At 38.3% G+C, this 144179-nt stretch overlaps 2 protein-coding genes and 1 non-coding gene across 3 annotated transcripts; 2 read left to right on the top strand and 1 right to left on the bottom strand.

Moving 5' to 3' along the window:
- Window positions 1-46491: 46491 nt before the first annotated feature.
- Window positions 46492-105000, bottom strand: LOC114036377 (elongin-A-like). The gene is made up of 7 exons (XM_027852871.1): window positions 104947-105000; window positions 55677-55728; window positions 55391-55488; window positions 51131-51311; window positions 49424-49532; window positions 47938-48047; window positions 46492-46565 (listed from the first exon to the last, which is right to left on the bottom strand). Exons 2-7 carry the CDS (start codon window positions 55726-55728, stop codon window positions 46492-46494), a joined length of 624 nt encoding a protein of 207 aa, XP_027708672.1. The 5' UTR covers window positions 104947-105000.
- Window positions 98161-98267, top strand: LOC114036513. The gene has a single exon (XR_003568336.1). It is a non-coding gene; the product is annotated as a U6 spliceosomal RNA (small nuclear RNA).
- A 29394-nt stretch (window positions 105001-134394) lies between the features above and the next one.
- Window positions 134395-138718, top strand: KLHL31 (kelch like family member 31). Its single transcript, XM_027852869.1, has 2 exons — window positions 134395-135566; window positions 137986-138718. The coding sequence occupies exons 1-2, from the start codon at window positions 134395-134397 to the stop codon at window positions 138716-138718; spliced, it is 1905 nt and encodes a 634-aa protein (XP_027708670.1).
- The last annotated feature ends 5461 nt before the right edge of the window (window positions 138719-144179 follow it).

Here is a 144179-nt window from a genome sequence, read left to right as displayed (position 1 = left end):
AAACAACAACACTGTTCCGTAAGGTTAACAGGAACATCACAGGTCACATTCCAGGGTCATGAGTTGTCCTGGGTTTCCTGCTAGTTTGGGTTTCTGTAAGTTTGGGCCCATTCTTCCTCATAAATGCCTTACAAAATCCTCTGGCATTCAAATAGCTTCATAACCAAGCCTCCTCCTACCTTTCCAGGCTTCTTACACTTTACTCCTTAACACCTACTTTTCAATCCAGTGACGCTGGCCTCTTGGCTGTTCCGTAAACAAGACCCTCTTTCTTTTGGCGCGTTTTCTTTGGTTACCCCTAGAATACTCTCCTTCCTCAGTTCTATCTCTTAGCCTCCCTAGTTTCCTTTAAGTTCCAACTAAAATCCCCTCCTCCATTTTTTTTAAAGGTATACTTTCCCAATCTCTCTTAAATCCAGTGCCTTCCCTCTATTATTATCTATTTATCCTGTATATAGCTTGTTTGTAGATAATTTTTGCATGCTGTTTCCATCATTAAATTGTGAGTTCTTTGAGGGCAGGGACTATCTTTTGTCTCTTTTTTGTATCCCAGATGCTCACTACAACTCCTAGAACTTAGTAGGTACTTAATAAATGTTGATTGATTGATTGTGTATTGGTGAGAAAGGATGATCTAGTTTATGGGTGGACTGTTAACATTATAATCATTCTTGTTTTGCATTTTCTGTAGTAAATGTATGTCATGATTAAGAATTAATGTTGTCACCTTGAATGATTAACTTAAATGGGAAGCATGTCAAAAGGAACTTAGGAGCTACAGTTGTAGGTAGATGAATAGCTCTGAACACCAAGATTTCCTAAAAGTGAACTGTAGCAATATAGGCACCCTCATTATGGAATTTCCCAACTGCCAACATGAGCATAGGTTAAATTCAAGTCAACACAGAGAAAGAGAAGAGGGAGAGAGAAAAGACATGCTATAGCCATGTCTGAGTCATACAACTATGCTGGCATACTTTCCATGGGTGCACTTTGCATCCCATCTGAGCTTTCTTATCCTGTGCAATTCTTGTCCACGTTCTTCTATCAATCTCCACAGAGATTCTCTACCATAAATGTTAGAAACCTTCCTTTAGATCTTTTATTTTGAAAGTATCATCAGGGATTCGTCGTTTATTTCATCTCTCACTTGTAATACATGACTTTCAACTTCTTTTTAAATTTTTGATCAGATTTTTTCTTAGTTATATCCTTTATAACCATTTATTGAGCATAAGACATCATTGGAAATATGGTGCCATCTCCTCATGCCCTTTCGATGATTTGCAACTTGAATTTTCCGGAAATTCTGGTGTTCTGAGATTTGCAATTATAGAACACCACTGGTAGAATATCCAATGGGTATATCCAATGAGAATATCCAAATGGGTCTTTGCATTAGGGATCAAGAACTGCAGAATTTCCCAAATGTAACACTCTATTTTTTTTTAGGCAACCCTCTATAAAACTCTTAAGTTGCAGACAAGGTACTGACCTGCATTGATGAGAGAGTTTCCTTACCCAGAAAATCACAAGTGCAGTCCTTATCTCTATCCCTATAGTTGAGTTAATGTTTATGGCTGGCCTAAAAATGGTGAATCGAAGCATCTTTTGTCCTCTTCTGTCAGGTGGTCACCTGACCACCATCAATATGGAAGTGGGATAGTACTAAAGAGTGTTTTCTTCCTTGTTTCATGGTTTGCCACGCCCAAAGAGTTCATCACTTGATGGCCGGACTATTGGTGGTGAACCTCTCCATCTATAGAAAGGTTGGTCCCTGGAGAGCTGACTTATTCTCTTGTTAGGACCAGACTCAGAGCTTTTCTAACATGGTAGAACTTACCAGGGCTTGCATTCTGCTTATACAACCTTCAAGAACCCAAGAGCAGCTTCCTGCCACCAGAAAACATTCAAGTAAGATTTTTCAGGAGCCTATTTAACTTGCAAACTTTGCCATTTTCTGTCAATCTCAATTGTATATCAATCATTGATGATTAAACATTTTAAAAAATGATTATATACATATATATTCTATATGCATAGTAATTTGCATTCTGTCTCCTCTATTAGAATGTGAGGTCTTTATTTGATTTTCCTCTTTTCCCCGGCATGTAGCACAGTACCTGACCCATAATAAATACTTAATGCTTGTATACTATATAAGGTTCTACCTAAAAGATTAGTAAATCTTTTTCTTAAAATATGCCAATCATTGCTTGTTCCTTTCCCTACCCCTTTCCAATCAGGACAGCAATATTGATGCTCATTATATTAGAACACAATTAGTGGGCATTAGAGTGAATTTAGACAGAATTACATGAGGGCAACAGGTGTGAGAACTCATCCAGAGAATTATTGAATTGAAGGCTTTGAGGATTTGGCACAAGAGTTCCAACATATTCTAGGAGCAGGTGTTGTAGGTATTCATGCCACATATGTGGGCACTTAACCATGTTTGATGTGGCTGATGGCAGCTCGAGCAGAGATAAAGCCAAAGTGAGACAACTGGCCAGGATTAGCTGGTCATAAGGGATGCACGTAGGAAATCATGGAGGGCCAGAAGAGAAGTAATATTGGAATCTGAACCAGAACCAGACAGAAGATTTTGAAATAAAGTGCAATAACATGAGCATTTATCAAACACCTAGTATATGCAGAACACCGTGGTTGATGCTACAGGAGGTTCAAAACATGGTTTGGGGAAAAGGGCTCTAGAGTTGGATTTAGAGAAACTAGATTCAAATCTCATTTTGGCTATGTACTACCTGCACGAATTTTGGCTTGTAGCTTAACCTTTCTGGGCCTCAATTTCATTATCTATTAAATGAGGGAAGGTGGGGATTAGATGATCTATAGCAGGGGGTGGGGAACCTGAGGCCTTGAGACCACATGTAGCCTTCTATGTCCTTGGGTGTGGCCTTTTGACTGAGTCCAAGTTTTACAGAACAAATTCTTCTATTAAAGGGATTTGTTCTGTGAAATTTGGATTCAGTCAAAGGGCTGAACTTGAGGACCTAGAGGGTCACATGTGACCTCTAGGCTGCAGGTTCCCCACCCCTGATCTCTTCCAGTTCTCAATCTTATGATCCTAAGACTTGGTCACTTATCTCCAGCAGCTTCCAGTTCAGTAAGAGGATAAGATATAAACATAGTATTATTTAAGTTTTTAGTGAAACTGGTTGCTGTGGTTTGCTTTTTAAAATTTTTGCCACTTTCTCAACCTAGAGTCTTGCCAGAAGAATGTCCAACCTCCCTGCCCAGTTCCCTTTCCCCTACATGGCTACTATCTAGCCCAGGGGTCTTTTCTCTGTTCCTTACTTGTGGGACTCCACCCATCTCCAAATTTTTGCAAAGGCCAATCTTCATTCCTTCTTATAGAATCTCTCTCTTCTTCAAGATGCAGCTCAATCAACACCTTCTACTTATGAAGTTTATTCTCATCCCACCAGCTGCTATTGCACCCCCATCCAGTTATTTATATTTATTCTATATATACACACTAGTATATATGTATACATCCATACATATATATTCTACATATATAAGTATACATTTCTATAGATCATTGTTGGATCTTCTTAGAAAGTAAGCTCCTTGAGAGCAGAGATTGATATATTTTTTGTCTCTGGATCCCCAGCACCTAGCATAATTCTTGCCATATACTTCACAAATGCTTGATGACTAACTGATATAAATAATTTTTATAACCCAACCTGGCCACTGTTAAGCAAACTGTCACAGGGGACTAAGAGACAACAGGAGCATTTTATCAATCGTTTCAATCTATGTGGAGTGCTCATTCAGGTGGGAAATGCACTGCCTGGGTGCCTAGGGAAAAGAGGGCCATAGGTTTAGGATTCATCATGTTTTGACCTGTGGTCAATGAGAGCAATCTGCTTAGAGATAATAGGACTGGGATGTGCTCCTTGTCCCTAGGGAGACAAAAGTTGGTATGAGCTGCAATGCAAAGGAGAGACCTTTGGTCAAAGACCCAAGAGCCTGACATTGGGTTAGTCATAAGCTAGAGAGGACTGTGTCTCAAGTCAAATGAAATCAACAAACATTTATTAAGTGGCTGCTATGGGCCAGGCACTGTGATTGTGTTAAGCACTGAGGATACAAAGAAAGGTACAAGATAGTTCCTTGCTTTCAACAAGCTCATAGTCAAATGGAGGAAACAACATATATTTATATGTATATATATGTATGTATGTATGTATCTATATGTATGTGTATATGCATGTACATATGTATATATAGCTGCATGCAAATAAGATCTGTACGGGATACAATGGAGATAAGCCATTGCAGAAAGTGAAAATTCAAGGGATACTTGAAGGAAGTCAGAAAAGCTAGAAGGCAGAGATGAAGAAGGGAAATGTTTCAGGTATGTGGGATGGCCAGCAAAAATGCTTAGTCAGAAGGTGGAAATGTGTTTAATATGATTGTACATGTATAGCCTATATTAGATTGCATGCCATCTCCGGGAGGGGGAGAAATTTGGAACTCAAAATCTTATAAAAGTGAATGTTGAAAACTGAAGATAAATAAATAAACAAATAATTAGTTGTTGTTGTTTTTTTAAATGCTTAGTCAGGAGATTGGAGGAAAAAGCAATTTCTGAGGAAAAGCAAGGAGGCCAGTGTCACTGAGTTGAAGAGTACATTGAGTGGAACAAGGTATATAATGGAAGACTGGGAAGGTAAGAAGGGGCCAGGTTAGGATGGGCTTTAAAAGCCAACAGAGGTGCTATCCATATCCAGAGAAAGAACTGATGGAGTCTGAATGCAGACTGAAGCATGCTGTTTTCACTTTCTTTATTTTTTCTCATGGTTTTTTTTTTTCTTTTGGTCTGTTTCTTCTTTCATAACATGTGTGTGTTTTAAATGATTGCACATGTATTACCTATATCAAATTGCTTCCAGTCTTAGGAAGAGGGGAAGGAAGGAAGGGAAAAAAATTTGGAACTCAAAATTTCATAAAAGTCAATGTTAAAAATTGTCTTTATATATAATTGGAAAAAATAAAATACTATTTTAAAAAGCTAACATAGGATTTTATTTGATCCTTGATTTGATGGGGAAGGGTGTGTGGTGTGTGTGTATGTGCGTGTGTGTGTGTGTGTGTGTGTGTGTGTGTGACATCATCAAACCTGCATATCAGTTTGACAACTGAGTGTAGGATGGACTGGAGTGGGGAGAGACTTGAAGCAGAGATCCCCATCTTCATCCAAGACAGAGAAACTCTGGATTATTGTCCTATACAGTGTCAAAATGGGGCTCATAACAAAGACGTATTTTTCTCTGGTTAAGTGATAGAGATACCAGCCAGGCTATGCCGGGTAGAAGGTCTAAAACACCCATAACAATGCAGGAAGATCCCTGATTAAGCGTGGTGATGGGTGCCACCTGCTGGAAGCTGTCAATATTTATCAAAGGATCTACTGTGAGGGATAATGCTTGCCAAGAGCTCTACTGTAAAGGACAGAGGACACCCAGGCCTCCGGGGGAGGTCACTCATTAATGGCTATTTTTCATTTTCATGAGCTCTGTTATGAGTTCTCTTTGTTTTCTTCTCCCAACAAAAACAAAACTACTTCTTTGCATTTTATGAATTGTGTGCTTGCTAGGGAGAGGTTTGGGGCCTACGTGCTTGGTGGTGTTGATGAGGTCTAGAAGTTAGGGGTCCTGGAATCCCAAAGTCACGACACACGGATCCTGCCCCAAAGAATTCGACCCAAGTCTTCTTTCAGTCAAAAACAAGGTTTATTGAAGATTGGCCATATTAGCCAGACTCTTAAGGAATCTGAGCATCTATGGGCTACTGGCTAGATTGTGAAAATCTGAGCAGTGGCTGGATTATAAGAATCCCAGCATCTTAATGGAGACAAAATGGACTTTAAATACAGATGGGAGGGATCTAGGAGTGGCCAAGTAGTCTGTGAGGTAATAGAACTCCAGGGGTCGCCAAGGGAGAATGGAGCTTAGATAGGATTAGGGGTGGGAAGTGGCCTGGGGACATAGGGAGGTCTAGGCTAGGTTAAGGGTGGGAGATTGGGTATTGAACACAAAGAAGGGGATTGTAGCCTCAAGCTAAAGCCAGAGATTTGGCCATGTGGGAAAGTCCAAGATTTTTCCTTTTTGGGGTCTAGCTCCCATTCTCATCAGTGTCAGATGATGAATTCCCCAGATTTTTTCTGGTGAAGTCAATGAGCTATCCAAGCAAGAATTTTCCCAATGTTTCCCTGGGTTCCTTTGTGTTATGTCAGATCCTCCGACGGGAGGCTTACAAGTACATGAGGCTTCCTTCAGGTACTGCTGTAAAGGCCATCCCAAGTTGTTGAGAGCAGAATCAAACGCAAGTAGCCCAAGAGACATTTGCTAGCCTTTGGAACACCAGGAAAGCCTGGGTCTAGTCACAAAAACCTAAAAACGGGAGTAAAGAGTGAGAAATGAAGAACTGTCAGGATAAAGCCTGATATGTTTGGCTTAGTCCAAAGCTTAGGGGACTTAAGAATCTATTGAATGAAGTGTACCCCGGCAGTTCCAGGATGTCTCAGAATTTAGTGGGTTGGAAAATGTGTATAGGAATACATCTTCCAGAGTTCTCAGGGTTCCATTTTTCCTTGGCTTTGAAGAGACTTCTACCTAGACTTGTCATGGGTTGAAATGGAGAAAGAAAAACAAGTTGCCTCACCAAACCTCTAGGTTTTTTCTGTCTGGTGTCAAGTGTGAGCAAGAGAATACGAAGTATAAATTGAGAACTCTTTGTGAAACTGTTTGCTGGGGCACATGATGTGAGTAATGGGGGCAGCCAGAGGAATTAGGAGAGCATCCCAGTCCAGGAATATTGTGGGACCAGTTCAGGGTAAAAGTAACTTTTGCTGTCAGTGAGATCAAGTAGAATTCCAGTCCATGGTTTCTTTCTCCTTTGCTCAGAACCTTCTAGAGAGACTCCCATACTTTTTGAACTTCCTTTTTTATTCCCTTCAAACTATCTCAGAGGAAAGGTGGGGGTAAAAAGAAGAAACAATCCAAGTTGCAATGTTACTGCTATTTGAAGTTTTGTTCTTATTGATTATTTAAGTTTATTATGCTTTCTGATGGCATTAATAAATAACATTATTTAACATTAATGCCAAACCAGTTAATAGTGAATTATCAAATCCTTTGAGTTTGGAGGGTTGTGACTGAAGGAATACCAGGGGTGAGAAACCCGTGGCCTTGAGGCCACATGTGGCCCTCTAGGTCCTCAAGTGCAGCCCTTTGAATCCAAACTTCACAGAACAAATCCCCTTAATAAAAGGATTTGTTCTGTAAAACTTAGACTCAGTGAAAAGGCCGCACCCAAGGACCTAAAAGGCCACATGTGACTTCTAGGCAGCAAGTTCCTCACCCCAGGATAAAACCGACCCATGGGAAATGGAGGCTTGAGTTGGTTATAGAGAGATAAGACTTTGCATTTTTGGTAACTTTGAGTATATTCCAGACTACAACTTTAAAATCTTTTGAACCTGAGGGCTAATTCAGTCTTGGGGAACTAAGGAAGCTGAGGTCATAAGCAGTAGGGAGAAGTGAGCTACTAATGGCTAGATGAAGTAATACCTGTTGGTCAAATATTTTATACTCCCCTCAGGTGGCAAAGTGAATGACTGAACACAGGCAATCTGTTCTTTCTGTTAACAGCAGGGAGCAAGGAAATGAGCCAGGGTGGTCGTAGTTGTCACTAAATATACCTTTTAGCACTGCAGCCCACATTCACCATAGATGACTCTGCTATAGAGAAAATTATATACAGATCCTTAACTTCATAGACTACAGGATCGTAGGTTTGAGAACCAGAAGACACCATTCAGTCCCCAGATTCTTGAACTTGTTTTAAAAGTAATTTCAATAATAATTGTTTTCCTTTGTATTCATATATATACATATATATATACAGATACATATATATTTTATTTTATGTATTTAAAAACACTATTCTGAGAGGGGTCCATAGACTTCACCAGACCACCAAAGGGGTCCATGACACAAAAGAAGGTAAGAACCCCTAGCCTAGTCTAGTTCCTGCCTTTTATAGAAAGGGGGGGAAATGGCCTAGAGAGGTTAAGCAACTTGTCTGCAGTTACATAGTAATTAGAAGAGTTAGGATTGGAACCCACGTTTTCTGATTCCAAATCCAATATTCTTTCCATTACAACATGCTGCACATTTTACATTTCACATACCACAACATGTGAAAAAGCTCCTTACAGAGATATTTTATTAGGAAACCAATGTTACACATACTGAAATCTCTACAACCTTCCCTGGCACAACGATCACTTCTATGGGGTCCCCAAGATGACTGTTGTTTGAATGTCAACAAAACAAGACAATTCATGTCATGATGAGTCAGGTGCTACTTGAAGCTATAGGGGCCAAACCAGGTCAATACCACTTGTTTGACCCTTTAATAAAATAGAGAAGAAAGAAACAGGTTATTGGATTCAAATTATGAATCCAAATTGACTCACGATAGAAAGATGAAAAATAATACTTAACAGTCGATAGAATCATCATATCTTCAAAGATGAAAGGACCTTGGAAACTATCCAGTCCAACCCTCCTCATTTTATAGATGAGGAAATTGAGGCCCAAAGACATGAAATGACAAAATCCAACAAGTTCACTACATGAAAGACAATACACTAAGTGACAGAGATACAAAGAAAAGCAGAAACCATCCTTGCCTTCAAGGAGGTTATATTTTAATGGGGGAGACAACATGTTTATAAATAGCTACATACCAAATAGATGGAAGGTAATCTTAGAGAAGAACACTACAGAAGTTGGGAGGACCAGGAAACACCTCCTGTAGAAGGTGATGTTCAAGCTGAGGTTTTTTTTTGTTTTTGTTTTTTTTGGTAAGGCAATTGGGGTTAAGTGACTTGCCCAGGGTCACACAGCTAGTACGTGTCAAGTGTTTGGTCTGAGGCCGGATTTGAACTCAGGTCCTCCTGACTTTAGGGCTGGTGCTCTATCCACTGCGCCACCTAGCTGCCCCCTCAAGCTGAGTTTTAAAGGAAGGCAGGGATTATAAGAGGGAGAACATTTCAAGGATAGAGGAGAGGCAGTGCTGAAGAAGGAGGCATGAAGTCCTTCATGAAAGGCATGAAGAAAGGAGATGGCATGACATTTATGTGTGAGGAACAGCAAATAGGCCAGTATAGCTGAATTTTTGCATGAATGGAGAGGAACAAAATGTAAGAAGACTGGAAAGATAGGAAAGGTTCTAAATCTCTTTAGGTGCCAAACAAAGGCTTAAATAGGGAGTCACTGGAGTTTCTTGAGTATAGGAGTGATATGGTTAGACCTACACTTGGAAAATAATTTGTCAACTATGTGAAGAGAGACAAGGCAGGGAAAGCAATTAGAAGGCTATGAGTTATTATTATTATTGTTATTACAACATATGTCAAGCTCTCTTCTCTCACTGTTTCTAGGTCTGCTATTGCCTACTGAACAAAGTATAAACTACCTTACTCTATCATTCTTGGCCCACTTTCTCTCATGCTGTACCTTTTAAATGTCAGATTGACTGTTTCCACCCTTCTCACTCCCCACTCCCACAAATCCCTTCCTTTGCATCCTCTGTGCTCTCGTCTCCCTTCCTATCTATATTTCAAGACACAACTCAACTACTATTACATCTGTATCCCAAAGAGATCAAAGGAAAAGGAAAAGGACCTATTGCACAAAAATATTTATAATAGCTCTTTTTGTGCTGGCAAAGAATTGGAAACTGAAAGAACGCCCATTGATCAGGGAATGGCTTAACAAATTGTACTGTATGATTGTGTTGAAGTACTATTGCACTATAAGAAATGATGAGCAGAAAAATAAATAAATAAAAGAAAAAAAAAGAAATGATGAGCCAAATGGTTTAAGAAAAACCTGGGAAGACTTATATGAACTGATGCAAAGTAGAGTGAGCAGATCCAGGAGAACACCGTATACAGTAGCTGCAATATTGTGTGATGATCAACTGTCAAAGAATTGGCTACTATGATTAAGACAATGATCCAAGACAATTCCAAAGACCTCATAATGAAAAAATTCTATCCACCTCCAGACAAAGAACTGGTGAACTTTGAATGCAGATTGAAGCATATTGTTTTTCTTTTTCTTTTAAAAAAATTTTAATTTATGGAATAAAACAAGCATTTCCATAACATAGTACAATAAAAAAGATGATTGTGTATGAAACTGCAAATCTATTATCTACAATTTGCTATTCTTTTCAAATATACAACAAAATTATCACGTAAATTTCTTTTTATTTCTTCCTTCTCCCCACTCCCCCATGGCTACCATTAGACACAAATAGGTACACATATATATGTAAATTTATTCTATACATATTTCTATTTTTGAGTTATTTCTCTGGATGCAAATAGTGTCTTTCTTCATATGTCCTTTATAGTTAATTTGGGTATTTACAATAGTCAAAATAACTTATTTGTTCAAAGTCATTCTTAAAACAATATTGCTGTTATTCTATATAATATTCTCTTGCTTCTGCTCATTTCACTCTTCATTATTTTGTGCAAATCTTTCCATGTTTTTCTAAAATCTCTGAGCTCATCATTTCTTATAGTACAGTAATATTCCATCACAATCATATACCACAACTTGTTCAGCCATTCCGCAATTGATGAGCATCCTGCAATTTCCAGTTCTTTGCCACCAGAGAGAGAGCTGCTATAAACATTTCACAACATATAGGTTCTTTTCCTTTTTCCCTAATTATCTTCTAAAATAGACCAAGTAGTGGTATTGTTGGGCCAAAGGGTATTAATAACCCTTTGGTTATTAATAAATTTAATAAATTTATTAATTAATTTAATTAATAAAGAGTTTAATAACTCTTTGGGCATAATTCCAGATTGCTCTCCAAAATGGTTGGATCAGTTCACAATTTCACAAACAATAAATTAGTGTCCCAATTTTTCCACATCCCCTCCAACATTTGTCACTTTCCTCCTCAGTCGTTTTAGCTAATCTGGCAGGTGTAAAATGATTCTCAAAGTTATTTTAATTTTGATTTCTCTAATCAATAACTATTGAAACATATTGCTTTTCACCTTTTTTTGCTTTTTTTTGCAATACGGTAAATATAGAAATGTTTTGTGTGACTTCATGTGTATAATGGGTATCATATTGTTTGCCTGCTCAAAGGGTAGAAAAAGGTCTGGAGAGAGAGAATTTAGAACTCAAAATGAATGTTAAAAATAAATTATTATTTTTTAAAGATAGCTCAGAGAAAATTTTTTTCATTAAGCCTTCCTTTACCTTGCCCTGCTCCTATTTTTCTTGGATCTTTCGTAGCATCTTATTTATACTATACTCCAATGGTGTGCTCTAGCCACTTTGTACAGTCTCATGAGAGCTGATTGTTAAATTTTCATTGTGAACCTTGGCCATCAGCAAACACTACAAAATAGGGCTTGATTCATTGTTCTGTTGATTTTAGACTAAAGAAGACAATGGAGAAAATATCAATAATGTAGATTAAACTTAAATATTTGTCTTTCATTTTGAAAGATTTGGTTGTAAAACATTTACCAGCACATGCCTGATTATGCCTCTCATGCACTATGAATCATGCTTGTTAGGGCCTGTATTTTATTTCCCTTAATAAACTCCCCAAGGTCAAAGACCCATGTCTTAAAGTATGGTTCCCTTCCCTCCTCTCTACGCTCTGTTTTAGGACATGCTCAGCTGGTATTACAGACAAATGCATGGAAGCTTGAGGTGGAGTGCCTGGCACATAGTAGGTGCTTAATAAATATTGATTGATTGATTCTTATTAAGGGCCCCTCCAACATTCATATGTGGAAACCAGACCACTCCCACAATTCCATATGCTTGTCTGTAATACCCACTGAGTAAGTCCCAAGGGGAAATAGCTGATGACTCAAAGGATTGCTCTGTCTGTCTCCTCTATAGGCTTAACATGCTACTCTGCAAATGGTAGGTACCTAATAAATGTGTTTTTTAAAAAATGAATGTCACTAAAGTAAAAAAAAACACTACATTTGAAGTCAAAGGACCTGAATTTGAATGATGCATTACTACCTATGTGACCTTGGGCAAGTCTATTAACCTCTCCAGGTCTTTGTTTCTTCATCTGTGAAATGAGTACTTTGAATTATTTGATCTCTAAGGTCTCTTCTGGGGCAACTAGGTAGAACAGTGGATAGAGTGCCAAGCCTGGAGTCGGAAAGGCTCATCTTCCTGAGTTCACATCTGGCCTCAGACACTTACTAGCTGTGTGACCCTGGGCAAGTCACTTAACCCTGTTTGCCTCAGTTTCCTCATCTGTAGAATGAGCTGTAGAAGGAAATGGCAAACCACTCCAGGATCTTTGTCAAGAAAACCCCAAATAGGGTCACGAAGAGTTGGACGTGACTGAAAACTACTAAACAACAACAAATGGTCTTTTCTAGTTCTAAATCCTTTTATATACTAAGGTACTTTCATTTTAGCTTTCCAAACCCATAAGGTTTTCCTTCCTCAACTTTTTCATCAATAGTCAAAGAACTAAGTGTATGCACAAGGAACAGAGTCAGCTTTCCTTCAGACTATGATTACGGCCTGATGTTGGGAAAGGGTGAGTGGAATAAAAATAGCTGAAATTTATGTGGCTGGAATGCTCCTCACAACTATCCTGTAAGATTAGTACCATAATTACTGTTATCTCCATTTATTTATTTTTGACATGGATTTAAATTTTTAGGGTTTTTTTTTGTTTTTCCTGCAGTTCCAAATGCATTCCTCCAACCTCCCCTAATCAGATAGTCATACCTTGTAACAAAGAAAGAAAAATACAGGAAAAAAGAAATAGGTCAGCAAAACTCTACCAACATGTTGACCAAGTCTATCAGTATATGTAATGTTCTACACCCATAATCTTCCACTTCTGCAGAGAAACATTTTAAAAATTAATTTCATAGATACCTTTTTTATACAACCTACATTTTCCAAGGCATACCTTATCCTTCCCAATCCCAGAGAGTCTTCCTTTATAATAAAGAATAAAAAATTGGGGAAAAAGTTTATCAAAACTAACATATTGAAAAAGTCTGGCTTTGTATTCAGTAATCCCCATCCATAGTCCTCCCACCTCTACAAAGAAGCAGGGAGAGGTGCCTTTTCATATTCCATCTTTAGGGCCAAGCTAGGTTATTATAATTTTGAAAGACTGCTGTTCTTTCCACTTACGTTGTCATTGGATATATTGTTTTCTTGGTTCTACTTACTTCATGTGTGTCTGTCAAGGTTTCTCACCATATTCATCATTTTTTAGCTGCAAAGTAATATTGTATTTCATGTATTATAATTTATAATAGAAGTTAAGTGACTTACCTAGGGTCACATAGCTAGTAAGTACTGGAGGCTGGATTTGAACTCAGGACTTCTTGACTCCAAGCTCAGTGTTTTCTATCCACTGTGTCACCATTTGAACCCAGATCTCCTTGTACTACAAGTCCTTTGTTCTTTCTAATATACCACACACCCTCTATAGAAGTGAGAAGTATAAATATTATTGTGCTGTAATAAATTATAAGGGGCAGCTAGGTGGCACAGTGGATAGAGCACTGCCCCTGGAGTCAGGAGGACCTGAGTTCAAATCCGGCCTCCGACACTTGACACTTATGAGCTATGTGACCTTGGGCAAGTCACTTAACCCCTCACCAAAAAGCAAAAAAAAAAAAATTATGTATGTTATGAATAAAGAGAAGTATGTAAAGATCTACTTGAACCAATGTAGAGTGAAGTAAGGAGAACCAATAAAACATACACATTAACTACAACAATGTTAATAGAAAGAATGACTACACACCAGAAAAATCAAAAGTAAATGAAACAAAATTACAAAGACCAAGCAGGACTCAAATTAAGAGATATGAGAGGACATCCTCAGTCAACCCCTTCATCAAGGTGGGAAGTCCACAGATGCTACACATTGCACATGTTTTGGGACTTTTTCAATATATCCATGAGTTGAGCTGAATTTTTTCATCTTTAAAAAAATATTGTGTGTTATATGGGTTGTATTTCTGGGAGAAGGAGAGGGAGGGATACTAGAGATAACTATGATGATATAAGAAGCAGAAAATATCAACAAAATTATTTTTAAAAAGTAGTAGAGGATCCTGAGGGCAACAGAAATAGGAAGTCTATAAGTCAATATGAGTTGCAGTACTGCATTAGACCCACTGTCCATCCACCCTAGGAAGCTGTCTCCAGAGACAAATATCCCCCATTTTGCTGGCTTTGGGATATTTTATTTCCAACCTGGCCATTTCTTTCCTTTCTGGCCTTCTCTCAACACTCATCCTTCTTGACCTCTCTGCAGCATTTAATAACGTTGATCACCTCCTCTTCTGGATTTTCACTACATTTTTGTGATGACGCTTTGTTCCTAATCTCTTCCTATTTGTCTGACGAATCCTTCTCAGTCTCCTTGGCAGTATTGGCATCCATGTCCTCATCCCTTAACTCTCAGCGAATCCCAGGATTCTGTACTGCGCCCTATTCTCTGTCTACATTTTCTGCAATCCCATCTACTCCCCCTGTTTCAGTCATCATCTTCATGGGAATGCCTCTCAGCTCCCACCTCTCTCCTGAGCTCCAGTCCTGCATCTCCAACTGTTTGCTGGGCATGTACCCCTGAATATTGGATAGTCATCACAAACACAACATGATTAAAACAGGACTCATCTCCCTCCTTAAACTGTCGTTTTTGTTCAGTTGTTTCAATTGTTGTCCCCATTTGAAGATTTCTTGGCAAAGATACTAGAAAGGTTTGCCAGTTCCTTCTCCAAGTCATTTTACAGATGAGGAAACTGAGGCAAACAGGGTTAAGTGACTTGCCCAAGGTCATACAGCTAGTAAGTGTCTAAGGCCAGATTTAAATTCAGGAAGATGAGTCTTCCTGACTCCAGCCTGGCACTCTATCCACTGCATCACCTACTCTCCTTAAATGCATGACTCCTAATTTTTTCATTTCTATTAAGAAATCCTTCCAGTCACCTAGGTTTGCAACCTAAGAGTTATTTTTGACTCTTTAGTCCTCATACCCAATCAATTAACAAGTAATGTCAATTCAAATCCAATGTCATCTCTCACACCTGTCCCTTCCTCTCTATTCATACCAGTTTTATCCTAATTCAGACCTTCAATATCTTTCATCTGTTCTTTTGCAAAAGCCTTCCAATTCATCTCCCTGAATCCAGCCTCTTTCCAACTCATCTTGGATACACAAGCTGCCAAACTGAGAAAACACAGGTACTCTATCAGCCAGCAGCACACCAATCATATGTTGAACCATTGGTTATAGCAAATGGAGAAGTTTTGAATGCTGTGAATAAGTTCACTTACCTTGGCAGTATGCTTTCCAGGGATGTCCACGTTGATAATGGGGTTGATGCACGCATTGCCAGAGCAGCTGTTCTGTTGACCTCATTGTTGTATGCTTGTGAAACCTGGACAATCTACCAGTGCCACGCCAGGAAACTGAATTGATTCCATTTGAATTGTCTTAGGAAGATTCTAAAGATCAACTGGCAGGATAAGGCACCAGACACTGAGGTGTCTTGAACTAAACTGCCAAACTCTCAAACTCTATTGCAGAGGATAACTCTGATGGGCTGGCCACGTTGTTCAAAGGCCAAACATATGCTTGCCTAAAAGACAATGGAGAACTCACACAAGGCAAGCACTCACACAAAGGTCAGTAGAAACAATACAAGGACACTCTCAGTCTCTGAAGAATTTTGAAATTGATTGTGTGACATGGGAGATGCTGGCAAAGGACTGCCCAGCATGGCATACCTGCATCAAAAAAGGCATTGTGGGGGTAGCTAGGTGGCGCAGTGGATAGAGTTGGATAGTGCTGGAGTCAAGAGGACCTGAGTTCAAATACAGTCTCAGACCAGACACTTGACTCTTACTAGTTGTGTGACCCGGGGCAAGTCACTTAACCCCAATTGCCTCTCAAAAACAAAAAAGGCACCGTGCTCTACGAGCAAAGCAGAATTGAAGTAGCTCAACAGAAATGTGAGATGCGAAAATTTAGAGAATCTACCCCAAATGTTCACATGAATTATTTGTGCCTAACCTTTGGTAGAGCATTCCAAGCTTGTATGGGTTTGATCAGCCAGTCAGACACATTGTAACTTGACTCTAACATAGTGATATCATTTTGGTTCTCTTCAAGAATGAAGGACAACAGTCATGACCATTCTTAAAGCTGTGATCACATCAATCCCTTGCTCAAGGAGCTTGAGTAGCTACTAGAGTACTATGCAATATGAAACCATTCTGGAAAGATAGGCAGAAGCCAGGTCATGAAGGGATTTAAATTCCCAAAAGAGAAGTTTGCATTTTATCCTAGAGGCAGTTTGGGGCCAATGAAGTGTATTGAGTAGGAGAGTGACATGTTCAGATATACCCTTGAGAACAATCACTTTGGCAACTGTTTAGAGGATGAACTAGACTGGGGAGAGACTTGAGGCAGGGAGGCCACTGAGGCCTCCCTTGTAACAAAGAAAAATAGTTGACATGACATGCAATCTTGCAAACTCAGTCCCCTGCCTCTGCACTGAAAAAAAGAAGAAAAGGGATGTGTTTATCATGTGTTTTCTAGGACCAAGATTAGTCATTATAATTACTCAGAATCAGCTTCATTTTTTGCATTCTTTTCATTTGTGTTTTCATAGGCATTGTGTATTTTACTCTGCTGATTCTACTTTCTTCATTCTTTATTGGCTCATGTGAGTCTTTCATTGTTTTTCTGAACTTTTCATATGGTTTCTTGCAACACAAAAATATCCTATTACCTCTACATTCTACAATTTGCACAGCTTTTCCAGATACTTTGAATAAATCTAAGATGAAATTTCAGAGTTGTTTTAATTTGAATATCTGTCTTATTTCCTATTTGGAACATTATTTCACATGATTGGGCCAGACCTATTATTTCACTGGTGTAGGGAATTCCTGGTGATCAAATGCTCTCTGCCATGACTGTCCTGCAATTCATAGTCTGAGAAAGGTGTCCTAGGACACTGAGAATTTAAGGGTCTGCCCAGGGTCACACCAATTGAAGCCCAGGCACTCCCAAGTTAAAGACTTTTCTCAGCACACTACTATGCCAAGCTAATACTACATAAACAATATATGATTGTTATCATTTTGGAAGTCTTTTGAAAACTGTCTGTTTATATCCTTTGGCCTCTTATCTTTGAAGAATGGGTCGGGCCTGGAGTCAGCAAAACTCATCTTCCTTAGTTCAAATCTGGCCTCAAATACTTACTATCTGTGTGACTCTGAGCAAGTCATTTAACCCTATTTGCCTCTGTTTCCTCATCTGTAAAATGAACTAAAGAAGGAAATGGCAAATTACTCCAGTATTTTTGCCAAGAAAACTCCAGATGGGGTCATGAAGAGTCAGACAAGACTGAAAGGATTCAACAACAGCAACAACAACAAATTAAGCTGAATCAGATAACTTTAACTGAAAATGCAGCCCCTTTATTTCAATAGAGATCATTTTTTATTTACCAGTTCCCTTAAGGGAGGGAATCAAGGGAGAAATGTCCAGGATGACAGATAGAGCTTTCACCCCAATAGGAAGGAAATCTGATGGTTTGAAGGAATCACATACTTTGAGTGAGTACAATCTGTCACACTTGGGTGAATGAGGTTAATTTTCTACTTCAGCTTTCAAGTTTAAGAAGTACAAGGTAAGAACTTTGGATCTTTCCCAGAACTCTTTGCCAGGACTCCCAGGGAAAAACCAAGCATTGTAGCTGGTGTTCAACATTTTTTATCTCCCTGGGCTTGGATCAAACAAGAAAACCCCATGGCTTTCCAAGCAGTTGTAGTCACAGTAAGCAGCTCAGGAATGAGTCTGAGGTTGGCATAAAGACAGCGCATTGTGGAGCAAGAATTCTCTTTATGACTCCTGACCTTCAACTCTCTCTAGGTCTCAGATCAAATCACTTGTAGTCTAGATACGAAAATGCAACTTCCTTTTTATGTATTTTCAAAGGATAATCTAATTGGTTGTGTTAATTTTTTTCATCCTCCTTGCACTCATATATAGCTAAGTGCCTTACTTTGCCAATCATGCCTTTCAACCAGCTTCCCCCCCCCCCCCAATAAGGCAGAGATGGAAAGAATGCACTTAATAGTTAGGTACTGATAATGATGAAATCCCCCTCCATGCCTGTTCCATGGCAATACTGATGATTATATATTATTTTTAAAAAATGAATAATACCTTTTATTTTTACACCAAACATTCCCCTCCCTTAGCTGAAGCTTCTCTTAAAATATAAAAGAGAAAAAGTTAAATCAAACCAGCTCTTTTTCTATGGTGGTATCTTAGATACATCTTAAAGGACTGTGTCAGCATATACAACTTTCTGCATCTGTAGTGCCTTACCTCTCTACCAGGAGAAGGAAAGTGTGTTTCATCATCTGTTCTCTGTCTCCAGGATAGGTCATTTACACTCATTTTAAAAAACAGTTCATCAGAAAACTGATGGACTCTGAGCATAGAATGAAGTCCTTTTTTTTTCCTCTTTCCTTTTCCTCTTTTTTTTTTTCACAACGTGGCTAATGTGGAAATGTGTTTTGCATGACTTCGTATTCATAATGGGCATCGTATTTCTTGCCTTCTCAATGGATGGGGAAGAAATGGAGGGAGGGAGAGAAATGGTACTGAAAATAAAAATTTTTTAATGAAAAAAAGTATTTGCAGTAAGTGATTGGGGTTCTGGACTTCCATAATTCTTTAAATCCTTTAAATAAACATCCAGATACACTCATTTAGGTCATTCCACCACGTATCCCCTACTGTCTGGAAGAGGTTAGTCACAGGAGGTGTGGTTATAACAGAACACTCCAACACAGACCAGGCTGCATGTTTCTGTACCAATCAGGTATCAAAGAGAACCACAGGATCCTAGAGGTAGCTCTAAAAAGAACCTTAAAGAACTCTCAGTTCAACCCCTTCATTTTTCAGATAAAAGAAATAGGCCCAGAGATGTTAAAGGAACCTCACAAGGACACACACAGTAAATGGAAGAACTGGAATTCAAACCCATAGCCCTTAACTCCAAATTCATCATTCTTTCCAATGCACCATATAAAAATAGCTACCATTTATATAGCACTTTAAGGTTTGCAGAATGTTACAAATATAAACTCATTTGATCCTCACAACATCCCTGGGAAGTAAGCACTATTATATCTTATTAGCAATGATATTATTACACACAGATGAGGAAACTGAGCTTAACTGATTTGTCCACAATAAGAAGTCTAGTCTAAATGTCTGAAATTCAGGTCTTCTGGACTCCAAGTTCAGTTTCCTATCCACTGCGCCACCTAGCGGCCAAGGATTAACAAACAGCCATTGATGGGCTAAAAGATTTCTGCAACACAAAATGAAAAACTGATACAAAAGGGCCTTTAAAAAACAAAAACAAAGTTACCTGTAAAATAGGCCGAATTTTTTACTTTGCCAATAAGAAATGTGGTCTTTAGTGACTCAGCTGCTGAGTTAATGGGAACCCAGAATTACTTTTTCTACATATCATAGAGTAAATACTACTTTCCTTTAACCTTTATTACAAACTCTTGAAGATGATCCTTTTTTGAAAGAAGTCAAGGCTACAAACTGATTCGTGAACAGCCTGTTTGAGACTCAGAAAGTTTCGATTGTTTTCATAAGAGAAAATTTTGCAATTTGACAATAACATACAGAGGAAGAACTCTGTAGGAGAACAAAGTCTTCATATGCTTCCATAGATCTTCCCCAGACTATTCACACAATGTTCTTCTGGCCTTTCTTAAAATTTATGGGATCGCTAAGGCTGTCCATCTTTCTCTCTTGTGAAGGAAGCTGGTTCTGCTTCTTTTCTCACCATACTTTTCCTTAGTGATCCTTTTCGATCCTTCCAGCGGTCATGGTTGAAAATACTTTGCAATTCTACTTGTGTTCACCATGTGTCTCTCCATTGTCCTTGGGGTGATCAGCAACATTAATTCCTTGTAGATCATGATGTTCAATCACCACAACCACAAAATATTACTAAGAGAAGTTTTGTTGTTGTTGTTGTTGTTTATAAGATGCAAAATTTAAGTCTGCATCAAGGAGCAGTTTGAGATCATTAAAAACACTGTTCAGTTTCCCAGATGCGATCCATCCCACCATCTTCCTCTTATTCAGTTCTAGGCCCAATCCATTCTCCATCTACACTGACTATTCCAATATATGTACCAATATACTGACTCAATGGACTTGGCCATCCAATTGTAAGTCATAATCTGAACAATTGGCATTCTTCACCATAGTATTTCCTATATGGATAGATAGGATGATCTCTTTTAAATAATCATAGATTTCATTGAAGAAGTTTTGTAATAGTCTGGGACTCAAAGCAATCAACTCACTATCACTGACAAGCACAAGCATCTGTTGGACCTCACCATATATAATCATCCTTTCATTTGGACTTTATGTAAGACATTCTCCATTACGGTGGCAAACTTTGGTGAATGTATTTTTTTTCCTATGACCTACTTGACATTATTAATTGTTGTTGTTGTTGTATCATTTCATTTGTGTCCAACACTTTGTGACTCCACTTGGGGTTTTCTTGGCAAAGATACTGGAGTCATTTGCCATTTCCTTCTCCAGCTCATTTTACAGATGAGAAAACTGAGGCAAATAGAGTTAAGGGACTTGCCCAGGGTCACACGGCTAGTATGTGTCCAAGGCTATATTTGAACTCATAAAGATGAGGCCTTCTCTACTGCTCCACCAAGCTGCCCAAATATTACTGATTAATTAGAGACTTGTTGAATGGATTTATCTTTGTGGTTGTATTTTTTCAGGTTTGTGAAACATAATAGAATTTTAAAAACACTTTTAAAATTATGAACTTGGCAGTCATCAATAAACATGGACATTTACTTATACAAAGGAGAGGAAAAGATTACTAGAAACCATAGATGTATCATGTATAGCTTGTTTATTTTAAGTATATAATGAGTTTAATATAGTAATACCAGCATGGCCCTTCTTATCTGAGTCCCCTTCTGCTTTCTTATATGTATTTTTATTTTTATTTTTATTTTTTAATTTTTTTGGCTAGGCAATGCCCAGGTCACACAACTAGTAAGTGTCAACTGTCAGAGGCCAGATTTGAACTCAGGTTCTCTTGACTCCAGGGCCAGTTCTACCCACTGTACCACCTAGCTGTCCCTATATGTATTTTTAAATGTTTCACTGAGGCTCTTTTTTTTTAATTTTTTCTTTTGCAACAGCATCATGATCTCCATCCCCATCCCTAACAAAAGATCTCCTTTTGTAAGAAATAAATATAGTCAAGCAAAAAAAAATGGGTTGTATTGGTCATATATGAAAATATATTTCTCATTCTGCAACTATAATTCATCACATCTCTGTCAAGAAGTTGGAAACATGCTTCATCACCAGTCTTCTAGAATTATAACCGATCATTGCATTGTTTAGATTTCTTCAGACTTTTGAAGTTGTTATCCTTCACAAAGTTGCAGTAAATGTATAAATTGCTTTCCTGGTTGTGCTCACTTCACTCTACATCAGTTCATACAAGTCTTCCTAGATTTTTCTGAATCTGTTCTTTTCATTATTTATTATAAGACAATAATAATTCATCATACTATCATAATATTTTCAGTCATTCCCCATTTTTTGTTCACCTACTTTGTTTCTATTTCTTTGTTGTAACAAAAAAATGTACGTATCAGTCCTTCCCCTCTGACTTTGATTTCTTAGATGAATAAATCCAGTAATAGTATTTCTGTTGGGTTAAAGGGCAGGCACAATTTAGTCATTTGAAGGGATTTACTTACCATCTATATGCTGATGATTATTAGATCTAACTATCCTGCCCCAAACTCTCTGCAGACCTCCAATCTTGCATCTCCAACTGCCTTTCAAACATCTCAAACTGGATGTCCAGTAGACATCTTAAATTCAGTATGTCCAAAACAGAACTCATTTTCCCCCCAAAACTTCTACCCCCACCCCACCCCCTACACATTCCAATTACTATAGAGGTCAACACCATTCTCCCAGTCCCTCAGGCTCACAACTTAGGAGTCATTGTGGACTCCTCACTATCTTTCACTCCTCATATCGAAGCTGTTGCCAAGGTCTTTTTATTTTACCTTTGCAACATCTCTCTAATACATCCTCTTCTCTACTCTGACATTGCCACCATTCTAATTCTAGCCCTCATTACTTCACACCTGGATTATTGTAATAGCCTGCTAATGGGTCTGCCTGTCTCAAGCCTCTTTCCACTCCAATTCATCCTCCATTCAGCAACTAAAGTGATTTTCCTAAAACTCAGGTCTGATCATATCAGCCCCTACCCAATAAATTCCAGTGGCTCCCTACTATTCCCAGGATCAGATACAAAATGCTCTGTTTGACATTCAAATCCCTTCATAACCTAGCCCTCCTACCTTTCCAGTATTCTTAAACCATACTCTCTGACATCTATTCTTCAATCCAGTTACACTGGCCTCCTGGTTGTTCCATGAACAAGACATTCTATCTCTTGGCTCCAGGCATTTTCTCTGGCTGTCCCCCATGCCTGGAATGCTTTCCCTCCACTACTCCTCCATTTACTGATCAACCTGGCTTCCTTTAAGTTGCAACTAAAATCTCATCTTCTACTGGAAGCCTTCCCCAATCCCTCTTAATTTTAGGGCCTTTGCTCTATTAATTATTTCTATTTATCCTGTATATATCTTGCTTTGTATATATTGTTTTCATGTTGTCTCCTTCATTAAATTGTAAGCTCTTTGAGGCAGGGACTGTCTTTTGTTTCTTTTTGTATCTCCAGCACTTAGCACAGTGCCTGGCACATAGTAGGCACTTAATAAATGTTTATTGATTGATTATAATTCCACATGGTTTCTAGAATATTTTGACCATTCTTAGTCTCAGCAAGAGTAGACTGTCCCTCCATAGCCCCTTTAACATTTATTATTTTCCTTTTCATCTTCCCTAATATGATGAGTATTAAGTGGAACCTCAAAGTTCTTCTAATTTGCATTTTCTCATTATATTTAGAGTGTTTTCCCATATGATTGGTCTTTTAAATAAATTTATTATTTGTTATTGTTAGCATTCTTTTTTTTTTTTAATTTTGAGTTCCAAATTCTGTCCCTTCCTTCTGCCCCTCCCTCACCCACTGAGAAGACAAGCAATACGATATCGATTTGTGAAATCATGCAGAATATATTTCCACATTAGCCATAAAAAATTTTACTTTAATTTGCACTCAGAGTCCATCCGTTCTGTCTCTGGAGGTGAATAGTATTTTTTCATCATGAATTCTTTGGAAGTGTCTTGGATCATTGTGTCGATCAGAAGAGCTAACTCTTTCATAATTGATCATCATTACAATATTGCTGTATCTCCTAGTTCTGCTCACTCCACTTTGCATCAGTCCATTTAGTTCATCCTATGTTTTTCTAAAACCATCCCCTTTCTCATTTCTTATGGTATAATAGTACTCCAACTCAATCATTTGTCGCATCTTGTTCAGCCATTCCTCAATTCATGAGCATCCCCTCAATTTCTAATTGTTTGCCACCACGAAAGAGCTTGCTAAAAATATTTTTTGAACATATAGGTCCTTTTCCTTTTTATTTTATCTTTTTGGGATACAGACCTAGTACTGGGATTGCTAGGTCAAAGGGCATGCACAATTTTATAGACCTTTGGGCAGAGTTCCAAATTGTTCTCCAGAATAGTTCACAACTCTACCAACACTTCATTAGTGTATCTCTTTTCCCTTATCCCCTCCAGCATTTGTCATTTTTAATGGTTGTTTTCCTTTGTGCTCTAAGAGAACCAAATGACATCACTATGCTGGGGTCAAGGTACAGTGTGTCTGACTGTGGCTGATCAGACCAATACAAACTCTAATCTGCTGTCATTAGGTCTCCTGGTAGTCATCTTGCCTTGGGGCTACTTCTTTTGTCAAATGCAAACGTTTAGTTTGGAGAGGATAAGTCTATGGTTGGCTCAGCACTGTGTACTACACATCACCTTCATTCCTCTCATATCCTGTCCGTCTTTTTCTCCTTACAATGACATAGTCTATTAAATGCCAATGTTTACCACAAGGGTGCATCCATGAAGTTTTATTGCATTTAGGTAAATGGAAGATAGTGTTGGTGAGGAGGTCATGAGACTTACAAGTCTTACAAGTAGTAAGTGACCATTGCTATCGCTGTTTCTGACTCCATTCCTACCAAGGACTCTTGCCATGTCTGGTAGTCTGTGCCTACTCTGGCATTAAAGTCACCTAGAATTATAAGCTTATCCTCTTTCAGCACATTGATGATGAGGGTCTCCAGGTCTTCATAAATTTTTTTTGACCTTATTGGGGTTGGTCATGGTAAGAGCAAGCACACTGATAAAAGTGGCACGGTGCTTTCCTGCAAGTGGCAATCACATTGTCATGAGCCTGTCATACACTTTTCGGAAGGCATAAAAGCTTGTTGACTAGATTGGTTTTGATTGCAAAACCTAAGCCAGCTTCACAGTGCTCTTCATCACTGCAGCCACATCACTAAAGTGTCTATCTAGCTCTAGCTTCAGCAAGCTGGCCTGCATTTACCAGTCTTGTTTCACTCAGGGCTGCCTTATGAATGTAATACTTGCTGAGTTCTCTTGCAATGAGAGCTATTCATCTTTCAGGTCTACAGGATTTCTTGTTGTCCATAAACAAGCACACATTCCATATGCCAATGGTGAGTGGAATCATCTTCATATCTTCTGCACATTTTTTTTCAGCTCCTGGGTACAGGATCCTACCTGGTACAGTATGCAGGCCAGGGTGAGATTAGATGAAGCAGACAATTATTATGGCACCTTTTCTAGTTTCTTCCTCACACCAGGAAGTGCTTTAGAAAGGCTGCTCATATACCCGGAGGGCTGCTGAATCCTCCTGCTGCTTGAGTCCAGCAAGAAGATGACCCTATGGCCAGGCCATCTATGTGCAGCGTTGTGACTACAGCTCCCAGTATATCTGTACCTGCTGCTTCATCACTTGCCTGTCACCAAGGGATTTTGAAAAGGTAAAAATGGCAAAATGGTAAGGGTGATGTCTTTTGACTAGTGAATAAATTGTATTTAAGTGAGGCAGAATTGCATAAAGTTGTCAGCCTCACTCTCTCTTCTAGAGTCATTGAAGTTCAATGGCAAGATATAAGTCAAGACAACTAGCGATGGCTCAGGATACAGTGGATGACTTTGGCATCTTCCATGTCTGACCAAGCTCTAAGCACTTCACAAGTGCCTGCTGCCACCACCTTCATAGTTGTTGGAACAAATTGTTCACATCTGCTCATTTTGCTGAGGGGAAGTGTTCACACACTTAGAGCAGACACCCGCCTGACTCACCAAAGGGTTTGAGGACCATCAACGACCCTCGAGCTGGTTTAGTTGGTCTACTGAGACAGTTTTACCGGGGTGTGGCTGCTGTGCATGCTACAGCTTCTTGGAACCACAGGTCAGATTTAAGTGCCAGGTGGACACCAAAGCTGGAAAGCAACCCTGGAAAGGGCTTGGCAACCCTCACTCCAGAGATACTAGTCTTCCCTGATTACCTTACACATCATTTCTGTCACTCTTTATTTTTTTGGTTAGGCAATTGGGGTTAAGTGACTTGCCCAGGGTCACACAGCTCGTAAGTGTCAAGTGTTTGGTCTGAGGCCAGATTTGAGCTCAGGTCCTCCTGACTTCAGGGCCGGTGCTCTATCCACTGTGCCATCTAGCTGCCCCTGCACATCATTTCTGATAGGTTTGAAGTGGTACCTCAGAGTTGTTTTAATTTGCCTTTCTCTAATCAGTAGTGATTTAGAGCATTTTTTATATGACTATACATAGCTTTTATTTCTTTTTTGGAAAACTGCCTGGTCAAGTCCTTTGACCATTTATCAGTTAAGAAATGGCTCTTATTTTTATAAATTTGACTCAGCTCTCTATACATTTGAGCAATGAGGTCTTTATCAGAGAAACTTGCTGTAAAAACTTTTGATATTACTTCATAGTCCATGGCACCTTTTGGCAAAATATAGTTTCCTTGATTATCTCTTTTAATTAGGTCCATTTTTGCTATTGCTTTGTCTGAGATTATGATTGCTCCCCCTGCCTTTGTTACTTCAGCTTAAGCAAAATAGATTCTGCTCCACCTCCTTATTTTAACTCTGTATGTGGGTCTTTCTGCTTTAAGCATGTGTCTTAAACAATATATTGTTGGATTCATGTTTCTAATCCATTCTGCTATCTGCTTTTCTTTTATAAGCGAGCTCATCCCATTCACACTCACAATTTTGATTACTATTTATTGTATATTCCTGGTCATCTCATTTTGTTCTGTTTACCCTTCTTTCTTTTCATCCTGGCCCTACTCGGAAGTCTTGTGCTTCTGACCACTGCCTCTCTTAATTCCTTTTTCTCTTATTTTTTCTCCTATTTCTCTGTTGGGTAAGATAGATTTCTATACCCAACTGTGTGTGTGTGTGTGTGTGTGTACACATACATACATACATACATACATACACAACATATATGTATGTATGCATATGTGTGTGTGTTTGTGTATTCTATCCTCTTTGAACCAATGACTTCTCCTCCTGGGTTCCATTACAGCAGAAATTAAGGGTCTCTAAGGGCAACTGCTTAGGACTACTATGTGGTAGGGTAAAACAAAGAACATTTCATAATGACACAGATTTTTAATGCTAGAGGAATTCTATTTTCCACATAATGTAGGCTTTTACTTTAGATGTCTATTTGCACATTCACCAAAAGCTCTAAGTCACCAATAGACAGAGGAACATACTTCTATGGATATATAACAATAAAGAAAATTTAATTTTATCAAGAATTCTCCATCAAAGGCAAGAGAATTCTAGTCTAACACAATGATCAATGTTGGAACTATGCCATCCTGCCATAATTAAAGGATTCACTTGCCTCCTTTCTGTTAATAGTTGATAATCTAGCTTTATTTTTTCAGAGAATTTGCTTTGTAAAATGTTTTGTTTGGGTGCTTGTTATGCACTTGATTTGTTGTATGAAAGCAAAATATACAAACACAATTTTTTAAAATCATAAAATGTCACCCAACACAAATGAGATGACACAAATCATTCTATAAATCATACTATGTTGAGAGATGTTTTGTGTGCAAGATGGAAAAAAAAATCTCAAGAGTTTACCTAAGAACACAAGTCATGTAACTGGCAGCAACTCCAAGGCATTCCCAAATAGAAGAAGCAAGTTATGATTTGCACTTTTCCTTTTTTATCTTCAGGCACCAACTCTTGAAAGATATTTGGTAATTAGCAAGGGAAGCACCATTTAAATGTTCAGTCAAGCAGCAGTTTAGTGACACCAATTATCCACCACCCCAGTTGTCAGTAAAATAAGGCTAGTGATAAATGCTTGTTTATAATAAATGCTGATTGTGAAATGATGAATGGCGTTTTGTCCACAATGTTTCATAGGAGCCAAAAAGGACGGGATGCTAAATCATGTTGACATATTCACATAAAATCATCACATTTAGAGTTATTTGTAAAGGTAGCTAAAAAGTTACAGTGTGGTTCCCCTTAACAATTAATCTAAGTAGATATTCCAGCTGGGTTTGGAATGACATCAAAATAACTACCCTTTAGGAATTTATTTTGGGGACAACTAGGTGGCACAGTGGATAGAGCACCGGCCCTGGAGTCAGGAGGATCTGAGTTCAAATCTGACCTCAGATCCTTGACACTTACTAGCTGTGTGACCCTGGGCAAGTCACTTAATCCCATTGCCTAGCCAAAAAAAAAAGGATTTATTTTAAAAACAAAGATTTTAAAACAGGTTACATTCAGATTAGTGCAAGAATGGTAGAAAGAGTTAACTAGAGTTATGAAAACTGTTGCTGAAAAACAAAGTCCATTCAGTGCCTTTCCATTAACTGTCCCCCAAGTCTCTCCCTCTTTACCTCTGCCTCTTAAAACTCTGGCTTCCTTCCAGCTTCAGATCAAATGCCACTTTCTATAGGACCTTCCTTCCCCCACTCCCAAAATGCCAAAGCCTTCCTCTCAAAGGTTACCTGTCATCTAATCTGTATGGATCTTGTATACCCCTACGTTTATTGACATATCTCAATCTTTAGAATGTAAATTCTTTGAAGAAAGGGACAATTTTTACATTTTTTGTCCTCAGTACTTAGCATAGTGTCTGACACTTAATTAGCAAGCATTTAAGAAATGCTTGTTGATTGGTTGATTGTCTAGCCACTTAGGCAGAGTAGGGATAAACTGCTATGAACTATTGTGAGTTGAACTGGATGGAGCATGAAACAGAGACCAATTTGAGTGGTTCAAAAAAAGGACAATTTTGCAACTACTTGATGAGATACTTTACTTGGACTGTGGGACTCAGAAGGTTTAAATAGGCTAAAGGCAGTCGAGGCTCAATCTAAGAAAGTACTGAACACTGTGACTTGAAGCTCCAATCTAATCATTCCAAGGCCAAGCTTCTTTAGAAATTGGAATGTAGAAAGAAAATAACTAACATTATCTGAGGAGGACCATAGCAAAATAGGGAGTAGTGAAGCTGAGCTAAGGAAAGAGAATACAAGGTTAACCCCCAACCCCTGCTATAAACAGTAGAAAGCGCCAATAGATCAGTGAGGCTCCTGTAGGAGGAAAGCTGGAAATGAAAAACAGTCAATTATAAATCATCCGCAGGGAGGAGTAAACCATGGCAGTTCGCCTAATAGAGAGGCCCAACTAAGGGTAGTACTATAACTCACAAGGCTTGTTCAGGTTCCTGGAGGTTGGTGGGAGGAATAACCCACTGGAATAGGAAGCAAAGCTCTTGACTTACAATGAGTTCAGATGCATATGCCCTTTATAGTATAGACAAAACTGTGCTATGTTTTGAAGCCTTGTGAACCTGGGTGCATGTAAAAGGAACAATTCGCTATCTTTGGAGGAATGCCAACTACTGAAGTTTCCAGGTTTCACTTAGGTGGCAATCAAATAAGTGAGAGGTCCTCCAAAGTGTACTGGGGACCAGTGTTACAGTTCAAGGAATCATAATTTTTTCAGTGGGTATACTCTTCACCAACACAGACTGATATCACCTTTCTTAATTTGTAGATGATCTCCTAGTTGCTTTAGTTGAAGGAATTATAATCTTGCAACCTGGTGACAAAACTCTCTCCTGAAATTAGTTAGACTTATCATGGAACACCACACATATAGGACATCACTAGGCTTATACTAGAAGGCTTTTCAGTGTGAAAGAAGCTGTCAGAGCTTGTGTTCTTTTGATATATCCTTTGAGAACCAAAGGATTATCTCCCTACAGTATAGGCAGAATGTCTAATTTTAGAAAATAATGACAATCAATACTATCTTTCTGTAAGCTGCTCAATAAATAATATAAATTAAAATATTTCACCCAACTTAAATGGTCCTCAATTGTGACTGAGCATTAATGATCAAGTTAGATGTTATGACATGGTCCAGAACAGAGTGATGGTGTCAATTTAAAAACATCACCACCAGGATGATGAATATGGCTTTGGGGATTATTGGTTTACCAAGTACTTTACAAGAGCAATTCAATAAACTGAAACTGTATGATGTTTTACAAATCAAATCAATCTTTATCTTGCTTTCCTTATATTCTCTTTGGGAAACAACACATCAGTACCAGCAAATCCACTCAAAAATGCATTCTGATTAGAAAATCTGCAAATAAGGGATAACATGAATTCCTTGTTAATTCTATAACAATCAACTTTTTGAAGTGGAAGCTCACCAAAAAGGAAAGAAAGACATAATCAATGAGAAGGGGCAATTAATTCAGGGATGGGCTGACAAATATTTGATAATCAACTGACCCTCCCCCACCCCCTTGCAAAATGTGCTCATAACACACTTTTGAAAATAGAACTTGTTTTATTAATATTTTCTCCATCACTTTCTTAAGTCTTGACAATCAACCATATAATAAATCCAGCCCTAATCTGCAGCTTTTGCTGGTTTCCATGGTGCAAATGCTCACACTGAAATGTTGATGTAGCCAGTATGAGTTAGGTCTAGTACACCACTGAATCAATTGATTCAGAGGGGTTAAAAATAACCAGAAATTCTTAAAATGTATTTTACTGAACATTCATTTTGTGTAAAAAATTACCTGACCTAAACCTTAAGAGTTCTAATGATAAAAATGGAAGTCCTTGATATTGTAGTCTTTCTTGATATTATGGAACATACCATTGAAGGATAACATATCAATGCATAGCATTGGCTTTGCAAACTACTTGTCGAAAAAAAAATTCTAACATGAAGTTATCATCTTGCTGGGCAACAAAGTTTAATATAAACTAATTTCTGAAATTAAAAAAGTAAAATCTTTTTTCCACTTTTATTTGACCTTGTTACTGACCTTGATCACTAACAATAAGTCAAATAATTTAATATGTCATTATAACCAATGGAAAGGTTTTCGTATGATGCACATGTTCCAATTTCCTGAGGTCTAGGTTTTAATGGACTGAATCCAGTTTGGGGAACCTGTCAAAAGTCAAATATCTACAGTTTGTTTCCAAAATTTCCAAAACCTTTCCAGGATTTTGTTGGGGGAATATCTCAGAATATTAGTGAAATATAGCTTGATCTAGCTATTCATAGGTGTGGATAAAAGGTTCCCCCATTCCTATGCAAGCATCCAAGGTAACAAGGCTGTTGTTGTTTATCCTTAGTTTTCAAAGAAGACCAATGACATCACAATGGGTGATGTCTTGACTTGCCTGTGAGTTGAATTTAAGTGAGGCAGTTGCACAAAGTTGTAAACCTCACTCTTCCAGAGTCACTGAAGTCATTTCAGATTTAAGATAGCCTTTATTCCACTCCATAAAAATACAGAAACAAAGGACCCACAGTAACCCATAAAAAAGCAATTCAGTTCTTCCTCTCTGGTGAGTATCACCTTGCTCCCAGGGCCTTACACAGTGTCAGACACTCCTAGTGCCACTCATTAGTTTGGATTCCCTTTGGAAGAGAAACAGATTTGGAGTTGATAGTGAGACAATCCTCTCAAATTCCCACTTTTACCTCTAGAATACATATGAATGCCCAGTCTTAGAGTATACTAACCTAAGAGTTTTGATTCCCCAAAAAGGAAAATAAACTTGGATTTGTTAGAGAGGTAATTCCTTTACTGTTGGAGTAAGGAATTTGGAATCTAGACCAATGCTTTAAAAGACTCTGTTTTATAGGTCTAGCATAAAGGAATACTCTGACCCACAACAAGCTCAAGCCAGGCAAATCATCCCTGGTAGACAGGAGATGAGCTTAATCCATTTTGATGAAATAGGTCCCCATGTCCCAAAAGGGAATTGCAATCCAAGTCCCAAACAAAAGCCTGCCTTCCTGTAACCTCATCAAGTTGTCTAGGGAACTGCCCTAATCATAGCATCAAGGGTACAGAGCTAGAAAGGAATCTTCGGGGTCATCTAGCTCAATATTCTCATTTTTCAAATGAGGAAACTGAGGTCCAGGAAGTTTAAGTGACTTACCCGAGGTTATGGGTAATAAGCATTGGAGACATGATCTGACTCCAAAGTCAATGCTATTTGTTCATGCCCATGAAAATCCTAGTAGTAGATCCAATTTTCAGAATTTCTTCATAAATAGTAGCTGGCATTTATATAGCACTTTAAGGTTTGTAAAGCACTGTACATATTATATCTCATTTGATCCTTACAACAGGTCAATGCTCTTATTATTTCTACCTTACAGATGAAGAAACTGAGGCTGAGATTGGCCAGCCCATCGTCATAAGGCTAGTAAATGTCTTGGGCAGAATTTGAACTCAGCTCTTCCTGATACCAAATCCAGTATTCTTACCTACTGCATCACCTACTTAGAAATGAACACAAGAGGCCACAGCTGTTAGGAGTTTGGTGAATACAGAAGGTAGATACAATGGAGTACAAGCAGGTATTCTTCAAGAAAATGAGTTTACCAGATTTCTATCACGTGCCACACATAGACTTCATCTAGTGGGTATAAATATAGTTTATTTCACAGAATCCCGGGATCTCAGAGTTGAAAGAGACTTCAGAATCTATCTAATGCAGTCTGAACCTAAACAAGATTCTACTCAACAACATGCCCAACAAATGGTCATCCAGCTTTTTTGATCAATCAATCAACACACTTATTAAGCACCAACTGTATACTGGTAACAATACTAAGCACTAGGGGGACAAAGCCAAAAGCAAGGCAGCCCCTAGCCTTAAGGAGCTTACATTCTAATGGAGAAGATAACATGCACTTACATAAAGGGAACAACCTCTGAGAAGGGATTAGGTGGCTAAGAACCCCCTAGGATTCATAGTTCTGTCCGGTTTGGGAGGAAAGGAAACAAACTTGAAATCAGCCCTCAGACAGGAAGATAGAGGTTTTCACGTTGGCAGGAGTTTGGGGGACTGTAGAGGGGAAAAGATGGAAGAGGCGGAGGTTGGTCTATAGCAGCAGTTGGTGCCTAACACATCTGCAATTTTTTTTTCTTCAAGACCTTGAGAGATGAGAATAAAAATAAAAATATAACTAAACTGTAATGCTTAATATGTGCTAAGCATTTTACACAACTATTATATAATTTGATCCTCACAACTTTGGGATGCAGGTGCTATTGTTATCCCCATTTTACAGATAGGGAAACTGAATCAAAGAGAGGTTCAGTGTCTTGCCCAGAGTCACATAGCTAGTAAATAGCAGAGGCCAGATTTAAACTCCAGGCCTGGCACTTCTATCCACTATGCTACCTAGATACCTAAATGGACAAATGGGGAGGGGTGTGTGTGTGTGTGTGTGTATGTGTGCGTGCACACGTGTGTGTGCATGTGTGTGCATGCACACGTACATGTGCATGTGGGAACATGTATGACACTATGTCTTTTTATTCCTGACTCTCACTCTAGTAATAAGAGTGCTCAGAGAAACAAACCAGCCATCCAAGTCCTTCTGATTCCACGTCGAGCATTGTCTGCTACACCATGCAATCTCTCAATTTTTCAATTTCACCATAGCTGATATAAGTGGGAGAAGTGACGTTTAGCAAGGAACTTCATTGGATTTTGAATTCCTTTCTGATTTCACACTGACAAAAATATAATGGGTGAAATTAAAAGAAACAGCAAGCAATCTGGCTGTGAGACAGAATAGGGCTCTTAAAGCTTCAAATCCTTTTTACAGGTGGAGCACTTCAAGCATCAGGTGCAGAAACCTAGAATCAAATACAACCCTGATTCTTGCCTACTGATACTGAACTATGCCCGGGGGGAGGAGGGGATATTGACCCAAAATAGAAATGACTTTTAATTGTTTTTACTATTCAGTTTAGCAACTAAGTATTTTATCTCTACTATGATAACAGTAGCTAGCATTTATAACATACTTTCACTCTTGCAAAAACCATTTCATAAATATTATCTCATTTAATCCTCATAACAACCCTGGGAAGTGTTATTATTTTTATTTTATAGATGAGGAAACTGAGGCTAAGTAACTTTCCCAGGGTTATAGAACTAGTTATCTGGGGAAGGATTTGAACTGAAATCTTTCTAACCCCACGTCCAGGGCACTGTCTTCTGTATTATTTAGTTGCCTCTAGCTGCTACTATGTGTGAGGCACTGTGCTAGGTCATAGGGTACAAAGATAAAACAAAACAAAAAAACAATGTCATAGTAACTCCTACTCTCAAAGAGCTTGTATTTTGACCAGAACAAAGTGATACATGAAATAAGGATGATATAAATGCATCAAAAGAGGGAATCAGACTAAGTACTCCAAGAAAGTTTGAAGAAAGGGGGGAGGATGAGGGAAAATTTCACGAACAAGGTGGCACCTGAAAGTATTTCAACAGATGTGAAGAGAGGATGCTCCAGGCATGGGAGGTGTCCTGTGAAAATGCACAGGAGGTGGCAAAACAAGACTGAGGAGCAGCTAATAATCCAGTTTGGCTAGAATATAGAATATATAAAGGGGAATTATGTGAAATAAAACTGGAAAGATATCTCATATTCCTAGTTTTCTTTTTATTGTAGCAAAGAACTGGAAACAAAGGAAGTGGGTGCCCATCAATTTAGCAATGGTTAAACAAATTATGTTCCGTGAACATAATGGAAGATTATTGCATCATAAGAAACAATTAAGGGGAAGGATTCAGAGAACTCTGGGAAGACTTGTATGAACTGATGCAGAGCTAAATGAGAAAAACCAGGAAAACAGTTTATACAACCACAGTATTGTGAAGGAAAACAACTTTGAAAGACTTAAGAACTCTGATCTGTGCAATGACCTTTCACAACTTCAGAAGACTGATGAAGAAACATGTTTCCCACCTCTTGGCAGAGAAGTGATGGACTCTAAGTGCAGAATGAGAAATAACCAAAGTATAAATTTGTTTTGTTTGATTATGCTTTGTTACAAGGGAGCATTTTTATGCTGGGAAGAGAGAGTTGTGGGGGAGGCTAGTTATGGTAATGCAAATATAGAAGAAAATAAAAGAATATCTATGAAACATTTAAAAATATATAAAATGATGCAGAAAGGAACAAAGACAGTCAGGGTAGTGTTGGTGCTGTTATGATAGATATATGTATTCTTTTCAAAAAACTAAGCTACACAGGATAGAGATTTGTGATTTCTCATATATACTATATATATATCCCTTTTTATGCTCTGCTTTGTATGTGGAAATGTTCACATTTTGTTGATGTCTGTCAGGTTCACAATAAAATATATATATAGCAAAATAATGAAAAAGAACAAATGATAAAAAAAGTCTTTAAAAGCTTCTACCAACTACCATGAATGGAAAATAAACCATTTTCTGAAATATAAATGGGTCTAGGATTATTTTCTCTCATCTATAGGTTAGTCTTGAGAGTTAGCATTATCTTTTATTTTGGGTCATTCTTGCTCATAACTCAGGCTTCCTCCCTGAAAAGAAACTCCATCCTTTTCAATCAAAGGCAACCCCTTTGGGCATGGAATCATGGATCTGGAAACAGAAAAGATGCCAGAGGCCATCTAATTCTACCTCTTCATTTTACAGATGATGAAACTGAGGCCTGTGCGGGTTTTAGTTGACCTGTCCAAGAATACACAGGTAATAGGAAGCCTTGATTCAAATTCACTTCCCCTGATCCCAAATCTTAGGTTCTTTCCACTACACCACAGATGTTTCCCCATTCAAACACACAAAAGGAATTCATTTGCATCTCAGGACAATCTCTGGCCTGGTGTCTCAATCACACAGTCCCTGGGCTTCAATCTGGGAAAGTCAAAGGTCGATTCTACAGAGCAGCCAAGTATGTGAACATCCTAAATCAGTACACACTGTCCCCAACTCATGAATGGGGTTGTGTTCTACTAATTCATTTATAACTTGGTAGTTTGGTATTTGGGAGGCATTTTCCCATAGAAACAATGTCCTACATGGTAATTGCCTGAAAACAGTTCAGAAGAATTGCCTTTGTGACTGACCACACAAGGCACTTTTTACTTTTACCGTTTATTGATTGTTAAGAGAAGGAAAGGTTAGCAGTGCAGTGAAAAGAAGGCTATATTTAGAATCAGAGAATGCAGATCCAAATCCTGACGCTGCCACTTACATGAGCTTGGGCAAATCAGGTTATTTCTCTGGGCTTTAATTCTCTCTCATCTATAAAGTTAGGATGGGGTGGGGGAGGGTGCACTTGATGACCTTTGAGGTCAGTTCTGGTTCTAAATCTGCTTATGATCTCAGATCTGCTGACAACAACCCATTTAACCCTTAATGTACCTGAAGTATAAAGCTACTTTAACTATGCTCACCACTATTTATAACATGGTTTCTGTGAATAAATGAGTCCTGTGACATAGCATGATGTACAGATATGGGAGTCAGGGCAGGCTGGACTTGAATCCCACCTCAGACACACACTTACTAGCTGTGTAACTCTGGGTAGGTCCCTTAAACTCTTTGAGCCTCAGTTTCTTTATCTGTAAAATGGGGATGAACACAATAGCATCTATATTGCAGGCTCTTTGAGGATCAAATGAGATACTGTATGTAAAATGCTTTGCAAACCTTAAAGTGGGACTATTTTTTTAAAGCATACTATCTTACCTTTCTTGGAAGGAGGGAGGAGGAAAATAATATTCTGTAGTTTGTTAACACTATTCTTATATAAGAGAAGGTGCTTCTCTAGCTCATTCCCCAGATGTTCTGAATAGAAATTGCTTTTTGTCTTTCTTTGTAACCCCAGTGCTTAGCACAGTGTCTAGCATATAGTAGGTGTTTAATAAATACTTGTTGACTTGTTGACTCTGAGAATTAAAAGATAGTTGCCACAGTGAAGTTAGAGACATGGTTCTGGACTGTGTAAAGTTATGTGCAGAAGGCCATTTACCTCAGTAGGAATTTTGAACAATTGCTCTCCCATAAAGACAACCCTTCTCAGGTCAGAAAGATTTTCTAAGTCAACTATGGAGCCTATGGAGTGGGGATGGGGTGGAGGGTAGAGGTTAGAAATATGGGGTGGAAAGTTTATGCCAGTTTCTGTGGTGGAATTGGGGAAAACACTGAATTTGGAATCAGAGCTAAATTCTCAGATCTATTCCTCATTGAATAACGTCTGGAGGCCTAGGTAATTTATTTAGCATCTCTGGGCTCCAGGATCCTCTTCTATTAAAAGAAAGGATAGAATTAACTAGCTTCCTAGGATCTTGTAAAGTTCTCTGGTTTTATGTGGATAAAAGTGGTTCTATTTCATGATTCTTTGGACACTAGAGGGCAGTTTGGTACAATATTTGAGTTGACTCAACCCTGTGGAATTTGTTTTAAAGTACTGATATAGTAATCAGAGCTAACCAGAAAAATACCATACAATGCTCATTGGGTGAAGAAAGTCACCTTAGAGGGAAGTCACCAGGACAAAACTAGGAAATAAAGACAAAGAAAGGGTTTGGTTTGGTTTTTCAAATATGACACAAAACTTCAAGAATTAGAATCTCACAGGGCAGAATCACAGAATGTTAGATTTAGAACTGGAAGGGATCTCAAAAGCCCTTCATTTTACAAATGAGGGAACTGAGGTCCAAGGGATTAAATGACTTGATCAAAGTCATACGAGTAGTATCAGAGGCAGGATTTGAACCTATAGCCTCTGACTCGAGAACCAATGCTCTTTCTACCATTCCACATTGCCTTCTATAAAAACACCCAAAATCTGCTTTCTGAAAGAGTACCACTCTCCTATCCTCAACTTACTATTGTGATACTCAGTCTGTAGCTCTTATTCCAATGAAGCATGTTGGCATGAGGCAGGTTGTTTTTTTTTTTGTTTTAATTGATGTTGTTGAATATATTTTACTGAAATCTTCATGAATACTCTGTGAAATAGGTGCCTTTATATCACGGTCATTTCAACCTTCCCTTCCCCAAATTAAACTCTCTTTTCAGATGAATAATGAGGGTGACCTGTGTAATTTTAGAAGAGCTGACCTGAATGTATTAGGGATTTATCTGAATATATATGTGTTAGGATCACATCCATCCCTTCTTCAGGGAGACTGTGATTTCTACCTTCATGGAGAGCAGGAAGGCTCTTATCTCTAAGTGGGCTATCAGTCTAGAATTATATTTGTCTCCTAAATAGTAGATACTTTCAGTATGGAGGAATGTTGATCCTTTTTTTGGGGGGGGGGGTCAAAATCCATTTTCCCTGATCCACTGGGTGGAAGCAGTCCTATCCCAGATTAGGAGGGTCATGGTTGGCCTAGTCTTAGCCAGTTTAGTTTCCTTCCCACTAGACCCTTATTATAAAAAAACACAATAAGCAATAATATTTATCAAAGCAAAGAGTAAAACAGTAATCTGGAGAGTTATATTGATTATATTCAACACTATAACACACAAAAGTCACAAGACTCTGTGATGAAATTATAAGTCATACGATGACGTCTTAGCTCAACCAAAGAGAAAACCAAAGAGAAAAGTCTGCTTTTTGTGGTTTCTGAGAGTGCTGGGAATCAAGGAATATGTTGGGGTATCATCTTTCCCCACATACTTGCAGCTTAGGATTCCAATTAGCCATACAAAGTACATTACTCTTCTCCCCCTCTGTCTCAAACTCTACTTCTTTTTCTCCATCCTCCTTCTTAAATAGCCATACCAATCCAAAGTCACAATTTCTCTACATCAATCCAAAGTTTCAATTTTATGTAATCAAAGTGAGGCAAACAGGGTTAAGTGATTTGCCCAGAGTCGCAGCTAATAAGTGTCTGAGGTCAGAGATAAACCCATGAGGATGAGTCTTCCTGATTATCTACCTTGCCACCTAGCTGCCCCCTATTTAATTAAGGATTTTTCCTCTAACTGTAATTGTGAAAGATACCTCTTTTTCTATCCCTCTAATTTGTTAATGACAGAACAGAGATAAGGCCTGAACCTATGATTTCATTGGTGTAGGGAACTCCTAAGTGATAAAACATGCCCTACTAATTTTAGGTTGGCATCTTCTCTTCATCATCCCTTAGAGAGCTGCCTAGGGAACTGAGAAGTTAAATGACTTTCCCAGGGCCACACAACCACTATGTGCCAGAGCTAGTACTTGAATCGTAGTTTTTGTTTTTTCATTTGTTTGGTTGGTTGTTCTAGGCCAGTTTTCATATGCTGTCTCAATAGAATTTAATAAAGGCAAACCGAGGTGCAAAAGTCCAAGCTTTATCGTTTTATTAGCAGGGAGCAAACCTGTTAACAAAGTGGATCAAATGGCTACCTCAGTTAGATCAATGACCCAGAGGAGAAGACACAACCCCTTAATACAAGCATAGAGCAAAGAACAGGACCAGGTAGGTAAAGAAAGTAAAGCAATTGATTATGGGACTGGCAACATCTTGGGGGCAAGGACAACACAATTGGCTGGAAATGAGGCATGAGGAGCTAGCAACAATCCCTTCTTTCCCTCCTATAACTAAGAAACATTCATGGTTTGTGAATCTACATGTAAGATTAGAGATAGTGGGCCAGACTTCTTTGGATAACAAACCAGACATTCTTGAAGGATAGCATGGTGGTGAAAAAGGTACTAGACCAGACTCCCTAGTGTCCACCTGTATCCCTCAAAGGCAACACATTTCCTTCAGGAAAGAATAGAACAGTGATTAGCAGGAGAACTGAACTTCTAAACTTAGATCATAGGCAAAGAGACAAAGAAATGCAGCTTGAGCAATCATACAAAATGGGGCAGTAATACAAAATAGGATCAATTACTGAATAAAATCAATCATAAAATGATACACAATCAAGTTAATTTCTTCAATGTGTGCTGTGTCTCTTTATAAGACCTTTCGTATCTAGATTTTGATCCATTTGGAGCTTAATGTGGTATATTTCACACCATCTCAGGTGTGAGATTAGATGCCTCAGGAAGACTCATCCTCATGGGTTTATCTCTGACCTCAGACACTTATTAGCTGCGACCCTGGGCAAGTCACTTAACCCTGTTTGCCTCACTTTGATTACATAAAATTGAAACTTTGGATTGACGTAGAGAAATTGTGACTTTGGATTGGTATGGCTATTTAAGAAGGAGGATGGAGAAAAAGAAGTAGAGTTTGAGACAGAGGTGGAGAAGAGTAATGTACTTTGTATGGCTAATTGGAATTGATTGCTTTCCTGTTTTCCCACCAGTTTTGGACGATTGATTATACCAGTAGATGGGCTCTTCAGGTTTATAGAACGCTATGAATACTATGTGCTTTTGCTTCTAGATCTTGCTTTTGCAATCTGTCACAATTAGATGGTGATACGGGGGCCGCTAGGTGGAGCGGTGGATAGAGTTCTGGGCCTCAAGTCAGAAAAATTCATCTTCCTTAGTTCAAACCTGACCTCAGACACTTAATATCTGTGTGACTCTGGGCAAGTCACTTAACCCTGTTTGCCTCAGTTTCCTCATCTGTAAAATGAACTGGAGAAGGAAATAGCAAACCACTCCACTATCTTTGCCAAGAAAGTCCCAAAAGGGGTCATTAAGCGTCAGTCCCAACTGAACACCAGCAAGTTCCATCATGTTTACCTCTGTAATACACTTATATTCTATATGAATCTATATACTCCCATTGTAACTAGCCTAGTTCATACCTTTAACTCTTATGGAAAGAAACCTGGTACAGGTTTTTAAAGTCACAATACCTTGGTTTGAATCCTGGCTCCATTACCTATGTGACAGTGGGCAAGTCACGTAACCCTTATGCCTCAGTCTCCTCAGCTGTAACATGAGGGGACTAGGAATAGACAACTGAAGTTGTGTACTGCTGTAAATCTCTAATCTTAAAAACAGTGGTCTCAAACCTTTTCATGTAAGAAATAAAACAAAACAAAAGAAGTCAGAGACCTTTACATGAGAGTTTTAATTAGTATTCAGTAATTACTAAAATAGAAATTAATTTTAAGTCATTACTGAACTCATGGGACCCAAGTAACACAATGGACAGAATGCTGGGCCTGAAATCAGGCAGACTCATCTTCCTAAGTTCAAATCTGGCCTCAGACACTTACTAGGTGTGTGACTCTGGGCGAGTCACTTGACCCTGTTTGCCTCAAGTTTTCTCATCTGCAAAATGAGCTGGAGAAGGAAATAGCAAACCACTCCACTATCTTTGCCACGAAAACCCCAAAAGGGGTCACGCCACAACTGAAAAATGACCAAACAACTAAATTCATAATAGTGTAACCCCTACGTTGCCCATCTACCTCACAGAAACTGTAGATATTGTTACTGTAGTTTTGAGAGTTATATTCCAACGGAATATTAAGAAATAATATTTCTTATTATTATAAGATATGTTTTATCTAGGCTCTGAAGATCTATGAGAAATCTATGGAGAGGACAAAAAAGAAGGTAAGGATGGACTTTGTTCTTTTGAGAACTGTCTTGAGGTTTATTTTTTTTTTAATAAGAAAACCCTATAAAGAGAATTCAATGAAAAATCTGTGAAGAGCTGTCAATTACAGTATATTTTAGAAAGATTGCTTCCCATGATTATTAAACAGAAGACAAATGAAAGGACAAATCTTGTTTATTTCATGAGAAACTGAACTTAACCATTATCTTGAGAAAGAATATGAAGAAAATTCTTTAGAGAATTTAAACAGTATGTGGAGTGAATTGAATGGAGCAACACTGTTTCTAGCCAAGTGAAGAAAATGAATCTACTGTAATATTGATGGTTTGTGATAACATTTTGCCGTTGCCAACATATGTTAAATAGTTATGTATATCTTTGCTTCATTCTTGCTTTCATTTGTCAATAAACTGTGTATGTATGTATTCAAAAATTTAGATACTTATAGATAAATAAGAGTACCAATGGGAAAGGTCTCTCTAGTTAAGTAGTTAATATGTAACAAACTGGGGTGGGAGGTCAAGTCAATTAATGAGAAAAATTGCAAATTTACCAGCAAGAAATAAATTGTTTCAACATACCGGCAGATTGTTATAGAGCTCAGGAGGGTAAAATTAAATATATAGCAACAAATCAAGTAGTAGGCTGAAGATTGACCAGATATTATAATAAATACCTTGCTACATTGGAAGATATACACACACACACACACACACACACACACACACACACACACACAGATAGATATCATTACCTTGTTAGAGTAGCTTTTTGAGACTGTTTTGATCAATAACAAAATTTACATACATTTGGGGAGAGGGAGGAAGAGTAATACAAAAATGTGCTAGACATTTATTTGGTTTCTACCAGGTCATTTAATGAGATAGCTACCACTGTTTCATAGCTTTCAGAGACTAGAAGTCTGGTCAAAGTGATTAGTGTTTCAAAATTGGATCTGGTCACACATAGTCAGTAGCAGATTCTTTTTAGTAGTCTAGAAGCCTTATCAGGCATGTTCCTTTGTCTCTGATACCCCTGAATTAAGATCATTTTTTCCTTCCCCAAATCTCTCCAGACACTTTGCCTGGACCTCTTCTTTGCATTTCCATATCTCACCTCTCCCTTGTATCAGTTGTTACTATACTTGTCTTTTCTCCCCACCTCTATTAGATCATAAGTTCCTTGGGATCAGGTCTTATGTCAGATCTATCTTCATAGCTCCAGTACCTACCAGTTTCTTATAGAGGTGTGATGATTTTATTGAAAAAGTAGGACAGAAAATAAGAAATTTTACACTTCTTTTCTGTCTGATGATTATGCTAGTTTGGGTAGAATGTCGGAGTAAATTTTTTTTTTAATCTGATAGATGATTCTTATGACACTGAGGTTGTTTAGTCAAGATTTGTTAACTACGCCATGTATAAAGCTATTGTTATATTGGTAGGATGAGGGAAGTGGGAGTGTGCTATAGACAGAGAAAATGTGTCTATGTCTTAGGGACTTGTAATTTTTGTAGAGGGAATATAGAGATTAATAAGAATAGGTCACCAAAGAAAGAGTGTAAAGGGACATGCAAAGGACAAATGTGTTGCTATAGCATTTAATAAATATATACATACATACACATGTGATCCTTTTTTTTAAAAAAACTGTAACAAGTTCATCATTTTATATACAATTTTCTTTCTTGTTCTTTGTATGATGAAATGTTTGCTTTCAATTAATTGTTAAATTCACAGTAAGAGTTATTTTTTTAAGAATAGGGAAAAACAAAAAAGGAAGGAACATATACCACAACTGAATAAGAAGTATACACAAGAATGATAGAAAAAAAAAGTCTGGCCATCTAACTGGAACCATTCACTCTCAAATTTAAATATACCAAAAATGAATTGCTCCCAGAGCCCTATGGCTCTCAAGTCAGCTTTATGTCTACAACATTGCCAGTCTCTAGATCTTTCCATTTCTTCACCTGCTTTTTATGGGCAACATCAACTTCAACAAGGGTTAAGAAGCCTTTCAATCTTTAGTTCTCTCAGTTAAGAGTTACAGGGCTCATTCCCCAACTGATAGATGATCAAAGGTTATGACTAGGCAAATTTCAGAGGAAGAAATTAAAGCTATCAGTAGCCATACTAAAATGCTCTAAACAGCTAATAATTAGAGAAACACAAATCAAAACATTTTTGAGGTACCATCTCACATCTGTCAGATTGGCTAAGATACCAAAAAAAAAAAAAAAAGGAAAATAGCAAATGCTGGAGGGAATGTGGGAAAATAGACACATGATTCACTGTTGGTAGAGCTGTGACCTAGTCCAACTATTCTGGAAAGCAGTTTGGAAGTATGCTCAAAAGACTATTAAACTGTACGTGCCCTTTGACCTAGTAATAGTATTACTAGGTCTATACTCCAAAGAGGTCAAAGAAAGAATAAAAAGGGTTTATATGTACAAAAATATTTATAACAGTTCTTTTTGAAGTATTAAAGAAATGGAAACCGAGAGGATGCCCTTCAATTGGAGAATGACCAGAATTATGGCATATGAATGTGATGGAATACTATTGTGCTATAAGAAATGATGAAGGAAATAGTTTTAGAAAAATCTAGGAAGACTTATGTGAACTGATGTGAAGTGAAATGAGCAGAACCAGGAGAACAATTTAAGCATTAATTGCAATCTTTTAAAGATAATCAACTTTCAAAGACTTAAGAACTCTGATGAACAATGAACAAGCACAATCAATCAATCAATAAAAATTTATTAGGTGCCATCATATTGGACTACTTGTTCCTTAGATATTACCTGGCCTTTCTTGCCTCCATGCCTTTGTTTATGCTGTTCTTATCATTGGAATGTTTCCTGCCTTATCATGTAACCTCCTTGGGCCTCAATTTCCTCAACTTTGAGGTGATGTGATTCAACTTAGTTCCTTCCAGCTACAGATCCATAATCCATCCCAATTTTCCCCCAATTTCCATGTCCAGCTGCCAAAATCCTATGAATCCTAAAAGGTCTTGTTTAAATATTATTGCCTCCAATAAGGCTTTCCTGATTCATCAACTCCAAATTCATGGAAAGACTAAGAGGAGAGAACACGACACTCTGCCTAGAAAAGTACATTTATTTTGCCTATCCTTGATTTATCTTGCTATGAAACCTTGAAAGACTGGAAATTAAGAAATCTTGATCCCCATACTGGCCCTGCCATTAATTAGCTACAAAACCCTTAAAGTTGCTTAATTTCTGGACCTTTTTCCTCTGAAATGAGAGTTTAGATGATCTCTGTAGCTCATATAAAGAGACAGGATGGAAGAATGAATAAGGAGCAGGTCTTAGAATCAAGGAGACTTTGGGTGAAGTCTTAACTCTGATACATGTTAGCTTGTGGGTCCTGGCCAAGGCTGGTGCAGATCTAGATTGCTAGAGGAAATTCCTCTAATTCTCTAATTTATAAAATCACCTTTTTCTCTCTTTCTCTGTCTTTCTCTCTTTCTCTGTCTTTCTCTGTTTCTCTATCTCTCAGATTAAGTGGCAGAGCAGTTTAAGGTCGACATTCGTAAAGGAAGATTGGTTCCCAGGGGATCCCCTACACCAATCAAGTCAGAGATCTGATTTTTTTAAAATACCTCAAGTCATTTTATTTCTCAATCTTTTTTCTTCATTTATAAAGGATGCACAATGTTTTGTACTTACCTCAAGGGTAAGGAGGACCAGGTGAGACAATGTATAAAAAATCTCCTTTGCACACCATAAAAACACTAAGTTTCAGCTACTGTATGATTCTATGACTACTATTTTAGCTTTTTTTTTTTGGCAGCTAGGTGGTACAGTGGATAGAGCGCCAGCCCTGGAGTTAGGAGAACCTGAGTTCAAGTCCAGCCTTAGACACTTACTAGCTGTGTGACCCTGGACAAGTCACTTAACCCTGTTTGCCTCAGTTTCCTCATCTGTAAAATGAACTGGATAAGGAAATGGCAAACCTCTCCAGTATCTTTACCAAGAAACCCCAAATGGGGTCACAGAGAGTCTGACATGAATGAAACAACTCAATAACAAAATTACCATGTTTTATTCATCTTTGTGCCCAAATATCAGCTGAATGAATTAGCTCAAACAACCTGAAACAGCTGTCTCTATTTGCTGTTTTAAAGTTCAGAAGCACTTTTTTAAAAAGACTTAACAGGATTCTCTTCTATCCCCAGGGCCTTGCACTATTCTCAGTTTCCTAACTTTCAACCCTGGCTAACTCCTCCTATCTGACTTTTCTATTCCTGCTCCTGGACTACTGAACACTACTAAAGAAAATAATGAATCCTCCTGACTTCATCCACTATAAGCTCATGACGCAAAATTTCAGTTGGTTATTCACTGCTGTTCTATTATCCTTCTATGTGACTCTTATGGACTCCCTATCATATTTCCCAGAGAGATTGTAACAAATCTTTTCCTTTCAATGTCAACCTTGTTCATGAAGTTTCTACTGGGTTCATTAATATGTTGTTGATAGAGCTGCTAACAGTGTTGAAAGCAATCTAGAACTATGCTTAAACAGTGAGGTGGAGGAAGAGGGGAGCAGCTGATCACCCTCTCTGTCTAAGGTTATATAATACACATGTTCAAAGGAACCATAACATTTGATTTTGGCTTCATTGTCCGTCCTAGTATTAAAGCCTTGAGGTCTCTAACCTGTGACTAAGATTGGCCTCATTCAGCATCCCATAGTCTGCTGTATTGATTAGTTGATGTACTGGATAGTTTTCCCCCTCTTTTTTTTTTATTTGTTGTAAGGGATAGCTTTCTGAGTGGATGAGGGGAACAGATTGAGAAATGAAGGTGATATAAAAATAAAATATGTGAATAAAAATTTTAAACTAAACAGACTTAACAGGTTTCTCCCCTGGGAAAGCCCCAATTCTCCCTTAGCATGCTTAACTACTAAAAAAGCAAGAGAAAAACTTATTGGATCAGCTAAAAGAAGGTGACTTTTGAAAATCTGAGATGCCACATAAACAACCATTTAAGTGCATATGTGCCAGACACCATGCTAATTGCGTAGAGCACATGTATGACATGAGCCTAAAATGCTGGGAGTCTTAAAAATAAGAAGTCAGAACACATGAATTTGAGAATTTATTAGCAACAGGAAAATTGCAGCATGAAGTGATACAATCTCATTATAGTCTCTATCTCACCTCTTGATCACTCTTGTGAGAGTCCAAGAGAAAATTATATCTACTGGCAACCTCCTTTGCTTAAATCATATTTAATATATTGATCCTTGAGGTGGCTAACATGAACAAACAAAATTAACAAGATTAGATTCTCTTTCTACCAGATTAGAAATTCTAATCCAGTTCATAGATTAGTACTCCTGTCATTCAGAATCGGCTCTGCCACGGTCCAGCTTGGTTCTTAAATGTCTTCAGGGATTTGGCCGTCACAGGAGCAATTTCTAGAAGGAAAAAAAGACAATTACACAAAATGCTAACGTTCTCAATCTGGAAACAATCCTAGAGGCCATTTATTGCTTTTAACTAATATCTCAAATGACTAGGTATACATAATAAAATACCATACTTTCCCCCCATCAGTTCCTTCAGACAAACAAAAGCAGAAGGGGAATGGAAAGTAAGCTGAATTTGAAATCAGAGGATCTAGGTTCGAATCCTGACTCCACACCTGTGTGCCTTGGGTATGTTATTTCTCTTCTCTAGGCCTTAATTTCCTCATCTCCAGAATAAGAGAGGTTTGGGTTCGATTAGGTTATCTTCTAAACTTCTTTCCAGCTCTAAATCTATTATGCTAAACCAATTTCCTCATTCTGTGATGCATGATGATTATATTTTTCCCTTACCCAACTAAAGGCAAATTTGAACATTGTTAATGAAGGGTTGAAATGTTCTGCATGCACTGAAAGACAGTAAGAGTCATGCCCCACAGTTCCCAGGTGTGGGGGAAGCCAAGTGTGGCTTAGCTCTCATTGACACTGTCTCCAAGGGTGTGCTTGTCAAAAAGATATTTTGCCATGCCAGGTTGGTTACGTGATTCATGTGTTCCGACTTCTTATTTTTAAGGCTCCCAATGTTTTAGGCTCATGTCATACGTGTGCTCTGCACACTTAGCATGGTATCTAGCACGTATGCACTCAAATGGTTGTTTGATTATATGATGTCTCAGACTTTCAAAAGCCACCTTCTTTTAGCTGATTCAATATGCTTTTCCCTTGCTTATTTAGTAATTAATCATGCTAGGGGAGAATTAGGGCTTTCCCAGGGGAGAAACCTGTTAAGTCTGTTTAGTTTAAAAATTTTATTCACATATTTTATTTTTATATCACCTTCATTTCTCAATCTGTTCCCCTCATCCACTCAGAAAGCTACCTCTTATAACAAAGGAAAAAAAAAAGAGGGAGTAAATTAGTTCAATAAAACTACCCAATACATAAACATAATCAGTTGATTGATGGATTTTAACTGTTCATCCACATTTCTCACATCTGGAAGCCTTTACACTAACTTGAACCATTTTTTTAAACTGGACCCATGATTTCAATGACATGCAGATCACAGGGTGAGGAAACTCTAGCAGTACAGATCAGCCCTATAACTGCTGTAGTCTTAATGAATTATAGGTGGTACTAAGTGTTTAAGGGGCTTGATTAGGGTGATAAAGTCAGTATGTGCCAGACACAGGACTTGAATTCAGGTCTTCCTGGTTCTGAAAACAGCTGTCTATCCATTGTGCAATACTCTCTCTAAATCTGAACCATAATATCTGAAAAATGTGAGGATGGGGGAGGACGACCTTAGTTGAGGCAGACTTACTTTTCACCCTTTTTGCATCTTGCTGTGATTCCCCAGACGCACTGGTATTTGCTGCTGCCACACTATCACTTTCTGAATCATTTCTCTCTTCATTTGCAAGCTTTCTTTTGCTGAAGAGAAAAAAATAGATTAACTCAGTTTCCCTCCTCATAGAGAGACAGGGGCAGGATGTGGTCAGAGATAAGAATACACTTAAATCATGATTTCTCAAGTCAATTAGACAATTAAATATCCAGGAATTAGCCCACCTTTCGTTCATTACTCCCCTGATCACCACAGTCAGAGTAATCAGAGCAGAAAGTATCTGTACAGGTCTGAAGACCAAAGCTAACAGCAGGTGCTTCAGCACAGCACAGCCTAAAGGTGTGTTCCCCAGAAATTTAGGAATACAGTGACCTCTAGTGGACATCCTAGTCAATAGGCAGAATTCATCAGCAAGGACAGTATTACCTAATTACTGGTTTCAAATGGGAAAGATTAGGTCAAACCTCTCCAAGGTCCAGAGATGTAGGGGTGTGTGTGTGTATGTGTGTGTGTGTGTGTGTGTGTGTGTGTGTGTGTGTGTGTGTGTGTACCTGTAGGAGATGGAGAAGGTGAGGAAGAAAATGCTATGAAAATGAATAAAACTATTTTTTCTCTTTTCCATTTTATTTTTATTTCTGATAAATTTAGAGTTGGAAGGGAACTCAGAGGCCATCATATCCAAACTCCTTATTTTACAGACGAGAAACTGAGGCCCAAGGAGGTTAAATGACTCACCTAGTAGTAGGCAGATGTAGGATTTGAGCTCATGTCCTCTAACACTAGAGCTGACTCTTTCTACTATACCACACTACTTGCTTTCCAAATATACCCCTCCATCTTCCCCTACCAATGAACTAGCTGGCCTGGAGGGACCACATTTTGCAGTATAGTTGAATTTACAGTTCCACCAATAGTGCATTAGTGTGCCTGTCTTCCCAATAGTGTTTTCATAGCATGAAAGTGATAAATGTTGGAAGAATGTATGTCATCTTTGCTAATCTAATGAATGTAAGTTGACATCTCAAGTTATTTTAACTCGCATTTCTCTTCTTATTAGTAATTTAGAACTGATCATCATTTCCCCATAAAACCGGCAATATTCGAAACATCAAAGAGAAAAAAGTAGGCTGAAACAGTGGAAAGAGCAGTAAGGATAGAGACATAGATAGTATTCCTAGTTTGGCCATGGAATGACTTTGGGCAAATTATTCACTTTTCCAGACCTCAGTTTTCTCCTTCATAAGCTTGATATTAGATAAAGTTGTAGAGTGCTTTATAAATTATAAATTACTATCCATCAGAAAATCCATTAAGCATACTATACCCAGAGAAAGTAGGGTGCTAAGTACTGGAAGAGGAGGTATAAAACTGAGATGAGACCCCAGTGGTCTCATGGAAAAATGAACTCTTTTTACACTCTCCCCTCCCACCCCAGTTAGACTAGTGTACTCCTGATACTCACCTGAGTTTGTTAAGAGGAATTGTAGATGAACCGCATCTCTCTGGATGACCTCTGAGTTCTCTAGGAGGTTTTGCCACACCCTGAACGTAGGCCATTTCGACCAGATGCCCTAAATAAGAAGGAACCAGGAGGAGTGTAAGTCTTAACATATAATGCAGCTGGTGTAGGTTTAGTGCCCAAGGATTTTCGGGTTTTTTTTTTCTCTGACTTACAGAAATGTAAACAGTAATTTTGCTAGCCTAAAAAAGAGCTAAAGTCTTTTGTAAATTTAATCACCAAATATAAACATTTCAATATGCAAAAATAAGAAAGGATTATTTAAGACATATGGACTTGGCAGAGTTACAATAAACAAACACGCACACAGACACATCAATGTAAAATGTAATAAGGTAGGAACAGTCTGCTAAAGAATCAAACCCAGTCTAATTTCTGGGCATTAAGATTTCCAAACAAAATATGATTACTAAAAATGAACAGCAAGTGAAGACCAAAGACCTGACCCTAATTCACTCTTCAAGAAAAAGGGAGGGAGGAGCTTTCCAGAAAATTTACTGACATGGAGAGTTCTGGCTTTAGAGTCAGAAGACCTAGGTTCAAATGCTGCCTCTGACACCTACTACTACTTGTATGACCTTGTATAAGTCTCTTAACCTTTCTGGGTCTCAGTTTCCTCATCTGTGAAACGAAGGAGTTGGATTAGATGGGCTCTGAGGGCCCTTTTAGCTCATATTTGTGGATTCGTTTTTCTGTTCAATTGTTTCAGAATAATTTTTGTTTATTATTGGCAGTGGGAAAGTTATTTTTGATAGCACCTGTCTGGATTAGTCACTAGCTATATAACCTTGGGGAAGTCATTGGACTTCTCTGAATCTCATTTTCTTCACTTTAAAAATGGGAATTGTAGGTTTTGTGAAAAATGGGAATTGTAGATCTAGAAGAAGGGACCCTTGAGGCCAGTTAGTTTAACTGCCTCATTTCACAGAAAGGGAATCAGATCTTGAGAGGTTAAGGGAATTTCCCAAGATCCCACAAGTAAATAGTGGAGACAAGATTTAAATCTGTGTACTCAAGCTCCCAGTCCAACACACTGTAGGCCCATCTAACAGTGTTGTTGTGAGATTGAAGGAAGGTAATATATATGTGAAGAATTTTATAAACTTTGAATCATATATTAATTATCACTGCCACTTTTTTGGATATGCAACAATCCTAGGAACAAATAAAAATCTCATACTGAATCCACTAAGTGCTTTGGAAAAGTTTTCTCACAGTACCCATTCCAAAAAAAAAGTTTAATTTAAAAATAAACTAAAAATAAGTTTTAATTAAATAATACATTAGTCGTTTGTGGCTACAATTACATGTAACAAGTAGGTTTTGCAGGGGGTAGAGATGGAGAGTTAGAGATGAGGATAGTGATAAGTGATGCCCAAAAAATGAAGAAAAAGAAAAACATTAAAGAATCATTTAAGAATACACAGAAGTGAGCATGAGAAAGTTCATAAGGGAAATATTGTGACTGCCACATTAGATTTGAAACATATTTTAAAAATGAGTTGTATAGAATGGAGATTCATGGTTTCATCTTCTTCAATTCTACATATGAGAAAATGTTCACATTGGTTGATGTTTATCATGTTTATATTAATAAAAAGAAAAATTCCAAAAGAAGAAAACAAGTAAAACAAAAAAAAAGTTAACTACCTTTGGGTTTTTCAGACTGCGACAAAATGATGTTCTTTGTGAGGGTCTTCAATTTTTGCTCTCTCTGATCAAAAAGCCTAAAGTACATTTCACGCCATGATTCATCATCCTGGCGCTGCTCGTTTTTAAATTCTCTCTGGCAATGTCTCTTCCACAAATGATCAGCCAGTTTGATAAAGGTCTTAGAAGAGGTGAAAACCAAAAGGATTCCATTAATGACTCGACCTTCCCCAGCCTTCTGAGATATCATTTCTTTTTTTAATAATTTTTTTTACCAATTATATGTACAGATAATTTTTAATATTCTTTTTTTTTAAATTTTGAGTTCCAAATTTTCTCCTTCCCTCCCTCTCCTTCCACCTCCCTGAGATGGCAAGCAATTTGATATAGGTTATACATGTGCAATTATGTAAAACATTTCCATATTAGCTGAGACATTATTTCAATGAATGACCCCACATAATATACTAGGAAGGGTTTATTGGACTTGGATTCAGGAAGACCTGGATTAAAATCCTGCCTCAGACACTTACTAGCTCTGTGACCCTATGCAAGTCATTTAATCTCTCTTAGCCTCAGTTTCCTTATGTGTAAAATGAGAGCATTGGGCTCCGTAGCCTCTAAGGCCCCTTCCAGCTTTAAATCTATGATGGTGCAATCCTCAAGATGCCAAGTTTTGACTTTTGCAGCAACGTCATAAGTTACTAAATCACTTCTGTATAACGGTATCCATTAAGTGGACCTGGGTTTGAATCCTTGCTTTGCTTCAGAATAATACCTTCTGGCACTAAAATCCTTATGATTCTGTAATTAACCAAACCATAGCACATTCTAAGCTGTATGTCCTGTTATACAAGATTAGAGAGGATTGATTATAGAAGCCAATATGCAGTTAGCTTTAGAAAAAGACCCTAAAGATATTTTTGCTTTATAAATAAATTGGTTTTAAATGTAAGATTTTATTTAGATCTGTTATAATATGATTATAAATCTGTAGGTGCTTATTAATATCCCTACTTTATCCCTACACCTGTGAAAGATAGGACAGTGGAAAGAGAGAGCAGACCTAAGCACCAGAGGACTTGCATGCCACTTCTGACATCTACTAGCTGGGTGACTCTGGGAAAATCACTTAACCCCTTAGGGCCCCAGGAAACATTCCAAGACTTTCTCAGTTATAGGGAAAGTACCAGCCACCATTGATAAAGGAAGTTCCACATAGGGAGCTCCTTACACCAATGAATTCACAGGTCCAGTCCCTATCCCTGGCAAAGTGTCTTTCAGAGTATGGGCTTAATAAATGTTGGACATACAGAATTGAGGCACGATGAAAGATTAAATTATTTTCATGCTCCACATAGGAAATAGTCTTGATATTTTTGTAGTCAAAAGCCTGAGCTTTATGTCATAATGGACACGCAAAAGCATTCCACAGAGGTAGCTAGGTGGCACCATGGTTAGAGCGCTGGACCTGGAATCAAGAAGACCTGAGTTCAAATCCTGCCTTAGACGCTTACTAGCTGTGTAACCCTGGACAAGTCACTTAACCTCTGCTTGCCTCAGTTTCCACATCTATAAAATACAGATAATAATAGCACCTACCTTCCAAAGTTGTGAAGATAAAATTAAATAAAATTTGTAAATGCTCTGCCAACTGTAAAGTGCTATATAAATAGAGCTTTTATTATTATTTTTGGATTATCAATAATAATGACAGCTTCAGTCTGCCTTAAGTTCCTTATCTGTAAAATCGGGATAGAATCGCACCTACCTCGCAGGTTTGATGTGAGAATAAAATGAGATTATACTTATAAAACACTTGGCAAATCTAAAAACATTATATATAAATGCTAGCAAGTGTTTTATGGCTGTTCTTGTTACTTCTTCTTCTTGTGTTCGCTTGTGTCCAGCTCTTTGTAACCCTGTAGACTATACAGTCCGTGGAGTTTTCTTGGCAAAGATACTGGAGTGATTTGTCATTTCCTTCTCCAGAGGACTAAGTTAAACAGAGGTTAAGTGACTTGCCCAGGGTCACACAGCTAATAATTGTCTGAGGCTGGATTTGAACTCAGGTCTTTCTGACTCCAGGTCCAGTGCTTTATATCCACTGCACCATCTAGCTCCCCCATTACGGTCACTACTCATCACTTAAGGGGGATAGTTCTAATAAAAATCATTGTAATAGAAATATTTGGCTCTCAGGATAGACTGATCAGAGCAAAATAAGGTCAGGTAGAGCCATAGAACCACGCCTCGAGCTTTATTCACACTACTCTGCTAGCTCACATTTGTACAGCATTTTTGCAAACCTTAATTTTTTTTGGGGGGGGGTGAGGCAATTGGTGTTAAGTGACTTGCCCAGGGTCACAAAGCTAGTAAGTGTCAAGTGTCTGGTCTGAGACCGGATTTGAACTCAGGTCCTCCTGACCCAGGGCCGGTGCTCTATCCATTGCGCCACCTAGCTGCCCCAACAACAGATCTGTGGGTAGCTCAAGCACTGTCGTTCCTCAATTTTCCAGATATGGAAATAGAGTCTCAGAGGGTAGAATGGAAAGAGTGTTGGATCTGGAGTGTGAAGACCTGGATTTGAATCCAGGGTCAGCAACTTACTCTCTGTGTAACCTTGGGGAAATCACCATACCTTGCTGGGCCTCAGTTGCTCTTCTATAATAGTGGCCTCCAGAGTGGGAGTCACGGCACTCGACCAGTTAGAGTTGGAAGATGGGTCATATCCCATTCTCCTGAGATAGCCAATAATTTATTTTATCTTTGTGATGCAATGAAGAGCAATTGCTCTGGAGTTGGAGGACCTGCGTTCAAATCCTTCCTCTCACGCTTATTACCTACATGATCTTGGGTGAGTTTCCTCATCTGTAAAAAGAGGGCACTGAAAAGACTGAACAACAGCACATATATCCATCTTAGGGCATCTCAGTGGCTAGAGAGGCATGGACCTGGAGTGAAAAGACTCATCCTCCTGAGTTCAAATCCAACCTTAGACATTTACTAGCTATGTGGCCCTGGGAAAGTCACTTAACTGTGTGCCTCAGTTTCCTCATCTGTAAAATTAGCTGGAAAAGAAAATGGCAAACCACTCCACTATCTTTGCCAAGAAAACCTTAAATGGGGTCTCAGAGAGTCAGATGTGACTGAAACAACCGAACAACAATAACAAAACAACAACAAAAAGAAGACATTGGACCAGATGACCTCTGACACCCCTTCCAACTCCATGGAAGCTGTGGCAGCTTCCAACTCTAGACCTGTGATTTCATTCCTTTTCTTTTTTGTGTATGTTTTTATAATTTACATAATAATAACAATAACTAACATTTACATGTTGCTTTACATTTTGCGAGTGTGTGAATGTATGTGTGTGTGTGTGTGTGTGTGTGTGTAAAATGGGAATACCCAGTATATATTCTTTCATTTGATGCCACCCTGTGAGGTAGGGTATTCCCATTTTACGGACAAGGAAACTGATGCTGACAAAGTTTAAGCACTCGTGGTCACATCACTAATAAGTGGCTGAGACAGGATTCAAACTCAGGACTTCTTAACTTCCAGTACAACTCTCTCTTCACTGTAAGTACACTAGTACACATATGTAATTTAAAAACATACACACACACACACACACACATATATATATATATACATATAAAATATATTAGGGAAAGCTAAAAAATTTTTACTGATAGGGCTATGTGATCAAAAAAATTTGGAGACATCTTATTAGCAAATGAGGGGATCAAATTAGACGTCCCTCCTCAGGGCCCTTCCAATTCTCTATGATCCTTTGACTCTAACCCAAGTCTTCTGACTCCAAGTCCGTGCTTGACTCTACCACACTGCTACCTAGATGGGCAATGGGTTAGTACCTAGGTGAATGATGGAGTTCAGCAAAATCCAAATTGGGCTTTGTTCTACTCTAAATTGTATGAATTTGGGTGATACAAAAGAACAGAAAGCTATTTAGCGCCGCCCAGTTCCCCAGTGAAATATCTCCCAGTGTATCAAGACTTCAATAAGATGGTTTGGGAGTGTATAGGAAAACATTTAGAAAAACCACAGGGAAGCTGAAACCCCACCACTTCTTCATTCCAGGAAAACCCAAGTTCTAGTTTTCAGAAGGAAAAATAAGATTGTTGTTGTTTTGTTGTGTCCCTCTCCCCTCGCCACCCCACCCTCCCCCCAGCCAACTGGTTCCGTCAAAACAGTCATTAGAAAGTCAAGCCACGCATTGCAGGTGGTGTTTACCGGATTATAATCCTCTATTCTTGACAATTGTTTGGGGGTACAGCATTCCAGCACTGGTTCGAGGACGTCAAAGGGGACGCCACCAACTTCATGGATCACTGTCAAACAACACAGAAGACTTCAGATTCTTTGAATATTCTTCACTAACAGTCATTGTTCTACTCAATTCAGATAAGCTTTCTCTGAGGGGTACATATGAAACAGACTGTGCTCTACAGACACAGGACTTGGTGGACTGACTGGTGGATGGGCAGCTACATAATAAGAAACAGGAAAATATACTTACCATCGATATTGTTTTGAAGTACATGGATACACCGTTTGTATAAAGAAAGCATCTGTGGAAGAGAAGTCATTTTAGATCCTGAAATAATGTACATTTTCAAATTCAGTCTCCAGCCAGTGAATTGGCCAGCATCACTGCCTGGGCAGTGCTGATCTTCCGCTGCTGGTGTTAAACACAATTATGCCCTCCCTTCGATATTGTCCCTACTGGAGCTGCTAGGTGGCACAGTGGAGGGAGTAGAGTCAAGAAGACCTGAGTTCAAATAGCTGTGTGTCCCTGGGCAAGTCACTTAACCTTTGTTTGCCTCAGTTTCCTCAACTGTAAAATGAGGATAACTGCACCTACCTTGAAGAGTCATTGTGAGGGTAAAAATGAGAAGATATTTGTAAAATGCTTGGCACACTGTAGGTTCTATATAAATATGAATTCTCTTCCTTTCCCACTGCCTTCATTCCCTGCCCCAAACCATGGCTGGGTCCTTTATGGGCTTTTCAACATGGTTATAACCTAATCTAATCCACGTTTTAGTCCAGCTGTATAGGTAAAATTCTGACCACCCCTACCACCAACATTATTTCCCAATAATCCTGTGGCAGTGGCCGGTAAGCCTCCCCCCACCTCAATGCACACACACACACACACACACACACACACACACACACACACACTTTTCATTTTGAATGAGTAGCGCAGGATGAGTAGGCCTGGATGGGTTGAGATTACATCATCTTTCCTTCCAAACTCATTCTGCTTCCTAGCTTCCCCATTTCCCCCCATCATCCTTGATGTGAAGACCATAATCTATAATCCTATGACTTTCAAAGGGACATATCTCTTCAGATGTCTTACTAATACCTCAAAAAATAATAGCTAGTGTTCATATAGTGCTTTAAGGTTTGCAAAGCACTTAATAAATACTATCCCATTTTATCCTCACAACAACCCCTGGGAAGTAAGTGCTATTATTATCATAATTTTACAAATAAGAAATAGGAAGCAGAGATTAAATTATTTCCGCAGTGTCACACAGTTAGTTACTATCTGAAGATAGATTTGAACTCAAGACTCCCTGACTCCTGTCTCCCTGTAACACCTAGCCACAAAATGTAACATGTCCCCAAACTGAGTTCACTTTCTCATCTCTCTTCCCAATCTCTTTATCTAATATTAATAGCACTAGCATCCCAATTACCTGAGATTAAAAATCTCAGGGACATTTTTGGATGTGGGCAGGGTTGGGGTGGGGCAGTGAAAGAGAAAGAAGGCTCAATCATCAACATTTATTGACTGTGCTTCACTTAATAATAACAGCTAACATTTACATGAGAGCAGCTAGGTGGTGCAGTGGATAGAGAACTGGACCTGGAGTCAGGAAGACCTGAATTCAAATCTTGCCTCAGACACTTACTAGCTATGTGATCTTGGGCAAGTCACTCAACTCTGTTTACCTCAGTCTCTGTATCTGTAAAAATGAACTGGAGAAGGAAATGGCAAACCACTCCACTATCTTTGCCAAGAAAATCCCAAATGGGGTCATGAAGAGTCAGACACGACTGAAAAATGACTAAACAACAACTACATTTAAGTAATAGTATAAGGTTTGCAAAGAATTATCTACATATTACTTCATTTGATTCTCACAACAATCCTTTGAGAAAGCTACTATAATCTTCATTTGACAGATGAGGAAACTGAGGCCAGGAGGTTAAGCAATTTGCCCAGGATCGCACAACTAGGAAGCAACTGAGAAAGGATTCAAAGTCAGGTCTTCCTGACTCCAAGTCCAGAACTCCATTTACTGTGTCACCTCTGTAATATCGCTTATATCCAGCCCTCCTCCTCTATTCACACTAACACAACCCTATTTCAAGTCCTCATTGCCTCTCACTTAGATTACTAAAGCCTATCTCCTTTCCTCCAGTTTCTCCCCTTTGTAACTGATACTTCACACAACTGCCAATGTCTTCCTAAAAAAAGGCATCCAATTCCATTAATCCTCTGCTCTAAAACAAACCTTCATTGTTTTCCTATAGAATAAAATATAAACTCCTTAGCTTCACATGAAGTACTTCTATAATTTGACCCCAACTTACCTATGAAGCCTTAGTTCATTCTTTTTTCCCTTCCGGTACTCTGTGTTCTGGGCAAAGTGGATGACTGATTGTTTTCTGATCTCCTACTGCCGTCCCACCTTTATGAAGTCACATAGGTGATTCCTGCCTATCTGTGGAAATTCTTATCTTCCTTTAAAGCCCAACTCAGGTATTACTTCTCCCATGAAGTCTTCCCTGATTCCCTGTCCCATTCCCCCTTCACATACCTAGCTGAAAATGATTCTTTCTCTCCTCAGGTACTATGTCACTTTGCCTGAACCTCTGACTTACCGTTTTTTAAAATTCTATTCTGTATCCTCTCTCCATTCTACAACATAGTTTCTTAACACTGAAGACTTTTAACAATTTATATCTACATTGGCTAATTAATGTTAGATGTGGTATAGTAAGTGCCTCTAACAAGTTAACTCAAAAGTGGTCATTGCTTCTGGTTTGCCCATTTTAAATGAGGTTTCAGATTTTTTTAAGTTCTAGAAAACAGTATGTTTGAGAACTATGGATCACATGTCTAGAATTGGAAGAGACTTGGGTTATCTACTCCAGTCGCCTGATTTTATAGATGAAAATTTCAAGCAAGCAGTTGACATTAAGGCATTGGAGCTCAGGGCAGAGACATTGGGCATAGAGATATTGAACAGTAATCATCTGCATAGAGAAGATAATTGAACAGGAAGGGTTGTCAAAGGAAAGAGAAAGTATATCTTGAGAAAAGAGTGCCAAGATCAGGGTTTTGAAGGATAGCCACAGAGGGTAAAATGTAGAAAGAGGAGCCATGATATAGTTTTAAAGAACCAGGAAGAAATAATACCAGAAAAAGATAGAACATCCAAAGGAGCAATAGAATAGCAAAGGTGTAGAACACACAGTTCTTACACTATTAACGAAACATTTAACAGTTGGTCTCTAAATGTAAAATTCTTTATCAAACCAGTGAATTGAAAATCCACAGTGGGGCAGCTAGGTGGCGCAGTGTATAGAGCACTGGCCCTAGAGTCAAGAGGACCTGAGTTCAAATCCAGTCTCAGACACATAACGCTTACTAGCTGTATGATGCTGGGCAAGTCCCTTAATCCCATGGCCTAGCCAAAAAAAAAAAAAAAAGAAGAATGAAAATCCACTAGAGGAAATCATCCATATTCACATGGAATCAAATGGATCTATGAACACATTGTGGTTGTCCCCAGCCATAATCCATCCATGCTTGCTTATCCTAAGATGATAATTACCTATGTCTTGCCACTGGACTCTGATGACTTGAGGAGAAACTGAAGCTTATGGCTTTGCACAGCCCTGCCTCACTTAAATCCAATTCACTTGCAAGTCAAGACATCACCTTCCTGATGTCATTGATCATCTTTGAGAATTAAGGATAAACAACAACAACAGCCAGCATCTACACAGCATTTTAAGATTTTGCAAAGTAATTTATAGATTTATGATTTTATACTCATGACTCTAGGAGAGAGGTGCTATTATTTTCCCCATTTAATGGACGAGGAAACTGAGGCAAACAGAGGTTAAATGACCTGCCCAGAGTCACACAGTTAGTGTTTGAAACTAGATTTTAATTCAGGTCTTCCTGACTGCAGGCCCAGTGCTTTACCCACTGAACCACCTAACTGTCCTATGCAATTCTTCTCTAGGTCTTCCAATAAATCCTCCAGAGAGGGCCTGCATAATATTCTAAGAGCCTTCCTTGCTCTACTTTAACATGATGAAGAGAGGAGAGTAGAAGAATACAGGTTGTCCATTGCATATTCTTTATTCTTACTATGTAATTAACCCATCTTTTTGAATCACATTTCTTTGACATCTTTTCTTTGGGTTTTCTTCTATTATGTGTTGGAGCCTGGTCACATTCACCAGGCATCTCTTCAATGTGCTGAGGGAGTCTCATTTCCTGTTCTTTGGAGATTGCAACATCCCATATCACCTAACAATATAACACAAGTAGAATGCTGATATAAAAAAAAATGGGCCTTTTTTTTGGGTCACTAAATGATCTTTGTATTTTCCCCAAAAGCCACTCTCTGCCTCCCATTTAATTCTAGACCCAACTCAGTGTCTACTTGCAATGTCAGTCCAATATATATGGAGTGATAGAGGAGCTCTGTAGGTTGTCCGCCTAATCCCAATGCCATAATATAGACAAGAATTGCCCTTCATCCTCTTGATTTTTCCTAAGTAGATAGGTCAAACTCTTGAGCCATGTTGGATCTTGTCCAAGGTGCTTAAAACCACCAGCATAATGTCATCTGCAAATAGGAGGATGTAGCCCAGTTTTGTCGAATTCAAAAGAAACAGAGACACTAAACCCATCAGGACCCAGGAAGGTTGTAAATTGACTTAGAAAGCTTCATATTAACACTATCTCTTTTCTATTGTTTTTATTTATTTTGTTAATATTTTCTAATTAAATATCATCAGAGTTTGACAACTCTGAAGTAAATTAACTCAATCTCTGTTAGGACCCGCTCCACCTTGGATTCTGTGCTGAATATCCTCCATGATAACTGCAAACAGCTTTGGCAAGCGTACATCTCCCTATTTCATACCTGATAAAATACCTGATATTAACAATAAAAGGTTTGTAGGGTAATGTTCCCTAGTTTATCTTTCAATGCAAGGAATCTTGCATAATTTTGGTGGCTGTATGGAAGATATCTTGCTGGAATAAAGCCTTTAAGATAGTATTTTGCTCTACTGAATAAAAATGTTCCCTTCCCCATGATTAACAATAAGCACAGTAGTTTTTTATATTCACTACATATTTCAGTCAATTGTAGAGTGGTAAAGATGTGGCCCACTATAGAATTCTTGCCTCCTCCCTACTAACACACATCAAAGATGTGGATCAGTTTATCCTCATGTTAGTCTTATAAAAAGTTTATATAGGTGGGAAAGTAGTAGCAAATCAATAGTAGATGTTCTCTTAGTCACCTTTTGTAGGAATACGATCTGAGAATTTTTTCCCATGTTTTGGTGTTTTCCCTTTCTTCAACACCATGTGAAACAATCCCTTAACTTCCTAATAAATGTTGCTGCCAGCCTAGATCTCCTCTGTAGGCACTTGGTCCAAATAAGTGGTGTCAAACTCAGATAGAAATGGTGATGACTAAATCATACATAAGGATCTTTGTAGGCTACATAATGACTTAGAAAACCACATAAAAACATTATCCATGTTTTATTGTATTTTTATTTGTTTTGTTAAATATTTCCCAATCACATTTTAATCTGGTTCAGCTGCACTCTGAGAGTGTTGTGCACTGTATGTTTGACACCTCTAGTCTAAACTATCTGATGGAGGAAAAAAGAAGATGATGTTGAAGGTCAGGAAAAACAAGCAGAAGAAATACAGAAAACATCTGCAAAGATTTTTATAATATTATTTTTACCATTAAGAAAATTGGAGCCACCCATACCTGGATTCTAACATTATAGTCTTAGTTGGACTTATAGAAGAGATAGAAATGACCCAAACACAGAGAAGAAAATCAGATAGTTTAGACCAGAGGTGTCAAACATACAGTGCACAATACTCTCAGAGTTCAGCTGAACCAGATTAAAATGTAATTGGGAGGGTGAAAAGTAAAATCAGGTGTGGGCAAGGGATGAATGGTGATAGGACAAGATAGCAAAGAATTTGAGTTGAGAGGATGGTGTAGAGTTGAATTGGTTCACCAATGAGTAAAAATGGAGAATGGAGGAGAGTGATGGCCTTGGAATGAACTAAGAGGTGGAGAGATCAGAAATCTTGATTAGAAAAAGAACAGGGCTAGGTGCCACTTACAAGTTTTCCACTTCTGTGTTCATGTACTTTGAGCAAACTGATCATAATATTCCGTTATTACAACTTTCCCTCTGCCTTATGGCCCACACCCGATTTTACTTTTCACCCTCCATCTACTGCCTTTGCTCCTATTCTCATACTACTGAATAGAGCAAGAGAAAAATATGAAATTGTGCTGACTGAATCCATTACAAATTTGAGTTTCATAATCTCAAAGGGGTCATCACTGTAACAAGACAGTCCTTTTCCAGTTCCCCAAAACATTTACCATCCCAATCATCACAATGACTTTAATAAACCTTTTCATTCTTTAGACCTCTCAAGGCACACCCTCTCCTAACCCTCCCTGCTGAATGCCTTACCTCATACTTCACTAAAAAAAATTAAGGACATTCACAGAGAGCTCTCTCTTCCCCACTCCTCCTCATTTCACATCACTGAAATGCCTTCCCCCACTGTCATCTCTTTTGCCTGTCTCCCATAAAGAGGTGGCTTTATTCCTTGCCAAGGCTAATCCCTCTACATGCACAAGTATTTTCGTTCTATTCCATCTTCTCCAACAGCATACCCCATTTTTCATCCCTGATCTCTATGTAATCCTCAGTCTCTCCCTGTCTCCTGGCTGTTTCCTTGCTGCCTACAAACACACCCACATCTCCCCATCCTTAAAAACAAAACAACAACAAAAAAAAATCTCTCTCTTTAATCTATTCATCCCTGCTAGCTATCACCACATTCCCTTTCATGGCTAAACTTCTTGGGGAAATCATTTACATTCAGTGCCTCCACTTCCTATACTCTTGTTCTCTTATGAACTCTCGGCAGTCTCGCTTCTGACCTCATCACTCAACTGATACTGTTCTCTTCAGACTTACCAATGATCTCTTTGTTGCCAAACCTAGTGTCCTTTTCTCAGTCCTCATCTTTCTTGACTTATCTGTGACCTTTGACACTATCACTCTCCTCTCCTTCATATTCTTTTCTCTTTAGGTTTTCATGACATCACTCTCTCCTGATTCCTCTCTTACCTGTCTGACTACTATTACTCAGGCTCCTTTGTTGGATCTTCATCCAGGCCATGTTCACTGACCATTGGTGTCCCCCCAAGATACTATCCCAGACCTTCTTCTCCTCCCTCCATACTATTTCACTTGGTCATCTCATCAGCTCCCATAGCTTCAGTTATCATCTCTAAACAAATGATTCTCATAGCTATTTATCCAGCCCTACCCTCTCTTCTAATCTCTAAATTTGAATCTCCAACTAGATACCCTTTGTATATCTTAAATGCAACATAACTTCCTTATTACTGTTGTTCAGTTGTTTCAGTCATTTCTGACTCTTCGTGACCTCATTTGGGGTTTTCTTGGCAAAAGTACTAGAATGGTTTGCCATTTCCTTCTCCAGCTCATTTTATAGATGAGGAAACTGAGGCAAAAAGGGTTAAGTGGCTTGCCTAGGGTCACACAGCTAGTAAGTGTCTAAGGCTCAGCACTCTTATCTACTGTACCACCTAGCTTTCCAGTCACTCAAGTTCACAATCATTTCTACTCCTCCATTCTCTCTCTCTCACACACATACCCAATATCTAATCCATTGCCAAGTCCAGTCAATTCTATCTTCCAACATCTGTCTCTTGTCCTGTTTTCTCCTCTGACACTGCCACCACCTGGTACAGGCCCTTATCACCTCACACATGGAATACTGCAACAGCTTTCTAGCTGGTCTCCCTACATCAAATCTCTCCCAATTCCAGACCATCAAAGGATAGTCTCAGCTGCCAGAGTTATCTTCCTAAAGTGTAAGTCTGATCATGTCATCTCCCTGCTCAAGGGACTCAGTAAGGACAGATTGCTTACCTTTAATACAAGGAAATGTAAAACATTTCCTTATTAGGAATTGGGTAGTTTGTAAGAAAGATTGGCATAGACCTGAATAAGATAAGATTTTAAAAAGTAAAACTGTTTAGGAACAGGTAAAAAGAGTAATTATTTTATATGAATGAGGTCTGAGAGGAAGAACTGACAGAGGAATTAGATGGGGGTGAAGACTGGTAGTTCTAGAGCCCTACTTTCGTAGGGAATGGGTTTAAGAGGGTAGAAGGGTATAAACGTCTTCTAAATTCAGAAAGAAATAAAAGGCCAATGGGTTAGGGAGGGGGAAGAGGATAAGAGAGGGATTTCTAGAGGGGAGAGTGAGGGATTAGGATAAGGGGGGTTTAGATTAACCAAAATGAAGGATAAGGGAGGGATTGTTGTAGGCAGGGTAGGTTAAGTAATAAGAAGGAAAGGTAGTGGATAGAAGTAAAGTAGAAGAGTCAGGAGGGATAGGAAATGAGATACACACAAATATAGAATAAAGATCAGGAGTAAACTTCATCAGGGGAAAAAAAAGCAGGGGTAGTAATGATCTCAGACAAAGTTAAAGCTAAAATAGATTTAATCATAAGAGAAAAATAGGGAAACTATGCTGTATGTCAGCCATATTAATCAATATTGTTTTAGACTATTTAAAATAACTACATAGTATAAGGATGGAATATTGATGTGGTATAGGAAATGATGAGAAATTAAGTGGACTTAAAAAATATGGAAAGACTCAAACTTATGAAAGAAGAGGTTATCTACCTTCAGAGAAACAGAGGACAAATAAGTATAGTATGGGTCTTGCATAGATACATATGAGTGCGTATGTCTACATATGAGTATAATTGTAGATATCCAAGAATATGTATGTATATGTAAGTGTATGTATGTATACATGCATGTATATATGTGTATATATGTATCTTTGCATGTGTGTATATGTGTGTATATGTATACCTGTGTATGTATGTATATGTATATAAATATATCTGCACTTAATTGTACCTTCTTGGTGGGAGGAGAGGGAAGAAAGAGAGAGAAAGAAAAAAGTGAGAAGCGCACAGCAGAGAACAAAAGAACACTTACAAGGAAGCAAAGAAAAGATGGACAGCTCTGAACACAATGCATAGTATTTATTATATAGGCTTTCTTGAAATGGAAATTTATTGCTGTATATTTTGAATCTTTTCTTATGTTCTGCTGTGCATATGGCAATGCTTTTGTTTTTTTCTTATTTTGTATTTAAGTTTTAATATTTAAGTTTATATTTCTTTTTCTTCTCTTATTTTGTATTTAAGTTTAAAATAGATTAATTTTTAAAAAAAAGATTACCTCCAATTTATCTTGTTTGTGGCTATATGTGTGTGCGTGAACACATACACACACCGAAGAACTGTAGAACAGAAACCAAGCAAAGGAATTGTGTTTGCCTTTCTTTGCATTTCCAGTATTTAGTACAGTGTCTCACACATAACAAGTACCTAATAAATGCTTATTGACTTGACAGTCATGAACCCAGCCAATGCTCAGGGGGAACATTAGCAAGGAAATCATCATGCAAATAGTTGTAATCTATGCAACAAAATCTGTTGCAGAGGATAAAGTTGAGAAATTCTGGGAAGAACTTGACAAGATCCTCCTTACATACATATGTATATATATGCATATGTATGTATATATATGCACATACATGCACACACACACATATATATATACATATGTGTTTTTCATATATATTACTATTCTGTGACTTCAATGCAAGAGTAGGCACAGGGAAGGATATTGAAATATGTTAGGAAATATAGTTTGGAATAAGAAATGAGAGAATTCAGAGGCTTTTAGACGACTCAGAAGCTTCATCTATAGATCAAGAAGTTAGAAGGTAATAGACCTGACAGGTTTCAAACAAGGTATAGCCAATTTCTTTTTCTTTCTCTTCTGTTTTTTTAGTGCTATTAATTCCTAATTTAATATTTGATCTTATTCAGAACCAGCTGTGAGGTCAGCTCAAGTGGAGAAGCTCAACTTCCAACAAAGGTCAAAGTTAATATTAAACTGATAAAAATAATTTTTTTTAAAGTAAGAAGATGTGCATCTCTATCCTGAACCACTTAAACAAAGCTTTTTATCTCTGAAATGTGGCTACTGAATAAAAGTAAAGATATTGCATAATCACTGCTATTTCTCTGTTGATTTCTGTACACAGAGGTCTAAAGAACCTTGGTACTAGACCTGATCTCCATGTGGAATGGAGAGAAATGGTAGCCAAGAGTAACACCAGTTCACAGTATGAGTTGACTTACAAGACAATCTATAAAACATTTCAGCAAGAGCCAAAGACAGAAGATAATGTCAAAAGGTTAGTGAATAGGAAAGTAAACCTGAGGAAAACCTGGAATTAGACCCTACTAAGCCAGATCATCTCAATAACATTTATAAATGAAATTGTAAGATGGAAAAGAAATGTATTAATTCTATTTTGCTTCTTTCAATGTTTCTACAGTGATCCACTATCACTATTTGACAGAACAACTAAATTTGGACTCTAGGACTGCAGTACCCAAAATGTTCAATGAGGAAGTAGATAACACACACACACACACACACACACATACACACACAAAGAAAGAAAGAAAGAAAGAAAGAAAGAAAGAAAGAAAGAAAGAAAGAAAGAAAGAAAGAAAGAAAGAAAGAAAGAAGGAAGGAAGGAAGGAAACTGGAGAAGTAGCTGGATGGAACTGAATAAATCTGTACTGGAGGCAATCATTTTAAAGGTCCCCAAGGATAGATTTCCAAGATCTCAGAGAGAAAAATTACCAAAGAAAGGAATAAGAAAAAAAATCACAGAAGAATTCAATTAAAACACTCATTAACTGTTAATCATGTGCTGAACATTATGCTAAGCTTTGAGGATACAAAGACAAAAGCAAAAACAGGCTTTTCCCTCAAGGAGCTTACATTTTAATTGGGGAGACAACACACAAAGAGAACCTGTGACTAAGGGGAAAAACTGGAAAGTTAAGGGGATGATGGGTAAGGTCATAGGAGAGCAGAGTGAATTTCCAGGAATAGTAGCAGTTCATTTGATCTTGGTAGCACAATGGGAAGGGGAAGACCATGCTTGAGTCAAGGCTATCCTTGACCAAGAAGATGTCTTTGTGTGTAGAGAGAAAGAACAGTAATGTCCCAATTTCTGACCCTTTTATCCAGTCACCTGGATGTGTCCCTATAATGCTCTGCCAATTTCCCCATTGTCGTCTTTGACTTTAGAGTCTGATCTGCTGCTTGCTTGAAGCTACAAAGTCACATGTAGTAGTCATGAGGATTCCACGGTATTAACTCCATATCCCATTTGCTCTGAAAAGAAGTACTGTAATGACCTTTGAATGGAGTAACCAGTTTAACAATATATAACAATTAGTGCCCAAGACATAGAAGTTGTCTGGAAGTCCCTGGATTCCACCACAATCTTCTTCCTGGATGTTCTATCTTGCCGCCATCTCTGGACTCAGCTACTCATTGGGTATTTATAAAGCCTGATCTCAATAAGTGCAAAAAATTAATCCCCTTACTAGTTGCATTATTCAAATTCACTTTGCATATTTCTTCTAGGATGGAGCCACTTGCCATGTTTTACATAATTATAATTCTGATTAGTTTGAATTAAAATATATGCAACCACTTCAGGATATTCATTATTCACTCTAATGGGGACCTAGCCATACCATCTCTCAAAAGGCAACCAAGAACATCTAATTATTGATGTAGTTTTCTCATAAGCACAAAATCTTTGTGAGAACCACCTATATACATAAATATCTCTCTCTCTCTCTCTCTCTCTATATATATATATATATATGCATACATACATATTAAGGGTACATTTCATAGAAAAATAGGAACTGGAATAGTCAGACTTGCATAGACTATTTACTATAGAAGATCACAGCTTCAAAGTCACCCAATTGACCAAAGTACAGTGAATGTAGAATCTCACTGCTTGTTGATTTAAAAAAAAGAGAGGGAAGGAGGGAGAGGAAAGAAAATATTTCTATAGATTACAAAATTTGTTGACACTGTTTGTGGATGACCCTATAATTTTCTTATGTCCAAGAATACCAGAGGGTCTCTTCAATTAAATCTGTCTTTGATCACTCAAGAGATTGGTTTAATAATCTGTGCAGGAAAAACCAAGTTGACTAAAACTGTATATTCCTCAAATTATACCCAGAAGATAGATGTCACAGCACGTAAAGTGCTGGAGTTGGAGTTGAAAGCCCTAGATTTAGATCTTGCTTCTGATACTTGCTGCCTGTGTGACTATGGACAAGTCATTTAACCTTTCTGGATCTCAGTTTACTCATTTGTGAAATGAAGGGTTTGGCCTCAGTGGCCTCCAAGGATGTTCCTGGCTCCCAATATATGGAATCATAGAATGGGCAGTCTATTGAGTTAATATATGGTGTGTTGTTCAGTCGCTCAGTTGTGTCCAACTCTTCATGACCCCATGGACCATAGCACACCAATACTGTCCATGGGGTTTTCTTGGCAAGGATACTGGAGGGGTTTACCATTTCTTTTTCCAAATATGTGTAATGAATGGCTAAGTCAATGTTTTTGGCATAGCAGATGGAACAGGAACTGGGCCAAATTTGTATAGCAAGAAAAAGGCAAGCAGTATCACATATGGAAAGATGAATAGCACTTTTAATGATCCCAAACTGTCAAAACTCATCTTTTAAACAATAAATGTATTTCTAGTGATGCTATAAGTTTCAAATTTTAAAGTACCAGTATTTATGAAGAATCATGACTACAAATGACCACTGTGAGATATGATTAATGAGAACTTGGGAGAAAGAACATAAGAGACATCAATCTAAGACATGTAATACCATAATAGGCAATGGGTTATTCTTGTACCAAGAACTAGTAAGTAGGAGATGGAACCATGATGGCACAGTAGAAAAAGTACTGATGAGATCTCCCCTCCCCCAACACACACACACTGCCTCCAAACAGATCTAGAAAATGCTCTAGACTGAGTCCTGATCAGAAAATTAAAGAAAAAAAGACACTCATTTTTTCCAGCCCATGTCAACATAGGCAGAAAGATAGTGAGGTCTGCAGACACTGAGGTTGGGGTGCCAGGGAATCTATTCAGGAACAAGTAGGGAGAGACTATATACCTAGGCAAGGAGAGATTCTAAATATAACAAAGAGGGACCCAATCTCATGCAGAGCACAGAATAGATGCCAACTGGCAGCTCTGTCGTGCCTTACACAATCTTAAGACACAGATCCAGAGTTGAATGAAGAGGGGATCTGTGCATAGGGGTGCCGATCCAGGGGGGGAGTGGTCACAAGCCCTAGGCTGTGTTCTGAGCAAGGAGCAAATTCAGAAGCAAACAGGATCTATGTAGTTCTAACCCCAGGAGCAGATCAGGGTTTCGGTTCCAATCTCTAGGCCAGCTATAAACTTGTGATAGAATAACCAAAGCAGGAATCCCAGACTAAAGGGGAATCTGGAGTTCAGTCACCCTGAACCAGAAAAGCTCTCCAGATGTCTGATAGTGGCTAAGTCTAATAGCTGTCTACTGAAACACAGCTGGGGCAAGTCCATAAGCATGGTCCTCAGATCCAAACCTAGTTAGGAGTTTGCAGAGCTCAGACCAGCATAACTTACTTTGTTCTGAATCATGTTACTTTAGGGGAACTGAAAGCTTGAAGGTCCCCAGGTCCTGGCATCCTACAATACAACACTCAATGCCCAATGAAAGAAGTGGCAGGAACAACCCAGAAGTTCCTACAGAAGTACACAGAACCCAGCCTGAACATAAAGTCCAAAATCAGGAAGTAGGCTGGAAGAATAAGCAAACATAAAAAGAATCCCACCACAAAAATCTATTATGGCAACAAGGATGCTCAAAACACAAACTTAGAAGAAGAGAATAAATCTAAAACATCTACAAGCAAAGCCTAAAAGAAAAGCATAGCTTGGGCACAAATCCAACAAGAATTCCTAGAAGAGATGAAAAGTTTTAAGAAGGAGTGAAAATATTTTTATAAATGAAATGAGAACACTAAAGGAAAAAAATAGAAAAGAATACACTCAGGAGGTGAGAGAAAGAAAGGTTAAAATTATCTCATAATTGGAGTACACAAGTAGAAATCTATACAAATGGGAAGGGGTAGAGGGAGTTGGTGACACTTGAACCTCACTCACATGAACTAGTCAAAGAAGGGAATATATATACATACATATATACACACACATACACACACAGAAATAAGTACAGTATACATTTCATTAACAGAGAAATAGAAAACAGAGAGAAAAGGGAGTCAATTGGAGGAAAGCAGATTAAAGAAGGGAGTAATCCCAAGTAAAATAAATTCTAAGGATTTAAAAAATACTTATGGCAGCTCCTTTGTGGTTACAAAGAATCAGAAACTGAGGGTGTGCCAAACAATTTGGAATGGCTAAATAAATTATGGTATATAAACATGACGAAATACAATTGTGCTATAACACATGAGGGAGGAAATAGTGAAACTTATGAAAACTTGTAGAAACTGATTCAAAATCAGGTAAGCAGAACCAGAACAATTTGTATAGTGACAACAATGCTGTAAAGACAAACTCCTTTAAAAGACTTAGGAACTCTGATCAGTGTAATGACCAATCATTATTCCGGAAGACTCATTATAAAACATGCTACCCACCTTTTGATAGAGAGATGATGGACTCAGATTTCAGATTAAATTTTTTTTTGATGTAGCTAATGTGGGAATGTTTTGTTTGATAATACATGACTCTAACAGAGTTTTATTTTTCTTTCTTAATTGAGGGGGGACAATGTGAGAGGGAGAAGAGTCAGATTTTTTATTGAAAATAATTAATTTAAAAAAAGAATTAACAAGTAAACAACCCAAGGGTTGTAACTGCATCTAGGAAATTTTGAAAGATCCTCAGGAAGTCCTTTGGGTTGTTGGACCAATCATCTATGATGATTTATGAAAGGACATGTATAAAAAGTTACATAAGATGAATGAGTTGATATCTGTATTAGTTGAGTGGAGTATCCATATCCAGGGGATCACAGATTTATTGGTAGATCATATCATCCCTTTGAATATTCATCTAACAGTGAAAAATAAATGTTTCCCTTTTCCACATTTTATTTGTGTAATGGACATATTATTACCAGCCTAAAAGCTCTTTTAGCCATGATGAGTATAAATGTAGTCAGTTATACTTACAAAACTAGCACTGACACAAATTGTAGCTTTTTATTATAAGAAATAACTCCTTTTAGCTGGGATAGAAGGACTACCTTGAGCTATTTACTACCCATCAGTGGGCAGTAGCCGTTAGCAATCTAGATTTATTCAGTGCCTAATGACCCTTCTCCATCTCATCTTCCCCTTCCCACAACCACAGTGGTGAAGGCATCTGGCTTTGACATATCTAAAGAAGTGTGCAGATAAGCTCTGAAATCAGCAAAATAGGACTATCAAATTCTCAGTCCCCTTGGAGAATAGCTTTACAAATCAAGGGTAAGAATAAAATTGATGACTATGGAAGGAGAGGAGATTGCTGACTAGATAATATGAAGTAATTCCACCACTGTAGGATACAGGTGGTAAAAGAAATGTTTGCCTGGTTGTAGCATTGCTCCTTAGCAGTGATGGTGCTTAATATAGTGTCTGGCACAGAGTAGGCTCTTAATAAATGTTTATTAACTCGATGTTGAAATTTACATGAACAGAAAAGGGGATATTTAACTAGATTTTTCCTTTTTTGAACTGTATAATTTAACTTTCACTTTTATCTTTCTGTCTGTAGCACCTAGCAAAATGTTTGGCACACAGCAGGGTCCTCTAAGCACTTCTTGACTGATGTTTTTGACAATAATAAGAGAGAGGAGGGAGTTCTACTTTGTATCTAATCAAGATTTGTGAGAAGATGACTAAATTGATATAGGACATTGGGGAAATCCCTAGGCTTTCACTCTGATCTGGGCTCTACATCTCTATTTTCAGTTCATCACCAGGTAACTTCGAAGCTTTTTCTTCTTGAGTACACAAGACTTTTGGGAAGATGGAGGTCTTGGTTAATTTAGAAATGCTGATTAAGTTATTCACATCAGCAAAATCACGCTCCCTCCCATTATTCCTAAGCCTTCTAAGAGAAGGCCTTAGCTAACAATTATCAATACAATAACCATAATTCATCTTTATATAGATATTTAAAGGACAGGGAGATGGAAGAAATCATGTTTCCCAACTCTGAAAATACTTTGTATAAATTTTGTATAACTTCAAACCAGTTCAGCCAGTCCGTGACTATAAGGACTACTGTTTCACTTTTGTACAGCAGCTTTCTCACATAATAGATAGTAGAATGTAAGCTCCTTGAGGACAGGATTTGTCACTTTTTTTTTGTTTTCCTTGTACTTAGTACTTAGTTTGATATGTAGTAGGTACTTAATAAATCCTTAACTTAAGAAAAAAAAGAAATGTGGGAAATATTGACTAAGTGTTAACCTTCATTCCTTTATTTTTTATAGTTAAGGAAAAGAGAAAGTGAGTTACACTTTGAGGATCTTATAGGAACTATTTGGAGAAAGAATACCTGCTCTTCAACATTGTGTGATGGCAACTTTGATAAACTTAGCTCTTGTCAGCAATGCAATGATCTAAGACAATTCCAAAAGACTCATGATGGAAAATGCTATCCACATCCAGAGAAAGAACTATGAGTCTGAATGCAGATTGAAGTATACTATTTTTCATTTTTTTTTTGTTTCTTGTGGTTTTCCCCTTTGGTTTTAATTCTTCTTTACAATATGACTAATGTGGAAATATGTTTAATATGATTGTATATGTATGGCCTATATCAGATTACATGCCATTTTGGGGAGGTGGAAGGGGAAGGAGGGAGAGAAAATTTAAAACTCAAAATCTTATAAAAATGAATGTCAAAAACTAAAAATAAAATAAATTTTTTTTAAAAAAAACCTGTTCTTTTCCCTTCTGATCAGTGATTATTCAAGATAATTATTTTCATTACCATTTTGTAGAATTTGGAGACTGAGGTATATTAAAATAATGTGCTTCTGCAATAACTTGAATACAGTGTTTCATGTCCTTTCGTGCCCTCACCTACCTCAACTCCCCTGAAATAATTGTTCCTGATTAAATGGCACCCTGTTCGATCTCTGCAGGTTACATTGAACTTCTGTGGCCAAGGCCTAGCAGAACTGATCTAAATAGGTTATTTCCCAATTCCATGCTCCTTTCCTTGGTTCCTTAGGCCACAATATCTATAGTAAGACACATTATTTGCATTTGGATAGATGCCTCATAGGACTGTCCTCCACCTTCCATGGTGCCACTTTATAAAAAATTTCTCTCTAAAGCCAACACCTCAGTTATCATTAACACAAACTATTTACTTTTTTAAAAATGAGTCAGAATTATGTCAGATTGGAATTTTTAAAAAATTATCCCAGATTAGAGTTCCCATTTGGGGACTACAGGGAATGCCTTTTTACCAGTTCTCATCCTCTAGCCTCCAGTAAGTCAAATTGCAAATACATGGATGTTTACAGTAAGTTTTAACTAAAAAGAAGGGTTAATACAAACACTCATTACTGACTGATAACAGCTTACTCTTTTAAATGATATGTCAGACTGACCATTTGGTTTATGTAGTGGTGTGCCTAAAATTTTGGAGATGGGAGGACTCATTGTTGGGGGCGGGAGGGAGCTATGCTTCTTATAACTCCGTGCTTGGCTAGGCTGTCCCTTTTTAGGATAGGACTTCCTTTTCTTCTTATTAGAAATTTGATCATAATTCAGATAGTATCCAAAAGGTGGTGTGGGAGTCCTCATCTCTCTTAGATTTGGCTCTCTTGGGTTTTTCCAAGATAAAGCTCTTGGGAGGGTCTCTTTATAGGCTCAGATACTTGTGGAGTCAAAGATTTGACTTTCCTTCCTTCTCAGCTGCTATAAGAAAAGAAAGCATTTCAGTGGTTAATTTTTCATGGCTCTGTGACTGGTTAGCTTTTAAGTTCTTTCACTCTTGACTGCCAGAGATCTTCTCTGAATGATCTTTTTTGTGTTCTTTAATCTTGAGCCTATCGGAGGATTTATTCTTCTGCCCTTTCTGTGTAGTTTCTGCTACAAACTCCTTTTCTGCAGATTCTGAAGATCTTTCAATTGTGGGCTTCTCTGACAGCTTGCCCTCCTTGGCAGAAGGCTTCTTGCCTTCCTTGCCTTTCCCCAAATCATATTTTTTTTCTTTTTGGATCTACTGCAAAACAAGACCAAAGTTCCTCAGTAAATCAGAAAGGTTTTTGAAGCAATGGTTCAGATCAGGGACTTTCATTTTCTTTTTCATCATAGCCTTGAGCAATCTTGGTACTCAATGTTTTAGGTAACAATAAAGAAAGATTCCTAGGCAGTCATCAGGCCTTCAGATTTTTCTGCCTCTCTTTCTCTTCCTCCACCTTCTCCTTCATCCTTTACTTCCCCAGGCCTTGCTAAGGAGGAGGCAGCTTTGTGCCTCCATGGAAGTGCTATTGCGTGCTTCCTAATGTCAAGCCAGGAAGATCAGGCAGCAAACTGTAGCAGAGAGTAGAGGATGGAGAATGTATAAATTGAATAGCACAGTTGCTCCCCTTTCCCTTTTCCTTTTCCTTCTCCTTCCTCTTTTCTATTGCATTGACTGTATGGGACCATTTGCATTGACTGTATGGGACCTTCTGTGTTGCGACTGTGGACTGATCAACACTAATGCAACAGTTTACCTACTAACCCAAGATCTCTAGTAAATATCCATGGTTTTCTGGAAGAAGTCAGTCATAATGCCCTCTGATCTTAAATGTAGTATTTTTCTTCTTCACTCCATTCCCCTACCTTCCTACTTGCTAGAATATACCCAAAGCCAGCAAGGGAAGACATATGGAGTAGAAGGAGGAAGTGATCAAGCTTTGGCTGCCAGAGGAGACTATCAAAAGAGACTGACACAAGTCATATAGTACAGTCAGATAGAAGGAAGACTTAGTCTCTATGCCTAGGAAGGCAGTGGTTAGGCAGGGAGAAGTTCACACAAACCCCCCAGTTCAGGAGTTCATATAAACTCCCAAGATAATGAGGTGGCATTGCAAGAAAATCTGAGGGCAAGAACAGTTGCCACACAGCAATAGAATGGTCAAGGAACAGCAGATAGAAGAAGAATCTCCCCACACTCCACCTCCTGCCCCATATATTCACAAACCCAATTGATTAGACATAGACTCTGCTAGCGGCTGTGAAGAGAAGATGCTTGCTAGCTCCCGGTGAGATTTGCAGTTTGCAGTTCCTCAAACAACACACTCCATCTCTCAGCTCTGTGCCTTTTTACCGGTTGGCTACAACACCTAGAAAACAACCCCCCCCCCCTTCATCTCTGGCTCCTGTCTTCCCTGGCTTCAAGTCTCAGCCAAATTTCCACCTTCTGCAAGAATCCTTTCCTAGCTCCCTCTCATTGCTAGTTCCTTCCCTCTGAGATTATCTCCAATTTATCTTATATCCATCATGTTCATTCCAATGTAACCAGCATCCCAAAACCCACTGGTATGTGACTCTTCTCCTCATTGGTGGAGATTAATACCCTGCTCATGAGTGAGGGACAGGAGTTAGTCAGAGCAAGAGAGAGAACTTTAGTCTCTTCTACACAAAACTGTTTGTAGGTTACATCCCCCATTAGAATGGAAGCTCCTTAAGGGCAAGAACTGATTTTTTTGGTTTATTTTTTGTTTGTTTTGCCTTTGTAACCCTAATGTTTAATACAGTGTCTGGCAATAGCAAGCGCTTATTAAATGCTTTTGACTTGACACTTAAGTTGTGTTCTTGGAATTCCTTGTTTTGGGGAGTACCTATAGGCTGGTTTAAGAGCTGCTAAGTTTAACTAGTATGACAATTATAAATCTTTTTCTTTTATTTCTATGACATCAATAAATAGCTTAGCTTAAAAAGGGTAAGGTCTCCCACTGCATCCAAGGCCATTGTCAGCTGTCCTGACCTATGTCTTGTCACTAGACTCCAAATGACTGGAGGAGAGAATGAGGCTGATGCCTTTGCACAGCCCTGTGTCACTTAAATCCAATTCTCTTGCAAGTCAAGACGTTACCCTCCTGATGTCATTGGTCCTCTTCAAAAACAAAGGACAAACAACAATCAGTAAACAACTGTATAAAGTAAAATGCTGCTTGCGTGATTAATGTTCTTATCCTATCCTGAAATGATGATAGGATAATGTGATCCTAACCTGATATGATTTCATGGAAATAGCATGAAGGGAGAAGGTGGAGTTTTTCCAGGTTGTAAGGCTAAACCAAAGATTAATTCACAAAGATTCCAGCCCCAGTCTAGCAAAAAAGCATAGCTACCCAGAAAAGAGATAGAACCAGGGAATAAACACAACCCACTATCTTAAAAACCAGTTTGGCATTTCCCTTGGGTGCCCTCTAGTGCCCAATAGAATAAATAATCACCAGGACAAGTGTATGACTTCTGGTTCCTGATCTTCACCAGATACTGTGGTAGCAATGCCCCTGAGGATTAAACTAATAATTACCATTCATACTCAGCGTGACAATAAAAGTAAGGTACAAGAGTCAATGAAAAATAACTAAGGTAAGAACATCCTAATATATCACTGAGCCCCCTTTCTCTGAGAAATGAAACCTGAGTTTATTGATAATCCTATCCTACTCTTAAATCATCTAAAAGAATATATAAGCTCTTTGAAGGCAGGGACTGACATTTTTGTCTTTCTGTTTCCAGCTCCTAACATAATAGGTATTCAGCGCTTGTTTAATGATATCACTTCATCATGTCATGCTGACAATTTTATCTTGATGTTTCATGAGCTGTGTCAATTTAACTGCTTACTATGGCAAAAGACCATTCTAAGTGATCACCGGGATCTGGTTAGAATATTAGCAGAAAGTCAAAGCTTGAATAAAAGCCACAAGACTATGTACTTTTCAGGTTATGAGGCTGAAGCAGACCTAGTGTACTTAGTAGGTCAATATTTCCCCTCTGCTCCTCTACCTCCAATAGTTATGCTGGGAGCACACTGGGAGGTAGCTAGGTGGTGCAGTGGATAGAGCCCAGGGACTGAAGTCAGGAAGACTGGAGTTCAAATCCATACTGAGTCACCCTGGACAAGTCGTTAGTTTAACCTCTATCTGCCTCAATTTTCTCAACTGGAAAATGAAGATCGCAACACTACCACCTCACAGGGATGTTATGAGGACTGAATGAGATAATATTTGTAGAACGCTTAGCTCAGTCATTGGCACATACTAAGTGCTTAATAATGCTTGTTCCCTCCTCCCATTCCCTTCCCCTACAAGTAAGCAACTGATCTTTAATGGATCATGAATGATGAGGATGGGACCTGAACCCCTGAAAGGAAAAGACCATGTCTTTGGCATCTGGACCCCAAAAAGGAAAAGCCCTGGACTTTCCCACACGGCCAAATCTCTGGCATTTGTCTGAGGCTATAGTCCACTCAACTGGCCTTTCACTGTGGCTACACCCAGTCTCCCAATTCTATTCTGTTACCTCCCCATGGTCCCTGGCCATTTCCCAACCTTTAATCCTATCTCCCTTGGTCCAGGTCCCCAGCATTCTGTTACCTCACAGTCACCCCACCCTACTGGCTACTCCCATCAAGATCCTCCCTAGACCCCCTTCTCCCAGACCCCTTCTCCAGTCACCCCAGACTAAATAGCCACTCCTAGATCCCTCTCACAGCCTTTCTGTATATAAGGTTCATCTTTTCTCCATTAAGGGGCTCAGATTCTTAAGATCTGGCCCGCTTGCAATACTGATGCAAATGCTTAGCTTCCTTAAGAGTCTGGCCAATATGGCGAATGTTTTAATAACATTTGTCTAAAAGAAGGCTTGGGTTGAATTTATTTGGGCAGGACACACATGTTGTGGTTTTGGGGTCCCAGCACCCCTAAATCTCTAAACCTCAACAATGAAGGAGATTTATTAATCTAGGTGCTCAAAAATACATTAAGTAAAATGTAATTCAACAAATAACTAAAATTGGGTCAATAAATACCTTCTGTTTTCTGGTAAAATAAGTTGGTTTTTTTTCCATTGGTTGACCAAGGCCTTAACAAGATCTCCAGCAGTTGTAAGCTTCCTAAAGCCATTCACAATTTTTTCTATTCCAGTTTCCTTACGAACAGTAGAAAGAAACAATCACCATCTTTATTCCATAGTTGGACAAGAATAAAACTGGATAAAGATTTTTGAATAGTATTCTTTCATTCACAATTTTAGTTTAATGATGAGGATAAGGGTGGGGGAGGGGAGGGACATACTTTAGGAAAATTGACTTAACTGATACTTGTAAATAAGATAATTTAGATGGTATAGACTTTTAGGATAATTAAAAAGACAAGCATATTTAGGGTAAAAATCATAGGATCATAGATCTAATCTGGAAAAGCCCTCAGAAGACATCTAGTCCAACCCTCTCATTGTACAGATAAGGAAATTAAAGCCCTGGGGAGGGGGGGAGGGAGGGTTAAATGATTTACTTAAAATAGTTTGTTAACATCAGAGGTAGGATTTTAACCCAGGTCCTATGACCTCAGAGATGATATTGTTTCCGCTTTATCACACTGCCTCCCTCTTTATAAGATAAAACAAAAAAGGTGTCTCCCATGTTTAAAAATAAGTTTATTAAACTGGAATATCACTAAATGTACCACCCACAATCCAGCACATCTAAGACGGTGAGTCACATTGAACAGTCAGTCTTCCCTTATAAAACAAAGGTCACAAGTTATTTTGCTTTGAGAATTTTATAACTTTTAAAGCTATATCCTTTAGACCAATGGTGTCAAACTCAAAGAGAAACAGATTCTGGTGGGCCGCATATTGACTTAGAAAACCATAAATTAACATTTTCTGTGTTGTATTATATGTTTACTTATTTTATTAAATTTATTAATTTATTAAAATCTATTAAATTAAGTTATTAAATTTTATAAAATATATTAAACTAAATATTTTATTAAATATAATTTTTATTAAATTTGTTAAATTAAATTAAATTTCCACAATTGCATTTTAATTTGGTTCTGATGCACTAGGTAGTTGAATTTGATTCCTCTGCTTTATTCTGCTTGAACAGCATGCTCCAATTTATTGTCAAGGGGTAAGTGGGTATCCTGATTAGGATTTAGCTTTGAGCCCCTACCCACTGATTAACCTCACTTCTTTTTTCATTAGCTATATTTCTTTTCTTTTTTTTTCTTTTTTTTGGCTGCATAGACATAAGAGGCTGCAACTTTTTTTTTCAATTTTTAAAAGATTTTATTTAAAGTCTTGAGTTCCAAATTCTATTTCTCCCTCCCTCCTTCCCCTCCCTTCTCCCTGAGATAGTAAGCCATCAGATATAGGTTCTACATGTGCAATTATGTAAAACATTTACACATTAGTCATTTTGCTGAGTATAGCTAAGTCATTCCCAGTTCTTCATCGAACAATATTACTGTTACTATGTAAAACATTCTCCTAGTTCTGTTCACTTCACTATGCTTTAGTTCATGTAAGTCTTCCCAGGTGTTCTGAAATCATCCTGCTTGTCATTTCTTATAGCAAAGTAATATTCCATTACACCACAGCTTGTTTAGCCATTCCCCAATTGATGGTCATCCTTTTGATTTTCAATTCATAGCCACCACAAAAAGAGCTGCTATAAATATTTTTGTACAAATAGATCCTTTTCCTTTTTTTTTTTTTTGGATGTCTTTTGGATATAGACCTAGCAGTGGTATTGCTGGATCAAAGTTTTAACATAGTTTTATAGTCCTTCGAGCATAGTTCCAAATTGCTTCCAAAAATGGTTCGATCAGTTCACAACTCCAACAACAGTACATTAGTGTCCCAGTTTTCCCATATCCCAACATCCAATATTTCCTTTTTTGTCATATTAGCCACTCGAATAGGTATGAGGTAGTACCTTAGAGTTATTTTAATTTGCATTTCTCTGATCAATAGTGATTTAGAGCATTTTTTCATATGATTATAGATAGCTTTGATTTCTTTGTCTGAAAACTGCTTGTTCACATCATTTGACCATTTATTAATTGGGGTATGACTTGTATTTTTGTAAATTTGACTCAGTTCTTTATATATTTGAGAAATGATATCTTTATCAGAGAAACTTGCTGCAAAATTTTCCCCCCAGTTTTCTGCTTTCCTTATAATTTTGGTTGCATTGAGTTTTTTATTTTAATTTTATATAATCAAATCATAATATTTTATATAATTTATATTTATATTAAAATTTATAATAAATTTATATATAATTTATAATAAATAATTTATATAATCCAATAAAAATAAAATTTTATATAATCAAAATGATCTATTTTACATTTTGTAATGCTCTGTATGTCTTCTTTGGTCCTACATTCTTCCCTTATCTATAAATCTGACAGATAAACTAACCCATGCTCTCTTGATTTACTTATGTTATCATCCTTTATGTGTAAATCATGTACCCATTTTGACTTTATCTTGGTATACAATGTGAGATGTTGATCTGTACCTAGTTTCTGCCATACTATTTTCTCGTTTTCCCAACAGTTTTTTTCAAATGATGAGTTTTTGTTTCAAAAACTTGGTTCTTTGGGTTTATCATATGCTAGATTTCTATGGTCATTTACTATAATATAATTTGTATCTAATCTATTCCACAGATCCACCATTCTATTTCTTAGTACAGATTATTTTGATAATTACTGCTCAAAATTACATTTTGAGATCTGGTACGGCTAGACTACCTTTTTGGCATTTTTTTTCCCTTGATTCATTTGATATCCTTGAGCTTTTGTACTTACAGACGAATTTTATTATTTTGATAGTTTGATTGGTATGGCACTGAATAAATAGATTAATTTAGTTAGAATTGTCATTTTTATTACATTGGCTCAGCTTACCAATGAGCAATTAATGTTTTTCCAATTGTTTAATTCTGACTTTATTTTTGTGAAAAGTGTTTTATAGTTGTGTTGATATAGTTCTTGTATTTGTCTTGGCAGGTAGACTCCCAAGTATTTTATATGCCTGCAGTTATTTTAAATGGAATTTCCCTTTCTATCTCTTGCTGCTGGCCTTTGTCAATAATATATAGAAATGCTGATGGTTTTTGTGGGTTTATTTTATATCCTGCAACTTGGCTAAAATTGTTAATCATTTCAAGTAGTTTTTAGTTTATTCTCTAGGATTTTCTAAGTTAAACATCATATCATCTAAAAAGAGTGATATTTTCATTTCCTTAGTGCTTATTCTAATTCCTTTAATTTCTTTTTTCTTCTCTTATTGTTATAGATAACATTTCTAGCACAATATTAAGTAATAGAGGTGATAATGGGCATCTTTGCTTAAACCCTGATTGTATTGAGAAGGCTTCTAGCTTATTCCCATTACATATAATGCTTACTGCTGGCTTTAGATAAATATTACTTACCATTTTAAGGTAATCTCCATTTATTCCTATGCTCTTTAGTGTTTTTAATAGGAATGGATACTGTATTTTGTCAAAGGCTTTTTCTGCATCTATTGAAATAATATGATTTCTGTTGGTTTTGTTATTTATATGGTTACTTATGCTGATAGTTTTCCTAATATTGAACCAGACCTGCATTCCTGGTATAAATCCCACCTGGTCACAGTGTATGATCCTTGTAATATATTGCTGCAATTTCTTTGCTAGTATTTTATTTTTTCCATCAATATTCATTAGAGAAATTGGTCTATAATTTCCTTTCTTTGTTTTGGCTCTTCCTTGTTTGGGTATCATTGCCATATTTGTGTCATAAAAGGAATTTGGTAGGACTCCATCTTCATCTATTTTTCCAAATAATTTATATAGTATTGGGATTAATTGTTTTTTAAATGTTTGGTAGAAATCATTTGTGAATCCATCTGGTCCTGGAGATTTTTTCTTAGGAAGTTCATTGTTGGCTTGTTCAATTTCTTTTTCTAAGATTGAATTATTTAAGTATTTTATTTGCTCTCTTAATCTGGATAATTTATATTTTTGTAGATATTCATCCATTTATTTAGATTGTCAAATTTATTGGCCTATAATTGTGCAAGATAGCTCTTAACAATTGTCTTAATCTCTTCATTGGTGGTGAATTCACCCCTTTCATTTTATTATACTAGTAATTTTGTTTTCTTCTTTCCTTTTTAAAATCACATTAATCAATGGTTTATCTATTTTGTTGTGTTTTTTTCATAAAACCAACTTCTAGTTTTATTAGTTCAATGGTTTTCTTGTTTTCAATTTTACTAATCTCTTTGTTTTCTTTCCATTGTTCACTATTGAATGTAATTTTTATTGCATTATGATTTGAAAAGGATGTGTTTACTATTTCTGCTTTTCTGCATTTGGTTGTGAGGTTTTTATGTCCTAATACATAGTCAGTTTTTGTGTAGGTGCCGTAAACTGCTACAAAAAAGGTATATTCCCTTCTATTCCCATTCAGCTTTCTCCAGAGATCTATCATATATAATTTTTCCAGAATTTAATTCACCTGCTTAACTTCTTTCTTGTTTATTTTTTTTTGTTAGATTTATCTAGTTCTGAGAGAGGAAGGTTAAGGTCCCCCACTAGTACTGTTTTATTGTCTAATTTCCTCCTATAACTCATTCAAAATATAGATGCTATACCATTTGGTGCATATATGTTTAGTATTGATATGAATTCCCTGTCTATGGTACCTTTCAGCAAGATATAGTTTCCTTCTTTATCCATTTTAATTAAATCTATTTTTTGCTTTTACTTTGTCTGAGACTATGATTGCTATCCCTGCTTTCTTCACTTCAGCTGAAGCATAATAGATTCTGGTCTAGTCCCTTACTTTTACTCTGCATGTACCTCTCTGCTTCAAATGTGTCTCTTGTAAACAACATATTGTAGGATTCTGGTTTTTAATCCATTCTGCTATCCACTTCTGTTTTATGGGTGAGCTCATCCCATTCACATTTATAGTTATGGTAACTGTGTATTTCCCTCCATGCAATTTTCTCATTTATTTATCCTCCCTTCTTTCTTATACCCCACCTTTTCCCTCCTCACAAATGTTTTACTTCTGATCACTGCCTTCCCCAATATACCCTTCCTTTTATCAGTCACCCCTCTCCCTTCTATTATCTATCTCTATTCCTTTCTACTTCCTTATAAGGTAAGATAGATTTCTATAACCAATTGAGTGTGTATATTATTCCTTCTTTGAGCCAATTTTGATGAGTGAGGTTTAAAGTTTCCCCAGCACCCTTCCCCCCACCAATCTTCTCCTCCATTATAATAGCTCTTTTATGCCTCTTTTATGTAGGATAATTTACCCCATTCAATCTCCTCCCCTCCTTCTTCCAGTGCAATTTTCTTTCTCACCACTTTATTTTGTTTTTTGGGGTATCATCTCTTCAAAGTCACCTTATTTGCACATCCTCTGTCTATATATACTCTTTCTAATTGCTCTTATAGTAATAAAGTTCTTAAGAGTTACAAATATTATTTTGCATATAGAAATATAAATAGTTTAACCTTATTGAATTTCTTATGTTTTTCTTTCTTGTTTTTTTTTGCCTTTTTATATTTCCTTTGAGTCTTATATTTAGAGTTCAAATTTTTTATTCAGCTCTGGTCTTTTAATTAGAAATGCTTGAAACTCCTCTATTTCATTAAATGTCTATTTTTCCCCCTGAAAGATTATATTCAGTTTTGCTGGGTAGGTGATTCCTGGTTGTAATCCTAACTCCTTTGCTTTCTGGTATATCATATTCCAAGCCCTCTGGTTCTTTAATGTGGAAGCTGCCATACCTTGTATGATCCTAACTGTAACTCTACAATATTCGAACTGTTTCTTTTTGGCTACTTGCAATGCTTTCTCTTTGATCTATGAGTTCTGGAATTTGGCTATGATGTTCCTGGGAGTTTTCACTTGGAGATCTCTTTCAGAGCAGTGATTAGTGAATTCTTTCAATTTCTATTTTGCCTCTGGTTCTGAGATATCAGGGCAGTTTTCTTTGATAATTTCTTAAAAGATGTTGTCCAGGTTTTTTTTTTTTTACCCTGGCTTTCAGGTAGTCCAATAATTCTTATGTTATCTCTCCTGGATTTATTTTCTAGGTCAGTTTTTCCAATGAGAAAATTCACATTTTCTTTTCTTTTCTCTTCTTTTTTTTTTGCTTTTTACTTTTGTTTTATTGTATCTTAATGTCTCATAGAGTCATTAGTTTCTACTTCTTCAATTCTAATTTTTAAAGAATTATCTTCTTCAGTGAGTTCTTGAACTTCCTTTTGCATTTGGCCAATTCTATTTTTTAGGGATTTATTTCCCTCTTTAAATTTTTGTATATCTTTTCCCATGCTATTGACTTTTTTTTCATGATTCTCTTGCATTACTCTCATTTCCTTCCCCAGTTTTTCTTCTACTTCTCTAATTTGCTTTTTTTTAATCCTTTTTAAGCTCTTCCAAGAATCCTTTCTGGGCTGGAGGCCAAATTAAATGTTTCCCTGAGGTTTCATATGTAGCCATTTTGACACTATTGTCTTAAGCTCATGCCTAGATCCCATCGCCATAGTACTTTCTACAGTCAAGCCCCTTTTTTGTTTGTTTGGTTTTTTGCTCGTTTTTTTGCTCATTTTTTTTCGTGACTTAGTGTTTTTTTGTGAGAATTGGGCTCAAACCCTGCATTGTCCCAAGCTTTTTGTACTGGGGCTCTGGGTCTTACTGTTGGCTTTTGCTGGGTGTCAGGGCTTAGCTGCTAGCTTTCTTTGGAGGGTAGGCTTCCCTTGTGGCTTGTACTTGAGGGTGGGGCTTGCACATTGGCCTTTCCTGGATGTAGAGTTTAGCTGCTGGTGTTCTTGGGAGTGAGGAAGACTTGCTGCTAGGTTGCTATGGTAACAGAGTCTTTCTTGTGGCAGTTCCTAGAGGAGGGATCTTGTTGCTGGTGAGTTTGAGAAGTGGGGCCCTGCTGCTGGGTTGCTATGGAAACAGGGTCTCTCTGCTGTTAGGCCCCAGGGGCAGGGTCTCATTGTTGGCCGGCCCCAAGGTGGGGCTTCACTACTGGTCGGTAATGGGGTCAAGCTCTGGCTGGTGGCTTCTGCTAGGGGTGGGATCGCTGGGGTGGGGAATTGCTGTGCTGCATAGATTGCTCACTTGCCTTGGGGGCTGCTGGTTTGCAGAAGGGGCCTCACTGGTGGATTGCCCCTGGACTGGAGCCTTGCTGCAGGCCCCCTGCTGTGAGGCTGGCTGATGCTCTTGGATTTCATTCCCCTTCCACTCCAGTGAGACAGGCCTCTCCTGCCAGGCTGGTAGGCTGCTTCCCTGCTCCTAGATCAATTCTGAGGTGGTTTTCTAGTTGTTTTGAGGGGAATTTGGAAGGCTTCAGAAGGTTGCTTCCTCACTCTGCCATCTTGGCACAGGAAATCTCCTAAGTTTTGTTCTAATTTTGAAAACATAGTGAAAGGAAATGACCATCTAGATCAGCAGTTCTCACAGTGTGGTCTGAGCACTTCTAAGAGTCCCTGAGGACCTTTCAGAGGGGTCTATAAGGTCAAAACTATTTCCATAATAATACTAAAATAGTATTAACCTATTAAAATATTGGTCCCTTTGCCAACTACATATCTCTCTGAGGCCAGATTTTCTTCAAATACTTCATCCAAAACTATTTTCACAGCAGATTAAATGCAGAAGCAGATATGAAATTTCAACTATCTTTCATTAACTCAGACATTAAAGAGATTTAAAAAATACACATAAAATAATGCCATTCTCACCAAATTATTTTTTGTCTTGAAACATATAGGTTTTTTAAATAAAATATATTGAGTTATGTTTACACATAATGGGTTTTATTATTTGTAAATGAATTAATGCTTTACAATTTTATCAGTTTTACTTTTTAATATGGTAAATATCAATAGATATAGCCAACATAAATAAAAGCTCTTGGGGTCCTTGATAATTTATTAAATCACAAAGAAGACCTGAGGCCAAAAGTTTGAGAACTGCTGATCTGGCTCAGGAGATTGCTAAAGAAAGCAGACTCTGTTTGCCCTAGCAAGAAAGGCACAAAGTATATTTCCTCTCAGATCATTCTCCCTCCCGGATTCCACCATCTGTTCAGTGACATCATACTGATCTAGGGACACCCCTGGCTGGCTTTTCCCAAGATCATATTGTCATGCTCTAAAACAAGCTATGATCCAGAGAGCAGATTGGGAAGGAGTCTATGGATCTTTGCCCTTTCCCCCTGCACAAGGGAAGTATTTACTCTGCAGAAATAGTATGAAAGCTATCAACTAAATGGAGGCCATACAAGAGAAACACTTACTGGTTTCTATCCCTTGTTATGCAGGATTGTATAAATAAGCCCATACCATCTGCTTGTGCCACCATCTCCACATTCTGGTGGCTGTCATCTACCTTCCTTGATAGACATTGGTATCTAGTGATCACAGTATTCTTCTCCACCCATCTCTAAGTACCATCTGGATTGAAAAATATCAATGTGGATGACATCCTAACCACACTCCTCACTCCTCCTATAAAAGTTTTAGCCTCTTTGACCCTTATGATTTCTTTTGTAAAGGTTCATAGTCCACTCATATACTTTAGATTTAATTAATCTAAATGACTGTACCTCCAAGATCCTAAACATTGAGGTCTCCTTCCCTGACTACAGCCTAAAAAGACCATCCCTCTCTCCCACTCTCAGGACTTCTACCCTTCACAACCTCTAAAGCAGGCCACATGTGGCCCTCTAGCCTCAAGTGCAACCCTTTGACTGAATCCAAACTGAATCCAAAATTTAAACAGTTCTGTGAGGTTTGGATTTAGTCAAAGGGTCACACTTGAGGACCTAGAGGGCCACAGGTTCCCCACCCCTTCTCTAGACTTTCAACCTCTTTCTAGTTTATCAACCTCTTTCAAGGTTCCCTTTTCTTCCTATTAAGGTTAACCTCTAGCTAGAAGGATCTCCAGATGCTAACTACTACAACCCCTCTCCATATGAGGAAACTAAGACCCAGCAAAGTTAAGTGATTTGTCCAACGTCATAGCAATAGGTAGGATTTAGACCCAGACCCTTTGACTTCATAGCCAATATTCTTTCTACTCTATTTATAGTATGTATTATACTAGATTTTTTTAAAAAAATGATCATATAAGGGGTCTGTCACTTCCCAATAACTTCCCTCCAAAAAAACCTCAAAAACAAAAAACAAAAAAGGAGAGAACCCTTTCTAATAACAAAGTACAAATAAATAATACGAATGAACACATTGGCCACATTGATAAATAAAATACATTATGGCATTTTTTGCCTACTACTTTCTGTTATTGTTCATATGCATATAAGTCTCATTCCCTTACTAAATTGTAATCTCCTTGAGGACAAGGACTATTTTGTAGATAGTTATAGAGACAGACAGATAGATATCTTTGTTTACCTACTAAGACATCATAAAGTGCTTTGCAGATAGTAGCTGCATGATAAAAACTTTGAGTAAATGTATAAATCTGGGGTGATCCCTGGAATGGAAGATTTCTTTTTCCTTCCCCAGTTTCCCCTATCCTTGATGTGTTAAGAGTACAAAGAGAGTATTTTTTAAGCTATTAAGGTCCTGAAAACATTAAGAACTTATGGTTCTAATAATTAGCTAATGTTTCACTTGTATTTTGCTATGGTCCATTATATTCCTAAAGAACAATGCAAAAGATATTGCTTCTGATGCAGACAGCTCCTTCCACAACAGGACACCTTCTCTGTCCTTCATGGTTCTCATTAAGTCTTTGTAGACTCATATCCATTTAATCATATGAAGACAATACCATCAGTGTGGTAACCCTTTTAATTCCAAGTCTTCAAATTCTTCTTCAGAGAGCACACCTCCTATGGGTTGGCCACATTGTTTGAATGCCAAATGTACACCTGCCTAAAAGACTATTTTACAGGGATGCAGTGGGAGACCTTGGCCTTTTCAAGCTAAAGTCTTTCCCAGGTCTCAGCTTGTCTGAGTCAATACTCCAATCTATATCTTGCCACTGGAACCAGATGGCTCTGGAGGAGAGAGTGACGTTGGTGACTTTGCACAGACAGCCCTGACTCACTTAAATCCAATTCACTTGCAAGTCATGACATCACCTTCCTGATGTCGTTGATCTTCTTCAAGAATGAAAGGCAAACAACAATCTGTAAGTAGTAGTAGCTGCCCCACTGGGCATCCAACTGGACAGTTCCAGTTGGGATATCCTTCCTCCTCTCCCTGCTCTCCCTCCATCCCTCCCTCATCTCCCTTCTCTCCCTCTGTCCATATAGGGAATCCATACCCTTACCTGCAGATGTTTTGCCAAAAGGAATATAAATTTTGATTGCTGAAACTTCACAAGGTATCTTGGGTCATACAGCTAGTATGAGTATAGATGTATATGAAGTAGATGTATGAGTATAGAAGTATATGAAGGCCACCACCCTGGAAATAACCACATTAAGGATCCTTTGGTTTAGGACCTGGTTATTTTACTTCTACATTCCAAATTAGGGTTCTGTTATTGCCAGATGATGTTTAACCTATTAGTTATTTTCCCACGGAAATGAATATTTCACTGACAACTAATCTGCATGGTAATGAGTTTAGTTTAGTCTATACAATATACTTTTAACTGAGGCTTATAAGTGGTAAGTCAAAAGGAAGAGGCAAGAAGAGAGGCAAAATACCCAAACAATTTCTATCAATAGATTCCTTGGGTCTATTTTGGTTTATTATTCTATTACCAACCTTTGTATACACCTTCAAAATTTATTTTCTAAACTTTATCTTTTAATTCCTGGATAATTCAGTCATTTCCTGAAAGTGCCAAGAAAAGTTGTTTCTGAGAGCTGTTCAGGAATAGAGTCCTGAAACTAGGTGCAAGAGCAGAAAAACACCAGGGTACACTCTCTTGGCTCAAAATTGAAAGGCTCAGACCTCGGAGAAGGAAAAAAAAACCCAAGGTGAATTTGCCACATCTTCCAGCCATGTTTTATAACCTAAACTTGAGCTCTCTCTCTATTCAGCGAACATCTGGAATTTATGCCTGGTCATTGCAGTGGGAAAGAGGAATACCAGTAATTCAAATCTTCATTGGACCACTGCATCTCCACATTTATACCTCTGAACCTAGAACATTTTGGTAGCAACACAAAAGATAGTCAAGTTCAGAGTTTCGTTTTTACCAAATAACTTTGGTCAAGAAGAGACAGTCAAATATGTAGTCATTTCTGAGAAGGGTAAGTGCTCTTTTGCACACATGCCAAGAAATAATACCGAGAGCACTAAATGCTGCTCTAACCTAAATGGTGATATAAGTGATTTGTCTTTAGTGCATTCCCCATCCCATTCCTTACCTCAGTGGATTGTCAATTAACCCATCCTTGCTGTATGTACTATGTACTCATCAGTCAGCTTAAGGTATGACTCCTCCCCAAAATGTTTACATATTTGAAAAGAGTCTCAAAAATGGAGATCTTTGGATATAGCAACAGGCAGGGTTTGTATTGTGGGGTAAAGAATTGCCAATATTTGTATTAGAAATAAGATGATATTTATTGCTGGGAGGGTGGGGAGGGGGAAAGGTGAAGAGAAAGTATTCCTTGCTACTGATGCTACTGGAGGGAATCTAAGAAGTCCTGGGGCACTTCTTCCCCAGTGTGTCCCTGCCAGTGGTCCCAGCTGGGCTCCCTTATACCAAGGCTTTGTATGTGTGTGGGTTAGGGGGGAGGAAGGAAAGGAGAGTAAACCCATAGACAGATAATGTGCTGTTTCTCCCCTTCACAGTGGAGAATAGAGTTGGGACACCGCAGCTGCAAGACTCCCTGAAATAATGGAATGACCTCTGCTCGGCCAAGTCAGGAAACCTGAGTTCTTGTCCTGGTCCTGCCTCTCACCTCAGATACCCTTGTCCATGTGCAATGGGAAGAAGGCTGGAGAAAGCACACCAAGGTCAACAGATAATGTAACACTTGTGCTAGCGATCATTAGCCGGCTTCCAAAAATCACCAGCTACACCAAGGCTAAGTCCTTTGTCCCACTCTGATAGACTATTTAAAAACAAATGAATAACAACAAACAAACAAATAAAAACAGACCTATGGTTAATTCTACTTCTGGGTGTTTTTATAAATAGCTTGCTTGGGTGCTTCTAGTCATCTTTGAAATAAAATCTGTTCATTTGTGGCTATTTGAAATGAAATAGTTCCTGCCCTCAAGGAGCTTACTGTCTATAAGAGAAGATAACTTGTATGTAACTACAAATGAGGAGAATGCAGTTTTATTCCCACTGTAGACAAATGGTTTTTATTTCTAATTCTCAAGGTTCTAGGAAATGTGCAGGGGAACTAGGGAATAGAGAAGAAAATCAGTTCCTTTGCTCCTGTTCTTCCCTCATCACTCATCCTTTCCAGTTTTTGAAAAGATGTTTTATTGGAAATCTTTACATCAATTGTTCCATACTACTCTGACCTATCACTGAACCTGCCTTTATGACAAAGCAAAAAAAAAAAAAAAGCTAAGCAAAAACTTCAACAGAGACAATATCTGATAATGTATATACAATATTTTATCCTGATAGTGCCCTAAGTCCTTTCCATGAGGGAGGTGGTAGTTTCATTATGTCTTCTCCAAAAACCGTCACTGGTTTTTTCATGATTCAATTCAACTTACTCTTGAATGATCTTCTCATTTTCATTGCAATAATTGTACTTTTTTCCCACTCTGGCTTTTATTTTTCATAGAAGCTTTCTATATATCTCTGAATTCCTATTATTTGTCATTTCTTACAGTAAGACTATACTCCATTTTGTTTTTATACTATAGAATTTTTTTTTCATTCATTCCTCAATCAACAGTACCAAAAAGTGGTTTCCCAAAGAACTGGAAACAAGAATTATGCACTGAGAAAGAGTACTTTAAAACTCTAAGAAAACTAGCAGAAATCTACAACATACTTAAGTGGAACTTTGGAACTACCTTATGAAGGAAAGAAGAGAGAAGGACTTAATGGCAACCAGAAGCTATGAAATAGACTTTTGTCACATGTGCTCCCTAAACTTGAATCCATTTCCCCCTGGACTTTGGACATATTGATGAGAGACTGTATCACAAGCTTTATTTTTGGCAGAGGATAAGGGATAGGGAGGGATATTTTTGTACCAGCTATTTTTATCATGCAATCTTAGTAAACAGCCCTTTCTAAAAGCAAATTAAGGTTGGCCAATTGATAGCAACTGATAATTATGTAAGAGTCCACTGGTGGGGGCTCATGTGATATAACATTAGAAAACCACCCTCAACCCCTCAGCTGAATGGTATTTGGTTTAGAGGGGGAGAGATTGTATAGACACAATAAGCATTTTTTAAGCATTTAATATATGTCAAGCACTGTGCTAAGTGATGGAAGTACAAAAAAAAGCAACAGTAATTCCTACTTGTTGTACACACAAGATACTTAAAGTATAAGTATAAAGTAATCTCTGAGTAAAGGCACTAGCATTGGGGAAAGGTGAAGGGAGGTTTTTAAAGGAAAACAGTAGTGAGGAGAGAGAGAATTCCATTAGTGGGGGACAACTAGTGAAAAGGCATGTAGTCAGAAGATGGAGGGGGTATGCAAGAAATAGCAGAGGCTAGTGTCATTGATCACAGAGTATGTGGTGGGGAGCAAAGTATAAGAAGAATGGAAAAAGAAAAGGCCCAGGTTGTAAAGGGCTTTACGGGGTAGGAGCTACTAAAGAACTCATGTGGCAGTGGAGGAGATAAAACGAATACAGCTATGTACATATGAGATATACAGAGGGTAAATCAAAGGTAATCTTAGAGGGAAGGCACTAGCATTAAAGAGGGCCAAGAAAGGCATCCTGAAGAAGGTGGGATTTTGGACAGGACTTGAAGGAAGCTGGAGCAAAGAGGCAGAAGTGAGGAGGGAGAGCATTCCAGATGGGGGAAGGGGGAACAGCATGGCGGGAGATAGTCTCCTCTTCAAAGAATAGCAAGGAGTCTAGGGCTGCTGGACCTCAGAGCAGATGCAGAGGAACAAAGTGTAAGAAATTGTGAAGGACTCTGAAAGCAAGAAGATTTTATATTTGTTCCTGGAGGTAATAGGGAGCCATTGGAAGTTATTGAGTGGGAGGGAGGGGTGACATAGTCAGACCTACAGTTTAGGAAAAGGCAAGAGTTAAACCTAGGGCTTATTACTTCCATGTTGAGTATCTACTACTTTCTCAAAATATGTATTCAACTAATTTATGCCAACAGGTCTACTAATGGCTTAAAGGATATGTCCTTTCTAACAAGACCTATTATATGAAAGCACTATACAAATTATGATAGTATTTGTTAACCAGGTTTTGTTAACTGGCTAAATGCAAATTCATAACTGTCACTAGAAATAAAGGAAACAGGAATATTATTATCGTTGTTTTCATTATTGTTAATAATAATAGTAATAATACATTCACATTGTACTAATGGCCTTCTTCCTCTCCGTTAAGTCTACGTAAGGTGATGGTTTTGAGCACTAGTGGAGGGATACAAAATCTATACTGCTACTCCAGAAATGCTGGAACAGTGGTCACTGTTGGATCCACAGACTAACACACATTTCTCACTACATTGTAATTTGACAGGGCAAGGGGGAGAGTAGGGGAGAGAGTAATGGAGGAGGACTCTCAGCTTAGACATCTCTAATAGGGGCAATAACTTCAAATGTCCCCACGTGATTATGGCCCTAGCCATCACATTTTGGCCCAAAGCAACTTAAAGCTAGTCACAGACATAGTCCATTCCACAGTGACAACACCAATGAATCAAATCAGACGTTCTTCTACAAGAGTCCCACAATGTCCCCGTGTGGACCAGAAAGGACCCCAAATTCTAAGTATATGCCAACAGAACACAAACTAGTAAGTTTTACAAAGCTAGAATGTTTTAAAGTACCATTCTAGCACCAAATGGACAATTTGCTTGAGAGCTGTTTCACCGGAAGGCTGCCAACAGGTAATTCAACATTCAATGTGGATTTAAATGTCTGTTACGTACTAACCCTGTGCTAAATTCTGAGGAGACAAAGACAAAAGCTATCTTTTCCCTCAAAGAGCTCACGTACCTCACAAAAGGGCTGCTGTGGGCAAAGAAAATTACAAGATGGTCCTAAATTTCATAAAGCTTCTCTACTTTGATATAGCCATCCCCCTCCACCAGAATGCACTCCTTCCTCACCTCCGTCTCATAGAATTCTCTCATTTTCTTCAAGAATCAATTTAAACATTGCCTCCTACATCCTAATTTTTAATGTTTTTGTGTCGTGGATCCCTTTGGCAATACAGTGAAGCCTATGGATTCATTCTCAAAGTGTTTTCTTTTTAGATTTCATAATTTAATGACATGCTAAATTTTAATTAAACATTAATGAAAATGAAAATATATACTTTTTTCTTTCTGAGTTCGCAGACTCCTAAAATCTATACATAGACCCCTTGGCATAGGGTGTCTATACACCCCAGCTTAAGAACTCCTGTTCTAAATGAAACTTTTCCTTATACTTCTGAAGGCCCTCCACCCAACTGCTCATGCCCTCCCAAACAACCTAGTATTTATTTCATATACACTTATACATGTATTATCCACTCCCAGTAGAATACAAGTATCTTGAGAGTAGGAACTTTTTTGTTTGTCTTTGTATTCCCAATACCTAGCAGAGTGCCCAGGACATAGTGGGTGCTTAATAAATGCTTATTGAATGGTTTGACAATTCTGGCTATAGAAAGACATCATTTAGTATTAAGAATCATTTAGTTTTGAAGAATACTAATAGAGGAATGAATTGAATGAAAAAAAAGTTTTTGTTAAGTTTTTATCACATACTTGGCACTTAGGGAAATAAAAGTTTTTATAAAAAAAGATTTTGTTGTTCAGTTGTGTCTAACCCTTGGTGAACCCTTGGGGTTTTCTTGGCAAAGACAGTGGAGTGATTTGCTATTTCCTTCTCCAGCTCATTTTACAGAGGAGGAAACTGAGGCAAACAGAGTTAAGTGACTTGCCCAGGGTCACATAGCTAGTAAGTGTCTGAGGCCAGATTTGAACTCAGGAAAATGAGTCTTGTTGACCTCTGATCTGGCACTCTATTGACTATGCCACCTAGCTGCCCCACCCTAAATGCCTTCAAGAAATTTATATTCTAATAGAAGATAATACACACAGGGGAGAGGTAACTAGGGATGCTAACTGTGGCAAGCTGGATGGGAAACTAAAGCATATTTTCATGTGTAAGGCTGCCCAATAGACATAGGGAGATAAGTAGGTTAGTTTATATATATCATTAAGTGGGATGGGCCTTAGAGTCAAAGCTCCAAAGACAAATGAATGAACTTCCTCAGGAACTAGGGCCTGGGTTCATTAAACTGTCATCGGTCCAAATGTGTTGTATGTACAACCAGCAGTCAGACACTAGTACCAAAAAATGATATTAAAATGGACCACTGTTTCAGGAAAATATTTGGGATTATTAAAGATACTTTGCAATTTTCCTGTAGGCAATCCAGCCTCTTCTCCTTTTATTTAATTATGAGCCCAACTCACTGTGTACTTACACTGTCTATGCTGGATTTTGTACACACACCACACACACACACACACACACACACACACACACACAAAATCTTGCTTGGTTAATAGCATTGGCAATAGACATTAACGAATATCACATAGAAAGCAATGAAGAGGTACTTGGTATGTATGAGTGGGCTGCAATATAAAAAGTGACTAAAGAACTGTAATAAAAAAAATCATCAGGGTATATTGTGGGGGGAAAATATGGGTTGATCATCGGTAACAGGTAGACATCCCCAGTACTCCACTTGTATATAATGTCAGGAAAAAGTAACAAGACCCATAGCACAGGGCCATAATCCAGAATCATAAGGGAACATGGACAACAGCTGCATAGGATGGATTGCAATCTCATTCAGATGTTAAGATCAGAGATCCATTTAAGTATGAGTCTAAGGGTGAGATCTTTGACCAATGACAATGAAAATGTGTATGAAAGAACTATGAATATAATTATGAATTTATGAAAAACCTTATAGATTTGGCTTGCAGAGGATTGAGGGAATTTAGGACTGCAAATGATTAATAGTGGGAATTGAGTGAACCATATTCACTCTGTCTTGTGACTCAATACTAGAACTTTCAATTATGTGTGTAGTCCAACTTCTGTCTTGTGAGAAAATTTTATTCAATTGTGGGAATTGGGAGAAAATTTTATTGCATTGTTTGAACCTAGCCTTGCATGGCTGGGAAACTGGACCATCTCCATGTGCTGTTTGAAGACTCTTAATCAAGGACCTGTGTTACACTGACAAGAAACTGAGATCCAAAGATTGATGCAAGGAGTTTTCTCACAATTGTCTATCTCAAGCAACCCATATGTCTTTTCTGAAAACTGGCCCCACACTGATCAATCAATCATTGTTTCTAAGAGCCCCTACCAGCTCCTTCTGACTACTCCCACAGCTGCCAAACTTCTGGATGTAGACTCCTGGATCATCTGAAGAAAGCCCTCCCTCCTAAGTGAATGGCAAAACCCTTCAGGAATCTCAAGGTTTGTCTAGTACATACCCCGAAGCAGCTGACATCTAGATGAGACAGCTGTCCAAAGATTCCGTATGGGGGCTGAATATACCGTACTAGGTTTGTTTTGTTTTGTCTTTTTCCTCCTCTACATTCTTGGCCCTAGTACCTGGAACACACTTCACTGATAGGTCCCCTCAAGACTCTTACCTCCTCAGATTAAAATGCCATTCCATCATTGCTAAGGGGAGGGAATAACAAATCGTTAGATCTGCCACCTTAACCCCTAAGCTCACCAACCTAAGCCTACAGCTGTCTCTCAACTCAACATCTCATCCTAGTCCACCTGACCTCTCCTGATATCTTGGCTTATACCTTCCTCTTCTTTATTGGCCAGAATGGGAGGGGGGTCTGAAAGAAGGGGGATCTTTTAGATCCCCTCTCTTTGGCCAAAAGGGGGAAATGTCAGGATCCCCATGCCAAAATCACCCTTCTCTTTTTACTACTAGGATATATCACATTTTCCAGAGCTAAGGCCCAGCAAGCAAGCTGTGTCCTGAGTCTGGTATAACAATAATCCTTTTTGGCTTCCCTTCTGGATCAGGCCTGCATAACCTACAGCCTGCCAAAGGATTGCCGGCGGTCCACAAAAAATGAGGAAACCTTTACATTTTTGGTTGTGCAGGCCTGCTCTGGATGATCTCAGCCATAGCAAAATCCCAGAATTGTTTCATACCAGCACCAGGTGGCCCCTGAGCTTGGACAAGTACCTGTGGTACCTGTGTTCTGGTCATGTCCTGTTATGAATCAGACTTGTCACATTGTTACCGTTACCTCTCCCTGTCAGGGCTACAGCTCACTGCATAGCCATGGGTGTGAGTATTGGGTCTCCTGAAGAGGGTCTCCTACTGGGGCTGGGGGGAAGAGGATGGGCAGCATATACATGTCTAGTTTCCCTCCAGTGGAATAAAGAAAGCTTTTTGCTTATAACCACTATTAGCTCTTTGGTTTTATTTTGTTTTGTTTTGTTTTATTTTTAGAGTTAACTGTGGTTTTGATAAACCCGTGTGAGCTCTCTGATTTTGTTTAGAGTTAACAGAAGTTGCAGAGCCGCTGTGGCTCTTTGGTCATTTGGTCTGGGCTGACAACAGTTTAAGTATCCTTGTCCCTATTTTACAGATGTGGTAACTGAGGCTGTAAGAAGTTAAATAGTTTTTAGGATCACAGAGTTCATAACTAGCATAGAAATTATTTGAATCCTGGTCTCTGACCTTAGATGATAAAGATGAGGTCTTCCAGACCTCAGATCAAATCCAACCTTGGACACTTTACTAGCCACGTGACCCTGGATAATGAAATCACTTAACCTCTATTTGCCTCAGTTTCTTCATCTGTTAAAGGGGAATAATAGTGGCACCTCCCTTTTAGAGTTGTGATAATCAAATGAGATGATAATTGTAAAGCACTTAACAGAGAGCCTGGCATATACTAAGTGATAAATAAATGTTAGTAATTATTATTATTACTATTGTTCCACTGTACCATGGCAGCCACTGGTTAACTTAAGCCAATTTTTCAAGTGATCTGCTATCAGCAAACCAGGCTTTTAAACCTACCCCTTCATGCATCTATTCCCATTGTCCCACATTGGTTCCAGTGAGTCCTCCACCTGCCTGCTGTCAGTAGCTTTCCCCTTCCTGTAACACCTTTGTCCCAGTTCAGCAGGAGACTTGCAAGATCTGTTGGGAAGTTGATAGAAGAGGTGCAAAGTGACTGATAATTAAATTATCCTTGAAAACTCTCCACAGTTTCAGAAGTGAACCAGGGAGGAGGAGGCAGAGGGGGAAGTACGGCAGGCCTTTGCGAGAGTTGGGCGAACTCTTCCCTCTTCTGTCTGTTCTGTTCAGTTTCTGTTTGCAGCCATTCCATTGGGTCTTCGGCAGGAAACTGTTAATTGCCAAAGATAGTTGAACAACTTAGCCATTTCCCCACGAAAGGCAAGATGACCGCTAAAAATAAAGCCTCATTCAGGAAGCCTGATGGGCATGTCCAACTGGCAATTTGCCACAGTAACTCACCACAAGAGTTGGCCATGAGAAGCCATCAAGAACCGAGGATCTCACTGCTACTGAGTATTGAAGTCAAGGGGAAACAATGTTGTGATGGAGCTGTTTGTATGTCTTCCAACTAACACCTAGGGAGGCACAAAGTTCTATTAGTTTCCCTCTTTCAGTATGTGGAAGGGCTCATGGGGTGCTTCTTTACTTGCTAGACCTTGAAATAAAGGAAGGAATATTTCAAGATAAAATCATAGAGGTGGTGGAAAAATAGCTAACATTTATGTAGCACTTTAAAGTTTGCAAGGGCAGCTAGGTGACACCTCAGATAGGGCCTAGAGTCAGGAAGAGTCATCTTCCTGAGTTCAAATCTGATCTCAAACACTTAGCTGTGTGACCCTGGTTAAGTCACTTAACCCTGTTTGCCTCAGTTTCTTCATCTTCAAAATAAACTGGAAAAGGAAATGGCAAGGCATTCCAGTATCTTTGCCAAGAAAACCCCAAATGAGGTCACAAAGAGTTGGACACGACTGAAAAATGACTAAACAACAAAAAGTTTGCAAAGCATTGGTCATGGTATCTCACTTGATCCTCACAATGGCCCTGAGAGGCAAGTGCTACTATCATTCCCATTTTAAAGATGAGGAAACAGAGGTAGATAAGTGAAGTGACTTGCCCAGAATCACAGCTAGTAAGTACCTATGGCAGGACTTGAATTCAAGTCTTCCAGACTCCCAAGTCCAACACTCTATTCATTCCACAACCTAAAAGCCAGATCAACAAGCACTTATTAAGCATCTTCTGCTTTCCAGGCACTGTGCTAGGTGTTGCGTACACAAAAACAAAAGTGAAACAGTTTCTTGCCTTCAACAGATTTTCATTCCATTGGTGGAGTCAACATCGATGGCACCTAACTGGCTCAGGGGATAAGAGTGCTGGGGCTGGTGTTCACTTTGGCAGCACATACACTAAAATTGGAATGACACAGAGAAAATTAGCTTGGCCCATGCGCAAGGATGACACACAAATTCTTGAAACGTTCCATATTTTTGGGGCAGCTAGGTGGCCCAGTGGATATAGCACCAAGCCTGTAGTCAGGAAGACCTGAATTCAAATGTGACCTCAGACACATAATACTTACTAGCTGTGTGATGCTGGGCAAGTCATTTAAGCCCAACTGCCTTGCAAAATAAAAATAATAGTAATAATAATAATAATAAATTTTTAAAAAGAGTGCTATGGCTGGAGTTAGGAAGACCTTAGTTCAAATCCATCTTCAGACACTTACTGGCTGTGTAAGCCTGGGGAAGTCACTTCACTTCTGTTTGCCTCCGTTTTCTCATCTCTAAAATGGGAATAATAATAGCACCTACCCCCCAGGACTATTGTGAGGCTAAAATGAAACAATACTTTGCAACCCTAAAAGGGCTATATAAATGCTGACTACTAGCTGATATGTATATATAAAGATATGTGCAAAATATACACAAGATAGAATTTTTTGAGGGGAATTTGAGGGGAAGGGGTTGGGAAAGGCTCCATACAGAAGGCGGCACAAAAGCAGAATCTTGATGAAAAGTAGGGCTCCTAAGAGGTGGAAGTAAGGAACCTCCTCTTGACAATTAAGGTTGTTGAGACACAGGGAGATTAAATGGCTTTCCTCAAGGTCACACAGGTTATGTGTCAAAGGTTGGATTTGAACACAGAACCTCTGAGCTAGTGCTCTTTCTACTCTAACACACTGACTCTGAAGACACAGGTAGAAAATCCTGGCCTACCTCCACTAAATCATACATATGAGTATGGAGGCAACAACAGTGGTTTCCAAACTTTTTAGATCATGCACTCCTAATAAAGATATTTGCTTATTTATAAGGCATATTTACTGTTATATTATATATATCATAAAACGTACACAAAAGTAAATATTGAAAGAATGCAATTTTAAAAATTAAATAATAATATTTGATCCTAGAGTCAATAGGGGCAGCTAGGTGATGCAGCGGATAGAGTGCTGCGCCTGGAGTCAGGAAGACTCATCTTCCTGAGTTCAAATGTGACAAATGAGCTGGAGAAGGAAATGACAAACCACTCCAGTATCTTTCCCAAGAAAACCCCAAATGGGATCACAAAGAGTAGGACACAACTGAAACAACTCAGCAACAGCAAAAAAAAGAGTCAATTGGGGCCATTGGAATTTATTGAGTGGAGCAATAATCTGGTCAGAATTCCATATGAGGAATATTTGGCAACAGTGTATGGGACACCAATTAGGATAGGGTTTTGTCATGGACCATTTTGGCAATCAGGTAAAGCCTGTGGTGCAGTCTTCAGAATACTTTTAAAAATATCAAAGGGGGGGCAGCTAGGTGGCGCAATGGATAGAGCACTAACCCTGGATTTAGGAGGACCTGAGTTCAATCCAGCCTCAGACACATAACACTTACTAGCTGTGTGACCCTGGGCAAGTCACTTAACCCCATTGCCTAGCCAAAAAAATAAAATAAAGTAAAAGTATTGAAGGAAATGCTAAATTTCATTTAAAAGTTAGTGAAAAAAATGTAATTTTTCCGACCCAGTTTACTAGATGCCCCCTGAATCAATGGACTCCAGGTTTAAAACTCTTGAATTAGGAGACTATTACAAAAGGCCGAGTGAGAGGTGCCAACTGAGTGGAGAGATATTGTTTTAATCTCAATAAAAAGATTCGGGAACTGAGTGATGTGAGATGGGAGAAGGTGATGAGTAATGGCTAATATAAATACCCAGATGACTAGGGTAGTGGTACCCTAGAGGCTAACTAGAATGAGGGGCTCTTCCCCTTAAAAACATAATTGGCATATAAGAGAGATTGCCTCTCCCTCCTTTATAATGCAACTGAGACCCCCCCCCAAATTTCACTCAGCTAGGTTAAGACAATTAGCTACTCTCCTGGAGAGCTGTCCACCATCTATAGCTGCTGTAGGTTCCTGGGCAACAGTTTGATTATAACTTGAGGGTGAGAAGATGGATTCCATCTTGAAGTATGCAGAAGCCAACTTGTACCAATCTGAGAGCCAATCCTTAAACTTTTAGTGTGAGTACTTGCATCTCAAAACTCGGCAAACACTACAAATTAGGACTTGGGATATCATTTTTATTGACTGTCCAGACTTAAAGAAGCAGAGCAAATATTAATAATGAAAATAAATTTTAAAAGTATGTTGTGGGTAGAGGTCCTCCTCTCCCCCTCAGCTGGTTGTTAAATATTTACCAGCATACCCTTCCCCATAATCAATTATGATACTTGTCTCCAATACAACCACATATACTCTTCATTTAATTATTGTCCACATTCATGCACGCTCACCTTTTCCTTCACCTTCTTTCTTCCCCTGCTAGGCAGGCTCCCAATCTTTCCCTTTCTTTGCTGATCCTTGGACCCATCAAAGTAGTTATAACCTCATCCCAAGCTTGGCATCCACAGCAACAATTCTGAAGATGCCACAGGGAAAATTCTCCATTCCCTGAACATTAATCTCATTCCCTCTTCAGGTTATCTTATGGTTACAGCAGGTGACCTTCAGAGCTCATGCATTGGGATCTTGTGGTAGCAACTGTTAAGAGTCCCCTGTGTGTTTTACTGACAGGATGAACATGTAGGTTGCAATCTATACTGTATATTGCCTTACATTATCTTTCCCCCAAATCTTGCTTTTCTGAACTTCCTTCTTTCTTTTGAAGTTACCACCATCCCTCTAGTTACCTGGGTGTCATTCTTGATTCCTCACTTACCCCTCACATCCAAGTAATTTCCAAGTCTCATCTTTCTAATCTCCATAACACCATAGCTCAGGCTCTGGTTACTTTTCACCTATGCTATTGCAGTAGACTAAGTGATCTCCCTGCCTCAAGTCTCTCAACTACCCAAACAACTTCCACATAACTCCATAACCATGTAACTCCCCTCCTCAGACTCCATTGGCTCCCTGTTGACTCTAGAATCAAATATAAACCCCTCTATTTGGTATTTAAAATGATTCTTACATATGATGTTCTAATTAGAGAAGCTAAAGATTTAACTGAAAAGTAGTCAAAATAATAACTGAAGTTTTTTTCAGTCATTTTTAGTCATGTCTGACTCTTCATGATCCCATTTGGGGTCTTCTGGTCAAAGATACTGGAGTAGTTTGCCATTTTCTTCTCTAACTCATTTTACAGATGAAGAAACTGAGGCAAAAGGGTTAAGTGACTTGCCCAGGGTCACATAGATAATAAGTAACAGGATATAAAATAAATCTACTTCTTTTCTTTATTTTGGCAACAAAGTCCAACAGGAAGATATAGAACGGAATTCCATTCAAAATAACTATACAATGTTTTATTCTACCTAGAGAATAGAGATAGAATGTGTATTCAAGAGCAGACCTACCAAGGTACAAATTGGGATTATAGGAATACAACTACAGAACAGTCTCTACAGAAAAAGACAGATGTAAAAAGGAGAAAAACATTAATTGCTTATGGTTGGGCCATATCAATATAAAAAAGACAATATTACCTAACCTATTCAGTGCCATTCCAACTTACCATAAGGTTACTTTACAGAACTAGAACGAACCAAAACACGCACACACACACACACACACACACACACACACACACACAGATTCATATGGGAAAAACAAAAATGTCAGCACTCTTAAAAAAAATAATGAAAAGGTAAAAAGAAAGGGGGATAGATCTACACTGCAAAGCAGTGATCAACAAGATTTTTCATACCAGTTTGAAAAACAGTAGGAAAACTGATATCAGGAAAATTGCATATAAGATCCAGAAGCAAACAATCATACTAGCACACTATTTTGATTATATAAAACTTTTAAAGTTTTTGCATAAATAAATCTAATATAGTAAAAATTAGAAGAAAAACAGGTGACTGGGGGAAAAAAAATCTTTGCAATGAGTTTCTCCGATACCAGTCTCCTTTCTAAGATAGGAACAAATTCAAATTTATAAAAGACTAAAAGCCATTCCCCAATAGATAAATGCTCAAAAGTTATGAACAGTTCCCAAGGGAAGAAATCTAAGCTTTCAATAATCATGAGAAAATATACCCTAAACCACTAATAATTAGAGAAATACAAATTAAAGCAACTTGGAGATTACACTTTCTATTTGTCACATTGACAAAGATGACAAAATAGGAAAATGACAAATGTTGGAGGGGATAAGGGAAAACATTTACATTAGTACATTGTTGGTGGAGCTATGAATTGGTATAGCCATTCTGGAAAGCACTTTGGAACTATGAAAACTTCCAGGCAGAGAAAGAGGAAAAGGTTCTATATGTACAAAACATGGTAACCAAAAACTGGAAACTTAAAGGGATGTCCTATTGGGGAACGTCTAAATGAATTTTGGCATATCCATATAATAAAATATTATTGTGCCGTAAGAAAAGATGAAATGGACAATTTCAGAGGACAAAGACCTCTCTGAACTGATACAGAGCAGAGTGTGCAAGGCTAAGAAAACAATTAAACAGTGATAACAACATTACAGAGCAGACTTGCACAACTTGTAAACTCCTGCAGGCCACAGTAGGTTAGACTAGAGATAGACCGATAGTAATTGGTTGCTGCAGGTCACGTGACAAACAAGAGAGTGAGCGGTGGCAACCCTACATTTTTTGCAGGCCGCTAAAATTCTTTGGTGGGCTGCAAGCAGCCATATGTTGTGCAGGCCTTTGAAAGGCTTTAGAACTATGATCACCCCAGTGATAAAACACAAGTTCAAAAGATGAAGATGAAATGTACCAGTCAACTCCTGAAAGAGAAGTGATGATCTTAAAATTTAGAAAGAGACATACATTTTTAGACATGGTTAATGTGGGCATTTGTTTTGATGGACTATATAGGTATGTATTGGGGATTTGTTTTGGGGTATTTAAAAATGTTTGATGCGGGTAGTGGGAAGGATAGAGTAATGAAAGGAAATATAAAAATAAAATAAAAATAAATAAACATTCAATCACATTGCTCATCAAAGCAAAAAAAAGTTCTTGGTGCAATAGATTTTTAGAAGTCTTGTATATCTTGTATCCTTTCAACTTCAATTTTGTATACTATTTAAAATTAAAATATATTAATACAATTACATAGATTTAAAATAGACATTTATTGGGACAGAATATTAAAAGATTTACTGATAAGGGTATGTAATCATAACAATTTGGAGACCACTGCTCAAAAGAATGTTGGCATAGAAACAAATAGCAACCAGGTAGCTCGTCTCATAAGAACAAAAGGGAGAAATAATGGTGGACTACATACTAAAGGGTACTGAGGCAGTTACTTGTTGACCTGATAGTAACTAGTACCGGAGAAATGTCTGTTGTCTTCACCTGTACCTGGGGCATGATTGTGCCCAGAACTTGTCAAACCTGATTACGCCTACATTTCTGCTGCTATCATTCATCCCCACAAGAAAGCACCTAGAAATCCTGGGTAAGAAACTGAACCTTAGAAACACAGGTGGTATTTTCATTGCTACTGCTGATGGGGGGTCGCGGGGAGTGGAGAAAAGGTTTTGGAAGAGAAAGGTAGATTCAAGAATGGAACAGAGGGTTAAAGAAATGATGTCTGAGAATGGGATTTGAATTTCTGTACCATGATAGACAAGAATAACGGGCTCTTGGCCAAGATTAGAGTGTATCTAATGAGAGTTGGTTAAAAATATCTGCCTCAAGTCTTGTGAGTAGTGAAGAGGGTTTTAGGTGGAAAAGAAGGGGAGGGAAGGAGGGAGAGGAGGAGGTTGGGGGAAAGCTACTTTTATGTACCAAACCATATACTATTGAGTAACAATTCCAACCTAGGAAGGATAGCAGTAAAGAATTCTAGAAATCCACAGGACACAAAATACAGGCGGCCGACAACAACAACAAAATCCAACCAAAAAAAATGACATCAGATGTCTATACACAAATGCATAAATTGTAGGTAATAGATAAGGTCAACCAGAGACAAAGCATCAGATTTGACCTTACAGATATTACAGACTTTTCAGATGGTATTTATGATTGTAATACAGCTCCAGAAACATAGGTAGAGTTGGGGGAGAGGGGGAAGGAGCAGGCTGATAAAGTTACACAGAATTATAATTCTATTACTGCCCCTTAAGAACCTACAATTTTCTGCAAGATCATAAAAAGGTCCAGTCTTTTTCATAGATGGAAAATAATTAAATAATCATCTACATAGTCCCATTCAAAGACATCCTTTCATATTATCTCATATAGTCCTCAGATACAGGGGAAAAGCTGAATATTTTTTGAAAAAGAGGATTTTGTAGCAGAGGAAGTACTGAACCTAAAACCAAAAAGATCTTGGTTCAAATCCCACCTCATGAAATAAACTAGGTTTGTCTCTAGGCAAGTCATTTTGCCCCTGTGGGCCTCAGTTTCTTCATTTGTAAGATGAAGGGGTAGGACCAGATAGCCTTTAAGTTCCCTTGTAGCTCTAACTCTTTCATCTATATCAGAAGACATCTCTAATTTGTCCAACTCACAACCCTTTTTTTTTTTATCAAGAGACATTTTTGCCAGAGCCAAGTTCAGTTTGGTGACCAAATCTATCAACAATCCAAAAAAACATTTTTTTAGATAGCAAATTTTAGAGATTGGCTCTGTTTGATGTATTAAAAGAATCACAGAAGAATACTTTTTTGGACACATCAATTAAGTTACTTACAACTTATTTGCTTTTAAAGTGCCGGAAAGTGGCTCACAGGGCACCATAGTCTTCTACCAACCACAACTCCATAGATTATCTGAATCCCTTATAAGGGGTGGCCTCCTCCTGCTCTCTAGAAAGCCTGGAATGTCTGAGTCTGCAATGATATCAGTTACTATATATGGCAATACCAGAGACTGGAGAGCTCCACTTACTCAGTACTATAATTGGAGGATATAAATGCCAGCCATGGGGGAAAAGAGACTAACCTCACAACTCAGTACAACACAGAACAATGTTTGAACAGCTTCCCAGCAGCTGTGACTGAGCTCAAAACCAGGAAACACAGGTGATTCTGGAGCACTATCTTTCATACACAAATTTAATTTTTCTTTTAAATTATGTTTTTTAGAGAAAAGCTACATTGAAAAGACTCCATAACTGACCTATTCCAAAGGATGGTCATTATTTATATTATAAGCAGGTAGATAACTTAGGGAGGAGTATGACATAAACCAAAAAAAAAAAGTATGAATATAATAGGGGTAAAGGAGAAGTCTAGACAAAAGAATGAGTTAATTCATGTCAATAAGCATTTATTAATCACCTACTATGTGCCAGTCAATAAAAGATATTAAGGCACAAGACCTCAGATGGGAAGAAAATGAAAGGAAAAGGAAAAGAAAAAACAACATCTGACCTCAATTTTCAAGAAAAAGATGACCAAGCAAGCATATATAAATGCACATTGTTTGAGGGATACACAGGTCAAAAAAGGCATGGCTTGGTTGGAGAATAACCAAACAATCTCTTTATCTCTATTCCTATGTAATGCATGAAGGGAAGCAATGTGAAATAAGGTTAGAAAGGTAGATTCAAGCTAGATTGTAGAAGGCTTTATGCATCCTTTATTCAATTCAATAAGCACTGATTGTGTCTACTATGTACTAGGCATTGAGGATATAAAGACAAAAATCAAACAGCCTTGTCTTCCAGAAGCAAGCATTGGGGGCACCACCTAGAGCAGGACAGTCCTTTGTCAAATCTATGAATTAGAAAGACATTTGGCAGTTATGTGGACAGATTGGTGATTACTGGAACCATGGAAATCAGTCAGAAAATCTATGACAAGCAAAGTGAGAGTTGAAAAGAGACTGAATCAGGGTGGCAAGGAAAAGATAGATGACAAAGAGAGAGAGAGAGAGAGAGATCATAGAGTTAGAATTGTAGAATTAACAGGACTCAGTAACTGATTTATTTTCCCCATATATCCAAAGTGGACTTTGAGGTTCCAAACCATCCACAGAATAAGGAAATCAGAAGGAAAGTCTATATATTAAAGAGGAAAAAAGAATAGCAACTGAGCAAACCTGCTTGATTTGAGCTACCATAGGTAAGGCCTCAATTACCTTTAGGAATTAGGCATTAGGAATTAGGAATAAAGGCAGTTATTAACCACCAAAGGCTGACAAAGTTATGTTTGCTGTAATACATTTTTTAAGACAAACATTTTTGTTGTGCTGGTCCTTCCTAGGAACTATCAATAGCTCCCCACATATGTTCATCAATTATGGGATGATTCAGTTGGAGCAGGAGTTGAGGCGGGGGGAAGGAAAAGAAGAAATGGAAATTTTCATGAGGTTGATTCTAAAGCCATAACAAATATTTGCCAGTTGAAATACTTCAGCTGTAAGACAGTCAAACATGAAGTGTCTACTAGGACTATGCATAAGACCCTAGGACAAATAGACATAGGCCTTACTTATGGTCTAGTAGGGGAGACAAGACCCTTATATAAATAGCTAATATAAAACAGAATGATGAATACACTAGAGGTAGGCCAAAGTGCAATGAAAGTTCAGTTCAATATTTTTTTTAATTTGGACTTTCCTCAAGAAATAATTTGCTTCAACTATCTGTCATTTTTTTGTATAAAAGCACTAAACAAAAACTTTTACTAAAATCCATTAAGGCTATCAAAATGACAAAGTTGTTTGCTTTTTTTTTTAATTAAAATAGCTCAAAATCCCCAGACACAAGCATTTGTTATTTATTAAGCTGTTACAAGCTGTGAAGTTGAAGCATGCAGTGAATAGAAGACAGCTCTTTAATTCTAGATGGGAATCTAGAGTACCTGGAAATTTTGGCAACCTTTACCCCAGATTCATTACATAATATACTGTCCACGGAATAATCCTAGTTTCTGTTACTTTTCACTAGCCTTTAAAATGGTACCTTATTAAATTTTCTTTGGCTTACTATCTTTCATATCAGCATGACATTGTTTTGAGGTTTTCTCTCTCTTTTTTTTCTCAATTACATGTAAAAAAAATTTAATATTCTTTTTTAAAATGTTGGGTTTTAAATTCTTTCCCTTCTTCCCATCCTTCTCCCTTCATGGAGAAGGCAAGCATTTTGATATCGATTATATAATTATGCAAAACATATTTCCATATTTGCAAAAGAAAATAAACCCCCTCCAAAAAAACCAAAAATAAATAAAGTTTAAAAAGGATGCTTCAATCTGCATTCAGACTCCATCAGTTATTTCTTTGGAGGTAGATAGCATTTTTCATCATAAATCCTTTGGAATTGTCTTCAATCATTATATTGCTAAGAATAGCTTAATCATTCACAGTTGATCTGTGTACAATATTGCTGTTACTGTTCAATATTTTCCTGGTTCTGCTCACTTAGCTTTGCATAAGTTCATATAAGTCTTCCCAGGCTTTTCTGAAAGCATCCTGCTTGTCATTTCTTATAGCACAATAACATTCCATCATAATCATATGCCACAATTTCTTCAGCCTTTTCCGAACTGATGGGCATCCCCTCAATTTCCAATTCTTTGCCACCACAAAAAAGAGCTGCTATAAAGATTTTTGTACATATAGGTCCTTTTCCTTTTTCTTCAATCTCTTTGGGATTCAGAGATAGTAGTGATATTGCTAGGTCAAAGGGCATGCACAGTTTTATAGCCCCTTGGGCAAAGTTCCAAATCACTCTTCAGAATGGTTGGATCAGTTCCAACTGCAACAACAGTGCATTAGTGTCTGAATTTTTCCACAACTCCAACATTTGCCATTTTCTTTTTTTTGTCATGTTAGCCAATCTGATAGATATGAGGTGGTACCTCAGAGTTGTTTTAGTTTGCATTTCTCTAATCAATAGTGATTTAGAGCATTTTTATATGACTACAGAAGCATTTATTTCTTTTTTTGAAACTACTTGTTCATATCCTTTGGCCATATTTCAGTTGAGGAATGATTTTTCTTCTAAATTTGACTCAGTTTTCTATGGATTTGAGAAATGGGGCCTTTATCAGAAACTTTCTGTAAAAATGTTTTCCTAGTTTCCTGCTTTCCTTCTAATCCGAGAAGTATTTGGTTTTGTTTATGCAAAAGCTTTTCAATTTAATGTAATCAAAACTATCTATTTTACATTTTGTAATGTTCTCTATCTTTTGTATGGTCATAAATTCTTCCCTTATCCATAGATCTGACAGGTAAAATTTTCATGCTCTCCTAATTTGCTTATATCACCCTTTATGTCCAAATCATGTACTCATTTTGACCTTATCTTGGTATACAGTGTGAGATGTTGGTCTATACCTAGTTTTTGTCAAACTGCTTTCCAGTTTTTTTCAGAAATTTTTGTCAAATAGTGAGTGCTTGTCCCAAAAGTTTAGATCTTTGGGTTTATTAAATACTAGATTACTGTCATTTACTATTATGTATAGTGCACCTTCCACTGATCCACCACTCTATTTCTTGGCCAGTGCCACATTGTTTTGATGATTACCACTTTGAAATTCAGTTTCAGGGGCAGCTAGGTGGCGCATTGGATAGAGCACTGACCGTGAAGTCAGGAGGACCTGAGTTCAAATCTGGCCTCAGACCAAACACTTGACACTAGCTGTGTGACCCTGGGCAAGTCACTTAACCCCAACTGCTCAAAAAAAAAAGAATTTCAGTTTCAGATCTGGTACTGCTAGGTACTGCCACCTTCCTTCACTTTTCTTTTCATTGATGCCCTTGATATTCTTGACTTTTTGTTCTTCTGTAATTTTGTCATTTTTTCTAGCTCTATAAAATAATTTTTGGTTAGTTTAAATGGCATGGCACTGAATAACTAAATTAATTTAGGTAGAATTGTCATTTGTATTATATTGGCTTGGCCTACTTATGAGCAATTAATATTTCTCCAGTTGTTTAGATGTGACTTTATTTGTGTGAAAAATGTTTTGCAATTGTGTTCATATAGTTCCTTGATTTGTCTTGGCAGGTAGACTTCCAAATATTTTATATTGTCTGCAGTTTTTTTAATGGAATTTCTCTTTCCACCTCTTTTTGCTGGGCTTTATTAGTAATATATAGAAATGCTGATGATTTATGTGGCTTTATTTTATATCTTGCAACATTGCTTAATTATTTCAACTAGTTTTTTATTTGAGTCTCTAGGATTCTCTTTACCATCATTTTGTCTGCTAAGAGTGATAGTTTTGTTTTCTCATTGCTTATTCTAATACCTTCAATTTCTTTTTCTTCTCTTATTGCTGTACTTAGCATTTCTAGTACAATATTGAATAATAGTGGTAATAGTCATCCTTGCTTTAGCCCTGCTCTAATTGGGAAGGCTTCTAATTTATCTCCATGATAGATAGTGATCGACAATGGTTTTAGATACATACTACTTATCATTTTAAGGAATGCTCCATTTATTCCTATGCTTTCTAGTGTTTTAAACAGGAATGGGTTTTTATTTTGTTTTTTAAAAAAGCTTTTTCTGCATCTATTGAAATAATCATATGATTTTGGTTGTTTTTGATATAGGCAATTATACTAATAGTTTTTCTAATATTGAAGCAGCCCTGCATTCCTGGTATAAACTCTACCTAGTCATAGTGTGTGATCTTTGTGATGTACTACTATAATTGCTGTAATCTCCTTCCTAATATTTTATTTAAATTTTTTGCATCAATTTTCAATTAAAAAAACACCAAATTGGTGGGGCAGCTAGATGGCACAGTGGATAGAGCACTGGCCCTGAAGTCAGGGGGACCTAAGTTCAAATCCAGCCTTAGACCAAACACGTGACACTTACTACCTATGCAACCCTGGGCAAGTCACTTAACTCCAATTACCTAAAAAAAAAAAAAAAAGAAATGTGAAAAAACAAACAAACAAAAAAACCCCACCAAATTGGGAATCCTGAAACTCAGAGGAGAGATTAATAAAGTTGAAAGTAAGAAAACCATTCAATTAATTAATAAAACGATGATCTAAAAAAAATGAAATAATGAAAAAAACAACAAAATAGACAAACCATTGGCTAATTAGATTTTGGGGGATTTTTAATTAGTTCTTTTTCTAGTTGTTTTAATTGCATACCCAATTCTTTGATCTGCTATTTCTCTATTTTACTGATGTAAGTATTTAGAGATACAAATTTTCCTCTAAGTACTGCTTTGGCTACATCTCATAAATTTTTTCTATAATTTATTCTTTGACCTACTCATTCTTTAGGATTAGATTATATAGCTTCCAATTCATTTTTAATATATGTTTCCATGGCCCTTTATTGAATATAATTCTTATTGAATTATGGTATGAAAAGGATGCATTTAATATTTCTGCTTTTCTGCATTGGGTTTTGAGGTTTTATGGCTAATACATGACCAATTTTTGTGAAAGTGCCCTATGAGGCTGAGAAAAACTCATTTCTGGTCCCATTCAATTTTCTTCAGAGATTGATCATATATCATTTTCATAAAATTCCATTCCTCTCCTTAACTTCTTTCTTGTTTATTTCATGGTGAGATTTATCTAGTTCTGAGAAGGAAACATTGAGGTCTCCCTCTAGTATAGTTTTACTGTCTATATCCTCCTATAACTCATTTAACTGTTTAACTTTAACTGTTAACTTTAAGAATTTGGATGCTTTGCCATTTGTTGCAGATATGTTTAATATTGATTTTACTTCATTGTCTATGTTGCCTTCTTGCAAAATGTAGTTTCTCTTCTCCCGTTTATTTTTGCTTTTGCTTTATCTGAGATCATGATTGCTACCACCGCTTTTTGACCTCAGCTGAAGCATAATAGATTCTGCTCCACTCGCTTATTTTTACTCTGTCTGTGTCACTGTGTTTCAAGTGTGTTTTTTGTAAACAACATATTGTTGGATGCTGGTTTTTAATCCATTCGTTAACACGATGTTTTTAATAAAACATTTAAACATCAATACAAAAAAATGGTAAATACAGAGGCAGGCTAGTACAATGGGAGGAAAATAAGTGATGAACTTAAGTCAAAGGACTTGGGTTCAGTCTTGGCCCTGCCACTTACTGCTTGGATTTTTATGTGTTTGGGTCAACAGCTTTGGTAACATCCCCAAAATTTTGGTCTATAGTCTCATTGCTATTATTTATTGTTCCTATGAATTTTTTCCCTTTGACCACATAAGATTAGGTTATTTTAATTTCTAGCTTATTTTAATATTTTTTTCAGTAGCCTTTTAACATAATTTCTGTTGCATTATGGTCAGCAAAAGATTTGTGTAATATTTCTACTTTTTTGCAGAGTTTGTGAAGTTTTTATGCTCTAAAACATGATCAATGTTTGTAAAGGTTACCACTTACTACTTATGCAACTTTGAACAAATCACTTAACCACTCTGGGCCTCGTTTGTAAAATGAGGGGGTTGGATTAGATGATCACTGAGGTGATCACGGGGGTCTCTTCCAGTTCTAAATATATGATCTTATGGATTAAATTTAGCAACTATTTACATTTAAATGAATATCAATCTATAATCTATTATAACTCTTTTTTGTTCTACGTCATCATCAGAACTCTTTGTCCATTCTTATTCCCTATAGATTATGTATATGTCATTCTTTTGATTCTGTGTTCCATTTTTAACTTTGCATTATTTTATAAAAGTACTTCTAGGTTTCTCTGTATTCTTCATGATTGGCCATCTTATATATGTTATAGTACTCCATTAATATACCACAACTTAACCATTCCCATATTGTTGGACATGTAGGTTACGTCCAAATTTTTTTTGTTTTGAAATTACACATAAAACTCTTATGAACATCTTTGGACAAATAACTCTTTTGTTTACTAACACTTTCAAGTTTCATATAGTCCCAACAACATAATTATTCCATGAAAAAGTCAAGTGATTTCTTGAGTATACAATATCTGCATATATTTGGCAAGAGATTGACAAACTTTCCTATGAAAGTATTGAAATAGCTAACAATAATGGCTCCCTTCAGTATTGTAGATCCCTGTATTTTAAAAGATTAACCTTGGAGCAAAATTTAAAGAAACTCAGAACATGTACCCATAATTTGTTACCCTGTGGTATACCCTGTAAATACCCTGTATTTGCAGGGCTCCAAATAAATGAGGTAGTCTAATAGTAAGCTGCTTTCTGAAAGAATTTATAAGACTTTTAAAAATTTATTAGAATACAACTTTAACAATTATTTCTGAGGGATTTATGAAGGAAAATAGTTTTCAATTTCCATTAGGGTTCATTTAAACAGTTGTGGTTTTTTTTTTTTAATTTTGCTTTGTTTTTTAAAAGGATGTAGGTATTCTTGATGATCTCTTTTCTCATTAGGGCAGAATACTAGAAACCACTGTACTTTCAAGAGTGCAACAGCACTAATCTTTTTTTTTTTTAAAATAAGAACATGGTAGAAAAAAGAATAATAGTTGAAATGACACACATTATTCCTTTTGCCTTTTAGAAGTAATCCCTGATTCAAAACATTGCTCACGGCAAAAATAGAGGGCTATTTTTTGTTCATCTCAAAATTCAGCTGACAAAAAAACTAGATTAGCTATCAAGACCTGGAGGAAAAGATTATTTTTAGGTGGATAATGAAAAAGCCTAAGATATAATATTAAGAAGGGATGACTAGAAGATCTTTTGGATAATGGAAACACAGAGATATTTAGTCAAGCCCATAATTTAAGGGAACTAGAAAAGAAACATTGGGGGCAAATAAGCAGCTGCACAGAAAGGAGGCAGCAATTCATATATGAAAGGCCTGACAACTTACTCATTGTCCCAAAGAAGAAAAAGGAAGACTCCACGGAAGTGACTAAAAGACAGAAGTTATATCATATCTACTTAATACACAAGGAATGTGTGGTTGCTTAAAATCTAACACTATCATAGATCAAAGAACTTTGCTCACCAAGTAAGTCCTCAGTATAGAAGGAAAGCAGAGGGCTTCCTCCAAGCATTACTACATCCCATATATCAAGTAAGTTTAATTGTTCATTTTCAAAGAAGAGTTTTAGCTCTAGATGGGACCTTGGAGAGCTAATCCAACATCTTTTTTTTTTTTACAGAAAAGGAAACTGAGGCCCAGAGCATTTATAACTGGCCCAAACAAAAGTAAATAGTGGAAGAAAAGTTATCAATAACAATTTTGATAGCCAAAGTAAGATCCACTTGAGATAAATTCTGTTGAGGGTGAAGTGGGAAAGAGACAGGACCCAGCCACAGGACTTCATAGGAAGCAAGAAATCCTAGGATAACAACCATGGTGGGTATAGATCCAGGTAGACTGAAAATATAAAGGGAAGAAACCCACCACCTGGTAACTTCCTATTATACTAATTATTCTTGCTACCTAGGTGTTTAGCTTAATTGTTTTACTACTAAAGGATGGTAAATGCCATTAATTCCCTTTAAGCGTCAATGTCCTGGGAAAGAACCCTTGTGACCTAACCCTGGTTAGGGCTACCTTGACTAGTTAGGGCTTCCCAAGTCTCCTGGATTCACAATCCAGGGAGTTTTCATTATGCCACATTGCCTCTTTGCACGTGTAGTTAGTATTTAACATTAACATCATCTAAAAATTATAATATGTATAACAACCAATATTGATAACAGTGATTTAAGATTTGTAAAGCTATATAACATATTTATCATTTGATAAACACAATACTGTTAAACAGGTGCTATTATCATTCCAATTTGAATATACTAAGTATTTGGGGAAACTGTACACTTGACACCCAAATAAATTTGATATGGATTCAGCACATTTATCCTATCCCCTCCTGCTTGAGTTAAATAATAATAACAATAAAATCTTCAGGAAGAAATTTACAAGTGGGTAAATACACTTATGAAAACCTGTCCATTCAACATGGACACAATACTGTACTGACTGGCTCCATTTGGGGAGGTTATATGAAAAATTGGGTGAGTTATAATTTCTACAAAGCTGATAGCTTTGTTAGTTGGCTTTGTTTAGTTTTCAAAACTAAAAGAGCAATTAGTGCATTGGAAGCATCTGCGATGTGTATGTTTCTGAAGATGGTAAGCGTAGATGGCCTTTATCAATCACAGGATTTAGAGCTAAGAGGGTTGTATATCATCCAATCAAACACCTTCATTTTATTGGTGAGGTTAAAGACCAAAGAGGGTAACATTTTTCTTAAAAGTGTCAGGTTTAACACAGAAAACTCAAATGATAAGCAATGTCAATCTGATATTGACTAAGATGCTATCCTATTAAAAATAATTCCTTGGTACAGATAGTCTGATAGAATGTAAGCTCCCTGAGGGCATGGACTATTTCATTTTTTTCCTAATATCCCCAGAGCCTAGCACAGTGCCTGGCATATGCTTAATAAATGCTGATTAATTGATTAATTATATTTATTAATTCCCATAACTAGTGCACGTGTTTTTGTATAATTGCTCTTATATCCAATGATTCCCCAAATTTAAAATTTTTATTTACACTTTTGTATACAGTGCCCTACTGGCACTTTTCAATATTGCTTCTCTACTCCAACTCCACAGAACTCTTTCTTTTGTCCTGGATTCATTCCAGAGAACTCCCAAGTGAGGAAATTTCCTTTGTCACCACGGGCTGGTACCTGCTCAGTAGCTTATAGTCTGAGAGAGCTTCCTTTCTTATAAAAAAGAAAAACCATTAAACAAAATAAATTGTAAATTATTTCTCCTGGCTTCACCCTCCATCTGTTCCATACTGGCTTCTTTCAAGTTCAATACTGGCACTGCATCTCATGATCTGCCATATCACTATGGTACAATCCTCCCGGCCCTCAATATACTATTTCAAAGAAGAAAAAGAGGGAAAAGTATAATAACCTTGATAATAGTAATAGCTCTTATTAATATAGCACGCTAGGATATGCAAAGCACTTATAAATAATATCTCATTTGATCCTCACAACAACCTTTGAAGTAGCCGCTATTATTAGCCCCATTTTGATACGCAGCATATTTTGGGGAACTATATGCTTTATGTTCTTAGCAAGGTGAATACAAGTTCTGTGCATTCATTCTCCTCTCCACCTGCTCTGGACCTAATTTAGTTCGCCACACACATCCCAGCTCTAAAGACGACTTGTTATATCGTAGCCTATACCCAGCCTGGGTTCTCCCAACGGCTCTTCAAGGCTTAATGGTAAATGAAGGCAAAGAGGATCAGCCTCATTCTTTAATAGGCTCCTAGCATCTCCCACACCAACACCACCCCTCTCCTGTTCCCTGCTCCCTGCTCCCCAGATAGATCTAGAGATGTATCTGAGCTCTGGAAACTTCAATGTCCACAATGAAACACTTTTCATAGACCAATCCCACATAGAATGCTGTTTTCTAGTTGCCATTTAAAAAGTAACTTTAAACTTGTTTTCTCAAATTGAAGACCATTAGTTGTTCCCACAACTTGAGGTCACGACTAGACAGCCGTGATTAACTGTCTAACAAAACACCCGAGACCATTCTAAACCGAACATCCTTCCTCCTCCCCCACTGTAGTTTAATAAAGCACAATAGTTGGCACATAATAGGTGCTTAAATGCTTGCCGCCAACCTTACCTGCGGCTCTAACCTTTATTTATCTGGGCTTACGCTGTCACCTCCTTGGGGAGATTTCAGATTGCCAACACGAAATCAAACAGAAGACGACTTTCTGGGAATGACATGATTAAAATACTTCCTGTACATTTCTCACTTCCATCTCCTTCATCTTCCCCTAATAATTTAGCTTGCCAAGAAACTTCCCCTAAAGGTCCATACAGCATTCAGGATTACTCCGCAAATTTCTCCATCTGCCCCAGGCTATTGGGCTACCCACAAACCTCTTCAATACCACTCTGCTTATTAGAATTATAGAAACACAGACTTAGAGCTAGACGTCTCATATAACAATGAGTTGCTGGAGCTTAATGCTACATGCTTCTTGTATATTGTCTCTCCGTTAGAATGTAAGCTCCTTGAGGGTAAGGGCTAGCACAATAGATAGAGCCCTAGTTCTGGAATCAGGAAGACCTGAGGTGAAATATGGCTGCAGAAAGTTATTAGCTTTGTGACCCTGGGCAAGTCACCTAACTGCTGCCTGTTACCTCAATTGGTGAAATGGGGATAATAACACCTATTTACCAAGAATGTTGTGAAAATTAAATGAGATAATATTTGTAAAGCGCTCAGCACAGTGCCAGGCACTTAATGATTGTTTTGTTTTGTTTTTTCCCTTTGAACCCTTAGCGCTTAGCACAGTGCGTTGTATGTCAATCAACAAACATTTATTAAGAGTTTTCTATGTACAGGCACCATACTAAATTCTGAGGATGCAAAGAAAAGCAAAAACGCTGTTCCTGACTTCAGGTAGTTCACATTCTATTAGGACAGAGAATATGCGAACAACAATATATCTACAAAATATATACAGTGTAAATGGGAGGTAATCCTGGCACATAGTAATTGCTTATTGGTAATAACAGCTAGCACTTTAATAATAAAATATAAAACAATAAAAATTAAAGCTTGCAATTTAAGGTTTGCAAATATTATTTCATTTTATCCTCACAACATCCCTAAGAGTTCCAAAAGATAGGTATTCTTACTGCCATTTTTTTAGATGGGGAAACTAAGTCTGAAAGAAGTTAAATGACTTGCCTAAGGTCTGAGGCAGGATTTGAACTCAGGTCTTCCTGACTCCAAGTCCAGTGATCTATCCATTATGTCACCCAGCTGCCTGGTGACTAATGACAAAATGCTATCGAACCAGTAAACATCAACTGCTCTCCTAGATCTGTCTAATCTAATTTATGACAGACAATATCTTCCCGAAGAGCTTGGGGTGATCATTTTGTATATCTCCAAAAGGCTAATTTTTTTAATCCATGGGCTACCCCTCCCCACCTCCCATGTCCACTCCTGCCCTGAAACCTCCACATTCCCCCAAAATGTATTCTTATCGAGAACTGAGGTCAATTGATCCCTTGACTTTTAAAAGTTGGACAGTCAGAGAAATCCAACTCCTTCCTACCAAGCCCAGTCCCTCCCTCTGGCCCTGGGTGGCCAGGACGGGTCATGTTCACTGTCCCAGCGCGCAGTCTCCAGGCTCCCTTCTTCAGAGTGACAAGAAAGGGTCACACTGGAAATCGCTGCTGCTGGGGCTTGTCAGGTGGCTGTTGGCAGCTCAGGGTGGGATTTTTCCTTGTTCTTTCTTTCCTTCTCTCTCTCTCTCTCTCTCTCTCTCTCTCTCTCTCCCCCTTTCCCTCTCTCTCTCTCAGGTTGCCCACCAAGAAGAGCTCAGTGCAGAGGCTTCGTTTCGGAACCCTGGGCCAGTACTTGGTAAGAGCTGGGGCTGCCCTCTTAGGGGGTCTGCCTCTTGTGTTCTGGGTGTGTGCCTTGATGGGGTTAGGACATTTGAAGAAGCTTCACATTTTATTTTTTGTTTTAATTCTGTGGAGGGGAGACTACAGCTGGTACAAATTAGTCATATTCGAGATCTTAAGCTGCCGTTCAAGCCAGGGAACTGTTTCACGTAAAGTCTCAGGAATCAGAAAATTTTCAGGAAACATGAAAGGTGCTGAAATGCAAGTTGGTTGTTACTTGAAAGACCAAAACTAATTGTGATAGCATGGGGCAGGGAGGGCAGAGAGAAATAATGGTATTTTAGGGTATTTTTTTAAATCCCACATTTATCACCTAATTTGAAATTCCTGTATTTGTTCATGGTGACTTTTTCTTCATAGCTTAGTAGGAGAGAAAAATAGATCACCACTGTATCCACCCCCAAAGTGTAGAATCCTTACCTCTATTTAGCAGAAAGCAGAGTTTATGTTTAATATATATAGATAGATATAGATATAGATATCTCAGAATGCAACTAATAGGGTACCACAGGACTCACACTTTGGATGACTGTCAAAAGCACCCTTATCAACATGGAGAACAACCCAACTCCTTGGTTCAACATTTATAAAACATATTGTCTTTGTATTATCATATTGTCTTGTGCCTATGTAAGTTCCTTAATTTAAAATGTGAAGACACACTGCAATGAGGTACATGAGACATGTAAGAAGCAAATGCACCTTCAATCAGACCTAACTTAAAATGGCAAGCTGGGCCAGGCCCCTCCTGTCTCTTACTATTTCTGGAGCTAACTCTGATAGGCTTCAACAGATGCATCCATTGGAATGTGGAAGGGAGGGGGCAGAGGGAGCAGCTGATTCACCTCTCCAGCTATAAGACATTTTGGACACCCAGCTAGCTCAAGCTTGGGAATGACACATGTCTTTTTATCTTGCCCTGAGTGGAGTCCTATCCCAGGAGGCCTCTCTTTCTTCTCTCTTTCCCCCCACAAAAAAGCCTAAAGGTAAACTAATAATCTCTTCCAATAATGACTAGAAATAAATACAGGCATGTGAGTATATGCAGAATAATGTAATGGACAGTAAGTTGTCCAGGAAGACCTAAATTCAAATCCTGCTTTGGATCCCTATTGGCTGCGTGACCTCAGCAAGTCATTTAACCTTTTAGTGCTCTAGCATCTCCTTAAGACTATGAACTGGAGAGAAGGTATTGACTTTCATTGGTCTCAGAGGGAGTTTCCTCACATGGGAGTTCCCTATCTCAATGAAATCACAGACCTAGTCTCTCTCTCAGAAATAGACAGAGACTTTTGTTGTTGTTGTTGTTGAGTCATTTCAGTCATACTTGACTCTTCATTACCCCATTTAGGGTTTTCTTGGCAAAGATACTGGAGTGGTTTACCATTTCCTTCTCCAGCTCATTTTACAGATGGGGAAACTGAGACAAACAGGGTTAAGTGACCTGCCCAGGATCATACAACTAGGAAGTGTCTGAGGCCAGATTTAAACTCAGAAGGATGAGTCTTCCTGACTCCAGGCCCAGCCCTCTATCTATCTAGCTGCTCATAGAGTACAACATAGATGCATAGAAACATAGACAGATAAACAGACATATTCCAAAAGTCTTTACTGTTAATAAAGCTTAAAACTGTTCCAACACTTTCGGGACACCTTGTATATAGGGGTACATATGTAAAACATCATAGTGTAGTGGATAGAGAGCTGATCTCAGCATTAGAAAGAGTTGTGTTCAGGTCCCACCTCTCCAGCTTACTGGCTATATGATCTTGAGCAAATCACTTAACTTCTTAGTGCCCTCCAGGCAGCTCTCTAAGACTCTAATGTTCAGAAAAGTTGCAGATCTGCGTAGGTCTTCATTTCCAAAACTGATGAAACCACAGATTGTTAGGATTCTAGATGCAGAGTTGGAAGAAATCTTAAAACATCACCTAGTCCAACCTGGAACATACTAAGTACTAAATAAATGCTTGTTTATTGATTGGTAAGGAAACTGAGGCTCACAGAGACTGACTTGGCAGTTACCTTGCTAAGTTCAGACCCTTTCAAAAGACACCGTATGTTGCTAGAATTACAATAATACTAAGAGCTATTATCAGAAATGTGTTTAAAAAGGGAAGCTGTAACATGCACAGTAGCCACACTCTGATAAAATCATCTTGGCTAAACTAGGTGGAGGGTAACCAACATGCCTCAAACCCATCATCAAGTTAGAGGGATATCTACCCCAGCCAGGCAAAGACTTCCCCTACTGGAATGGGTGAATGAGAACAATTTGTTCCAATGACCATTAAGGGCTGTGGAGTGCTTAAAGCTCTGTCAGACAACAGATGCCAAGGTCATCCACTGCATCCCAAGCCATTGCCAGTAGTCTTGACTTCTGTCTTGCCATTGGACTCCTATGATTCTGGAAGAGTGAAGCTGATAACTTTGTGCAGTTCTGCCTTACTTAAATCCAATTCACGCACAAGTCATGACATCATTCTGTGATGTCATTGGTCGTCTTCAAAAATGAAGGACGAACAACAACAACAAAGAGGGAGCAACTTGGCTTAGGTGGGATATATGAATATTGACCATTCATTTAAGTGTGAAAATTAGAAAGTGCTCTCGTTTTTTTTTTTTGGTAGGGTGATTCTCTAGGACTACTAAGTCATACTCATGGGAACGTCCTTCAGTTTACCATCCTATGGATACTAAGGGCTCATATTTATATATAGCACTTTAAAAGGTTAGCAAAGCACAAGAGCCTTCCCTTCACTGGGTCTCAGTTTCCTCACCTGTAAAATGATCAAGTTAGACTAAGTGGTCTCTCAGGTCCCTTCCAGCACCTAAATCCTTGGATCTTATTCCATAATATTTCTATTAGTATCACCATTTTATTTCTCTTCTCTAAAATATCTGTAGTTCATGAGTATACAGGTGTTTTTTTCTCCACTGGTACAGATAGTAACCTCTCCATGACTTAACAGATGATCTTCATGACCTGTTGTGGCAAATAAAAAGATGGATAGACATATAAGTAAATAAGCAAATACATTAAACAAACAGACAAGTAAATGAATAAATAAGTCAGTAAATAGATAGATAGATGGATGGATAGACAAGTAAATAAGCAAAAACAAGCAGATAAATGAATGGGTAGATGGACAATTAAATAAGCAAATACATTAAACAAACAGACAAGTAAATGAATAAACAGATAAACAGATGGATGGATAGATAGATAGATAGACAAATAAGCATATATAATACAAGCAAATGAGCAAAGAAACAAATAGATAAATGGAGAGAGATAGAATGAGAGAGAGAGAGAGAGAGAGAGAGAGAGAGAAAATCACTTTGAGATCAATCTTTTTGAGACTTGCTTCTTCCAACTTGAGCTGGTCCTCTGAGAAGCATGTAGTCAGTCATAGCAACATGTCAGTCTAAGCCTTTTGGGGGAGGGATGCAGAAAAGACTGCATTTCCTCCTTATCTTGACCAGACTGCAAGTGCAGCTCAAGGTCCAGTCCTACTACTGATCAGCACAGGAGTTTTAATCTTCTCTGTTTATTGTCTGGACTGGGTGTTCCCAGCTCCTTGGTCAGCCTGATGGCCTCCACTCCCAGGGGCTCACCATATTGGTGCTGGACTTAGTATGGAGACCTGATCAGCTTTAGCCCTTCTGCAGGTCAGAGCTCCTTAACTTCAGTGATCCAACAACTTCAGCCTCCCCTGTAGCAGGGTCTATAAATGTGGGCCACCAACCCCAACTTTTCTGAGCATTTTTTCTGCTCTGGACCACCTCCTTAAGCCTATCTTAAGCCTATTTATGGTTTCATCCTGGACAACCCCTAGGAGTTATACACATTAACTTCGCCTGAAAGAACTACTTCCTTTTATTTGTGTAAGGACATTTATAGTGTTCTCGTAGTCATATATTGTGAGATCTGGATAAAAGGTTCATTTACCTTACCCACATCCTTCATGTTATTATAGACTTTGGTGAGAGACCCCTCACTTTCTAGCTTTCCATATTCAAGAGGCTTAATCTCTTCAAATGAGTGGAGAAAACATTTCATCTGAGGGACAAATTGCTGTATCAAATTACATCTAGGACAAAAGATTAGCATAAATTCAATCTCAGTGATTTATCTTCAGGAATTTGCTGGGAAAAGACAATAAATTGTGGTCAGTGATCAAACCAAGTAATCTTAACAATGTGACAATATATGTAAAGTCATGCCCTTCATTGAGGTTTCTAATATATAGTGATATTAATAGAGCTGTAAATGTTAGAAACAAAGCCAAAATGTCTATATAGCCTAGAGCAGGGATTCTTGACCTTTTTGTGCACCAGGGACCCCTTTTGGCAGTCTGGTGAAACCTAGGCATCGCTTCTCAAAATAAAACTTTTAAATGTATAAAAATGAAATAAATGAATAATATAATATATTATGAATATTCATATAAATAATAGAAAGTAAATAAATTATAAAGGAAACCAATTATATTGAAATATAGTTATAAAAAAATTTAAAACAAGTTCTGACACCCTTCCATCCCCCCCTGTTCTTCCCAGTAAGAACCCTTGATCTAGAGTGAATTTGGCCTGTAGGCAATGAAGCAAAAATTGGCCAGGTGAAATGATGTCTCTTCTACCCCATTTATGCCCAATGTCCAACAGGCTCTATTTTATATGATCATAGAATTAGAGCTGGAAGGGCCTTTAGTGGTCATCTAGGCCAGGGCTTCTTAAACTATGGGTCTCGATCCCATGTCGTGACCCACAGTTTAAGAAGCACTGAAGGGGTCACGAGTAGAAAAAGTATAAGAAGTCCTGATCTAGGCCTACCTTCTCATTTTATGGATGAGGCCAAGCAGAAGAGTCAGGATTCAAGCCCCAAACTAGATTTATTTCTACTGAATCCACATTGTCTCAAATGGAATCCACATCTCCTCCATTCAAAGACCTTAAGCACTGGATAAATCAGAGAGTTTACGTAAATGTAGAGATTTTATTGAGTCCAGCCCTTTTATCTTACAATTGGGAAAACCAAAGCTCAGAGATGGAAGGTCAAACCAGCTAAATCTGGGAGCTAGGACTAAGGCTCAAGTCTTTTCTCCACAACACTACTACTCCCAGTGGCATGACTGGTGAAGCAGAAAAGGGAGAAATTACAAATGGTCACAAACCTGTGAAGAAAAGCACGTTGTGTGCATAGGTATGGAGCAGCCCTTCAACACAGAACTCTTGTGCAAACTCTGTTCTGGTAGCCCAGATATGTGCGTGTTGGAGTTACTCCACAGGCAACAAGCAATCCTTGACACACATCTACAAACAGCAGCTACCACCACTGTAAAGACTCCCTTTACCACATTTTCCTCTACCATTTTTGGAGTTGTATAATAAATGTGGGGCAGCGAGGGGGCACAGTGAATAGAGTGAGGGTCCTGGCGCCAGGAAGACTCATCTTCCTGAGTTCAAATCCAGTCTCAGACACTTATTAACTGGATGACCCTGGGCAAGTCACTTAACCCTGTTTGCCTCAGTTTCCCCATCTGTAAAATGAGTTGGAGAAGGAAATGGCAAATTACTCCAGTATCTCTGCCAAGAAAACCCTAAATAGGGTCACAAAGTTTCAGACACAACTGAAACAAATGAAAACCAATAAATGTGGATGGCTCAAAGTCGGAGTAGATATTTATTATAAGGATCTGCTTCTTAAAACTGAGGGGACTGAGCCTGTAGCTTCATTGGTAGAGGAAGTTCCCAGCTGCAAACCAGAGTCACACAGCTAGCACTATGTCACAGGTCAGACTTGAACCCAGGCCTTCCTGACTCCAAGGTACACTGTCCTACTTCTCTTTTAATTAAATTATTTTATGTTATAAATTACATAACTTTAGTATAAACATAGTAACCTTAAAATGACAGGAAATGAGGAATAAGATCCTACATTGTAATAGTTGATATTTCTGTAGCATTTTATATATATAGTATCTCATTTGAACCCCACAACAGCCATACAAGGCAAGGATAGGTGTTATCCCCATTTTACTGATGAGGAAATGACCCAGACAAACAAAACCCTACACAATAGCTGATATCTTTATAGTTTTGAATGGACATTACCCCATTCCAGCCTCACATCGACCCTGTGAGGCAATAACTACAGGTGTTATCATCCCTACTTTACGGATGAAGAAACTGAGGATCAGACAAATAAGATAAGGAATCAAGCCGATAAATGAGGCTCCCATTTATGTAGCACTGAATAAACATTAGCTCATTTGAGCCTTATACTGACCCTGGGTAGTAGGTATTATTACAGTTTATAGATAAGGAAACTGAAACTTGGAGAGAGAAATGACTTTTCCAAAGTTATACCCCTGTTAAATATCAGAGGCAGTGTGATATTTTAACTATTTTTAACATAGCATTTTAAGGTTTGCAAAGCCCTTTACAAACATTATCTTTTTTTTTCTTCATAACAACCTTGGAAGGCAGGTGCGATTATTACCCCCATTTAACAGATAAGGAAACTGAAGGAGACAGAGATTAAATGGCTTGCCCAGGATTCAGACAGCAAGGACAGGTCTGAGGCTGGATTTGAACTTAGGTCTTCCTGACTTCAGCTTAAAATCCTAGTCCAAAACCAGGTCTTTCCCTCCCCAAGTCCAGCACTCAAACTATTACGCCAGACTGCCTCTCAACCATACAGACTTCAAAACATTTACAGTTTGTTAAAAGGAAAAATATGCATGGAAGCTTTAAAAATATCCCGTTTGTTTTTGCACTCTCTTCCAATATCTTTTTTTTTTTTTAATATGCTATGTCAGTTGCTGCTGCTGTTAGGAGTCTGAGCCTAAACCCTGGAAGTACACTGCTGGAGCCTTCCTGAGGGCAGAAGAGAATCCTAATCCTACTGTGCTTTAGAAAATGGGCTTCTGGACATCTATCATGGATAATCTGTCCCTTTAACCCCCCTCTTTTTTAAAGTTTTGTTGATACCCAATGACTACAGTCATTTCCCAGTATGATTCTATGCCCTGCACTTATACCTCTCTCCTAGCAAAGAAAAACGCTAAGTAAAAATGACCACAGCTGACAGTGTATTTAACATTCCATTCCCATAGTAAGCTACCTGTCTACCCAGAGAAAGGAAGTGTGATGAATGAAAAGTTTGAGAGACATAGTTTTGAAGTAATTAATCATTTTATTGATTACTGCTAGTGGATAATTAATAAAAGGGTCATTTGGCTGTCTCTCCTAAACGAAAGATCCCTCATGGAACCCACTCAATGCTTAAGCGTCCTTGGAAGAGTGGGTGTTCCTGAGGGTGGAAATCAACTCTAATTGGTTAACAAATAGTGAGAGAATGAGTATTATAATGAGAGGTGAGTTTATTCTAATGAGGGGTTAAGGGAAGTAACTGATCACTCAGTCTTGGTCAAAGAGACTTATCTAAACCCATACCACCCTGTTTAGGGTAATCTATACAAAAGGGGAAATCCACTTTCACCCAGACCTGTCTGACTAAAACACAATGGATCAGTATCCACCAATTCACCTAAACTAGAATTTCTTTACCATTTGATCAGATCTGAGTTTTCCCATTTCATTTTATCATCAACCTTGACCTTCAAAGGCAAACTGGATAATCTACAGGAGCTGATTTCTGAATGAGGAAATAAGAAGGGGAAAAACCTTAGTCCCAATTCAATAATTGGTTATCAATATAAAAGGGAAATAATCATTTCTCTCAGAGGTATGTGTGATCTTCATTTCTATGGTTGCAACCAAGAGTAGTCATTGAAATTCATCTGAGTTTGCCTGCTTTTTAGTATTGTTTTCACTTATATTATTGTAGTCATCACATATTTTATTCCTTCCCTTTTCTTTTCTTCCTTCCTTTCTTTTTTCCTTCCCTTCTTCCTTTCTTTCCCTTCTTTCTTTCTCTCTTTTTCTTTCTTTCTTTCTTTCTTTTCTTCTTTCTTTTGTAAAGAACTTTGATCTCCTAGGAGTAGAGAACTCATTTCTTCCACCCAAGCAGACCAACAACTTTTCTGTAACCTCTAGTCTGAGAGAGTTGCCTGGGACCCTGAGAGGTCAAGTGACTTGCCTAGAATCACAGAGTCAGTAGGTGCAGGAGACGAGATCTCTTTACTTTAAAAAGGTACTAAAGGTATATGGGATCTAGCCTGAGATCAGAGGCGTTTCTAAAGTCCACTGAATTGGGGCAATTGTCTTGGACTGCATGCTTTGGGAAGCTTGAGTTACAGCTGGTCAGTAACTCAAGGAGGAAGCCAGCTGGTGCTTAAAAAAGACGACAGGCTGATATGCATGCATATAATCAGTCCATAAAGCCCAACAGCCTGGCTGGTGCTAAGCAAGGAAATGCCCCTCTCCTCTTTCATGCACATCCCTTGGGCTGCCCTTCTGTGACTGCTTTTCCCTTTCAAAGCTGCCCTTAGTATTCACATTAGTCTGATTTCATCCATATGCAAATGTTCTGGCATTATTATTTGTATATATGGAGGTGTTGGGAATGGCAGGGAGGGCAGGGGTATTTTTTGTTTGTTTGAGTCTGTATCCTCTGGGCATGGACTTGTTTAAGGTAACTAGACAACCTTCAAGCTAACTAGTCCTACCCATCCTATATGGACAGAGGTCTCTGATTTTGTTTTTACCAGAACTCCTGATCCCTCAGGTAAACAGGAAGGCCCCACTGCTGACATAGGGCACAGGATACCAAGCAACAGTGACCGCTTACCGGGGCCCACTGACAGGCCCTCTGGCTTCCTTGGTCTGTTGCCTGATTGAATTGAGCAAGGCCATGGGATGAGGACAGGGGAAGTACTAAGATGACGCAGGTGATGGAAGCAAGGGAAGAGCAGGGGTAAGACGAAAGGAAAGGAAAGTGCAGAAGGTTGTAACAATCATTCAAGAACTCAAATATGCACCGGGGCAAGAAATTTTGTGCTTCATGGGGCAAAAACGGTTATAGGGCATATGGTAATGAGTAGAGACGTGACCATTTCTCTTTTCCTACAAAAATCATAAACAAGCGAAGGGAAGCCTGCAGCTCAAGGATTTGGAGCGAAAAGGGAGCTTAGTGTCTACCCCCCTTATTTTACAGATGAGGGAACTAAGGCTCAGGGGGGTTAGGTGACTTGGTCTGGGTCACACATGTGGTAATGTTAATATCTCGTATTTATATGGCACTTTAAGATTTGCAAAGCTCTTTACAAATACTATCTCATTTGATCTTCACAACAGCCCTAGCTAGTTAAGGCTCTGGTGTGTATGTGTGTATGTGTGTGTCCAGCTTTACAAAGAGTGGCCCTTTATGGTTTGTAGTAGCCTCCATCCTTTCATTGGGTGAGAAGGGAGAGGAATAAATGACAGGCCCCAAACACACCTGTACATATGAACAGGGAGCCAGGAAGTTGTTACAGTTGACTTGTCCTGGGATTTTGTGGCTGATCCAGGTAGAGATGGGCTGGACTAATTAAAAGGTGTGTCTAGGATACTGGGCCATCTAATGAACTAGCTTACAATTTCTAATTGCAAGAATCCCATGGGTTTCTCTCTCTAGGATTGACCTTAAAATTGATGTGGACAATTGAATAGGTTATCATAATAGCTAACATTTAAGTAACACTTACTACGTGCCAGGCACTGTGTTAAGCACTTTACAACTATCATCTCATTTGATTCTCACAACAACTCTGGGAAGTAGGTGATAGCATTATCCCCATTTGACAAATGAGGAAACTGAGGCAAACAGAGATTAAGTGACTTGCCCAGGGTCACACAGCTCAGATATGTCTGAGGCTGTATTTGAACTCAGGTCTTCCTGACTCCAGTCCTGGCACTCTACCCACCTCACCACCTAGTTTAGTGACCAGCTGCTAGGTGGCTTACCTAGCCCTAAAACATCTCCCCACCAGCCACTTAAGATTCTTGGTGAGTCACTTATAAATTCACACATCTCCATTTCAAGAGGGGACTTAATCTAAAGAGGTTAATAAAATTACCATTAGTTAACTAGTTAGTTAATTAATTAGTTAATAAATTACCATTAGTCTGGATTAGTTTATCAAATTAGCCAGCCAATCTTCTAGGAGGATGCTGAGAGAAGGAGCATAGGGCTGATAATTTTTGATTGGGGGAAAAGGTGAGGTAGGGTTGGGAGTATGGGTTCCCTGCTAAGAAGGGGAGTCTAGAACACAATGTTTCAGCAGGGATTCTTGGGCAGTTATTGTGTTGTTGTGTTGTTGTTTTCTTCTTCTTCTCTTCCTCCTCCTCTTCCTTCTTCTCCTCCTCCTCCTCCTCGCCACATAAATGAAAGATTTTATCAGCAGTAGCAGTTGCACATAACTTCACACCTCTAAGATTTTTCAAGCACTTATCTTACCTTTTCTGTCAGTAGTACAAATATTATCTTGGTATTTCACAGAAAGAGACTAAGGTCCAGAGGTTAAGTGACTAATCCAGGGCCATAAAACTCCCTTCTTCTTCTTCTTCTTCTTCTTCTTCTTCTTCATCATTTTTCATTCTCAAAGAGGATCAATGACATCACAAGGGTGACTTGACTTATTCATGAATCGGATTTAAGTGAGGCAGAACTGCCCAAAGTTGTCAGCCTCCATCTCTCCTCCAGAGTCGTCAAAAGTCCAATGGCAAGACAAAAGTCAAGACGACTGGCAATGGCCCAGGATGCAGTGGGTGACCTTGGCCTTTATAAATTAAGGTCTTTCTCAGGTCTCAATTTGTCTGAGGCCATGCCGGGCCAGTCAGATGGCAGCACAAAGAGTTGATGCTAATGAGGAAAAGAGAGCTTTCCAAGAAGGATAGAAGGGTGCCAGAGATCACCTTTGCCTCTTGCACAGTCTTGCCTGCACCAGCTCTTACTTGTCCTCATGTAATCCATCCTTTGCCACTCCTTTCCCTAAGACTCCATCATTCTCCCTGTTGTCTGCATCAGTGGGTTATTTTGACCATGCAATCCATCAGTTAAAGATTCTTAAGCACACTCCTCCAATATGCATATATTTGATCACTTCTGCACTAATAATTCTGTACATTATAAAACACACACCAAATATTCATTTTAACAGGATAAGCTAAAGATGAAATAATAACTGACCCTAGAGTCAATCAGGAGCCACTAGAGTTTATTGAGTTGGGGAGTGAAGTGGACAGACATGTACTTTAAGAAAATCACTTCTGTAGCAAGTAGGAAGATGGATTAGAGTAGGAAGAAACAGAAGAATAGCAAAAGGAAGAAAGACCAAATAGGAAGCTGTTGCCCTGGTGTAGGTGAGAGGTGACAAAGGCTTGAACTGGAATCGGGGTTGTGTGGGTACAGAGTAGTAAACAGATATACCTTTTGACTACTAGTTCAAACTCATAACTTCTCAGCCTTAATTCTCTTATCTATAAAATGAGAAGCATAGGACTTAATGGTCTCTAAGGTCCCTTCTATCTTGAAATCTATGATACTATGAAATACTATCTTTCCTTCAAAGCTTCATGTCTCTTCTATAAAGACTTCCCATCCTAAGACCTCTCCCATGTGATGTTTCCCTTATTTTCCCTTTCCCTCATCAGTGTATATCATGAGGTATCGTGGCATAATGGATGGCAGGGCTTGACTCTGGAGGCAGGAAGACCTGGTTTTGAATCCTGCCACACTTACAAGCTGTGTGGCCATGAGGCATCTAACCTGTCTGAACCTCAGTTTCCTCATCTATGTCATTATTGTTGTTCAGTCATTTCAGTAGAGTCTGACTCTTTGTATTCCCATTTGGGGTTTTCTTGGCAAAGATACTAGAGGAGTTTGTCATTTCCCTCTCCAGCTCATTTCACAGATGAGGAAACTGAGGCAAGCAGAGTGGAGTGACTTGCCCACAGCTAGCAAGTGTCTGAGGCTGAATTTGAACTCAAGCCTTCCTGACTCCAGGACTGGTGCTCCACTGCACCACCTAGCTGCCCTCCTCATCTATAAAACGGGACTAATAACAGCATTTATCTCTCAGGAATTTGAGAGGATCTAAGGAGAGAATTATGGCTTGTGCTTTGCAAACCTTCAAGCACCATATAAATGGAATCCATTACAGCTATCTTTATTAAGTTGTACCACATAATCTTATCTTCTCTTACCTTAAAATTAGGATGAATACATTTTCTAAAACAACAGTCAGAACAGGTAGTCTGACAAAGCACCATCCCTTTACAAAGCCTTGGAGTTGTCCTGGCAAATCAGGGACTTATGATTACAAACTTTTACTATTTTCAAGTGATTGTCTAAAAGTAGACTTTGTCTCTCAAGGAGTCATAGTGTAGTGAAAAGAACACTAGACTCTGAGTTAGGAAAGACTTTGCTTTGCATATCACACCCCCAACACTTGCCTGTGTCATGGGCAAGTGGCTTGCAGCAATCTGAGTTTCAGTTTTCTCAGCTACAAAATGTGGATACTATTACCTGCAATGGAGGCAGCTAGGTGACCCAGTGGATAGAGAGCTAGGCCTGAAGTCAGGAAGGCCTGAGTTCAGATCCAGCCTCAGACACTTAGTACCTGGGTAAATCACTTCCCCCGTTTGCCTCAGTTTCCTCATCTGTAAAATGAGCTAGAGAAGGAAATGACAAGCCATTCCAGTATCTCTGCAAAAAAAAAAAAAAAAAGAAAAAAAGAAAAACAAACAAACAAAAAACCCTATATGGGTCATGAAGAGTCAGAAACAACTGAACAACAATATTAAGATTTACAAAGTGCTTTATAAGTTATCCCATTTGATCCTCCCAACAACCCTGTGAAGCAGATGCTATTAACATCCCCCATTATACAATTAAGGAAACTGAAGCTGAGAGAAGTTAGTGGGTTGCCAAAGGTCAGATAGCTAGTTAAGTGTCTGAGGGAGGATTTGAACTCAGGTCTTCCTAACTCCTAGTCTAGCACTCTATTCCCCGTACCACCTAGCTGCCTCTAAGTGGGTCTTAGTGCAGCAGAACATAGCTGGAATTAATTTTTTTAAAGCATATTTTCTATTATACTTATTTGAAAAATATTTAGGTTAACTTATCAACACATTTTCACATTAAATATCAAATGCAATGAAATTCTGCTACAGTCTTTCCTTACAGAGGATGAAACTGATTTTTAAATTAAAATATTCATTATTCCTGACTGTAAGATTTGTGGTGACCTCTATAGTCACAGGCAAGTTTGGAAGAGGGGTGGGTTATGGGGGAAAGATGTGACCTGTCTTCTTGCCCTCTAATAAGTTGAATCCTTCTCCCTGGCCTCAGGTCTTGCTGCCCTCCTATCCTCCTACTTTGGAGACCACTAGTCAATGTGACTATGGTAAATAGTAAAGCACCTCACCAAGCCTAATGGCTCGTTCATGCCTGTAATTCCTGCTGCTGGAGAGGCTGTGACTGGTGGATTGTTTGGGCTTGGGGGTTTTGAGTTATAGTTGGGTTTAAAGTCCATCGTGTGTCTGTACTAAGTCCAGTTCCAATATGACGAACTCCTGGGAGCAGAGAGCCACCAGGTACCTAAAGGGGAATAGTAAAATGGCACAGGTAAAAAACTGAGCAAGTCAAAACTTCCCCAATCATCCTTAGCGGAATCAGGCTGGTGAAGGGGCATTGCATTCCCAGACCGGGTAAGATTAGGAGACCAAGTCTCAAAAAATTATTTTAAAAACTCAATGTATATTCTAAAATGAAAGGGAGTTAATAACATTATAGTTGTTTTATGGCTGAATTTGGGGGGGGGAGTGGAATTGCCCTTATATTACAGTGCTCAGTAACACTCTTTTTTTAAAATATCAAAGGATCATATATTTTAGAGTTAGACCTTAGAGACCATCTGGTTTAATGCTCTCATTTTATAGATAAATAAATGATATAGCCCAGGTGAAAAAGGAATTCTGACTCCAAAGTCAATGATTCTTCTATCACTCCTCAAACTTCAAAATTTCTTTAGTAACATCCTAGATGTTAATGTCCAGCAGAGTGCACCAGGGATGTGTGGCTCTAGGCTGGTTAATATTTTTATCATTATTTTGGTTGGAGGCCGAATGGCAGGAGTATCAGATATACAGAAAACACAAAGCTTGAGGGGCAGTGGGGGACATGAGGGGAGCAGCTGGTACAGGGAGCTAACACAACGGATGCCAAAGCCAGGAACAGAAAAGCATTTGACCAGCTAGATGGCTGGGCTAAATCTAATTAAATGAAATTCAATAGGGATAAATTTCTTGCACTTGGGTTCAAAAAATAGACTCGACAAATACAAGATGGTGGAGGCATGGCTAGATATTAGTTTATCTGAAAAATATCTGGGATTTTAGTAGATTGTAAGCTCAAAATGAATCAATATAAATAGATCCCAAAAAGTAACTATGAGCCTGGCCTCCATTGAGATGCATAGCTCCCAGAAATGAGGCCATGACTGTACTCTGACCCAGTCAGACCACATCTCTACTATTGTATTCAATTCTAGGGGACACAGGCAAAGGACATTCATAAACTGGAGAACATCCACAGGACAGCAACCAAAATGGGAAAGAATCTTAATTCTTGCCATATGAAGATTAGTTGAAGGAAATAGGAGTGTTTAACCTAAAGATGAAGAAGAACACAAGAGCTATATTCACTTATTTGAAGGGCTGCCATGTGGAAGAAGGATTAATCTTGTTCTGTTTGGTACCAGGGGACAGAGATAGGAACAATCCATGGCAAGTTACAGAGACAAATTTAGGCTCAATAAGAGGGAAAAAAATTTCTTAAGTGATTAGAGATGCCACAAAGTGGAAGGGGCTACCTTGAGGTAGTGGGTTCCCCCTCATCTCTAGCTCTTCACTAGCTCTTCACTCAGTGGCTGGATCTACCACCTAAAAGATAGGCTGTAATGGGGCTCACTCAGTGGCTGGATCTACTACCTAAAAGATAGGTTGTAATGGGGCTTACTTTGGGGGAAAGGGTGGGACCGGATGGCCATTGAAGTCCCTTTCAACTCTGAAATCTGTGATTCTGTCATTCAAAGGGGCAGCTAAGTGGTGCAGTAGGTAGAGTGCCAGGACTAGAGTCAGGAAGACCTGAGTTCAAATCTAGCCTCAGATACTTCTGAGCTGTGTGATCCTGGGGAAGTCACTTACCCTCTGTTTCCCTCAGTTTCCTCATCTGTAAAATGGGGATAATAACAGTACGTCCCTCCCAAGGTTGTTATGAGGATCAAATGAGATCATAATAATAAAGTACTTAGCACAATTCCTGGCACATAGTAAGCACCATATAAATGTTAGTTGTTATTATGATTATAGAATCTTAGTGCTAAGAGATCACAGCAATTATCTAGTCTCCCTGTGGCCATCACAGCCTATTGGGGCCCAAAGCAGCTCCATTGACCCTGAAAGATGGTCTTCATTATTCTATTAGTCACACACACACACACACACACACACACACACACACACACACACACACATACACACACACACAGGTTTTTACCTGATCAGCCAGCCTGCATGAACTAATAGGTCAGTAGGGTCCAATAAAGTGCCCACTGCCCCTGTTCTGGGACTGCTGCCAGGTATCTTGCCTGATCAGAACAGTCAGCAGTTCTAACTGAAGTGGAATATAATTTAATTATATGCTTAAATTCATTTGACCCACCCACAGGCATGCAGCCTAGGCTTCATGGTCCTGTTGGGATAGTTGACTATTAAAATTCATAGCTTTGAACCCCCACTGATATATCTCTCTATGCTTCATCAAGTCAGATAATACCTAAATTCAAAGCAAAGACATTTAATTAAAAGAGAATGGCATGGTATTAATAAAGAATTAGGTATTAAATGGTCTCTGTGACCGTTTCCAAATGACTGCCAAGACCATACCTTTACCAGTAATAGACACGGTTACTAGAAGAGTCGGGGCTAGAACTAGGCTATAACTGGGGTGGGGAAATTAGAGCTTTGGCCTAGGGCACTGAAATTTAAATTGCTCTGAAATTTAGAATGCACAGACTACACTTACCTCCTTCAGCAGCACAATTGTAGGAAACTAGTCAATCCCCCATCATCCCTTATGTCTCCCTAATGCAGTGGTAGAGGGTTAATTCATGGAAAGTTATTAAGGGACTATGTTGCAGCAGAAGTATCGGTAATGCTATTTTCTTGGTGCAGCAACTAGAAAGCATTGTTAACTTCTCTCAGTATTACAATCACTTTTATTGTCTGTGCTAATGCAGGTGTGGTCTTGATGTGGCTGTTATTTTTCTTCTGTCTCTCACCTTCCTCATACCCACTTTTCTTGGAAGACTCCTATATACTTTTAAACTGTGAACACTAGAAGCACATCTACCCAATCTGAGTCCACGCAGGGTGATTTTGCCATGTTTCAAAGTCCATGTACAGGTTTTTTTGAGGTATACTTCAAAGAGAATTTCCTGCCATAAGTAGGGGTCTCTCAGCACCATGCTTTGAGGAAACATGAGGTTTGTATACAGACATACCTTTCTACCTCTTCCCAATCAATACAAAATTTATAGTTACTACAAATCATACTAGGTACCCAGGTACATCGGTAAACTTAAACCATAAATACTCATAAATTGGCATATAACATAGTAAAAATGGAGGGAGGAACCATGTTATTGCATTATCTGAAAGTGAAAGTTTTCATTATTGAACTGAATCTGTGCATTTTATTGTATTCGGTTTTTGTTCTCTTGTTTGTTTAGCAAGCTCTTGCCTGTGACATCGTGTTGCAGTCATGGCACCCAAAAAGAAGACTGTCAAAAAGAACAAAGGAGAGGTCAATGAGATGACAATAATTGTAGAAGATAGCCCACTCAACAAACTGAATGCTTTAAACAGTTTCCTAGAAGGAGGCAATGGATTGAACTGCATCTCATCAGAAGTGACCGATGCCTCATATGGACCCAACCTCTTGGAAGGTTTAAGCAAAATGAGGCAGGAGAACTTCCTCTGTGACTTAGTAATTGGCACCAAAACTAAATCCTTCAATGTTCACAAGTCAGTGATGGCCTCCTGTAGTGACTATTTTTACAACATACTAAAGAAGGACCCCGCCACTCAAAGAGTGGATCTCAATGATGTGTCACCGGTCGGCCTGGCTACTGTGATTGCGTATGCCTATACTGGAAAGCTGACTCTTTCCTTATACACGATAGGAAGCATCATTTCTGCGGCTGCCTACCTTCAAATCCACACCCTCGTGAAGATGTGCAGTGACTTTCTGATACGAGAAATCAGTGTTGAGAATTGTATGTACGTTGCTAACATAGCAGAAACCTATAACCTAAAAACCACTAAAGCAGCCTCCCAGAAATTTATCCGGGACAACTTCATTGAGTTTTCAGAAACTGACCAGTTCCTAAAACTTACTTTTGAGCAGATCAATGAACTACTGGTAGATGACGACCTGCAGCTGCCTTCTGAAGTAGTCGCATTCCAGATCGCAACCAAATGGTTAGAATTCGACCAAAAGAGAGTGAAGTATGCTGCTGATCTCTTGAGCAATATTCGCTTTGGTACCATCTCTGCTCAAGACCTAGTCAATTATGTTCAGTCTGTACCCAGGATGATGCAAGATGCAGATTGTCACAAGCTTCTTGTGGATGCCATGAATTATCACCTACTTCCCTACCACCAAAACACGTTGCAGTCTAGGCGCACAAGAATCCGAGGGGGCTTTCGAGTTCTAGTCACTGTTGGGGGGCGGCCTGCCCTCACTGAAAAGTCCCTTAGCAGAGATGTCTTATACAGGGACCCTGAGAATGGATGGAGCAAGTTGACCGAAATGCCTGCCAAGAGTTTTAATCAGTGTGTGACTGTGATGGATGGATTTCTGTATGTGGCTGGTGGAGAAGACCAGAACGATGCAAGGAACCAAGCCAAGCATGCAGTCAGCAATTTCTGCAGGTAAATGATCTCTCATTATGAAATTAAAGGTTAACATTGTAGAGAAATAGTCTTTACGTAGGAGTATGCTAGCCATGCCTAGCTTACCTCAGTTCATAAAATCAGAGAATGAAAGAAATTGATCCAGGGCTAATAGAACAGGTTGGTTTTGTTGGGAAAGCCAGAGATGAATACATACATCAATACATTAGGAAGTTAACTCCGGACATATTGTTGTTTTTGTTGTTTTAAATGACAGCCTCTCAATCCACCAGATATGTAACTGATGTGTCCAACATTTAGCAAAGTGCCTAGCACATAATAGGTGCTTACTAAATGCTCGTTGAATGATTGATTAGTAACAGGGAAAAGAGATGGAATAATTGACATCTAAGTTGATTTCTAAGATTTATATGAAGGGATAAATAAATTGTAGCAAAACTATAGAAAAGAGCACAGATATTTTATGGGCTTTCAGTTATTTCACAAATGTGATTGTAGTTACATGGTCATTGAGAGAGCAGAGACAAATGTCTTCTCATTATCCTTTCACTTAAATCGCATGTATAGCAAATCACGTGTGAACAATGGTAGCTTTGTAAAATCAAAAGGAATTATTGAAAGAAAAATAAAGCAAGAGAAGAAGAAAGGGTTTCCAAACAGACACTGCCCTGCTCAGTATAGGAAACAAGCATGAGAATGTTTCACATTCTGGGTGAGCACACTGGGGACAGTTGGTATTTCCTGGAAGAGTTTATAACCTGAGTTCTTATAGTTGGAGGTTGTTGGTGACCACGCCAATGGAGAATCTTCCAAAGAAGAATACAGATTGCATAAGTTAAGTAATAGGAGAGAATTGGTAGTTACTTTAGGCACACAGTATCAACATGGTTCTAAGGGTATGGGAATTCCCAGGGCCTAACCCTAATGTGCAAGTTTGTGTAGCTTCCTAGGGGTTCAACCAATATGATGTTCTCCTAGGGGTCCCATTGGTTTTGTATGACTGGGATTGAGGGACTGGCAGAGGGACCCCATGGGGGAGGAAGAAGGTATGGTCAGGGATAAGGCCTCATCTCCTTGGATCACCAGAGAAAATGAGTCACTCTTCAGGCTTAGTTAGCTTGTACAAGAAGTATCTTTGCTGATCTGTTCTTCCCATATGGTAGCAACTGCAAAAGAGGAAACCATTCTCTTTGAAAATCTCTCTCTTTCTTATTTTAATGAACATTTGTACTTTGTATTCAGGGTTTTATAATGAGATTGTATGGGGCAAAGGTGAATATTAAAATGTGAATAAGTAATTTCTATATCTACACTAATTTTATGCTACACAGCCGTCCAAAAAAGGGAGTTTTGGTGTCTCACACTATTGTCTTTTTCTGATGCATAGTATTCAATACAGTTACATATTTGCCCCTCTGAATCATTGATTAAATGACCAGAGAGGATATCTAAAATCAAAATGAACATACCAATGAATAAAAGAAGTAACATTTAATTCTCTCTTTTTAAGGTTCATGGCAGCAAAATCAAACTAGTTAAAAGACTAGGGCACTGTGAGGTGCACAAGAAGGATGCATACTTCAGAGACTGAAAAATGATATACCCCAAGCAACAGTCTTCCCTCTTGATGGGAAGTGGGGGGGGGTCAATAATTAGCTGTGGGTGGATGGATGTTTGTGGGGACACAAGGTTGAGGGTAAATGTGGGAGATTTGTCTTACTTCTTTCCACTGCCCATAAATATCCAATATCTTCCTGAAACCTCACAAACATCCCTCTTCTGGGTAGCCTGAATTGTCAGTGACACTGTAAATGAAGGTGAACTGATCATTTACTTTTGTCAGGGCTCTTCTCCCAGGTGTCTGTGGACCTGAGGACCACAGGGTTCTATTGGCAACCAATGAGGAAAGAGATCTGCTGAGTAAAACCCCTAAGTCTGAGGTTATATCCAAAAACTGCGAGTCATTGATGGAATGGATAAAGCACTGAATTAGTAGTAGAAGATTGTTGTAATTGAATCATTTTTTAGTTGTATTGGACTCTTTGTGACCCTATTTGGGGTTTTCTTGGCAAAGATACTGGAGTGGTTTGCTATTTCCTTCAGCTAGTAGAAGCAGTTGGGTTCAAATCCCAGGTCTGCTACTTACTACACTTTCGACTTCAGAAAAGTTAACTTCTCCGGCCTCACTTTCTTCATCTATAAAATGAGGGAATTGGATTACATTATCTCTGAGGTAGCTTGCTGCTCTAAATCCCATGAAGATTTTTGTTTGTTTTTTGTTTGTTTTTGCTCTCTTTACTAGTTACTTGTCGGTTATCTTTTTCTGACATCACAATTTGTTTTTAATGGTGTGGCGTTAGCTCAGAAATGTTTTAAAATTAGCTTAAATTCCTCAGTAACGACAGAGAAGAGTAATACACTTCTTTAACATTTTCAGATATGACCCCCGTTTCAACACTTGGATACACCTGGCAAACATGAATCAGAAACGCACCCATTTCAGCCTCAACGTTTTCAACGGGCTCCTTTTTGCAGTAGGCGGCCGCAACTCGGAAGGCTGTCTGTCTTCCATTGAATGCTACGTGCCTTCCACGAACCAGTGGCAGATGAAGAAGTCTCTGGAGGTGGCAAGGTGTTGCCACGCCAGTGCTGTCGTCGATGGCAAGATCCTAGTGACGGGAGGCTACATCAATAGCGCCTATTCCCGTTCAGTGTGTATGTATGACCCTGCTAACGATGACTGGCACGACAAGTCTATCCTTAGCACTCCACGAGGCTGGCACTGCGCCATCTCTCTCAGCGAGAGGGTCTATGTGATGGGGGGAAGCCAGGTGGGGCCCAGAGGGGAAAGGGTGGACGTGATCCCCGTCGAGTGCTACAACCCTTATACGAGTCAGTGGAGTTACGTGGCTCCCCTTCAGACCGGCGTCAGCACCGCCGGGGCTTCCACACTCAATGGTAGGATTTACTTGGTGGGAGGCTGGAATGAAATAGAAAAGAAATACAAGAAGTGCATCCAATGCTTCAATCCCGACCTTAATGAATGGATTGAGGAGGATGAGCTGCCTGAAGCCACTGTGGGAGTGTCATGCTGTACTATTTCTATGCCTAACAATATGGCCCGGGAATCTAGAGCTAGTTCAGTGTCCTCCGTACCAGTCAGCATTTAAAGGTAGTGAGAATGAAGAGAAAAGACGCATTTGTATAGCTATGTAATTAACCCTTTGGCCGCTTAAAAAAAATAACCACAAAGGACAGCGTATAAACAAACTTCCCCTACCACGATTGTATTTTAAAATGTAATGGTGAGCCACGTAGGACGCAGAGGCAGAGCAGTGGGAAGAGTCAGGCCACTGGGGTCACAACCCAGCTTTGCCGCTTACCTGCCTGTGTGACCTTGGGCGAGTCATTGAATTCACCTGAGATCTGGGTCTCATTTTCCTCATCTGCAAAATGATGGGGTTTGGGTAAGACGGCGGGGAAGGGAATGAGTACCTACAATGTGCCAGGCACTGTACTTTGTGTTTTATAAAAACCATCTTATTTGAGATTCAGTTCAATTCAATAAACATTTATTAAGCACCTGCTATGTGCCGGGCACGGTGATATGTGCTTTACAAATGTCATCTTATTTGAGATTCAATTCTATTCTATTCAATAAACACTTATTAAGAACCTGCTATGTGCTAGGCACTGCTAAATGCTGGGGATACAAAAAGATGCAAAGACAGTCCCTGCCCTCTTACGATCTAATGGATAATAACAATATCCTGCAATTCTCATGCCATGATGTTTAAAATCTCGAATGTCACTTAATCTACTGTGGTGACTGGCCTCGGGACCTCATTCACAATTGGAATTTGAGCAAAAAACCAGCGCTTCAGCCAAAGTAATAAAGAGGCAGCAGTTCCCAAAATGGCCACTGGGTGGCAGATATGTCTGGATTTGTTGTTTTCTGGAGCTGTATGAATTTTCCAATTCAGTTCTGACTTTACATTAAAGTTTAAGAATAATTTTGCTCACATATACCTGCATAGAATTGGTCCAGTTCTATAATATTTTTAAATACTTCATTTATTTTCATGTATATTTTATATTATCACTCAACACTTTGCTGCATATTAGATAGAAAACAAATGCTTATAACCACAGGACTCCCGTGGAAGCGAGGAATTCGTTCCTCCACAAAAGTTACCCTGGGATTTTTCCCCTTTATTCTAAGTAATTTCAGTTCTGCATATGATACTTATAGGTTCACTTTTTGGGAGGAAGATTGATGTGCTCTCTTACCTACCTACCTCCCATCCGCTTACCAGCTATCTATTTCTGGAAAGACTTGAGGCAACTTGGTCATAATATAACAATGTAATTTCATTTTCCTAGTTAGGGCTGAGTAATGGATATCCTGAGGCGGTCCATGTGTAAAAAAACACGCAAACACAAATTGGCTCCGTTACTCATCCCTCAAAATGGGGTCTGTTAGGAAAAGAGCATGGATCCTTAATCAAGACTAACCCAGACAAAATGGTAGATAAGTTTTGACTTTAATGATCCTGGATTTGTCTTTATGGGTCTTTTCCTCCATTTGGTAGCCTGTGGCACCGCTTCTTCCTTCCTAATTCAGGCAAATACAATCTTCTCAACTATCAAAACCTGCTCTCAGAAAAAGGATCTAACATCAGCCAGTTACACCTCAGTAGGAATTTGTCAAAGAAGCAATGTGGGATAGTGGCTAGAGAGCCAGATTTAAACCCAGGAAGCCTGGGTTCAAATTTGTTTATTAATTGATTAATTTTTAGCTTTCAAATTCACTTCCACAAGATTTTTAGTTCCAAATTTTCTCCCCATCTCATCCCTTCCCCCACCCCAAGATGGCATGGATTCTGAATATCCCTTCCCCTAATCTACCTTCCCTTCTATCTCCACCCCCCCCTTCTCCTACCCCCTTCCTCTTTTATGTTTCTATGGGGCAGGATACATTTCTATACTGGGTTCAAATTTCACCTCTGAAATATCCTGGGTATGTCAGGCTGGGGAAGCCACTTAAATTCTCAGTGCTCTAGTCTACTCTCCAACTCCATAAGTTCTAGAGAAGGTATTGACTTACACTGGTAGAAAGATCCCTCACCATGGAGTTTCCTATAGCAATGAAATGACAAGTCCAATCCCTGTTCCTCTGAATTTGACAGTAGAAAACCTCTAATTATAGAACAAGAGGTTTTTTTATTTATTCGCAAGACAAAATTTGACAAGTGAGTCATAAATACTGATCCTAAATCCCTAACCAGGAAGGCAGTCCTTCTAGTTATTCTTTGGCAAATTGACCACTCATAAATCCCAGAGTTATAGATAATAGTGTCTATAATCTGAAACATTAGAGTGCATCTCTGACCCAAATAAGATTAGACTGAACTTCAGTCCAGTATTATCATTCCCTAGCCTTTTCAGGGAATGATAAGAGGCTAATTTTCCGTAACGGCCCCAACCCTCCTATGCCTCCTTTTGAATTCTGCCCATTAGAGCTAGGCCAAGGCTTCTATACTCCCAGAATAAGGTTTAAAAAGCATGTCCACTATGTTACTGCCCACTGGAGTGCCAAAGCTTCACAACTGATAAAACTTGACTTACCACTTATAGATCCTGGGCTGCAGGGGTTTTTAGTAGTATAAACACATGTATTTATAAGAAATACTATTTTAAAGTGCCATTCACTGTGTTCCTACATCCCATACGACTGCCAACTTTGTACCCCTAGTTTGTATGATGGCAAGACACTAAATGACATGATTATTGAGTCTTAAAAAAACTTTTAAATTTACTACTTAGATGAAAATTTCTTTACTTTATGGGGTTTTTTCCTTTTGCTCTTATCCTTTTGAACCATATTGACCTCTCTTTTACATATATGAAAAATGAATACAAATTCTATGCTGCTTTGGTTTCTGATGAATAAAGCTTAGCAACTCAGGATTTCCCTATGAATTACAGAATTTGAGAATTGGAAAGGCCTCAGCAGCCATCTGGGTTAACCTATAACCAGAAGGAACTACCAGTATAGTATAACTGACAGGTGGTCATCCAGTCTCCGGTCAAAGTGAGGCAACCCACACCTCTTTTAGACAGCTCTAATTGCTGGAAAGTTTTTTCTTCGCGTCAATCCTAAATTTTCCTTTCTGTAACTTCCCCCTGTTGCTTCTGTTTGTGCCCTCTGGGGCAAAGCAGAACAATTCTAATGCCTTTCCAAATAGGTCAACCCTATAAATATTTTAAACACAGCTATCACTGCTCCCCTGAGTCTTCTCTTCTCCAAGCTAAAATATCCCAAGGTCCATTGACCCATCTTCATAAGCTATGAATTCGAGGCCCTTTTTTACAGTCTTGGTTGTCCTGCTCTGGACACTCCAGCTTACATGGTGCCGTTCTTAAATTCTGGCTTTAGCAGTGAAATGCTATCTTTTCCTTTTTGAATCTCCAGTTAAGCTGCTCCATTTGTCTTCTGAATGAAAAGACAGACATGATATTTTATAAAGAAATATTAAAACTATCCTTGTCCATCTTAAAGCGACTCCCTAGTTATTCTCTGGTCCAAATTTGTTTTGTGAATCAAGATAGAAACTGTCTGTTGTATATTATCCCATTTTCTTATACAGTTGTCAAACTCTAAGTCACTCAAGGGATAAATTATTGTCAATTGATACACATTTTCCTATTGTTCAGGTTGGAATGTGCTCAGAATTCTACTTTCATTGTATTGGAAAGAAAGTGTCTCATCAATTATGAGCTGTATGTAATAAAAAAAATACTTAAAGGGTTAAATGTGAGGTATACAAAAAATTATAATTGTGTTTTCATTCATCCCTGGCCCACCTTGTATTGGATTATTGCTGGAAATTGTGGCATTTTCGGTGTGTTTTTAAAAATTTCATTGAATTAGGAAAATAGGTTTATACTTTGCATTTTCATGGGTCAGTTTTATAATGTTGTCCCTTTATGGCATTCTAATCTCTCAACATTTAATTATAACACCTGAAGAGAGGTCTGTGCTTTTAAAAATAAGTCTAAATTCAGAAAGGATGTCACCAACTAAGCAGATTGTCTCTTGTTCTCCCCTCATATATAGCAGCCCGGAGAAACCTCTCCAAACATAATTCCCCTTGACTTCAAAGAGAGCTCTGCTCCCTTGGTAACTTGGCTGCCGGGGCTGAGTTATAAAACAACACGAGAATCAGGCCTGTTGAGTGAGCTAAGTATCTAAAATGCTTTAAAATAACAGATGGCTCACCCTATATCGACATTTCTTCTTAGCAGTAATAGCGACGGTGGAGGAAACAGGGCTTTTATGAAGTTAGCACAGTGGCAAGCCTGCTGCAGAATTTGAAACAACAGGACATTAAAATAATGATATCCCACAACTGTGGTTCCTGCGAAGCAGTTTATAAATGGTCAGTGGAGAGAATTGTGGGTACTCTATCATAGATAAGAAATAGCAATGGCCTGAGCAGCAGCGTTTCCAAATTCCACAAAGGGACATGAATTCTCCTCACAAAAGATAGGACACATTTCAGTAAACCATTACTGGTGCAAGGATAATAGTGTTTTAAAGTGCTTTATACATGTTATCTGATTCGATCCTCACAACCACATTAAGGTAAGTGTTATTATTATTCCCATTTTATAAATGAGGAAGCTAAAGCTCAGAGAGTTTGTGAAAGGACTTGCCCAGGGTCACAAAAATGGTAAATGTCTGAAGCAGAATTTGAACTCAGGTCTACACTGTGCCACCTTGGATCACCGTTATAGGAGTGTAAAATACTGCCAGTATTTTAAACAGTGTGGTACAGTGGAAAGAGCACAGGCTCCGGTGTCAGAAGACTTTCCCCGCGTGCTTATTGCACGCCCTCCTTGGGTACGTCCGTTAACCTCTGTGGGCCTCAGCTTCCTCATCTGTAAAATGGGAGGACTGGAATAGATGGTTTCCTTTCAGCTCTAGACTTGGGACTCTCTCAATTAGGGATAGACACTAAATATGGGATTTCCTTGGTATAGGAAACTCCCCCATGAGGAAATTCCCTCTGCCATTGTAGATTGGCACCTTCCCTGAGACTTTCAGTCATAGAGAGAGAACTGAGGGGATATATGACTTACCCAGGGCCACATAGCCAGAATGTGTCAGAGGTGGAATTTGTGCCCAAGTCTTCCTGGCTTCAAGGCCAGCTCTCTATCTGTGATGATACACTGCCTCGCAATCCTACAAATTAGACTGGAAAATATGTCCTCTCTATTCTTACGTGCATCTCTTGCTGAAGAACAGTTGTTTGGCACACAGTGAATGTTTGATCAATGCTTTTCCAATCATTCATTCGATCAGTCAGGTGGGTCATTGAGCATCCCAAAGCTCCAGCAACAGGTTTCTTACCTAGACCCCCTCTTCATAAATAGCCCCTTCAAAAGATCTTAGAAGGGAAGAAACCATAAAATCAATGATATGCTGCTTCTTAAGAGAGCCCTAATAAAGTCCATCTTAATCTGGCTTAGTTGACCTCCATCTCCTAAGTCAACAAGCATTTATTAAGCCCCTATTACATGTCAAGACACTGTACTAGGTGCTAGAGATACAAATACCCCATCTCC

Source organism: Vombatus ursinus, unplaced genomic scaffold (assembly GCF_900497805.2).
Source record: "Vombatus ursinus unplaced genomic scaffold, bare-nosed wombat genome assembly UNPS02009835.1, whole genome shotgun sequence".
NCBI lineage: Eukaryota > Metazoa > Chordata > Mammalia > Diprotodontia > Vombatidae > Vombatus > Vombatus ursinus.
The sequence above is the reverse complement of the archived record's forward strand: the minus strand, read 5'-3'. Positions and strand labels throughout refer to the sequence as shown.

Bases quoted from the DNA above. Each gene is read 5' to 3' on its own strand.
- LOC114036377 (XM_027852871.1), bottom strand. From the start codon at position 55,728: ATGCTTTCTTTATACAAACGGTGTATCCATGTACTTCAAAACAATATC. The intron at 49,533-51,130 runs GTAGTTAACTTT...CTTCTTATTTAG, and splicing joins GCAGTCTGAAAAACCCAAAG to GGCATCTGGTCGAAATGGCC. The intron at 46,566-47,937 runs GTAAGTCTGCCT...TTTTCCTTCTAG, and splicing joins AGATGCAAAAAGGGTGAAAA to AAATTGCTCCTGTGACGGCC.
- KLHL31 (XM_027852869.1), top strand. From the start codon at position 134,395: ATGGCACCCAAAAAGAAGACTGTCAAAAAGAACAAAGGAGAGGTCAAT. The intron at 135,567-137,985 runs GTAAATGATCTC...TAACATTTTCAG, and splicing joins GCAGTCAGCAATTTCTGCAG to ATATGACCCCCGTTTCAACA.